This window comes from Polyodon spathula, chromosome 3 (genome assembly GCF_017654505.1).
Source record: "Polyodon spathula isolate WHYD16114869_AA chromosome 3, ASM1765450v1, whole genome shotgun sequence".
NCBI lineage: Eukaryota > Metazoa > Chordata > Actinopteri > Acipenseriformes > Polyodontidae > Polyodon > Polyodon spathula.
In genome coordinates this window covers 54,381,970-54,498,170 of record NC_054536.1, presented here as the reverse complement: position 1 = coordinate 54,498,170, position 116,201 = coordinate 54,381,970, and the positions used below count along the sequence as shown (strand labels likewise).

The 116,201-nt window shown below is 38.1% G+C and overlaps 2 protein-coding genes across 3 annotated transcripts in view; both read right to left on the bottom strand.

The window, feature by feature from the left end:
- Positions 1-697: 697 nt before the first annotated feature.
- Positions 698-62,304, bottom strand: LOC121313181 (protein FAM171A1-like). Of its 2 annotated transcripts, XM_041245475.1 has the most exons (8): positions 62,024-62,304; positions 37,116-37,343; positions 35,188-35,280; positions 29,672-29,830; positions 26,974-27,150; positions 5,634-5,750; positions 5,130-5,244; positions 698-4,250 (listed from the first exon to the last, which is right to left on the bottom strand). In XM_041245475.1, the coding sequence occupies exons 1-8, from the start codon at positions 62,127-62,129 to the stop codon at positions 2,690-2,692; spliced, it is 2,556 nt and encodes an 851-aa protein (XP_041101409.1). In that variant the 5' UTR covers positions 62,130-62,304; the 3' UTR covers positions 698-2,689. The 2 variants fall into 2 exon arrangements, with proteins under 2 accessions (XP_041101409.1, XP_041101410.1); XM_041245476.1 differs by lacking the exon at positions 29,672-29,830.
- A 32,173-nt stretch (positions 62,305-94,477) lies between these two features.
- Positions 94,478-116,201, bottom strand: part of LOC121313180 (integrin alpha-8-like) — a 71,081-nt gene continuing 49,357 nt past the window's right edge. The window contains exons 23-30 of the mRNA XM_041245474.1: positions 115,189-115,269; positions 114,506-114,611; positions 112,213-112,371; positions 109,614-109,739; positions 103,758-103,871; positions 101,294-101,395; positions 100,440-100,562; positions 94,478-97,293 (exon numbers count right to left, since the gene is read on the bottom strand). Of these exons, the coding sequence (XP_041101408.1) occupies positions 97,207-97,293; positions 100,440-100,562; positions 101,294-101,395; positions 103,758-103,871; positions 109,614-109,739; positions 112,213-112,371; positions 114,506-114,611; positions 115,189-115,269 (898 nt within the window). The 3' untranslated portion in view covers positions 94,478-97,206. The remainder of the gene's footprint in view (positions 97,294-100,439; positions 100,563-101,293; positions 101,396-103,757; positions 103,872-109,613; positions 109,740-112,212; positions 112,372-114,505; positions 114,612-115,188; positions 115,270-116,201) is intronic.

Here is a 116,201-nt window from a genome sequence, read left to right as displayed (position 1 = left end):
ACATGGCTACATAATTTCTTGAGTGTTTTTTTTGCAAACTTCAAAACAGGATTTAAGGTGGGCTTTCTTGAGTAATGGCTTCCTTCTTGGCACCCTACCATACAGGCCAGATCTGTGGAGTGCTTGGGATATTGTTGTCATATGCACACTTTGACCAGTCTTGGCCATAAAAGCCTGTAGCTCTTGCAAAGTTGCCATTGGCCTCTTGGTAGCCTCTCAAGTCTCCTTCTTGCTTGGTCATCCAGTTGGGAGGGACAGCCTGATCTAGGCAGGGTCTTGGTGGTGCCATACACCTTCCATTTCTTAATAATTGTCTTGAGCGTGCTCCAAGGGATATTCAAGGCCTTTGATATTTTTTTCATACCCATCCCCTGATCTGTGCCTTTCAACAACTTTGTCCTGGAGTTCTTTTGGAACACGGCTTGGTGCTCATGGTTGAGTCTTTGCTTTGAAATGCACTACCCAGCAGAGGGAACCTACAGGAACGGTTGAATTTATCCTGAAATCATGTGAATCACTACTATTTAACACAGGTGGATGCCACTTAACTTGGTGTGATTGTGAAGGCGATTGGTTACACCTGAGCTAATTTAGAATTGCTATTACAAGGGGGGTGGGCACTTATTCACCCAAGCTATTTATTTTTAATTAATTTTCTACAAATGTCTAGAATTTTTTTTTCACTTGGAAGTTGTGGGGTAGGATGTGTAGATAAATAAAAATGACAAATGACAATGACAAACTCTGTTTTAGAGGAGGTGCAGTGATTTTGTAGTGTGCTGGTTAACAGTTGACGTCACGAAGATGCTGCAAAATGATCTGTTGATCTTGGGCAGGTTTGTGACTCTTGGTCTCCCACTTTGTGGCCTGTCATTGACAGTGTCTAGTTATATCGTCTCGCCAGGTTTGAAATTGCTGTGAGCACCCAAGATGCCAAACCACAGTACGCAGCCCTAATCCAGCCTACAACATGCCGATTGCATGAAGGCGCCGCTGTCTTGGCAGACATGGCATATTGTTTTTTTCCGTGATTTTCTTTATCGCTTATATATATAATTTTTATTTATTTATTCATCCCCCCCCCCGATACAAATATATTGGATTTGAATAGACTTTAACCTATGTCAGTGTCACTGCATGTACAGATAGAACGGGTGACGAGGTTACTCATATTTGACAAATCCATAAGCAGATGCTCTAATCGTAAACATAGTAACTTGTTACTTTTTAAAAAAAATTTATAAGGTTTGGTGTACAAACATTTGTAAAACATGCTTTAACAAGAGTTAAAAAAAAAGGTTATATTTGCACTTTGCCTCACTTCCATTTTGTACTGAAACATCAATATGCATGTGTAATATGCATTGTATTTTACTTGCTTCTAATAAAAGCATTCAGTTCTTTAAAAACATTCAGCCAATGTTAAGTTGTAGCATGGTACAGAATAAAATGATTCTGGACAACATTTTGGAAATTCTTCAATGCTCTGGTGTGCAAACGCTATTTAAAATAATTAGGAATTGCTTCAAGGTTTTTTTTTTTGTAAAAAGGCACAGAGCTGGGTGCAACTCTTGTGCACTTTGTTTTTTTATTTTTTATTTATTCTGCATAATAAGTCTCAGATACACAAGCAACCAGACAGACTGTCATTCTGGCACTGTTAAGATGGTACAGAAGGATCACATGATCACTGTCAGAACATTCATGCTTCATAACCATTCCACAGCTCCCAGATTGAACAGCAAAGGGACTGTGTCCACCTTAAACTCCAGGACGGTAAAAAACACACATACATAACCTTCATTCTTGGCTACTTGAAGATCCTCAAAACATCCTATAGTTTACCCTTAGTCAAACAAAATCCACAGTACTACTGAGCACATGGCTAACTATACATTGGTATTGAAACTGAAAATTAAATGTCAGTTGACAATTTACTGCATGCAAACAAAAAAAAAAAAAAAAAAAAAAACCTGTTTGCAAGTGAAAAGAAATGGGAAACGCTTTGGGTGGGTCCCTTGAAGTAGGGTCTGTATACAGAAAAGGCACTTGGAAACTATGGAAGTAGATTCTGGAGGACCAGACAGACACAGTATTCAGTTTGGTTTCAGATAAAGGCTTTTGTTGATTTGAGTTTCAACTTGGCTTTTAGCCAGAAAAAAAATAAAGATAAAAAACAAACATAAAACTATTCAAACAAAACACCTGCAAAATGTTTATAACTAAAATAAAAATAATTGTCAAAATTACCAAAAGGCATCATAAGCTACATGTTACAAAAAAAAGCAATGCATGGCCTCTCACTAACATAATGCATACTTGTGTTCAGATACAGTATTCATTGTCAAGTCAAACTTAACGTACTTTTTAAAATTGCAATGCAGCGTCCAACTGCTGCTGCTATAGGGTAGATAGGGGTCAAAAACAAGGGTTTGTATTGTTCAACCCAGCTGTTGATCAATCACAACATATATATATAAGCTATTTGTCCTTTGTATGGTTGTTTCCCTTACGAGTGTTGTAATTTTAAAAGGCATAGCAGTTGTACATATAACCGCTAACCTCAACCATGTTTGTTTTGTATCGAGATAGCAGTTTGTTTCCTAGAATAGCACTTTCTGAAAACGATATTTGGCAACTTATTTGAATTTGTAATTTTGTATCTCCAGCAGGAAGAAGTTGTAAATCCTCATTTTAGGTTAAAAGACATCAGCGGTCTTTCCTCCCTCTTTTGCCAAGGGCTCTTTTTGTTTTCGTCTTCCCCACTGTCGTCGTTGCAGGGAGTATCGTGCTCGGGGCTGGTGGGCAGTTCTGACTCCGGTTCGGGCTTAGCTTCTACAGTTCTGTTTACAATGTCCTGCTGTTGCTCGGGTGAAACCATGTCATCTTCAGGCCCGGGAGTCCCATCCAGAAGAGGCCCTACTGCGTTGTCCTCAGGGCTGTAAACGGCACTTACATTTTCGCTGCCGTTTTGCTCCACGTCATCAACATATACCAGCTGTGTGTAAGCCATTACTTTCGAAATTTTCCTTTCTCTAGCCCCAGTTCTATTTCTCCTGGCAGATTTTGGTTCATTCATATCAACTCCAGAGTCCAAACTGGCATCGTTGCTTCCATTCTTTCCTGCTCGTTGGAGGTCGATGTAAGAGTGCCGGATGTGAGCGTTGGATCGGCCATCCAGGGAAACGAACCAGGCTCTAGGGTGAGGCAAGGGCTTTCCCCCTCGCAGCTCCATGAGCGTCTTTTCTGCCAACAGCTGCACCTCCCCGTTCATCTGGACAAGACCGGCCTCACTGAGGGACGCTGGGATTGACATGGACTCTGACATGGAATTGGACTGCAGGTTCCACTCTGTGCCTTGTGGGTCCAGAAGATTCTGCTGAGACGTATCCTGAGCTGACAGCTGAGGCTCAGGCGGTTGCTGGAGTAAAGGCTGATGGGAAGCAGAAAGTTCTGCTTGAAGTCTTTCAAGATCGCTCTGGTGCTCAGTCTGAAGGAGCAGAGGCTGACCAGCAAAAGGATGCTCTCCTGGCAGCTTCATGTAGTGAGCAGGAATGACCAGCGTGGGTAGCCCTTTCCTGTACACGCTTTCATTCACTTGGTCCACAGAGCTGCAGCAGATCAGCTGACCAGGATGGGGGAAACAGGTCGGTCTTTCCAGGTGGTCAACAGATCTCGACATCAAGTAGTCGGGTGGTCTCCGGTCCATTACTTGCTCTTGGTCAGGCGTGCAGGGCGGCTGGTAGACTTCTTCATGTGTGTCGCTTTTATTTTCTGCAGACAAATGGTTCACAGAAGCCTGCACTTGTCTGTCCCTTTTTTCCAATAGGGGCTGAGAAGAAACAGAGTTATAGCTTCTGCGATACTTGTCCCTTGCAGGTAATTCATAGCCTTCGGAGGGTTCATTAGATCCAGTTGTCTTTAAATGAAATGTCTCCATTGATTTGTGATATTCCTTCAATAAAGTTCCTCTATGCGTTAGGTTATTCAAGGAGCTTCTGCTTTTCTCTCTGTCTTCATGTTGTGACATTAATTCCTCTCTGGAACTGAAGTCCCGTGATGTATTGTATGAAGGCTTAAGCATGGGCGTGCGCATGTCAGCTTCTCCGCTTGACGAGACTATTTCCATGTGCACCTCACTGATCAAATGCAGCTGAGACATAGAGGTGGCCTGGTCCTTCTTCGAACCTTCCAGGGCAGAAGAGATTGGTAGTTTCCTGTGGTGTTGTCGTGGTTTTAAACATTTTCTCCTAAAATAAATGAAGGGAAGAAAATATTAATGAATTTCATAAAGTTTGCATAAAATCAGCTGCTTGACCATCTCAATCCAACATTCTTTTATCCAATTGAACTTCATGCATTTCAGGTTAGAGTTTCACAAGTAGTGGGACAGCATACTAATTTAAAAAAACCAAAAAAATGTTTTATGACAATGAACAGACATAAAAACAAACAAATCAGTTCCATGATCTACTCTACACACACAGGATACATCATTTCATTTGGACATTCCTCAAGTGAAGCAAGAATGGAATTGAGCTTTACTGGCCATGTTGCATTGAAGTTTGCCTAACCTCATAGTAAAGCCTGGAATGACTCAAACCACCTTCTTGATATGAAGAGCCCCCAGTTTCTGGCAGTCTTGCTAGGTTCAGAAACCTTTATAAGAAAATCATGCTAGGCACAAGAAATTCAAACTAGCTAGAAGTGGCCATGTAATAAGCTTTCCATAGCAGTATATCCTGCCTCCAAACTTTCTGTGCTGCATGTGTATGTGTGTGTGTGTGTGTGTGTGTGAAAGGGATAAAACCACATCATGAAAACATATTGAAAATTAACACAGCATGTTTGTTAACAAGTTGTGTTTTTTTTTTTTCAAACCTGTGAAAGCCCAAATGAGAAACCACATCAGCGCTGTTACAGTGACGCAACACTTGAGCTTAGTTTCACAGCAGAGTTTAATAAGGTGAATAATGCGATTTTCTAAAGGTCACAAACTGAGCCAGCATATAAACTGGTTTACAGTTTGAAAGCATGGCCTCCTATCTTGTATCTCAGCTTTTCTTGGCAACAAAACCTGTTCAGTATTCACTCCCTTTTGTTTTACTCAAAGGAGGAATGTAACCCACCTGCAGTAATACAGCAGTAAGCAGAGCAAGACCAGTAGAATGACAGCCATCCCACCTAGAATAGCCAGCAGAAAGACTGTGTGGTAGGTGCTGAAGTCTTTAGCCACCACTGGACCTAGAACATTAACAATGGAATGGTCAGTGCCTGAAACAAAGCTCTCCCTACTTTGCATGCAAAGTTTAAAAAGCACAGTAGGTATAAAAAGCACTGCAATTGTGGTTTTACAAAAAGAACCGTCACTAAGATGACAAATTACTGTAAAACACTTTGTATTTGTCAAAGCGTCTTTCCTCCATTATCTTTGCCATTGGTCTCTGCTGATCTAGTTATTCAGACTGGAAAGCCAGGTACAACAAACTATGGCCAGAAGGTTGAGAAAGTTAAAAGAATGAACAACCTCAAAACCTGAAATGCAGTGGGGTTTTTTTTTTTTTTTTTTTAAGAGGATTTTTTTCTTAAATTGTATTTTTATTATTTTAATGAAATCAAAAACACATGCTTGCCTGTATTCAGTGGTGACATGGCTGCTACCCAGTATCCCAAATGTGGCGCAATGTATGTCAATGTGAGTCGATTACCCTCCTTTTGTACAAAGCCCAAGCTGCTTTTCAACCAGGCCCCTGCAAAAATAAATCCAGTTTTAATTACCTTCACACTCAGAAAGGTTTTACATCAAACAGCACCTGGGTCTATACACTGGCAGGAGGATCAAACACACTCTCAATAACCATCTTTCACTGTACTTTATTTGTACTTCAAAATTATGTGGAGTACATCAAATACTTGTTTTCAGTTATTTTTGTACTAAAAATTGTTTAGCCTGAAGAACAGAAAGGATCTTCCATGTGTCAAGATAGCATTTTTAACTTCAATTTGCACAAGAAGCGATTATGTTGAATTACTACTGAACTGGCCAAGAGTTCGCCATGACACTTGGTAGGCTGCAGATATCACTGGCAGCCAAGCCGAGAGCCTCAGAAAACAGCAGTCTACCTCAAACATGGTCCCAAGAGGGTGAGGTGTACATGCTAACCATTTCATCATTATCTACACAATTCAAAATACTGATAATGATAAATATATGATTTACTACAATAGACAGTGCGTGCTTTTAGACTAAAATTAGGAGTGTTATATTGATTGCCACAACCAAATACTGAAGATCAACTTTCTGCTCATTGTAACAGAAAAAAGGGTAAAGTAACACTTAAAAAGAAATTAATGTGTGATACTACAATCCACCACTAGATGGAAGCACAAATGCAGGAATTGTACACCAGAGCCCATGCTCTCCTTTGTTACTTGACAGTGTATCTGCATAATATAAGCTAGTACATAACACAAAAAAAAGCTTCGTCTTTATCTTTGCCAAAAAAAGTTCAGCCTTGTCTGTACTTGATAACAAACAAGCAGCTAACAGCGGGGACATACAGGAAAGAAACAAACACCCCTCTAGTGAACAGCTAGCAGGATTACTGCTGTCCCCTCTGCTAAATGAGTTCTTTCACTTGATTATGCCAAGCATGGCCCATCATCTAAGGCGATGCTCATTTCTCAGTCTTACATAAGGCTATAAATGTGGTGCTGGTTCAGGCCCATGTGGCAGCTGCCACAGAGAGGAAGTGCCAGCCATCTACTAGTAGGTCATCACTTTATCCTCAAGACCTCCAGAAAATCCTGTACCTTTCTCTACTCTTCATGAGCTTTCAAAATCAACCCATAGTACATTTCATTTCAATTTACATTCTGTAGTTTACAGTAGAACAAAATACTGTATTATAATAAACAATAATTAAATCAGCAACTTTACTAATTAATTTAGACTCTACCTCCTTCTTCAAATCTTAATCGAATCAAGGTTGATTTTCAGAGGGACACAGTTGACAAATGAAGCATACTGTTTAGTTAAAAAGATTACCGTTGAAGACACTGCAATAAAGCTTAACATAATCTAGCACAACCAAAATCAAATGTACCAGGCATTGGAGCACAGAAAGCAGGATTGTAAAAACAAACAATCATATGTTTCTACACTCCTGAAACAGGACCCATAGCCTATCATTTGGAACAGAAAACTTGACACAACCGAATTAGCAAACAAAAACACCACATCTCATTGAGTTCTAACTGCATTTTATTATCTGTACAGTAACTACAGAAACAATCCCCAACAAAGTAGCAGACAAATAAAAATGAAACCACAGAAGTTAACCCAACATATTCTCCAAATGATCTTAAAACAAGAAGGCTAAAGGTCTGATTACAAAAGGCAATGTAACAAATATATAATCTACTGTTTTGAATGGGTGCAGTTACACTGAGTGCGGAATGGAAAAGCAGCATGGCGGAAAACCATGAGGGATAGAAAGCAGAGCGAATTTTTAATAATACCGCGTGGCAAATCTCCATCTAGACCAATCAACTGAAGTGTTGTTGTGTGACGCTATCTGCACTCCGTACAGTGAGAGATGGTGAACGGAAGACTGGTTTTCAGGGTGCAAAAATGCCCTCAACTGTATGATACGTCCCGTCCAGATTATAAGGATATGCTAAAAGAAGCAAGACACCTGGGACGCCATAGCGGCCAAACTAGACACGTCGAGTAAAAATATTTGCATTTGAAGAGCAACAGAAAACACACTATATAGCATACTGTAAGCTATAAACCTCCAAGCAAAACATTTCAAAGTTGCAAAAGTCTCAATGATGACAGGCTTCTTGCAGTATTTCATGGAGGTTTTTTGTACAGATTTTTAAATTATATTGTCATAAAACTCTTGGATTTGCCATGCCAGGTAAACAACTCGGTCATGCAATGCACACGGTCTTTATATGGTGCGGAAAAACATTGTTTGGTTCAGACATGAGCTTTGATAGTGTTTATTAATATAAATATAATGGTAAAACGCTGCATGATTTTTAAAAAACATTTTTTTAATAGACACATACACAAATACAGCACACACATTCATTTTTTTTCTGTCAACATTAACGTGATAATAAATGTACTACCACCGCAAGGTTTCCCACCTCCAGTGTAATATGAAAAACTGTACAGTTTGCCACTTTCCGCTACCGCTCCCAGTGTAATCAGACCTTAAACTATATTGGGGGGGTCTTCATACATTATTTTTTTTGGTTTCCCTCAATCTGAAAATGTATGCAAGTTAATATGCTAACTGTATGCAGAGGAATATTCCTCTGCATAAAAGGCGTATGTTAATTTGAAGATGTGTGTTTCTCCTTTCAGTAAAGCGGTGGGAATAGCTTAGATGAAACTGTTTGGGATACTGCTCTGCTATAGTTGCTTAAACTTCAACACTTTTTTGTGGTTCGGTAAAAGTAGTCCCCTTTATTTGACAATTGTTAACCGCATTAACTTTGCACTGCCGCCAATTCAATAAATCTGTACTGCTCACTTCCTATTTTCACGGTGAGTGGAAACAAAATGGAAAGATTCATGGTTTCTGTGAAAGTCATGACTGCCGTGATATAATACTAGCCTTACTTCTAAGTATATCTATCTAAGCAATTTCAGTCCTGTACTAAATCAAAATCAAGTAACAGCGCCAGGTATGGAACTAAAACCGAGATGTTTTGGCACCTAATTCAATTTTGATGGGTTGTAATATAACTACAACAGTATAGCTGCATGATTTGAGGGTACACTGTATGTAAATTAATTAATGGCTATCTGTGTTCCTATTGGCTGAAACGACCTGGAAAGTGTTTATTAGTGTTTGGAGTGTTAGATCAGATCAATAATTGAATGGCTACGTGTTTTTTTTTTTAATTCTTAAAAGATTTCAACCATGTAACAGGAGGAAGGGTAGCGCTCTATTTTGGCAGTGAAAGGGGTAAACTGGATAAATGCAATTTCAGATTTCTGCTGTAGTTCACATATCCTGTATGGGCAGAACTACAAAAGTTAACCACAAACAAACATGTTCAGCATACCATGAAAATGCTGTACCCTAATCCAGAAAAACTGGATGACTACAAGTGACTTGTAACAAACCCTCTAGACATAGCACCTGTCAGGGAATCATTGCCTAAGACCAGTTTCAATAATAGCCTCTTCAGTGTATTAAGTTTGTTTGTCACTGAATAATCAAATCGCTTCCAAATATTTCAGCAAACACTGCAGAAATGTCAGATTTTTTGTTGCCGAATCAAATTACAGCATTGTTGTGTTTGTGTGTTGCCAAGTAACAAGTAGAACAAATACAGATGTCCTGAGATCATTCATTTTGGTCCCACTCTCCTCCAGTTGTTCGATTCTTGTGGAATCACATGCTTCTGGAACAGATGCACTTGGTAGTCAAGCTTGGTTCCATGTTTAACCCTAGCTGCATTGCCACACTATACTTTCCAACACGCCACCCTGCAATTCACACTTTGTATTCCATATTCTTGCGCCCTTGGTTTAAGCCCACAATTTTCATATGCTGACACCAAGTCCAAAATACTGCACACAGGGCAGGTTTTTCTTTTAGCAAAGTGTCCAGTTCAAGCTTGTTGTGTACTGGAGTGCAAGTACTATACGGCACATTATTTTAGGTTTTTAACTGAAAAACACTGGTGACTGCCACTCATTTTTTGTTCACTTAATCCTGTTCATGTTGCAGTTCACTGCATTTTGGTGGAGGCACAGCGTGTAATGCTATTTCCATCTGTTCGGTTATTTGATTTGAGCAGTTCTTAGAATGCCTAAACGCATAAAAACTCCTGAAGAGTACTTGGGCATCGCCTGTCGGATAGTGTTAAATAAATAAATAAATAAATAAACAGACACTGATGTTTTGCAATCTATGAATTTCTAAAAATAGACCACCAATAAAAAGAAGCCCTTATTATTGTATTCATAAAGCCAGTACAGGATTTATGCATAATCAGGGTTTCATCTAGACTTGCTGATGCATGTACCATGCCAGTCCATTCGAAATACTGTAGATGCAGGTTGTAGCAACATACCAACTTGTCTAATTTATTATTTAAATTCAAATGCTGTTAAAGTTGTAGTGTTCTGCAGTGTCTGAAAACGATAACCCCTAGGCAGGGCACATGGTTCAATCAGTGCAGGTCAACCAGGAAACCTCTTACTGGGTGCCAAAAATACACTTTTTGACAGACAACAGCATGGAACAAAGGGACAAAGACAAGGACTTACTTGTAGTACATTAATTGTAAAAACTAAATACAAATCATAGGGATACACACCGCAGATAAATCATCACTGCATTAGAATTTCAAGCAAACTGGTAGGGAGTGCCTAATTATAAGTATAATTGTAAATCTCGAAAAACAACTCCCTTCTAAATCTTTTGTAGTCATCTTTGTATTACTTTAGTATAAATACATGTTAATTTGGATTCATATGTTGTTTTTTTCTGACTTTATGTGAACGAAAAGACAGACATTTGCCCATTTTCCCATTGGAAATAGTGATATTTTGAAATATCACTGTCCTGGTCACAAAAGCAAAGTTTGTGGGGAATAATAGCCATTTTCTATACTTTTGAGGCATAAGCAATTAGGAAATAACACTTACTATCCAGGAACAAAAATTGAGTTACATAGTGTTATCAGTAATAAAGGAAAAACAAAAACATAACTGATACATTTAGTTCCTGAAACATGATCTGCTTATATCCACTTGTTTGTTTATTTATAAATGTTGTAAAAACATATACTATTAAAACACATGAGGCTGAATAAATGTTCTAATATATCTAAGTCAAGTACATTGGATTCACAGTGTTTCCCCGTTTTATTCTTAGTTGTAAACAAGTTTCTGCGTCACGTTTTGTCTCTGGCTGCTGCTGTGAAACGTCTCTGCCTTTTAAAAATTAAACACACGTCTCAGTGACGTCACACGGCAACGAAGCTCAATCCCTCGCCTATCCAATGGTATGCGTTAACAAGTATGGTGGCCCAGTAAGTCAAAGAAACAAAGTGTTTATCGTGTTTACCAGATCACTGGCCCGGAATAACGCTTCAGCATCGGAGTGTTTACACGATCATGGTCGTTAATGGCAGTGTCAGAGACAAGAACAGTTTATGGATGTTAAGTAGAGGTCCGGATTGCTGGTTATTACAATGTGCAACAAATCACCAAACATTACCCGTTTATTTCAGTAGCCTACCACCAAATTCCAGCCCTGGGGATTCAAAAGCAAAAAACAAAGCACCTTTTCACTTTATTAGTGTTGTTGAACACGTCAGCTTGATGGCCCAATAGTATTTATAATAGAACATAATAGAAGCAAACTATATTAATTTTAAGTAAAATTCTTAAGTAAATGTATTTTTTTAAACTCACGCTTAAATGTAACAGCTCTCAAACATCGACACCTCTTGTCAGCCATGCTCAGTATGGGAAGCGAAACATCAGCTAGCTTCCACAATGCCACCTTTTTTTTTTTTTTTTTTAGAAAATCTTAAAGCAGCCAATGCTAGCACTAGCAGGGATGGTCCTTTTAGTGAATTGGAACACTCCGGTCTTAAGTGAAATATGGAGGCTGGTATTTAATTATGCTCAGCGATAATAAGCGCAGTTACCCGGAGAACACTGATAGATCCCAGAGACCTTGAGACTCAAAAGAAAAAAATCGGGAGGTTAGGCAGGTATGGGTCACAGCCAGATAATATCCTTGACCTTGCAAGCGTGAGCACCCTCGCTGACCATATGAAAAATGCTTTCCTGTTAAATGTACTGATGATACGCATTTACGTCTTAAACAATATGGAAGTCTGTATTTCATTGGTGCGCATGCACACCAGTTATGTGCACCCCTGGTTATAGAACATCCTCAAAAGAACACGATGCAAGAATGCAATAATAAACCAACCACACTGCACACATTGCGGTACTATACAACTTGACAAGTCCATTGGAAATAAAAACACATCACGTGTGACTCGAACACACTTTCCAGATATTACAACATAACGATCAGGTTCTTGCCAAGGGCTGGGTCAGGAGTCAGCTGGTTCCCACCAGGCCAGTCCATGAGGACACACACTTCTACAGTACTGTACACAGACAAGCACAGACTCTAGTGCTGGTAGAATAAAAGTTTCAATTGTGTTCACATCACATCGAAAAACACCCCTGAGCATTCTATAAAAAGATGAACTGGTACAAGAACTGGATTCATATACACAGTTTGATGTCCAAATGTTTTGATGCTTTCTGTAATTTTATAAGTATTGGTTTATGAGAACTTCTCTCATGCTACTTTTATGGGCAATACATTTTTTGTCTATTTCTTTGTAAACAAGCCCTAAACAATATGTTGTTTGTACAAGTCAAATCATGCCAATTGTGTCTTCTAATACTTTAGACAGGGTTACAGGCAGTACCACTTTTTAAAAAATGATTCTAAAGGCGGGGAATGGTTTCAAGATTTCTTAATTGCATCTAAATAAAAGCTACACCTGGAGGTAGGCAAAGGGAGCTGATGGAATGCAGTAATGAAGTGTTAATGAGGCACCTCCCATGGCTACAGATCAAAACAGTTCTCCAACATGGAGGAACTTCAGTCTGTTGTGTGACCTCACTGCAGCTGGATCCCCTTCTCTTGGAGCTACCCAGTGGGCCAATTAAAACACTTGTAAGTTCTGGACCAAATATTCCCTTGTTAGAACTGGTGGATAAATAATCATATTCAAGCCCAAGCATGGTTTCAATGGCAGGGTTATCTTAAATTCACAGTACTAATGCATCATAAAATGACTTGAGAAACGTTCAAGAAAAATAACAATGAAACCTTAGTCTTTACTGTTCCATAGGGAAGCATTAACTGCTGACCTTATGCTGAAAATGAAAATATCTCCCCTTGAGGTACAGTGCATTACAAATCCTGATTTAATCATCAGGTATTCTGGACACACATTCAGCAATATAGTCAATCCAACCGATACTAAACTACCTCACAAATCATGCATGCATGCATGTACCTCTCTGAAATTCAACCTATAACTGTAGCTCTGCTTTGGGTTTCTACTGTCTCTTAAAACTGTTACATCACAGGTAGTAACAGAGAGCAACAGATTATTTTTCATATTCTACAAAGCTAGGAGTCTACTATCTACTAGACTACCCGTACATGTCTCTTTCCACCTTGAGTTTGGAGGTCTTCCATTGGCTAATAAACCAACTGTTTGTTATTGCTGCATCACCAATAACAATCTAGTTTTTACCAGCAATGTATTTTAGAACCTTTTTCTATTTCGTTTTGTAATTCTAAAGGTTTTTAACTTGCATGCAAAAAACCCCCCAAAAAGCAATGTATTGGTACTTCAGGCAGCATTGGGGAACTAATAGTGTAACTTGGTCACCATGGCAAAACAGACTGTGAAGCTTAAATAGAAATCCAAATATAAAATAAATACTCCACATGGCTTCTTTCCAATCCTAGAGACTTCAGGCTGTGTTTGGAAGATCAAGCCCTGACATGCTGGAAAACCACAATACCGCAAGAAACCAGATGAGCAGCTCAGAGAATGGGGAGGTGTGCATTTCAAAGTGTGCGCAGGTGCAGGTCAACAACAGGAGTTCTATAGTCACTCAGCACAGCAGCCCACTGGACCCAACTCAAAAACTACCACTGTTTAAAAGTTAAATATATATTTATGTAAAAAGAGAATATGTGGCTGAAAGTACAAATCCAGTTGAGGTTCTAGTTTATTGAATTCATAACAAGGCACATGCTAAAACAATTTGGCAGACATTAGCCCCATCCAAATGTTATGCTGCCATAAATACAGCAACAGAAAAAAAGTAGCCTTGAATCAATCATGTATCTTAAAGTGGCTCCATAGCCTGAGTGAAAGAGTGGTTTGAACTGTGTGCTGGGTTCCAAATGCTGAGAGTTACATTGGTGTGAAAACCTTACATTTGTGATTGTATGTTCCTGGTTGCTCAAAATATTTTATTTTATAGAAAAGGTAGATATGCGTATGTTATAATTTCGTACTAGTTCTGAATAACTTTATTTTACAATGTGTTTGTCACATTGAAGGTAAATGGTATGTGCTTCCCTACTGACGTTTTAAAATCTTTACAGCTAAAATCATCCATCATAGGAAGTATGCAACACTGGCGTGGCAATACAGTGGGATATGTATGTATTCATTTGTTCTGTGTACTGTTGGTGTGCACACACATTTAAAACTACACATTTGTTTAGGCAACATTTTTTGCCAAATATATCGCTGCTCCACTTAATTTAGATTAAAATACACATATTGTCCACACCTATTAATATAATAACTCTACACTTACTGTTATATGGGTAGAACCAGTGTTCTATAAAAAAAAATATTATCTAGAATGACTTGTGTTAAATATTACTAAAATTTAAAATTACACATTTATTTTAACTATTTAACTGACATGTCTGATTTTGCACTAATCCTCACCAAACTTATTTTACTATAGAAGTTTCCATTATATCCGTGTGCTTATTATGAGATTATAAGGGCCCTCCGCATGTGCCTGTACTGGTTTATATAGCCACTGTATTACTGTATACAGGTCCAGGAAGAGAACCCCATTGAAAAACTGCAGCCCAGTAAACCAACGATTGTGCATCATCAACATGGCAATCAAGAGACTGTGCCCCTGGAACGGCAAGGCATGCAGACAACTGCCACCGAAATACAAGACCCCGGCTGCAAGCGGGTCATGAGTCTTGACGGATGCGCCTGACATTAACTGTGGTCTTTCTAATAAATTAGGATAGATGTGACAGTATAGCCCTTTTCACACAGACTAGTTACTACGGCTCAAAGCCGACACTGAAACAGCATGTTGGGCTGTGTGAATTGCCTCTACCCAGAGCCCACGTCAGTTCTGATGGCTCTGAACCACTCTGACAAGAGAAGTTTCTGTACTAGAAGCAGCTCTAAACCCCAACAAACTTTAAGGACACTGCTACTACCCAGAAATCTGCCGAGTTGTTTGACTACTATCTTTTCAAGAACCTTGGCTAAGAATGGCAAGTTAGTCTAAAGTTACTCAAAACAACAGTTAGATTTTTTTCAGTAGAGGCTCAACCAAATAAGTTCTGAAGTTGACAGAGCTCTATTTATTATCTCGCCATGTTGGCGTTCGATCCCTTACCCAAGTCGAGATTCCTTTATGTAAAGCAACTAGGTACAGTATTTTCGATCTCAGCTGTCGCCTGAACAGCTGGAATTTAAAAATGTTTTTTGATAGCTGTCACAAAGACGGCCGGAGTGGGTGGCATCAGACCAGAAGCAGGAAAATAAACAAAACAGGACAGATGAGTTGAAATGATGGTGGCGTTTGCTGGCGCCGGTTTATTGAAAAATAAAACAGGTTAAACAAACACGAAAACACAGGACACGGCACTCTACGCCAAAATAAATAGACAAACAAAAATGGACTAAACTTAACAAAACGGTGCACGGACAGACACTGACAAACACGGCGAGTTTTAAATAAACAAGTATCGTGCTGGTCCCACCAGCACGTAATAGCAATTGATATATTTAAGTTTCTCCTTCTCTCGCTCCCGTTCTCCACTCACCGAGCACCCAACCGCGAATATGTGACAACGTGCATCTATATATACAGTTGTGCTGGGATTCAATTACCTATTAATTATTCACTTGAATCCCAGCACGTGAATTAATAAAGTGCATTCCCCGTGCTCACATATTACTACATTTCACTGGCACGTGAAGTGCTGTGCAATCCTCGTGCCTAAATACACATATACATTTTTAAACACTCGTGTTACACAGACCCGTTTATATCCCGTGTACCAATGTCTCTACACCAACATTTAAAATACACCACACGCAACACATAACAGATAATATACACAGGGACGGGCACTTTGTCACAATACCACATTGCCTTTTCGCAATAAAATGCGAGAACTACATTGTCCGTGACCCCCTGCAACCTATCACGTTGTTTTATTATATAGTATAACGAAAATTGAAAGCAAGCAAAAACGTAGCCAAATCCACCTTTTCAGCCGAAGACGGTGTCCTTTTTTGTGATTGTTCTTATGGCAATGGAAACCACTTTAACAATCTGTTGATTGACTGGTTTGAAAGTTAGTCTCTCAAACCCTTTGGCCGTGTGAAAGGGTTATGACGGTATTATACCAGAATCACGTCAGTCATGCAACAGTTTATTAGAATATTTTCAAACTAAGATTGACAACGTTCGCCAGCACATTCTTGAATTCTCTCATGATGCCTCTGTACAGTCTTTTAGTTTGACAGGTTTTGCTGAGTCCTCTCTTGTTTCACACTGCTTACCTCTGAATCTCAATGATCTTATTCTTCAAATGAAACCAACCTCATGCTTACTGGATCCTATTCCCTTTGTTCTTTTTTGTTCTTGTCTTGCAGATCTTAGCCCCTTTGTGTTAAATATTTTAAATGACTCCCTGAGCTCTGGCGTGTTGCCGGTTGCTTTTAAAACAGCAACAGTCACTCCAGTGTCTAAAAAAGCTAACATGGCTTTGGATAATTTTAATAATTATCGTCCTATCTCAAATCTGCTGTCTTCTAAAATATTAGAATGAGCTGTCACTTTGCAGTTCAATTGTCATCTAACTGCAAAAATACTTTATGAATCTTTGCAGTCTGGTTTTCAACTACACAGTACTGAAACTGTCCTTGTTAAATTTACAAACAATCTTCTTATGGCAGCTGACTTGGGTGCGTTATCAATTTTAATTCTTGTGGATCTTGGTGCTGCATTAGACACTGTAAATCACTAGACTACTTGATAGGTTAGAGTTTGTTTGGCATTTCTGGCATTGCACTAAAATAGTTTCCGTCGTACCTTACTGGGCGTCAACTTTGTCTCTCAGTGAATTTGATTTTTTTTTTTCCATTTATCGTTATTACAATGTTCAAAAAGATCTGCCGTTTAAAAAGTAAAATAAACACGAAATATTTAATCACATCTCCTTAATTCTTTTAGTCTCAAAAATTGAAAGAATTATCCAAGGCAACATACAAAATATATAATCCCCATTGGCACTATGTAGGCCTATTGTTCATATATGGTGTGGCAAAGTGCCTGCCGCTGTGTATATTTTGTGTTGTGTGTTAATGTTGATGTATAGTCATTGGTACACAGGATATAAACAGGTCTGTGTAACACAAGTATTTAAAAAGTATATTTGTATTTAGGCAAGAGGATTGCACAGCACTTCACGTGCAAGTAAAAAGTAATAATATGAGCATGGGGAGTTGCACTTTATTAATTCACATGCAGTTGTACCGCGACTCCAATTGAATGATTGATTAGCAATCGAGTCTCGGTACAGCTGCATAAAAGCTGCATGTTTTCACTCACTCGGGGTTGTGTGTTCGGTGAGTGGAGAATGGGATTGGAGATGGAGGTAATAATAATAATAGTAATAGTTCAAATAGAAGCTCACCATGTTTGTTTAGTGTTAGTCCGTTTTGTTTCATCTCTTTGTTTTGGTTACCAGTGCCGTGTCCTGTGTTTTGTTTGTCTTGCAACCTTTTATTTTCTGTCTGTCTGTGCACTAATAAAGGCTGAGCGAGACCATTCGCTCAGCTCCACCAAACTCCACCTCTCTTTGTTTATTTCCTGGTTCGTGTTTCTGGTCTGACGTCCCCCAGTCCAGCCGTCTTTGTGACATATGGCCAATATCATCCCCACACAATCAATTTCCTCCAGGGAAATAGGAACCATGAACAAGCTATTCCACATGGCAACACAGATCATTTACTCTTTCAAAAGACAACTTCAAGAACATATGCTAGGAAGCGAATATTGTTTGGAAACCACTGATGTTCTTTCAGCAGCTACAAGACCCTTTTCACTGAACAGATTTACCTTTTACTTTCCAGCTGGCTTCTCATGAAGGTCTAGAATTTCACCCAGCTCCAATGAAGCAGTGATGGGTAAAGTGATATTGAAGTCTGTTTTATTAAGGGAACAAGAGGATTTTAATCCAGGTGTGATAAACGTTTAAAACACTTCCTGTATGACAGGGTTCACATACTTTTTCAATATCAAAATTCCATTTTTTCCATACATTTTCCAGACTTCCATTTATTTTTTAGTTAGTTTATACTTTCTATGTTTTAGATAGTTATCCACATAGGCGGGCAGCCGCAGAGCATTATAGCTTTTTGATCCAGAGCTGAAGTTGCTCCTGGTTTTCTAAAAGTATTTGTCAGAATCTGGAAGTGCATATCTAGCAAGAGACAATGTAGGTATGCAAAAGAAGTAAGATACAATCTGTAACAGAGATTAAACAATTCTTGGTGTTAGATCTCCTTCCCAACCTGTGAAGGCACTATGTAAAAGGAACGGAGTACCCTTAACTAAATGGCATGAGAATTTATTCCTTAGGGTAAGTGGAAGTCGGTCATTTAGGAAGGGTGCGGAGCTATGGCACCCAAGCTCACTGACTCGGACGGGAGACGGTGTGGCATCAGAGGATTGGAGGAGCAGATGCACTCGTTAACCTAGGGGTCACGAGCGAGGGTATAAATATGGGGCATAGTGAAAGTGAGCTTTTCCTTTGTATATGGTTAGCAACAAGCTAGAAGGAGTCCCGTTATTTGTGAAAGAAACCGTATTTGTTAGTTTTATCTTGTAACGCTGTTTGTCCGTTTGTATTGTCTGTTTCAAGATTACTAACACGATCTGGAGCTGCAGCCACAAGCCAGCATCAGACCCGGATATCACCACTCACTTTTCACTGAGGAACTGTCTTTGCACCACAAGCACTTAATTCACGCACTGTAGGAACTGTGTCTGTTTTTTGTGTGGGTGAGAAAAGACTGGACTTTTGGTTTCGGGTCAAACCCATTTGATTTACAAAAACAAAAGTGATACACGCCACTATACCACTTCCATCATTATTATTGTTTACAGGTTTTGCCATAAGGCTCTGGACATTATAATCATTAATAAATATTCTTGCACCTGTGAATCATTGTCTGTGTGATAAATCCGCTCTGCACTGCGCTCACCTGCACATACTCACCACTTTGCCATAAATCTAACAAATGTCCAGCATTTGAGAACTACTCTGCATTATTTACAAAAAGAATATAAGAAGTTGTATACTGCAAGTATACTTGTGTCAAAATAGGATAGTATAATGGTAGCAATAGTATATTAAAATCAGACCATTTTGGCACACGTATACTTGCAGTACTGTATATTACTTTTTTTTTTTTGGGATGATATTGGATCTGATCCAAACTTCTATATACCCTCAGTCAAATGATGAACATTATGGGATGTGAAAAATGACAAAATTGAAATAACAAAATGTGCACGCATTATATATTAAAATGTGCAAGTGGCGTGTATTAAGCATATAACAAATACTAAATATTACATAACAGCCCTGTTTGGGTCCAAAGCCTTTTGTTCGATATAGTAAAAGGACAATCCAAAACGAATAATATAAGCTGCTGAAGTAAGTTAAGGAAGTCACCTTGGATAAAGACATTAGCTAAATTATTAATAATTTTAGTGCTGTTTTTATTCTTTGATTTTCTTTATTATTATCACATTATTTGTCACTACCAATAATAATAACAACAACAACAACAATAGCAATGAGATTATGAATAAAAGTAGGGTTACAAGCACAGTACCTATTTGTGGCACGCTGCATCCCCCCCCCCCTCCCCCGGCAGACAGTTTGGACCCGAGACTGTTGCTGCAATCGGTACTGTAAGTTACAAGCAAGCATCATACATTTTAAATAAAATTACCGGTACATTTTATTAATCACATTAAAGAAATGAAAAAAAAAAAGCGATCTTAACATGCTACGTTTATACACACCATAGGGGCTACAGAAAGCGCTTATTTTTTAAATCCGAGTCAGTGATGATAATAATCGGATTCCATTTTTTTTTTCTGGGTTGGGAAATAACATTAACGATTTAATAAAGGTAACAAGGTAACAAAATGTGAATCTTGGTGAGCAGAGTACTGTAGCTTGTAATTCCAGTCTAATTTCATTTAAAAAAAAATAAAAATAAAATCACATTTCAATATAAATGTATATACTTTGGCTGTCAGTGTCCACTTTACCATTCGTTTCACTGGCGCAGACAGAGTCATGTAACATATACTAGTTCGCTGACTAGATAGGATTACTTAAATTGTCAGGACGTTGTCAGGGGTGTTACACAGGGCAATCCCCGCAGGATTTAGTCACAAGCAATATAGTTGCTACTAGTAAATTGCCTAGACAGTTGCCGGTAGAGCAAGACCTGAAAATCAGTTTCACATTTTTCCAGACTTTCAGACTCGCGTATGAACCCTGGTATGAGCTTTAAACAGTAAGGTGTTGAACAATTACATATATGATGACATTTGGAATAAAAATATTTCAACCGACATAAAAATGTAAAATGTGTGACTATGATGGTCTGACTTGTTGTTTAAAAAGACATAGATATTTTAATTATTATTATTATCATCATCATCATCATCATCATCATTTTTCAATGTTGATATGTATTTTCTAAATTTATGGATTTTAAAAAACTCCTAGTGAACCCATACCAAGATTGGCAACTCTGTGCCAACAGGATTCAAACCACTGAGCTTCCGCTTGCATGAATCATCCTCCACTCAAAGCACTAGTACTAGCTGATGTCACCAGGGATCCCTATGATTCACAATTTGAAGGGTCAAATCCCACACAGGCAGAGTGTTCAATGGAAGAGTGATGGGGATTTAAAGAAATAAAAATTTAAAAAGAACAGCACACTTTCCACAAAATACATGTCCAGTTGTCAATAGAGACAGCTCTTAAATACATTGGCTTTGGTTTCCTCTTCAAGGGTTACAGTATGTGTACAGTGCCTATAGAAAGTCTACACCCCCTTTCAAAATGTTCACCTTTTGTTGCCTTATAGCCTGGAATTAAAATAGTTTTTTTTTTTTTTCATTTATCTACACATCCTACTCCACAACTTCCAAGTGAAAAAAATATTCTAGAAATTTGTAGAAAATTAATTAAAAAATAAAAACGGAAATAGTTTGGTTGGATAAGTGTTCACCCCCCTTATAATAGCAATCCTAAATTAGCTCAGGTGTAACCAAATCGCCCCCAAAATTACATGATTTCAGGATAAATTCAGCAGTTCCTGTAGGTTCCCTCTGCTGGGTAGTGCATTTTAAAGCAAAGACTCAACCATGAGCACCAAGCCGTGTTCAAAAGAACTCCAGGACAAAGTTGTTGAAAGGCATAGATCAGGGGATGGGTATTAAAAAAATATCAAAGATCTTAAATATCCCTTGGAGCAAATTCAAGACTATTATTAAGAAGTAGAAGGTGTATGGCACCACCAAGACCCTGCCTAGATCAGGCCGTCCCTCCAAACTGGATGACCGAGCGAGAAGGAGACTGATCAGAGAGGCTACCAAGAGGCCAATGGCAACTTTGCAAGAGCTACAGGCTTTTATGGCCAAGACTGGTCAAAGTGTGCATGTGACAACAATATCCCAAGCACTCCACAAATCTGGCCTGTATGGTACGGTGGCAAGAAGGAAGTCATTACTCAAGAAAGCCCATCTTAAATCCCACTTGAACTATGCAAAAAAACACTCGGGAGATTCTGTAGCCATGTGGCAAAAAGTTTTGTGGTCTGACGAAACTAAAATGGAACTTTTTGGCCTAAATGCAAAACATATGTTTGGTGCAAACCCAACTCAGTGCATCACCCAAAGAACACCATCCCTACTGTGAAGCATGGTAGTGGCAGCATCATGTTATGGCAATGTTTCTCATCTGCAGGGACTGGGGCACCTGTCAGGATAAAAGGGAAAATGAATGGACCAAAGTACAGAGAAGTCCTTGAGGAAAACATGCTGCCCTTTGCAAGAAAGCTGAAACTGGGACGGAAGTTCACCTTTTTCAGCATGACAACAACCCAAAGCACTGGAGTGGCCAAGGAACAAAAAGGTAAATGTCCTTGTGGCAGTGTGCCCGCCCCTGTGCATATTTATGTTTACATGTTGCGTGTTGTGCGTTAATGTTGGTGTATAGTCATTGGTACATGGGATATAAATGGGTCCGTGTAACACAAGTGATTTAAAATGCATATTTGTAATTAGGCACGAGGATTGCAGGTAAAATGTAATAATATGTGAGCACGGGGAATTGCACTTTATTAATTCACATGCAGTTGTACCGAGACACCAATTGAATGATTGATTACCAATCGAATCTCGGTACAGCTGCATAAAAGCAGCATGTTTTGACTCGCTCTGTGTTGGATGTACAGTGAGGAGGTACGGGTGAGGGAGAGGATTAAGTTACTACAAACAATTGCTAAGCATTTTGGGAGGACCAGCACGATACTTGTGTGTCCGTGCGTCCTGTTTGTCTTGTCTAGTGTTAGTCTGTTTGTTTGTTTATTTCTTTATTTTGGTCTAAGGTGCCATGTCCTGCTGTGTTTTCTGTTTAAATAGACACACAGCAGTGTATTTATCATATCATTTCATCAGTCGTCTTACTTCCTTCTTCTGACGTCACCACTCTACTGTCCTTGTGACAACCCCGAAGAATCATAGGAATTGGTGCAATGTCAAAACACTTAAGAACATTTAAAAATAAACAAACATGCGTGCTAGGAAAGGTCAGATTCTTAGTCTTTCATTCTAAAGATTGTGATCATAAGATGCTTCGACAAAGTCACAAGGAACTATTTTACTATAGTAATTCAATCAGTTAATTATTACATTTTTTTATTTTAAAACATTGTAAACAGTGTCTCTGCTAACCCTTGGTAAACTGCTGAAATTAAAGTTAGCATATTATGAACCGTCCTTAGTATGCAGCTTTTAAGTACAGCTCACTGTGAACTGCAGCTGGTTTCCTGCTGTCCCAATGAATCGCCTGCTTTGGAATAATCTGTCACAGCAACACACAGCTTGTGTACTACAGGTAGTGAAATGCCACCCAAGCCCTGAGAACTCATTGCAGCCTGGAATGCGACCCAGCACCAACAGGCTGAGGATTCTTAAAACAACTCTGCTGCCATATTTCATTTCTGTCAACATATCTTCACAAATTAATCTTTCCACTCCATATAACAACAAATATACATTTTTAGATTGAGGAAATAATACATGCTAGAAGTGTGTGTTTTCTTTGATTACTTTGAAATTGTTTTAAGACAAATTAAAAAATAGAAGACAAATTGCTTAAGGTTGTCATTTAAATACGTTTTATTTTTTGCATTAGATATTACATTCTAAACATGTCAGAGTTTATGAAGTTATTTTGTAAGTTCTAAAGCTGCCAACACTCTTCTAGTATCACAGTTCTAATGACAAAATAGGATAAATCAAATTGAGATTAGTACCTTGTGAATTATTGCCTTGTTTTGCTATTTTTGCCTAGTATGCATCTAAAACAGAATATATTTAACCCCTAATAAAAATGAGAAAACTCAAACTATCTGTACTAATGTTTAACATCTCCACGCCAATGGAGTTCCATGAGATTACATTAAAACAAAATGGATTATAAGGGGATTTAATTATTCAATTATAAACCTTTAAAAACAGCAGAAAATGTTGTGCTTAATGTCTCCTAAACCACAGTACTGTACACATTGACTAAACAGGGTTAAACTAGGGCATATGGACTCAGAAAAGACTAACAGAGATGCCATTATAACAGGGAACACTTATTCTGAGTTTGTCTTCCTTTTAAACAAATGTCTATCCTGAGACCACAATATTTAGAAACTGAAGGCTGAAATGAGGAGATTATAGGTATGTTTAATAAATAATATTAAATAATGAATAAACTCTAACCTCTAACTCAATGAACCACATGAGAAATATTTATCTTTCGGAAGGATAGACGGTTTCCAGGCTGAAAATAAACTTTAAAAAAAGTTCAGTGTGCAATTTGTGTTACGTCTTCAAAACGAGAATACAAGTGTTTAATGGGGCAATCCGTAGTATAACGAATGTTAAATTCTTCCCGTGTTGTTTCCTCAGGCTCAACTGCCTAATAACAACCCCTGTTGTGGAAGGTGGCTCTGGAGCAGCTGTAGTTTGCACCCAGCAGCTGCCTAACAATGCCTTCTCTGGGTTCAGCAGCGTGGTCTGGAAAACCCAGCCTGGGATAGATGAATTTCCGAGGGCAAACACCCACGCAATCTCCATTACAATGACGTTTAATCAAAAAACAACTGAATTAAAGTAGATGACTGTGGTCAGTGGCGGAGGAATAGTCAGTGCAGCTGGGGCAACTGAACAGGGGCCCACGCACTCAGGGCGTCCTAGAGATTTTACCTTCATAGTCATATCATTGTAGCTACCATTCTTAACCAAATCAGATTCATTTTTCAAAACTGAAAAACCATGAGGATACAAGCCTGAATGTTTAATACATACACAACTCCAGTGAGCCTACTCCATAATGAATGCAAATAAAATTGCTATAAAATGTAGTACTCTTGCTATACAGCAGCACTAACGCTGAGTGACAATTTAACTGCGCAGATTTGATATATGAAAGAAATGGCTTTACAAAGGAAAGTACTGAAAAACAGCATTTGTAGTGCAACCACTTTGAACCTGGTTTATACAATTTATTTATTTGGAGAAAATGTTTCAGCACTAGGGAAATCACCCTGGATTGTATCAACCCCCTTTCTGTGGCTATCCCAGGATTACCCCTAAAGAAATACGACCGATGCAACCCAGGTTGATTGCCTGCTACAGTAAAATGAAGGTGTGGGTACTGGTTAATCAACTCAACCCCTAGGCAGGCTTATCATAAAAAAACAATGCAGCACAATAAAGTCTACGCTTCCTCTGGTCTGGTCAAAGAACCTTACGCGCAAGTCTGACACGAGAAGTAAAAGTATATCGGGGTAAAAAAAAAAAAAAAAAAAAAAAAAAAAAAAAACACAAAGAATATAAATCTAACAAATCACAAAAAGATTAGGGGACCAGTAATAAGTCTCCAGAAGAATAAGGAGTTCAAAAATGAAACTAAAGCCTTGGTTTTCATTCCTTCCAATTTCATAAGGCTGGCTAAATTCAAATAGATGGAATATAAAACTACATTAAATAATTAACCAAAGAGAAAGCCAAGATTATTTTTATTTTATTTCTCAGTTTTTATCAATTACAATTTAATCCTAAAGACTAGACTGAATAGAACACTTGCCTTTGTGAATGACAGAAATGAAACACTGTATGAAAAAAGTGACCAACTAGAAAAAATACATAATGATTCATCTCTCCAAGGCAATCATCAACAACGCTACACAAACGAAATAAGGCTGAAACACGGCCCACTTGCCAGTTATGCCACTGAGTTAAGCTGCAATTTCTTCCCTAATGGCCAAGTTTAAAAATGGAAGATATGCATTATGTGAAATGTACAGTCAGTTGTTTCTGTAAGAAACAGACTAGCTTACTTTAAACAGCAAAATGCAACCGAAGAACATTGCTGTGGAACTGCGCTGGCATCACACCAGCTTAATCTCTCTAAGGGAGCTTTATGGCTATTTTATGCAAAGCTGTTAAAACTAGAACCCTGCCAGGAACTTTCCATCCAGTGCATGTTGTAAACAATTTTCTGTTACATGTTCTGTTACAAAATGGTTACAACTTTCCCATAATCAATTATTATAAAACTGGTATGCAAGTTGATGATTTTTTTTTATTTATTTATTTTTCCTGAAGTCATCATGAAATCTACACCATTGTCCAACTGCATGAGATGGAATTTGGAACCTCAGCTGAGCCACAGACCATACAAACCTAGGGGCAAAACTGTGCCTTCCAAATATTTTTGGTCTTGTAGGATCTGGATTTTCATATTATTTCCAGTGTTAGAATTATATTCTCTGTATTTTTAAGCTTGTCAATAATGGTGGCATCCCAAGCCTGCCAGATGTTATGCCCTTGACTACAACGCACTAGCAGAAAATAGTGACATAATTCTTCCCTACACTAAGGGTGCACTTGGAGTCAAATATTATTCAGCTCCAGAAGCGATGGCCACTGGCCAGTTCCATTAAACACATTAGCGGGGGTGGGGGCACTTCTGTTTACAAGCTATTTCCTAATTTCCCAAGGAAGACAATCAGAAACTACTCAAAGCAGGTGTGTTACCTCAAAAAGCTCCCCAAATAAGCATGGAAGAATAATAAACTCAAGGCAGATTTGAGTTTTAGATGCATAGTATACATTTATTTACTGTTTGTTTATTTATTTTTATCAGAATTTTTGCAATACAAATTGACTTGCTAAATAATTGGGTCCAGAAATAAAAATACACAACTGTATACTAAAACAAAATACTGCTTTAGAATGCAAACCAAATTGTCCATAAGGGCAGAAATCAGACATTTAAGCTTCATGTCTACATGGGTGCCCCCATTTACACAACCTTGATTATAAGAAATTAGGAACTGTTTTATGTGGTCGGCTGCATTGCCATCAAAGGGGTATTGTAATTTCTCACCAACATGGTTTTCTTTTAAAACTGCATATTATTACTTCATGCTTGTTGTCTGCTGGCTACTGAATTTCTATAAATGGGTCAATGAAAATGACCTGCAGGAGGACCGTGTTTCACTAGCTTGTGATTTATCTAAATAAATGTTAACCCACAAAAAAAAAAGAAAAAAAAAAACAAACAAAAAAAGTCTTTCACTACCGTTAAATCAACTGTCAATTTTTCAGTTGAATAATTGAAATAATCTAATAGCAGGTTAATCTCTTCTTAAAATTCCCACTTCAGACCAACCATCATATACTTCATAATTACTCAAATCATGTTCACTGTGGCTTACCGAGTTTCTGGTCAAAGCTCCACAATGGAATGTGATCATTCTCCTTCAGGTTGCTATTGGCTGGTAGAGGCAGAGTGACGTAGATCGGCCCACTGACTGGGATAACAGTCCCGTCATTCCCGAGCAGATGAATGCTGACTGCTGTGACAGGGGTCAGCTCAAACCTGCTGCTGTTTCCTGCAAGAGAAGTGGAAAAAATTAACACAGACCAGCCACTTCCAAGCAAGCACTCCAGCACTGTTAAAAAGAATATTGTTTTTGGAAAGAGGCAAGGCAAGTAGAAGGTGAAGTCATCATGTAAACAAAATCAGAAATGCTGCAAAATGTCTCGTATCATTTACTGTAAGGCTGAATCGCGGTTGGCACTCTTTATACACACTGAAAAGAAACTCTCGGCCCAGCGGTGTGCCTGCAAGAGTGGAGTTAAAACCGGCTTGGTAAAAGAATAACAGATCCTTGGATGCCAGTGTTTTTTCATCAATCAGATTCAAAAAAGACATTTCTTGCAAGGAGACAAGGATCCACCAGTAATTTAAAGCCAGTGAGACTAGCAATCAGAAATGACACCAAGGTCAATTAAACAAGACACAACCGATGAGATGTTCATATTTTAGGTGGCGCCTGTTGTGTCTCAAAAAAACAAACAATGTAAATGTAAAAGCACGGCGAACACAACTGCTCAGAAGTATGACAGCTCTATTTTCAGACAAGCTATTGATTCTTGATTGCTAAAGGTTAAAAAGGTTAGGAGTTATAGGCATTAGATTACAAATGCAACACAATTATTTTTAAGGATTAAGTGGCTGCAATTCAGACTGTACTGCAGGTCACTTTTTAAAATGATTTCTTACAAAGCATGTTGTAGTGATTAAAAAAAAAATACTTGTTTGGCTGCTCAATTTCCATATCAAATCGATCAGCTCACTGCTTATATTTCTAGAGGGCAATTTCTTTTTTTCTTGCATTAACAATTAAAAAACATTTGCTTTTAAACTGTACTTAAAATTTACCAGTCCAATTATTCTAATTAAGTGGTCCAGAGTTATTTAACAATGAATGGACTTTTTTTTTTTTTAAACTAAATCAGATATCCACAAAAGTATCTCAAGTCCAAGCCAGGCTCATAAATACCATGTCTAAGCCCCAACTGCTGAAATATAAGAGCATCCAGAACATTCTTCACAACATGGACTACTACAAATGCCAAACTTGAATGCATCTTTGTAATGCACTTTTTTTTTTTTAGCCAAGTCATTTTTAGATAGTACCGAAGAATGAAGTACATGCAGTGTATGCATAGCAAAAACAGCTGCAGTGCAAGCCCACACAATGTCCTGACAATGTGCCTCAACCTTGCCCTGGAGAAACCACCCTCTCCCTCTGTTACAGGGCTGGCAGGTCATCCATTGGCTTATTGTGATGGATCCCTGATCTGAGATGTCAGAGCTCATTTTACAGGGACAGGCCAAGCCAGACAACAAATCCTGATAACACAAACATATAGTTATTGTACCAACATACTAAGACACAGTAATAATGGTACAATATAGAATCATTGAAACACACTTTTCATTTTCAATATAGGGGCTGATTTGATCAACCTATACGAGGCCAGGATACCATATAGACAAATAGATCTAGATTCTATCTATCTATCTATCTATCTATATATCTATATATATATATATAAAGATTGTTTTCCAGCACTTGGCTATCACCCATCACACCAGTCATCTGTCTGTGGTTATCCTGGAATTACCCTTATCAGTAGATGGTTGATGCAACCCAAGTAGATTATCTAGTCATTTAAAATGCTCCAATGAAATGAAAAAATCTAGCTGTGGTTTACCCCGGCAGATTAGCGGTTGGTGTATTCATAAATGTTTTGACTTATACAACTTCTCTATTAGGTCAGTTGCTCAGAAAAGGTCCAAGAATACTGGCTTCATTGGAAAGCAGTTGACACATTTTAAGGGAGTGGGAGTATTTAAGCAGTTGGAAAGCTATGCAAGCAAAACTAGTCACAAAGTGCATTAGCATATAATGAATAAAACATAAATTCTCTGAATCATTGCAGAAAAATAGAACCATTATGCACAGTAGTACAAACGTCATAACCATGTTAGCATTACAAAAAAATAACAACCTTAACCATTTAATTGACTGATTCCTTTTAAAAACATTGAGAGGGGTGGAAAGGGTGTTTAAAATTATCCTCTTTGCTCAAGGTGGTAAACTGGTCCAAAAAAAATGCATATTTTTGAACTAAATTGAAGTAGTAGTAGTAATGTATGAAGAACGAACAGAATATGTTTATGCATACTCTTGTAACATACAATAATATAGTGGTACTTCATTATAAGGGGTTTGCTCCATACCTTGATTAATGTTTATTAAAGAATATTTTGGCAAAAAGAACAAAGAACAGTAAGATATGTGTACAGCAAGAGGGGTTGTTTTACGCTTGTAAGAGTTCAGGACTTCTGCCCACTGTGACTGGATTTTTTATACAAAATAAAATAAAAAAATTAAAAAATGGTGGGTAATATTTAAAATATTCCTAAGACCGACCAGGTTACCATCTTTCAACAAACAAATAGAAAGAAAAAGGAAGAAACCTCTCTAGGTTGTAGATTTTGGATTCACTAGGATTTCTGCTCATAGCTGAATGTGAAACTCTCTCTGTCCATGGTCTTACCTGTCCTATTCCCATCAAGTCCCTGTAAATAAGGGAAACTTTCTACCTCCCATGGAGAGCAGGCTGCAGTGAGAAAGGCAGTGAGGTTGCTGTAGGTAGAATTCTGGGGCAAGCTTAGTGCTCTTCTTTGAAACTGAACCCTAGGCTGGACCCTTGCTCCTGTAAAAGGTTAAAAACAGATTGGAGTTACTGCTGAATCTGGTCACATCAAGTGAAGATTCATAATTTGCAAAGGAGGTTGCCCAGTGTGGGTGATAACTTCATTCCATTATTAAATGCATTACAAAACAGTAGGTTTCACAGACCCAGCACTAATCTTGGACTACAGTAATGTTACTGTAGCTAAGGTAGTTGAAGATTAAAGACAATGGGGGCCTATGAAACCAGTCTTGAGGTCTATTTTAATGATCTGAACAGATCCTAAAACTTGCAAACACGCTCATAAATCATAGACCTTTGCTCAGAGTATTCTTATTATATTTTATGTCGGGTAAAACACCATACCCTGTAGAGTTAAAGTGCCGTAGTGTTTATATCCACCACCATGTGCATCAAATTAGACCTCCACGACTTCAAGTTCCACACCTCAGGACTTCAGAAAGAGTGCATTATTTGTTGTGGATTTGAAATTCCACAAGGTAGGAACAAAATAAAGGTATAGTATGCAAGAAACTAATTCAAGTTGACAAATATTTTCAGCTGTGCCTTCTTCAGTGCAGGACCAGAATAAGCAGATTGTTGGAGAATTATCAACTTATGTTTCTTAAAATATAACAACGTAAAGATCACTTAAAACACAAAAGCATTTTTAATCTTAAAGGAGATAAAAAAAAACGCTTTTTGGTTTGTTTGTAAATAAGATAGATGGGAAAGCAAAGTAATTATTTTGATTGTTTTTGATCGGTATATGCATGTCAAACAAGCTGTTTAAATTCCACGGTCTATCAAACTGTAATCAGCCATTGCTGGAAATCCCTCCTGTGATGTCACTGCTTGGAGAAGGCAGTGGGAGAAGTATGTAAAGAGTGTGAAGCAAGTGATTTCTCTCATTGAAATTGTTTGGAAAATGTCACTTTTTTTTTTGTAATTGTGACTTAATGATGATGACTTTGTACAATATCGTTATAACAAAGTAATTTAGATACTATTTACATGTAGCTTTTACATGAGATGTCCAGTTTCCAGATGTCCATAGTACTTGGTAGTAAAGTAAATGGACTTGGCATCAGTGACCTGGTGCCGGTTGTACTAAGGGATTTAAAATAAATAAATAAATAAATAAATAAAAATTGGTTCTCAGCTCATTTTTTTTGGAAAGGTGTTCGTGTACCAACAGGTTTTTTTTAAATGTAGACAAGAGGTGGCTTTAGCGGTGCAGTTTTGTGAAAAAGAAACTATACCGAGGAAATAATGATAAAACTTTAAAAATAATAACAAAACTTTAAAAATAATAAAAATACAATATACTTATTGCTTAATTTAAAACATTAAAGATGTGTATATGGCACGTAACACCTATGCAGGGGGGTGGGTAATTATTATTATTATAATAGTAATAATAATAATAATAATAATAATAATAATAATAATAAATGTAATGCGTACAAGAATTATGAAGCACACAAATATAAACACAGGCTACCTGCTAGTAATAGGTCATACAGAGTCAGCTCGGATGTCTAAACAGCAGTGCAGTATCCAGGACCCCTCTATCCAGGCACACAATTTTAAAACTGGCATCTTGCGTGATGCAGGGTGGACCTTGGCCTGAGAATTTTTCAGGAATTCTGTGCTGTACGAGAGGAATTTTAAAACAACAAACACATTCCTCACGAGTCGGCATCACTGTGCAGTTGCAGCAGCTACACCAGAAATTGTGTGCTGTTCTGTCAGGATACGGATGTCTCTCACTATCTGGACCAGATTCCCAGGAATTCCTTTTCTTTCAGTTTCAATAGGGCCTAGGATTGGCTCAAATTCATACAGAAAGTTTTTACCAATAAATTCTAGCTCTTCAAAGTCACTTAGTTCCAGTGATCTTGTGAGATTTGCCATCTTTGTTTACACCCGCCGGTTGAGCGCTCCAAACAGCGACATCACAGGAAAACTCTGTCAATACGGTGGAACACGAGTGGGCATCCAATCACAATCACATTTCCTCTTTTACACCCAGGAACAAGAGAGTGGATGTCAGTGAGCTACTGACCTCTGGATAACAAAGGCCAGCCCTCCAGGTGTCTGCCTGAGCTCACCAGGAACCTGGCCAGTTGGGTCCACTGCAGCACAATGAGAAGAAACAGTCCTTTCTGTTTTTTCGCCTACCTAACAAGCAGGAGCAGCAGAGCAAAATGGAACACTCTCTCCGGGATCGCCTGCAAAGACCAGCAACTTTGCCTGACCAGGACACAAACCTGATCTCCTGTGACCATTTCTCACCTGCTTTTACCAGGTGGTCCACATGCCAATGAAGCAAAACAATCAGGTTATGGTCTCAGTGATCATCAATTCTAGTCATTAGCAGTTATCAGCAGACCCTGTGGTCATCCATTAACACAATCACACTTCGGATACAAAGAGGAAATTAGGTTTTCTCATAGCTATATAAAAGAAAAACCCAGCCTGTGAAGGTTGATTTGGATATTTGGCCATAAAGAAATAGAAACCTGTCTGCTCCCAGAGAACCTATTTTACATTGCAACAGTCTCTTGGGTTAACTGATAAAGCAACATGTTTCCCATCAAATTTTTTTTTGCAGTGATGTGATGACACAGCCTACTACTGGATGCCTAAACAGTGATGTAACCCTTTAACAAGTTCCTCAGTGGAAAAACAAGAGCAGGATAAACCAACCAACATGAATCCAGTAGAACACATCTGGTAGAATATGGTGATCTCCCTGAGAAAACATAATATGGCTGCTGTATAGGTAAAACTGTTAAAGCATTTGCCAGCTTTGCAGAGTTAATACAGCCTGGAAAAGGTGGCTGGCAGAACACTGAATCACTGGCACAAATAATTGTGAATGTTGCAAGTCTACTTATGAGAACTCTCTAAGTTCCTGGGGCTATCTCCCTCTTTAGCAGCAGTGAGAACAGTCCAAACAAACATCAAACTGGGAGCTGATTTGCTGGCCCAGGTTGCCAGTCCTTGTAAGCAATCTTACCAACTCTTTCAACCCTGCAGACCTCTATGTAGGAAAGATAACTGCACTCAAAATGGAAGAAAGGTCTGCAACTCCAGCCAAAACAGTACAAGTCAGTGACATTTTTCTAATTACTTTTATAAACTATTTCATTTTTCAGTGAAGTTACTCAGTGCTAAATGAGGCAATGCAGTGCACTGAAGTACTGTAGGCAACAACTAATTAACAACAGCTTTATCAGTGCTGAAGGTGCAGCTGAGGTTAGTTTGTTAATCTGATCTTAATTAGAGCATAACAAATGTTACTATATTTTTTGATATTCCTTAATGCCTACCAATGCAAACTAAATATTCATCAGTTTACCTCTAGAAACTAGTCATCCATTTATAAATTACTTTCCATAGTCTTTGCACTACCTGGACCTTGCAGTTACTTTGCTTATTACTACCTTTCAAAAGCCTGAAGTACAACTGAATTGAACACTCACTGGTTATTCATTATTGTACAGCTTAAAGTTGATATATTTGTTTGTGTGCATAAGTATTGTTAAAGTGAATATTAAGAAAAACGATCACTACTTCTAACAATAATAAAACAACCCTACTTATTCTACAAGCAATCATCTAATTGCAGGCTGTGTACCCATATAAGATTTAATACAATTAGTACAATTACCCAACTGCTCCCCAAGATAACAGCATTTCGAGTGCTGCATTCAATTGATCACCTGCGGCTACCATCAATCTCATAACACACTGCACATCGTGCCCCATCTGCAGTGGTTGGAGGTCAATATGTAAACTAAGCCTCTAGCACGACTGTCACTGTCGAGATGAACTCACACAGCTTTACTCCCCAGAGCAATTCCCTTTCTATCTGAGCATGCCTGGTGCTGCACACAGGAACCTGCTCTGCTGCCCTGGCCTCTGCAGCTTCTACAGATTATCTTTATGCATCAACAAACTTCAGCTACAGCTAGCCTGATAAGCAGTCGTGATGATATTTGAGCATTCTTATCTCGCGCGTTTGCATAAAAAAAAAAACCCAAACATTATCTTTTAATGAGAAAACCCTTGCAATTAACTGTAAAAACAACATGAACAAGTACCTTTAGTCTGGTCTAAAAGCTATTTTATGTTTAAGAACAGGATATTACTAACATTTAAAAACAGATGGTACAGCACAATTTGTTCACGCGATAGTTAGCAATTAACAGAAACGGCAGCATTTTTGTATTCCAACAAAACCTGATTAATTGCTGCACGTATACAAAAATGCAGAAAACAGCATAAATTTGCTGGCAGTTTTTGCAGGATCATCTTGAGATCACAGTATAACCACAATGAGTTCTGCAGGATCATCGAGATCACAGTATAACCCCACTGTGAGTTTTGCTGGATGCCTGTACATTATAGTTGTTTGATAGAGTCCTTCCCAGAAAGCACTACTGGTTTTAAATTTAAATCTAACCAAAACAAAAGACATTATTCATCAAGAAGCATCGTGTTCTTGTAAAATGCAGCATTTTAGATAATAAAAAGTTTATGCAATAACACTAAGGTTGCAGCTGCAGTTCATGGTTTTCAAAGTGTACAGAAAGTTAATTTGAGGCTTTATTGCAACTAATTATTAAAAATGGAAAAATCAGGTATGTTAATTCAATGTAAATTCAAGTTTTTCCATCAATCTTATATTTATTCCAGTATAGGTGGTATCAGTCAGATGGAGGAGGTGTTTAAATACTATATGCACATCAAATTTAAAACCATTTACTTATATTTGAACTTCTTAGCTCTTCAGCAGTGAATTTCTTGGTGAATACGACTATCAGCGGTAGCTTTCAGTTAAAGCATGTACTCTGTAATCATGTTACAAGTGAAATACATTGGTTCTATGAAGCCCCTAGAGTTCACCGGAGTGCTAGAGAGGAGACTGGAATTCCCCTCTGTATTCAATGCTGTATTCTGTTCTCACTCCCAGAGGAAAGACATTTTATGTGACAGCAATAAAAGGCCAAGAAATTCCACCTCATGCCAATTATTTTGTCACTGTACAAAAAAAAAACATACCCAAGGTTACCAACACACTATGGGTAGGGATTGAAAAAAAAAAAAAAAATACGAGTTATTAACTTAATATCACGTATTAATTTCACTACAGAATCCAACACGTACACTACTTAAATTTTACTAAAACATTTGAAAAATAATAACTTGAAAGACAAACAGCTACATTGTAGTGGAATCCTTTATTAGTTTTATTTGAAAAACTTACATGCCATGCAGATTTACAATCGTAGTTGTTGTGTTTCACGGTTATTATATAAATGGCATGAATCTGAAAATGAACAAGGTTCCATCTTAAAGATACATACCTTGAAATCCAGAGACAATCTGGACAATGTCTTCATACACCATTAATGTAGCAGATCTCTCAGGAAGCAAGTCAAGGCTCAACGAAGAAAACACTGGAAATAAAACATAAGCAGGAAGTAGCGTCAGTACTCAATAATAACCACATGGTGCCATATCTGATATCCCCCACATAATGCCAGTGAAAAGTAAAAATATTCAAAGCACTGCAGGACACAGTCTCACTGATGGATACGAGAAGGAGATGACTGCGTTAAAACTGTTGTATCTTAAAACTACAGCTGCTTTATTGGCAGCTATACTGCATCAATAACCTTTGAACTTGAACTTCATTAGCTCTGGCATTCTCATTCATCAGGATGACAAGTGACAAACGAGACTGAACCCTCAACCCACTTTATATGTAAGAGATTATTTATTTATTTATTTATTTTTTTAAATACAGTATAGTACACCCCCCTTTATTGGCTAAGCCTTACAAAAAGACCAGAGTATGCCTATTAGTCCACTCGCTACAATTTACAAATCATTAATCATTCAATAAAGAGCAGCTTACAAACTCCACTGAGCTATTTTAAGCTATGAACAAACATATCTGGGCAAATATATTTTTAATGAGATGGCAATACACTTTGTTGTTTGTTGCACTCTAAGTAGCCCCAGTGGTAGAAGTTTGATTTGTCCCCACCCTTACAACTTCTGCGCCTAATGCATTCAATAAAATCCATAAAAAGTCCAAAGCTACATGGCTTACTTCTCTCTTAGTCACAAGTCATGTTAATTGACAAAATGCACTGCAGTGGTAGGTCAACAGACTGAACTGAACTGATGATCTAATCCTGTAACAAAAGGTGGCGATGTTCCTTTTAAGACATCCTCTCATAAATTAAACACCTATTTTGGTCAACTGGGACACAAGATGTACAGTACTACATATTTACAGAGTAGGCATAATTTAGCAAACCTGAATACCAAACAAAATCCTGGTATCCAACTATGGTATAAAGCAGTTTTTCAATGACAGCAAACAGACCTTAGCATAAAAAAGGGTACATTGAGCCTGAAGGCTTGGCAGATGGTATAATTGTTTAGCATGAAACAAAAGCTGTTGCTGTGAAGCTTTTATGACATCGTTTTGTTTTTAAGCGAAATATCCAATGTATCAGACAGATTATTTTGAGTGATAAATTTATGGTAAACACAAAACAATCCATTATTTTAAAAGGCTGTTCACAAAATCAATCCAGCTTCACCTATTAAATGACAAATCTCATCTTGCAAACAATTACTTTTAAATGTTGATGGATAATAATAATAATAATAATAATAATAATAATAATAATAATAATAATAATAATAATAATTATTATTATTTTTAAAAAACCATAGCCCCAGGATTTTCACACACTTTTAAAGAGACAAATATACTAAAATAAGCTCACATTCTTGCATGTAAAAATAGTTTATTTTAAAACAAGGATATCAGTGACATTAATTCCCCGCTACAACTGTAAATACAAAATTAGAGCTATCAGTTATAATGAATAAGAGGAACACCATGGCCTACATCTGCTGTATGCACATGTACTGTATTGCAAACATGCAAGTTTGAAATTCAGACAGATTATTCTATTCAAATACCCTCTGATTCGGATGCTTTTTCAGCAGGGAAAAAAAGTAATTTGCACATCAGCCAGCCTGGGACATCTTAATATTGGAAACAGAAAGAACAACTGAATACTCTATTAGTTTGAAAAGAAAAAAAAATGTAATCTTTTATTAAGTGCTGCTCTTTTTTCTTTGTAATACCATCATCTTACACAATGCTTATGTACTACTACAATTTACTGAAGTCAATAAAACAACCTACAGTACATCAACTGCTGGACAAACACAATATCACTTATTTAATAGTTAAAACTGTACATACCTGGTAATCTGGTTGGTCGCCACGGGGCAGAGTTTGGCACATAGCCCTGCTTGGTTGCCGTGACAATCAATAGGGTGCCGACTCTGTAGTTAAATTTAATAAAGGCGTTGCCATCTGCTCCTGAGGTTTTTGAGGTGAGGGAGGTCTGGTTGACAAAAATTTCAATGTTGGCTCCAGCCACGGGCTGATGAGTACTTGCATCACTGACGTGGACTTTCAGTGTAACCTCTGCAAGAATAAATAAATAAAATAAATAAAATCTAAATCATGTTTTTGACTCAGGCCCTAAATGCATCCTGACAATCCTGCTAACTTTCCCTTATCAGACTTTCTTCTTAATAGAACACAGCTTAAAACCTGATTTGCACAGGACTAAAAATCACCACATAAAACAGGTGGTTTTGGAATTTTTACCAACACTGGTGTAATTTTGTCCCGTGCAAATCATCCAGACTTTTAACCCAGATAACTGTCAGAGGTCCTCTGATTATTTTACAGGAAATCGGAACCTTCTGTAAAATTCAAACTCATGCCTCCTGTGTTTTTTTTTTTTTTATTAAGTAAAAAACATGTAAAACAATAACAACATTGTAATACAAGTAATATATATTGTAATAATTCTTGAGTAGGCACATGTGTAATACAAAAATTAAAAGGATCATATCCTGTGTCTCTTTATTCCTGTGCGAATCGACCACGTCAGTGTTATGTTAGAATTGATACAGCATTTCCGGGGTATTTGCCTCAAAGCAATACCAGCCTTTACAATAACCCATAATATAACATTAAAATTGGTATGATCTGTCCTGAAATTCTCCAGTTCAGTAAAATGCTATGATTGTGCAAAACCAAACTGGGGACGGGCAAAAATACAAAACAATTGGTGACTCTTAAATGAATACATACAAAATGAAATCACCCACCCACTTGGACCTCAGGAAAAAGTTTAAATTTATTTTTTATTTTAAAAATGTCTTTAAAAAGGCCTTGAAGTATCATCATATCTCTCACAGCCTATTTCTCACTAAAGTGAGGCCATTTTCTTTCCACTGCAATAAGCCCCATATTTAATTAACCAAGCTCTAAAACGACGAAGAGCAGATAAAAGGTCTGACTAGACAAGATCTCTATTGGCATTTTCACCAAATCAGTCTGCATGTAATCTAAGCCTTCAAACAGTGCTTTCTGGAAAGGGACAATAGATCTACTGTAGTATCCCCCACTATTTCTTTTTTTTTTGTTGTTTGTTTTTTATTATTGAAGAAAGTCCTTGTGGGAAATACTGTAGTAAAACACACCACAAACCCAACAATGATTTCTCTAAAAGTGTCAAACTAATAATATAGCAATTATAAACATTCTGAAACACAATCCTTGTCTTTTCTAGTAATTTCCACATCATAGCCTGGCCAAGGCTAGCCATGAAAACACACGTCTCAAATCTCTCAGGTCCACTTTACAATCTTGCATAACGAGTGTACAAAATTAACCTATCAGAAGGCCTTTCAAGACAATAGGCATCCTCAGCACTTTTTGTCTGCTCATTAACACTGAGCAAAAAAAAACTGCCCTTGGCCTTAACCCCTTCTGAGTTCAGGAAACTGCTGGAAAAACAAAACCCCAGTCACCTAACAGCTACTGTAAACAGCCTGCTTTGTTAAAACTGTCAGAAGTGTTTTTCCATTGATCAATGAGAAAACAATTGGCTGGAAAATTGCACACTCTCTCAAACAATGCTTTTTGTTTTGGAAAGGCTGCTTGCAGTACCCATGGAAGTTGCACTGTGCAATCACAATTACAATACTAAAGTTTATTTCGGATGGCACCTAAGTATTCCACAACAACTGCACTTATTAGACATACATATCTTATATTCTGTAACAAGAGGAATTAAATTCCAATAATTTGTGCCATAATCCAAAATAAATAAATAAATAAATAAATAAATAAATATGCCAGCTGAGCAAACCATAACCTAATATATGAGCAGTTACACATTGGAGACAGTCGGCTTTAAGCCCTTGTCTACTGAAGACTAATGTCCCCACTTTATAACTAATAGTAGTTAATAACCAGCATCACATTTTGGAGGTTATGCAGTTTGCTTTTTATTGTCTAGATTCTTCAGCTTAATTGGTATTTGACCATATACTGGTAAAATTACAGGTAAAAATTATTATATTCTATTTCCCCAGTCTGAACTGCTTAGATTGACACATACCATGATTGCCTCTCCTACAGTAGCTTGTCCAGCATTGAAACCAATTGACATTAGCCCTGTGGTTTTGAATCCCTCCCAACTCAATCCTGGTTGTTGACCTACCATGACCTACCTAAGACTTCAGTTAGGAATACAGAAGCATTTTTACAAAAGTAAAAATGAGAAGAAATGCAGAAATTAAAATATATATTTTTCATTTTATAGATAGATAGACAGACAGATAGATAGACAGACACACACACAGGGCATGAATTTCATTTTTGTGTGCTGGGGGGGATTTACCCCCTATGCTGCAGCCAATGGGACAGGGGGACGGGGTATTCCAAAATTAAAGCTTAAAGGTAAAGCTGAAAATTGGACTCATCTGGGGGTGCTTCAGCAAGGCTGGAATCAGGCAGATTTGTCTTTGTGAAGGACGCATGAATCAAGCCAAGTACAAGGTTGTGCTGGAAGAAAACTTGCTTCCTTCTGCTCTGACAATGTTCCCCAACTCTGAGGATTGGTTTTTCCAGCAGGACAATGCTCCATGCCACACAGCCAGGTCAATCAAGGTGTGGATGGAGGACCACCAGATCAAGACCCTGTCATGGCCAGCCCAATCTCCAGACCTGAACCCCATTGAAAACCTCTGGAATGTGATCAAGAGGAAGATGGATGGTCACAAGCCATCAAACAAAGCTGAGCTGCTTGAATTTTTGCACCAGGTGTAGCATAAAGTCACCCAACATCAATGTGAAAGACTGGTGGAGAGCATGCCAAGACGCATGAAAGCTGTGCTTGAAAATCAGGGTTATTCCACCAAATATTGATTTCTGAACTCTTCCCAAGTTAAAACATTAGTATTGTGTTGTTTAAAAATGAATCTGAACTTATTTTCTTTGCATTATTCGAGGTCTGACAACACTGCATCTTTTTTTGTTATTTTGACCAGTTGTCATTTTCTGCAAATAAATGCGCTAAATGACAATATTTTTATTTGGAATTTGGGAGAAATGTTGTCAGTAGTTTATAGAATAAAACAAAAATGTTCATTTTACCCAAACACATACCTATAAATAGTAAAACCAGAGAAACTGATAATTTTGCAATGGTCTATATATATATATATATATATATATATATATATATATATATATATATATATATATATATTACTGCATCATCATTCATGCTGGTATTTCTTTAAAATAAGCTGCTTTCAGGAGACCTAACAGTAGTCTTTGTACGAAGGTTCATTCGCTGGCCAGGGATTTGAAGATTGTTTTAAACCTTCGAAGGTTTGTCAGACGGGTTCACGCAATATATTTATTTTTTCTGTTAACAGAAACTGTTTAACAACGTGTGAAAACAATAAATCACACATTAAATGTCACTCAGATGCTAAATTCGATCTTTTGATTTGTATAATGCATGTTACGTAAACAAAAGTTATTAAAATCCGCTACCAAATCATTACGTATCAACTCTACGTGGCGCCGCAGCTGCGTGTGAAGCAGGGTATAGTATCCAAAGCAGTGGCGCATACCTCTAAGCTGTATTGCTTCAGTAAAATATGTACTGAATACCTAGTGTACAAGACTATGGTTGAATATGTTTGAAACATACGATAACACTACTCATTTTAAATTTGGAAACTGAGTGCCGTCCGTCCCTCTCCGCTCCAGCTCGTGTTATCCAGAAGCAAACCTTTCATTTCTTCATTGGCCGTCTCGACAGCAAAGAGTTGCAGCGTGCTTAAGGCATAAACTGTATCGAAAGAAATGTCTCAAAACCCCTCTGCTGTTTGGGTTTCTTTTTAAACCAATGACTGTTCCAACCTTAGCTGACTGGGGTGAAAATGGTTCTCATGTTATTAATGAGGTGTTTAAAAATGGAGGGCTATATTCCATTTATTAAAACAAAATCTAATGCAAACCATTACCAGTGCGGATTCACTGTGAGAAATGAATTGCACCAGGAATAGCTTAAGAGAGATCAGGGGAATTTCCTACAGACATCTCCAGACATCCTGGGGGAAAGCTAATCATTACATCCCACACAACTAGTGGCTTATATTCTGCCTGCTTATGCAATAATTTGTAAGGCTTCAGTTCACTTGTGCTAATTAGACCCACTACAAAAAAGGCCTGGTGTAATGCACAAGAACAAGCAGCCTTTTAAAAACTGACAGCAATTTTCAAGAACCGTCTTCCTTGTTGTATCACAACTTATCACACATAATGCAGCACAATGAAGATTTTTTAAATAGTCAAAGTCTTATTGCTTCTTAGGTAAGGAATATTGGGCTTGAGATTTGTGTAGCTCAAGATTAAAGGGTCTGGTTTTAAACAAACAGAGGGTAAAATACCAGTATATCCTTACAATCCACTAAAGGTCCACAGATAAGTTATGCCTGGAGATCTGACTATTGCAATCTGTTTAGAGCAGTGACAGAAATTGATTTAGTTTATGTCTCCTCAAAAGAACACGAGTCCACAAAATTCTCTTAATGGAATATTGCTGCCAGGATGTGAAACATAACATTGCACATTACTACTGTAGTTGGAATGTTTATTTCAAAGAGGTACAGTACATTAACCCACCATTTCCCTTTAGTAACTTGCTTTTTGTAAGCAGGGGTAAGGAGCGCTTGACAGTGTGCTGAATGTTATACAGGAATTGCTTTGCTAAAGAAATAGTAAGTACAATGAACACCAAAGTTGCATAAACCATATATTTTATACATATATATTTTATAACTTACACACTGATATAAAGAACAAGTACCATGGAACCGAATAAAAAACAAAACTGTGGACAAACCCCAAAACAAGTATCATTTGTTTATTTTCAGTTTTTAAAGTTTACTCCCTACTTTCTCTCTCCCGTTCTCCACTCTCCAACACACATAACGAGTGAGTGAAATTGATTGTTTATGCAGCTGTACCAAGACTCCATTGCTAATCAACCATTCAACTGGAATATTGGTATATCTGCATGTGAACTAATTGTGCTCCCATCCTAATACACACTTTACTCTGCACATGGAGTGATTATGAAAATCCCCGTGCCTAAAACACTTGTGTTACATAACCCCACCTTATATCCTGTGCATTTACACATACACCAACAATAACACACTACATACAACAGTTAAACATTAAATACACACAGGGGTGGGGCACACTGCCACAGGCTGTCACTCAATTACAAATTTTGATTGGTTCATTTGGGCATTAGCATATTTAAAAAAAAAAAAAAAAAAATTGGTAGACTAATTCATGCACATTTTTAATAAAGGTAATGATCTTATAGCAGCTGTCCTGCATAATAATACTGAAAAAAAAAAAAAAAAAATAGAATCTAAAAAAAATATATATAAATAAATAAATAAATAAATAATAATAGCCAAATGAGAATTTGGTCTTGTTAAAAACATTACTACTATTTTTATTTTAGTATATGTAACACATTTTCATAGAACAACCCTTCTTCAGGCCACTGTCAGTCACATACCTGAAAAACATAAGACAGCTGAGCTGTGTTTCCAACATCGGTTGTTTCATCTGCCATTACAGCTACCTATTTGGCTTCCCATCTACTTTTATTGCATCTAGCAGAACCAGAGACAGTGAAGAGATTAAGTCGTTCTGAATCTTGTTAGAGGTACCCCAGAATACCGTAGCTATTGACAAGTGATTGCTTAACATGCTGTCATAGTCAGAAATCAGAGAAAGTAATTCCACATAATTACCTCTATTTGAGGAATTGGTGCTGTCATCGTGCCCTCTGAATGCCAGTTCTTGCTTGCCACGGTAAACAAAATCAATCAAGCCTTTAAAACCTCACGATGACTTTTTCTTACTTGCTCATTGTGATGTATTGTATACCTATGCTTCTGCTCATTCAGTTGAACATCAATCTGGGTTTGTCCAAAAAGAGTGCAAAAGTGGCTTGCAAGGGACTTTGGGAACGCTTGTGTTTTTTTGCTGACTTTGTTAGACATCCTATATTGCTGCTGTTCCATATCACCTTTTCTGTACTGAACAAAAGACCAGCTTTTTAAATTGCTAGCTACCGGTAAACCACGGACACCTTTCAATTTGAATTATGGAAGTGGCGAGTATATCCCTTCCCTTGTCAGTTTGAGTATTTGTGGTGCATACCTCCCTTTTTCCGGAGAAAGTTCTTCTTGAAAATTGATTCGTAACCAAAATCGACTACGATGCCTCCGTTGCTGATGACTTTTTTTTTTATTTTTTATTTGTAAAGAGCAATTTGAAATATTAGGCTACTTCAAAGTTCTCAATAACAGTCTCTATAATAAGCAACACTGCATGAAATTCAGCTATTCTTACACCCCACCCTAGCATATTCATGTCCCGCCTCTGCGAACTAAAGATTGGACAGCTGCAAAACCAGGGCAGAGATATAATTATTATTTATTATTATTTTTTTTTTTTTAATTCATGTACGAATCACCAGGGTAAAGTATCATATTTCACGGGATGTGCACATAAATATTTTATACATGATGTGCACAGATTTATTTAAAAAAACAAAACAAAAAAACCCAGCAAATCGAGAGATGTATTGCACTGACATGATCAAAATGAACATCAAAGTTATTCAAGCACTTACAATAGCTTGTGAATCGTGTTGTAATTAACAGCCGGTATGTAAAGTTGATCTGCAAGGTCTACGTCAGATGCATGTTCACTATTTAGGTCTTGCAAAACAAATACAATGTGTAACATATATTGATCTTGGGCATTAGTCAGTTAGTCAGTGACCACTGACAAGCAACCAGACTGTTTTACCAATTCCATAATCTCCTGCTTGTGATACTCGGCAACTTTAGGTAAGTATGCACATCTCAGCTGGGCTGATGAAGCAAATCGCTCCACCACTTGCTACACTCAGTCTGAAGAAGTCATGACAATCACTGCACAGCACTATGTGCATAGTGAATGGTGCATGCAGGCACACAGCACAGCTGCACGGTTTAGTTAATGTGTTTTTATTTTTGTATTAAATACAAATAATAAACTATGAAAATCATTTTTTATTAATTTTTTAAAAAAAATTCACGATTTCTATGCAGTCCATGAAACCACGATTTACACAGGGCTTAATAATAACATAGGTCATTAATGTTACTGTATTTTTTCAGCTGCAAGTGGAGGATGATACCCGAGGATGAAAATGCCCCAAAAAGATAATGCAATTGAAAAAGATCACTGTTAACAATGCTGCATTAAATTCTACACAAATTACTGAGCTGTAAAGTTTTCACATTACTGCCACTAAAAAATAGCCAGCAGGCACATTCTAATAGTTTTACATCATTTCCTTTGTTTAGTGTTTCAATCTGAACTGCAGCTGCACTGTGTCACTCGGGATCCACTGGCATGCCCTTCAGCTCTACGAGACCCTTAAGACAACAGCCTCACATCCAATGATACAGTTTCAAACACTTACAGTGACATATACCAGCTCCCAAGGTGATTCCTTAGGTTTATTAAAAAAGGAATAATAAAGAAACAACTAAGGGACTCTTATCCTATCTGATGTTATAGCAAACAGGACAAAAATTACTTTCAGTCACAAGGCAAATCATAGACACTGTTGCCATTGAAGGTAAACAGTGCAAACAATACTACCCTGTAAATATATTAAACAATATACCATTTGTTGCTAATGGGCAAGCAAGTCAATCGCAAGGGAGGTTGGTTGAAAAATCGTAGAGTTCAGTTAGATGTGATGGTTGCCTCTCTCAAGCATAGGTAGACTGTCTTCATAAAGTAAGCAGCTGGTTGCTTTTTTGCTTTGAGCAAAAAAAGGTATTACGAAAAGGTGCTTTGCAGCATTCTAAAAGTCAATCTTCATTAGCTATATTACCGCTTATGCTAAAGTGATGGCACTCTACTTATTTCTTTGCAACACATTATTAGAGCTGTGAAAATTCACACTTCTAAAATATTTCGGACGGCATGGGCATTGTTGGGCAAGCTTCAGTACCAGCTGGGGCTGTAAACAAATGAAGCAACTCCTCAACACAGTGGTGTGGTTCGTCTCCTTCGGCAAGGAAGAGTTCGGCTGCTCCAATGGGAAGTTATACAAATACAATAGAAGACCTATGAATCACTACATTTGGCACAAGAGTATCAGAGAATAAGAAAAAAAAAAAAAGACATTCTTTGGGGATGCTGTGGGGTTCCTGTAAGACTGTTCACCAATCTTCAGCAAACATTTATTTACAATCTTGATTGACATTTGGGACATGTTTCCATAGGGCAAATGAAGATCATGTGACACCAGAATCAAACATGGGGCCTGTTTAAATTACCAATCTTCTGATACAATTAATCCACTTAAACTGCTACAGTAATTGTCACAAGCTCACAAATTGCCACTGATTTAGGTGAGCACCACACTAAAAAATAATTAAGACCACACAAACCTAACACAACAAAAAGCTCTCCAAAGAGCAGAAGGAAAGTTAGGCAAAGATACGTAGGTTTAGCAGCATAACTTAATTTAAGACCAGTATATTAAATGTCAGTGATACTGTATTTTTATTTATATTTAAAAACAGACAACTTTAATATGACTATTTTAATGCTACCTAATAAAAGCTACTGTAATATGTTTCACAAACCCATTTTTCTTAGCAGAGACAAGCAACTGCAGCAGGATACTCTACTTAATCTCAGTGGTTTTGTTTCAACAAAGTTATTTCAGTTTTCAAAAGTTTTAGGTAAGCGAATAGAAATATTGTAAGTTCAAACTCTAGATGTGTAAATCATTTTTAACAATATTGCACAAGTAATCTTTCAATGTCCTGTGAACTGTAAATGTAAATCCAATAACATACATCTTTGTGTTAAAATACTTAATTGATTTTAAATGGTTTTGCTCCAGTGTACCGCATTCAGTCTCATACACCATTTGTCACCAGGTAAGAAATTATTCTACTACAGGCATATATGAAAACTTCAGTGAATGTTGATCATAATATAAGCTTCATATGGGAACTTCCATTGTTCCAGGCATATAGCCCAGTTCAGATTGGAACCTGGTTATCCTGCATCTCAGCGGTTTCATCATTATCCACAACTTAGTCTCCAGAATTATCCATCATCAATATAAACAATACATTTCCAGTACTGTATTCTAAACCGTGCTATATAGTCACTATCTAGACCACTGTTTTTTCCAAGAAACATTTGATACCAGTTATTTGAGTTAGTTGTTCTATGACAAAAATATGCAACTGATCAAAAACTGTTTTAATAGTGCCATCAAATGTCTCCCAATCACAAACATATATTTAGTGTTCCACTGATTTACTAAATCATTAGGCCTATATTTAAGGGCTCAAATAGAATATAAAAAACATTCCTAAAAAAATCCTGATGAATCAGTGGAATAAACAGGCAAATAACCCCTTGAGGAAACAGGGGGACTTAAACAATAATACAATGAAAGACAATCCATACATTGGATTACACTGATGTTTCAACAAGGCTCTCTAAGCCAGCCTTGTACCGTCCTGTAGTTCAAACAGACTGTCCAAGCTTTTTGGCTAAAGAATAAAAAAAACAAACAAAGCCAAAACACAAACAAGTAAGATGCTATAAAAGGCAGACTACACCCTTTATAAGTAGCCTATACTTTACTTTAAGAATTAAAATGCAGTAGGCTACTTATGGAGACAGAGTTTTTATTAAAGTTCGAGCACCATCCCAGTCTTTGGTAGCATATGTTTATAATAAGAGTACAACCACAACCACATCCACATTGACTGAGCACATGCTTGACTTAAATCTACATTTTAAGCTCTAAACTGGGATTGAAGTTGCCCTCATTTAAGGGATACAAATAGATGGATATCTGCTTTTGGACTTCTTCCGTCTCAAGAATGGATTACAGAAACCTTAAAGCGTACAAGACGGTGGACAAACCTCCCCACCCTACGAGCTGCATATCAAAATTTCTTAAAACATTAAGTGTTTGCGAGAGCAAGACATTTTAAATACTAGCACGGTTGTGCAGTACAGTCGTACTGTAGATCTGTAGTTTATACTGAATGTATTGCACACTTTAAATAAAATATATTCAGTTAAGCTAAATTAATTGCATATTTTCTTATTGTTTAGTTTATTTCTTTCCACGCTACCTGCCTTTAATGAAGATATAATTAGCAATTTTAAAACATGTCTGTTTCTTAATTGAATTTTACTTCATGACGGGGAAGAAATTAGCTCAAAACTATTTTTCTAGCTATACAATACTTAAAAGGAAATTGATCACTTTACCGTGTAAAAGATTGTGGCAAAGTGCCCCGCCCCTGGGCTATTTATTTGTGTTGTATGTTACGTGTAGTGTGTTAATGTTGGTGTATAGTCATTGGTACACAGGATATAAATGGGTCTGTGTAACATGAGTGTTTAAAATGTATATTTGTATTTAGGCAGAAGGATTGCACAGCACTTCACGTGCAAGTTAAATGTAATAATATGAGAGCATGGGGAATTGCACTTATTAATTCACGTGCAGTTGTACCGAGACTCCAATTGAATGATTGATTAGCAATCGAGTCTCGGTACAGCTGCATAAAAGCAGCATGTTTTCACTCACTCAGGGTTGTGTGTTCGGGAGTGGAGAACGGGAGAGAGAGAGGAGAAACGTAAACTATAATATCAATTGCTATGAGTGCTGGAAGGAACCAGCACCGTACTTGTTTTGTGTCGCGTTCGTCCACCCTGTTTTGTTAGTGTCTACTCGTTTTGTTTGTCTATTTATTTTGGCCGCAAGTGCCGTTTCCTGTTTTGGTGTCAGTGTTTTGTTACAACCTTTTTATTTGCTGTTTGTTTAATCATTAAATGCTGAGCGCAACCAAGCGCTCAGCTTCACCAAACTCCACTGCTCTTTTTATTTTGAGTTGGTTTCTGTTTCTGGTCTGAAGTCACCCACTGCAGCCATCTTTGTGACAAGGATGTAGTCACTACATTACACACCGTTGGTTTCACAAAGACATTCTGTCTGGAGACACACCTCTTTTTAAATCTTGCAAATAACACTGCAGAATTAGGAAAGAAACAAAGTGAAAGGATTAATTATGTATTTACATTAAAAGGGGCGTGTGACAGAAATACAATCATTTTTGGTTGTAAATCTCCCTCCCGACCTGTGAACGGAGGGGCTGGCCTTACAGTTCTTTCCCTGGCTCGGGAAGTCGTCAATCTGGAAGAAGGTGAGAGACTGTTGCAAGAACGTACTGACCCAGAAGGGAAACGATGTAGCAGCTGCAGATTGTAGAGACAGCTGCATTCGTTTACCAAGGGGTTATGTGTGACAGCACAAAATGGGACAGAGAATCTGTTCCTCCCCTTGGTTTTGTAATTATAGACTAGAAGGACTGTGAGAGACCCCAGTGAAAACTGAAATCGCATTTGTGAGTGTTTTGTTTGTTTGTGTTGTTAGTAATTGTCTTGTTTGTGAACCACCAGACGGCTAACACGTATCCGGAGCTGTCGCCTTGGTCCGGCACAAAGCCGGAACAACATCACACCAAAATCACAAAATAAACAAACATTTATCACCCACCACGAGCACTACTGCACGCACCCAGGACTAGTGCCGTGTTAGGTATTATTGTGGGGCGGATAAATTGTGTTTATTGTTTGGAATGCAACCCATTATCATTTCCTCCATGCACTACACATTGTTGTGTATTGCCAGGGTATACTGTTTTGTCACCAGACCTGGATTAAAAATAAAGTCCCCTTTCCAAACCGGATTACAGTTTCTGCCTGTTTCATTCCTGCACTGCATCACCTCTGCACCTGTATCCACTCAGCTACCTTGTCACAGGGTGCTATTTAAATTACAATGGGGCAATACATAGCAGTGAACCTGTTTTACAGCAACGTGTCAGTCAACACGGCTTATCAGTGTTTCATGTTATCCTGGTTATTAGTATAATGCTAAACTTAATATGTGGAATATTGTACACAGGATTACTCTCATATGACATTGCCAGACTGTTACTAAATGGTTTCATATTTTGTATTATTATTGTAAGCTAAACAGGTCTTTGCAAAACACCTTACATTTGTAGACTCAACTACTGTGTTAGTGGAAGACTGTAAATATGATTCTCACAACTGTGCTGGACATTTGGTTTCTGAACTGTTGTAATATAATTATTAGGTATTCCGGTTATTTTAATGCCAGCAATGAGCATGTCTTCAGGTGTTTTACTTTACAGCAACAAGATTCTGATTGAAAAAATTTATTGTGGTATTATTTATTACATTTACTTATTTTAACTAGCAACATTATATTTGTTCGAATTCTATATTTCATTATTAATATGTTGATAAAAAGAGGGAACAAATGGAATTTGCCATTTTTGAAAAACGGAATTTGGTATTCCCAATAATGGAACAATTAGTAGCTCTAAAGAGGGTTACAACTGAAGGCAGTGCAGATGCCAGTGTTTCATGCAATAGTATAAAGCAATTTTACGCAGGCCACCAGTTAGGCCTGCAGTCTATCTATGACAACAACCGACAAGGCTGCATAGGATCGGAAGATGATTAAAAAATCAGAGGCAGAGCCACAATAAATTCCTTGTTTAAATTTAAAGAAAATTGTAAAATTGTTGAGACACTTGTTGGAATATCATTTAAAAATTGTATAATGCCACAAAAATATATTTAAAAGGATGAATGCGTGGCCGAAGACTTCTCACTGTTAATTGACCCTTTCAGTCAAAATGGCAAGTTTTTCAATATCTAAAAAGCTTAATGGGAACGCTGGAAGTAGCTTAATCAAAGGCACAATCAAAAATAAAGCCCAGTCTACCCAAATGTAGTTAGCAGTGCTGTACTAGGTACTGATATTCCAAGCCTCTACCCAAACTACTGGAATAATGGCATTCCAAGCCTCTTCTCACACTCAATGGAATTCAACAGTTTGCTCAGCCAATCAATGAGTCACATAGCATAGTGACAGCAAATCATAATACATTTGTTTAAAGAGCCACATACTGTATGAGAGAGCAACCATCAAGAGTGTGTACCTACAGCCAAATATATTATTTTGCATTGCAAAGTAATAAAATGGGGCTTACCGACTTTTTCTTCCACACAAAATGTTATTATTGTTTATGCCCCCTTGTTTCCACAAGGGATTCTTTGCTTGTTTCTGTTGGTCATTTGTATTGCAGTAACTGTTACAATTATTCTTAAATACTAGGTCACTACATCATACTGCAAGCATGGCACCATAGTGCTGAATGTGGTTAATGTTAATAAAAGTCAAAGCTGATCTCTTCCCTCATTGCTGGAATGTTCATGTTCCCATGCTAGTCATTTAACACAAGGGAAGTCCACAGTGCCATACATTGTATTGACTGTGTAATCAACTTAAGGATTGGTGAAAGATAAGAATCAATTAAAAGGGTCTTTAGAGAAAAATACTTCCATTTCATTAATTACACAGTCTGCAGAAGAGTTTTTCCATAAGCCATAAAACAAAGCCACCCAATTGGATAATTAACCTTTTTACAGAATTATTTAGGTGAATGTAAAGTCTGACAAATAGGGTTTACTGCTTTTAGAGGCTAGAATACTGAAACCAGTATGACAGTGACACTCAGTATCCTCCACCATACAGTAGATGGAAATACAACATAAAAGCCATCAGTAACATGAAAAAGTAGATTACTTATATGCATCTCATTACGAACGTGTGACATATGCAATGATGGATGAGCAGGTTAGGGATGTTAGGGAACACCAGTTTTGCGGTTTACCACCATTTTGGTACATAACAGTAATACACTGCAAATTTCCATCCACTGCTGTTTTGCCTTTAGTAAATAACGACCCGTCAATTTTAAAAACACATCAAAGCAATTATTCCAATCTTAGAGAGCACTCCTTAACATACAAAGACTCGTCATAATGAAACAGAGTGTCAGCCCGTTATATTTACTTCTGACACGTTTCTGTACACTACATCATATGGGTAGCCCAGTGAATTACTTCATTAGCACTTACAGTAAAGTATGCTATGGGTCATTAACTAAAATTGGAAATGCTTTCTACAGCATTAGCGGACTCAATAAATACAGGTAATAAAATACAGTTCGGTATGTTTCCCATATGTCTCGGTGCTGTACTTCCTACTTCAGGAAGAATATAAGAAAAACAAGCATTCTGCACAGTGACAAGTGCCAAACTCCCATAAAAGCACAGTGTCTTAAAAACGATATTGTTTAAAAAGTTGTCTCCCATCTAAATAATGATCGACTAGAGGTGAAAAGGCAGTGTGGGTGGAACAAAATATTTCAGACAGATATTTCAATCTCCATCATCAAAATAATGTAATGTATCAAGAAGTATTACATTTCTGCAAGGAGCAAACAAAATCTTAAAAATCTAGTACTACAATACAAATAGTTCCAACAGCGTACTCATGTCTTTAAGCAACCTTCGTAACAAAACTCTTTACAGTTGGGTTTCGGTACTAGTCTATTTCAACCTTACCGTGTTCTAAAAACTGTCAAACTGTAGTGAATCACACTAACTGCATCACCACCCACCCCCACACCACCCAGCTCACTAAAAACTGCTTCTTGGATATGGATCCAATTAGTGGATCCAATTAGTGGTTAGAGTCGTTTCACAAAATAGATTAACAGTATACATAAAAAAATTAACAGTATACATAATCGTCCATTATATCCGTACAGTGTAAATAATTTAAGCCAGATGCAGCCAAGACTTCAAAGCCAACTGCCAGCACATTGGGAGATGTTGAACCAAATAATCTTATTTGAATGACACATGGCTGCACTGCATCATAAAGCACCCTAGGAGTTAAAAAGCAATATCAATTTCTTGTTTGCTGAACACCAAAACATTCAAGTTTAATTATGAAGCAAGCAATAAACAAAACAGGAATATTTTCGGGATATCTGTCAACAATGTGACCTACTTGGCCACAATCTGGGAAATGCTGTACAAAATAAAGTAAGCCAGGACATTATAACCCATGCAGTTTACTGTATGTTTGAGAAGCACTCTTGGAAGCACTACAGTATGTGTGCTGATCCTCACATCGTTATTGCTGTCTAAGTATGGACAGGGTGGCTGAAACGCTTGTTGGGACAGTGTTCCCTAGGTTAATGACTTATTTACAAGGTCAGGCGATATTTGAGGTATACTGTATTTGATACGGGGTCTAGTCATGGTGTTTAAATTGTAAAAATAATTTTATACATTTTTTTCAGATTGTATCATTCTTAAACTTGTTCATTCTAATGGCACAGCGTGGTGTGGTAATGAACTATGGGCCAGATATACCAAAGTGTAATTTGAACATTTATTACAGAAAGCAAACTGCTACAAAACTAGCAAATAATTGAGGCATACTTTTGTTTTCTTAAAAACTTCCCTCTGTAGTACCTTAAAGCTTTCCTACTATCGGAATCTGTGAACGTGCTTCCCGAGGCAAAATGCTGATGAAACCTGGTTGTGTATTGCTCTGTTGTCAACCACTAGGCTAAACTAGTTAACAGATTTATTTTAAGGTTTATTAATGGTCAGTGCCAAGTTACAATTTATCCAGTTGTACTGTGCTTACCTTTGCGCAGCAGATCCCTTTTGTTTTTACTCAATTTAATTTGATTTGTTGTAAGGGCTTACCATCAGCTCTCTCAAATTTCAGCAGATCTGAAATCTACTTGCAACAGGAAGAGGGAGCTTTTATATACAGTACGTTTGAAAACTTAAAACTTTCAACTGCAAAGTTGCAAATAAAACAGCAGTTCCTTTCCCTTTTCAAAATTTTTAATTCAACCAACTTACAACTGCCTTGAAGTGGCCCTCAAGTCATTTCAAGTGTTAGGTTACAACAGCAGCATCTCTTTACTGGACTGATCAGTCAACTGAGAACTCGGGTAAACTGTGACTAAAAGTACACACCTGGTGAGTCACTATTTAAACATTTCCTCGACATATCTGTGCATGTCACTTGAGACGATTTAAAAAGGTCAGCACTCAGCGACATTATCCACTATAATGCAAAACGCCTCAATAAAAATGTATTTTCATCTCAATTCCGGATGTGTGAGGTTTAACAGTTACTGTACATTTAGTTTTGTTTTAATTTATTGCACATTTACTGAAACTAAACTCTGACACCCAACTTCAGCTTGTCAAGCAAGATATTATTGTCCTGTCTTGAAGACTTACTATGAGCTTTACTAAAACCAACGGTCACAATATTGTTAAGGGTTAAAAAATAATAAGTGCCAATGTGATACCACTACAGTGTATCTTATTAACAAACAGGATTGCAAATTTAGTATAACCCTTCAAACAGCATCACAATTCAGACTACAGGTAAATTACTGCATTGAAACAGTATTTCCTAAAAAGTTTGCATGAAACAATTGCATCCAAATGTTCGAAACACTGGCAACATCTATTATATCAATTCATGGAAAATATGCTGGAAATGCACTTTGACAAAACAGGCAATTAATTCCCCATCACCATCTAGAATATAGGATCACTGCCAATTCCAACAGGGAGAGACTGAACTGCATGCTCACATATGTAATAGAGATTTAACTGAAGAGAAATGCAGATATATTTCATGCTGGTCTTGGCTAAGGAAACAGACTTCCATCACTTTCCCCTACACATTCTTTCAGATCACTGACTGAATTTATCCCCGCCACGACATTAAATACAAATAGACCCATCATTAAAAAAATCTGTTACCTTCCGTACATACATGTAAAAATAAAGCGCAGCATGCAGAAACATATTTGATGATTAGGATACTCTGAATAACTTGTGCTAAAGAACTGGAAGTGATTATAAACATTCCCCCAATCATGTCAACTGAATTTACAAATCAAGTCAGAACAAAATACACACCTACAGTACATCATTTAAAGCCACGGTGCATTTCAAACAGCACAAGCTTCCCCCTGCGGACCTTGCAAATCTTGTACAAAATAGTAAACAGTATAACTTTATAAGAGCCGTGACATGATGCCAGGTGGATTGCACTTGTAAATTATTCTCCATTCACATGCAACGCTTCTGGTCAGCAGCTACTTAGATAAATGCAAAAGATGTCACTGCTGCAAAAAGTCTTAACTCATGGACAGAGAAAGAAAATGTTAACCACAGGATGCTGTGAATAAATTAATTTAAAATAAAACACAACGTGAATGCAATCTGATGCAAGAAAGCAGTTTAAATATCCATCATTAAATCGTCTCGACATATAGAGCAGAATTTGAAATGCAATAAAATATTTATCCAAAAGGAAGTCAGGCTCCCAATGGGGTTCTGGGGCAAGACTGTTTCTGTTTTAAAAAAGTAAGATACCATTACAGATAAACATTTAAAAATGGAAGGAATTAAATCTCATTTTGAACCAGGCCTAGGCCCTTGAACTGGAATCTGTTCTAAGACAAGACTGTTTCCTGTACCGTGACCACAGGTTATTTTTGGCACCTACACTACACAGGTTAATAGTTTGTGTAAAGAATGAATGAAAAAGGGTACCAGAATGGCTCACTTGGTAAAAGCACTGCTGCACGACGAGTTACAGACAGTCACGGGTCTCTTGTAATATCAACATGGGGTTGAAAACAAATCAAAATGTATTTATAGAGTTCCTTCCATGGCAAGCCATTTCAAGGTGCTTAACAAAAGAAAAACCTTTAAGTATAATAAAACGAGAATAAAACAGAACAAAAGATCAGGTTTAAAGTGTGAAAGATGTGTTAGAAAAGTGAGTTTTTAATCTCCTTTTAAAAACTGCCAAAGTTGGTTCGTCTCTCACTGAGCAAGGGAGAGTATCCCAGGGTTCAGGGACTATAACTGAACACTCTACCACCTGTCTATTGCTTTAGAATCCTTGCATATTGGGATCGGAGAGGCCACCCAGAAACATACGGGACTAAAAGATCCTTCAAATAGGCTGGAGTCAAACCATTTAGGGCTTTAAGTAATGGCAAGGACCTTAAAGTCGATCCTGGACTGCACCGGGAGCCAATGGAGGATTGCTAACACAGGGTAATGTGCTCACACTTTTTTTTTTTTTTGTTCTAGTTAGAACCCTGTCATCTCTTCAGAATTACACACTCTGGGATACCGTGTTATGGGCATTTAAAAAACAGGCCATTAACACTGTTTTGACCCCATGTCACCTTAGTCCTTGAGATACAACTTCAAAAGTAGGTTTTAAAACCTTGAATTACTACGTTCAAAGGTTGTTTAAATTGCTGGGATACATGCTTCCTTCCCCATTAAAATCTACCATATTTGCCAGGACAAATTGCATTTTACAGTAAAAACACCAACAGCTCTAATATTTCGTTATATTGGCAAAGAAAAAAAAAAACTGTTCACAAACTTCTGCTTTCTCTTGCAGAAGGTCCAGGACTTACGTCTCCAGTAACATAGCAAGTTTTGAAAGCTGTAATGCACGTTACTACAATACATATGTGGTGCCCACTGCACAACAGAAAATGAGGGAATCTATTTTAAGATGTATTTATAGCAACAGATCATTATTTATTTTTTTTATTTTATTTTTGTAAATTTAAGTTATCAGTGGCTTAGTCTAACAGTAGACAATCAAACAGACATTTCATAAATAAAAAGAATACAGCACCAAATGACAATTGTAAAATGTGCTACTGTGTTAACCATTCACTACTTAGAATAAACATAAGTTTAAAAAAAGGCAACTAAACAGATTTGCTCACCAACATTCATAAATAATGCAGACTGATTAATATGACACATGGTCTTACAGTAATAGTGAGAACATAAAGGCACCATGATGGTACTTGTGTGCTCTTTCAAGAACAAACAAAAAAAACCTGAATCATTAAATTAGAACAAAAAACAAAGCAAGCCTGGGGGCATGTCATGAAGTATTAGGTCAAATGATTTATAAACATGAAGTAAAATGGATATGTGAAGAGATATGTATCAAAGATATGTCCAAAGGTTAAAATAATGTGAAACTGCACGAATCTGGATATTTCAGGACAAAATTGGCTAAAGTACCTGTTAAATGCTATCAAACACCACAAAATGGGTGTCAAATAATAACAATGACAATAATGGGAGCTCCCAAGTGGCGCATCCAGTAAAGGCACTCCATCCGGAGTGCAGTACGTGCCCTATAGCTTGGAGATCGCTGGTTCAAATCCAACATATGCCACTGCCAGTTCCTAGGGGGCGGCGCACAATTGGCCAAGTGCTGCTCATGTGGGGGTATGGGTTAGGTTGGCTGGGGAGACCTTGGCTCACAAAGTTCAGTTGGCTGTACAAAGTTCAGAACTGCATGGTCCTCCAACGCTGTAAGTTCTGGATATGCACTTGCAGAGTTCAAATCCCAGCTCAGCCACTGACTCCCTGTGACCCTGAGCAAGTCATTTAACCTCCCTGTGCTCCATCTTTCAGGTGAGACATTGTTGCAAGTGACCCTGCAGCTGATGCATAGTTCATTCATTCACACACCCTAGTCTCATATCTTGAAAAGCACTTTGTTATGGTGGTCCACTATGAAAGGCACTACATAAAAATTATTTATTATTTAAATCACAGCAGGTTAATATTGCAAAAAAAGTAACAGATCACTTAGATTTGAAATGAAGCAAGCAATCCATACAAAATACTCCAGGCTAGTTCCCAAACCCAACCCACCATAAAGTTAAAATTTTGTCCTACCCCTATTCTGTATGTCTGTATGTTCCTAAAATAATCAGCTGTTCAGAAAAAAAAAAACACCTTTTTAATGGATTGGTTTTACACACAGAGCGCTGGTCTGTATCATCTAATAAAATCGCTGTTGCCATGATGTTCAGCAAGGACAATACAGCATGCACTGGTGCAGTCAGCTGAAGCTAGGAAGCCCTAGAAGTTCTGTTCAGTCTTCACCATGCTTCTCAGTACTGTGCTCCAATCAGTAATAGTTTAGCCTGTGCCTTACATTAACATATCCACACACACACCCCCGCCCCTCGCCCAAATGGCTGCAGAAGCACTGATTAATCAGGACAGTCCTCCAAACAATGAGAAGCAAGCTCCACCACTTGCCTTAATCACTGCAAGGGAGGAGCCTGCTCACCCAGATGATAGAAAGGGAAAGCCATCTGCTCCAAGGGCTCTATCTCATCAAGGACACCTCAGAAAATAGTGGTTTTCTGTGTATCTAATGCCACATTCAATTTCCAGTGTGACTCACCAGATGGGAAGAAAGATGTTCACTTATATTCTGGCACATATGATTTTTGTATTGTTTCACACCTGATGCTACTGAAAGAAATTACTTTTTTTGTTACTGATATAGTAACAAAAACTGTAACAAAAGCTTTTGTTACTGATACAAACAGGTATTTGTTTGCTATTTAGTATCACACACCAGGTTACATTAAAAAAAAAAGCTGATTTCTAAATTCTAAAGTTTATTTTGAATTGGAAGGTATAGAACAATGTACTTGTCTTTCATTCTAGCACCTAAACCAGGCTGCATTCTTCAAACTGTAAACCTACAACAAAGATCAGTGGATTAAATATTATGATAGATAGATAGATAGATAGATACACACACACAGTTTTGGAAAAATTACAATAATATCTAACAGTAAATTGTTTACATAAATCCCTGTTCAAGAATTTTTTTTTTTTGAAAATGTCATTATGGATTTTTTATATATATATATATATATATATATATATAATATATATATATATATATATATAGGAGATTTGCAATTTAGTTTTTCAACTTCAGAATTCAGCACAACATGGCAATGCCTAGAAGTTGGAATAATGGCAGGATGCACCATTTCTCCACTGGCTTTTACCATGACAATGGAAGTAATTATAAGTGCATCAAAATGGGAATGCAATTCAAACCCACTAAATCAAGGAGCATCTCTATAATTAAAGGTAAAGTAGTGGACAAAATGTTCTACATTAATGGTCAGGCACTGCCAACAGTGTCCGAGAAGCCAGTGAAAAGTCTAGGGAGATTGTACGACGGGGATCTAAAGAACACAGTTTGTGTGGGAGAAGTTAGACAACAAGCAGTGGAAGGGTTGAAGAGCATAAACAGCAGCGCTTTACCAGGCAAACTGAAACTCTGGTGCTTTCAGTTTGGTCTACTGCCAAGACTGCTGTGGCCACTGACTGTGTACGAGGTTTCCTTGACAACAGCTGAGAAGCTGGAAGCTTTAATCAGTTCATAAGTCAGGAAATGGTTGGGAGTTTCATGCTGCCTCAGCAGAGTGGGACTTTATGGTATAGAAATACTGCAGCTACCAATCTCTGCTCTAACCAAGGAGTTTAAGTGCGACAAAATCCGATTGGAAATGACATTAGTAGATTCACGTGACAAATGCATAAGGGAGGCAGCACCTGTGTTGAAAACTAGAAGAAAATGGACGGCAAAGAAAGCTGTGGGATGCTAAGGCTGCCCTTCGAATCGGAGATATTGGTGCAAGTTCAGCATGGAAAAGGAGGTTTTGGTCTCAGTTCCAATCCTCCTCCATGGCACAAGGCAACCCCGGCTCAACGGAGGAAGCTGGTAGTCAATGAGGTGCAAAAGCAGGAAGAGAGGATCAGGTGTGTAAAGGCTGTTTCCCAGGCTAAGCAGGGAGAATGGATGAGATGGGAGAGTGTGGAACAATGCAAGATCGGCTGGCAAGACCTATGGACAATGGAACAGAGCAGGATCAGTTTCCTCATCAGATCAGCGTATGATGTTCTCCTATCACCACAGAAGCTAAACCTCTGGGTGGGTGAGGATCCCTCATGTCCTTTGTGTTCATTACCTGCAACATTAAGAAACATTTTGACAGGATGTATGGTGGGTCTTAGCCAAGGACGGTTTACTTGGCACCATGACTAGGTGCTGTGAAGTTTGGCCTTAGCATTGGAAGACAAGCGTAACCTGACCAATAAGTTGCCACCAGTTCCATCAAAGCATTACACAAGACAACATTCCTCCGTCTAGGAGAGCAACCACCAAGAAAAGGTGTTAAAATCAAACCTCGCTCAGGACAATTGGAAGCTGCTAGAGACTGGAAGATGCTGGCAGATGTTGGTCAACGGCTTATTTTTCCACCTGAGATTGCCACCACTAACCTTCGACCAGACATTGTCTTGTGGTCTGGATCAGCACGCCTTGTTCATCTGGTAGAGTTAACAGTGCCATGAGAAGATGCTGTGGATGAGGCGTATGAGAGGAAGAAACTTTGGTATGCTCAACTAGCTGCTGAAGTGGAACAGCAAGGATGGAGAGTCCGAGTTTACCCAGTGGAGGTGGGTTGTCGAGGATTTGTGGCACAATCTACAAACCAGTTTCTCAGAGACGTCGGGTTCAGTGGCCAAGAGTTGCGTCGCACAGTGAAGAACTTATCTTAAGCAGCAGAAAGGATTCTGGATGGGGATCTCAAGCACAATAGAAAGAAAGCAACGCTGATGTACAGGTAAGTAAGCTGGGCTGAGCTGAGTGGGGGATGGAGGGGGGGTGATGCTGGGACGCCAGAATCACTGTTGAGCCCTCTTGAGGTGTCGTAGGCTAGTCAACGAAACACAGAGGAAGGAAGGTGCCCACTTGAAGACCCCAGAGATGTACCCTACTTAGCTCAATCCAGACGGTTGTCATGCTGATGCGCTGGGGAGAGCGCACTGGGTTGATCCCTGGAGCAGGCATCACAGCCGTTGTGTGTGCTGATGCGCTAGGGAGGCAAAATGAGCTGATCCCTGGAGCCAGCATTACACTTCAGCAGACAGATGGATATCTACATCATCAGATGGAAAACAACGCAAATGGATCACCTTAGTTTACTGCAAAGCTAGGTCTTAGTTGGTGCTTATCTTGGCAAGAGCCGAGTTCAAATCAGCATGAAGTTCAACATCTACTCATGTAATGGAAATCATAAAAATGATTTACAAGAGCAAATAGCAACATTATAACCAACTACTTGTACTGTACGTTTTATTGTACCTCCAATCGGTAAAGTTGACTTACTTTATAATTACACTCTCTTCTTTCTATGGAATCGTGTTTGACAGACAGAACACAGACCCCCACACTGCATGTAAACAAGCTATTGTAGACAGCCTGGGTGACAGCGATTTATGCCTACAATTGAAACATACATTGTACATATTGGCCATCTAAATATAACTACGAAGTTTACAGCGTTAAAATACGCAAACAAAAAACAAAGCAGGCACAATTCTGTTTTGTAGTTTATGTATTGTAGTTGTGATCGATCATGGTACTACAATATTACCGCAAACTCAAGATTGTAAATCTGCATCCCATGTGGCCTTCCATTTAATTTACTTTTAGACGACATTCCGTGATAGTCAGCCTACCCGTTCGAAAAGGGCAGTCGATTTTGCACCGTGGAAAAGTGAGGAACCACAGTACTTGTACCAGTACTGTACTGGTGTGAAATACTGTTCTGAGAAATTAATATCCACCTCCTGGTTGTAGATTATATCCAGCCACGTAAAAATATGACACGTTCAATAACATATACACCCAAGAATACACAATTCGCCTTTGTTCCCATTATTTTAGGTTCATTTTAATACACCCCCACAGCAGCAAGACATATGACCTCTATACCATTGCTGCAGTGCTGTGAGGGAACCGCCAAGTGCAATACGCTGCCAGTACTGTACTTGTACTATTTTTTTTAATGCACGGTAATAAAAATGGATATTCCTTAAAAACATCATCTTCTTCGGGTAGGTATGGATTTGGTTAAACAAAAAGAAATAAGGATGCGGTAATGAAGATTTCTGATGATACATGTGTAGTACTTTTTAAAAATTTTTTTTTTTACCAATGTACAACGTCTTCAATGCATTGTTTGTATTAACATCGCATTTAGCTTTAGCACATTGTAATATTGTATTATTAAAATCCAGTAAATATGTAGTATTGTGTTTGTATGGCTTGTGCTTCACGCGTTGTTCTTATTCAAATTTAGCTACCGCAATGAACCCAAGAAAACAAAAACAAAGAATCTAATAAAACAAAAAACAAACAAACAAAAAAAAAAACATTTATTCACCACTAAATATTTGACTTAAACCTTGACTCTAACTCAGCTCTGTTTTACTTTTTTCACCCACTGTACTGATATAAATCAGAAACGAGTGTTTTCAGACTAATTCGGCTGATGAGTCTGGAAAAGCACCGATTGGCTGATTTAAACATTGAAAGTACGTTGGGAGAAAGGACAGTTGCTTTAATAGAAGCTTTTTTTGTGACACTAGTTCCACTTCCACCAAAACTATATCGAATTTGAGTTTTTTAAAGCCAGAGTCGTGTATTTTTCAGACTTCATGCAAAACCATATAATGAAACACCTTTTTTCACCACTAATTTTCACAAGTAGCTATGTGCTGCATTTTTATTTCTTTTTTCAAACATGCAAGTTAAAATAAATTAAGTTGTTATCTTTATATCCATGTATCAGTGTATTTGTTTGAAAACAATTTACGATCCACCCATCTTAGCATTTTCTTTTTTTCAAACATGCAAGTTAAAATAAATGAATAGTTGGTATCTTTATAGCCATGTATCAATGTATTTGTTTGTAAAAACAATTTACTCCACCCACCTTCAGTAGCGTTTTCTTCTCGCAAGGTTTTGGTTACCGCTTTCCAGACATTGCAGCCCAGTAAACAGAGCAGGAGGACTGCGGACCTGCTCATTTCCATCCGCATTATTCAGCTTTAATAATTGTGTATCAAGATTTTTGATTTCAGGTATTCACATCAAATAAAATCCGCAGCGAGGCGATACATTCCACAGTCTTCCATGTTACGTTTTTCTCCTTCACAGTGATCTGCAGTATTATATTTCCTATCCTAGCTCGGCATCCCTCTGTTTCAGGCGCTTTTCCTAAGAACCACAGCAGAGGCACCACCGTTAACTCTTTCGTTACCAAGGATTTCCCCACACAGAATATCGGAAATACAGTAATTGAGGAACAGACGCCACCTGCTGGCGATGAAGCGAACCTTGCAACTCCAATCTGACTATCGCTGCATTATTTATTTATTTATTTATTTATTTATTTATTTATTTATTTATGAATCCTTTAGCCACATTACTAGTTCATCGTGAAATACTAGAGACTAGAGAACATACACCCAGGCAAATAATTGGAATACCTGACAAATTATTATTTTTAGTTATTTTCGAGTTTTATGTAAATCCTTTTATTTTCCGCGACTTTCGCTTTTTATATACTGTATGAAATTCGTGTTTACAAAATGTTTGGGCTTTTTTTTTTCTGTCACAGTATGTAACTCACCACAGTACTTGCACAAATAAATTGTGCCTTTCCTTTGCCTAACAAAATCCTTATGGCCACGGGCATATTCCTCTGGGTTTTTTGTGTATAGACTTTTTTTTTTTTTTTTTTTTTTACATTGTGCCACAATTTGCAATTCTGCGTTAAATCCTCCGTATTTTAACTGTAATACTGTTTTAAATCCTGTGAACAAGCCTCCATTCCCATGTAATCTCGTTTTAAATCTTTAAAAATATTTAAGTCTCCAATTGAAAAGTTGCTTATGTACTGCCACGTAATAGTTGGGGTGGTAAAATATTTAGAACAAATAAATGATAGATACAAGTCAGAGTGACAATGCCCAGTTACACTGGGAAAGGTCTTTTTTTTTGTTGTTGTACTAGTAGTAGTAGCTTTTAAATGGTTAAGGGGTGGGCAATGTGAATTGATTAACCATTGCCACTGTTTTTCTGGTGTTAATGGCTATACACCGATTTCATTTTTTTTGTGTTGGGGGTGTTTTATTGTTTTTTAATCTGTTAAAATTGAAAACCAGCCCTAACAGACAGGGGAGCCTGATAGTACAGCTGGGGGAGTGGGGCTCCATTCTCCCCATAAGTAGCTGACAGCGCCACAGCTCCACCAGGCCTTGTAATGGGAAGACCTCGGTGGGGGACCTGCTACATCCCGGTCCGAGTGGAGGGAGTTCCATGCAGAGCCTTGTTCGACACAGAGTCGGCGGTGACGCTGGTGCGACCCAGTGTGATCCAGCTCCTCACAGTCACCGGGGAGCTAGTGCCCATGCAGCGAAGACGGACCATGGCGATCCAGGTGGGCAGTTGGACAGTGCGCCCAGAGTCAAAGGTTCAGCTGCTGCAGGTGCTGCATGTCAGAGACTGGAGAATCGCCACCAATCATAAGCTTGGCTTCCCATGTGAGCGGGACCCGGTTACAGCACTGTTGTCACAAATCAGGGGATAAGATGTTGCAACTATCAAGGGATCGAGGGTGGGAAGCACTGTATGCTTGGGATTGGTGGCTGGTGCACTGGGGGCGAGGCCTGGACGGGGGATAAGAAGATGACTGCTGAGAAGAACGCTGGGGTGTGAGATAAAAGATAGCTGAAGAACAGAGAGAGAATTGAAGAAGGAACAGCAAAAGTGAGTCAGAGAGAAGCGGGACTAAGAACAAAGAAAAAAACAGAGACTGCACTCAGTTGGCTGTAGCACACAGCCAAAACAGGGTGCTTTGGACTTTCTTTTGTTATTTTGTCACAGTATGAGTAGCACTACGCTGCTCAGCTGGAGCTGTGCCACTGGCTGGTAAAGCAGCATACCTGAAAAACTTGTGTGAGTCTGCTTTCATTTCCATATATATTGTGACACGATGGCCGTTGGGCTCCGTGCACTTAGTTAGAAAAGCATTGAAAAGGTATGTGGGAGAACCGACTGACAAGTAGACTCCTAATGAAAAATAAACAGGCAGGACAACAGAAATACAACAAACAAAAGCCTTGCTCTTACGAGCACTTACTACACATACAGCAGGCCCCTGACTGACTCGCAAGACAGCTAAACTGTTTACCTGCCATAAAACACAAAACTAATACACAACTGCACAAACAAACTCTTTGCAGTACTACGTTTGCAAAGCGTGTTTACCTTTTGAATCCCTTTCTCTCTACTGTTCAAGACCAAGCTCTTCCTTCATCAGCAGCCCTGAAGAAACTGACTGCTTTCTTTAAATACCCTGCACCTGGCTGTGATTTACAGTAATAGCCAAGTGCAGGTGATAATTAACAAATAAATACTAATTAAACAAATTAAGGCTTTTCAGCCTGTGACCTTCTGGCAGGTGTAGTCCTTTGCTCCCCAGGACTACACTTTCTCACTATATATATATATATATATATATATATATATATATATATATATATATGACAGAGTAGAGGGAGGAAAGATATAGTCCAGGGGTTTGCTGTAGGACTACATCCCCCAGAATGCCACAGGTATGAGCCAGGATGAGTTACACCTGGCTCTAATTTAATGAGGGACACCTGCAGGTAGGTGTATAAAGCAGGTCAAAATGTTTGGTCTTTGTCTGTGTTAAGACTGAGGACTGAGGACTGAGGACTGAGGACTGAGGACTGAGGACTGAGGACAAACAGAAAGGCAAACGGATGGAAGACTATGCAGAAAACCCTAACAGTGAATCTGAGGACTTGGTTGAAACCTCTTATGCTCTGTATTCAGACTTTAGTGTATGAAAGAGGTTTTAGCCTCATGAATGACATTGCAATGGATGAGAGCAGCTCTGTCTGTGTTTGATGATTAATTTGAATGGACCCTGTGGCAGAGCAAAGCTCTGCCCTTTTTAAATTGGCAGGGATGGGGTTAATTTCCCCTACCTGCCTGGGTTTATTATGTTCAGGTGGCTGGGGTTGATTAGTTGATTAGATGATTAACTTAATTAACGATCAATCGGCGTCCAGCCACCTGACATAAAAGGAGGCCTCTGCTTCCCATTAGGAGGAGGGAGCTGAGGAAGCAGTTAGTTGTTAGTTGTTAGTTGTTAGTTGTTGGTTGTTAGTTGTTGGTTGTTGGTTGTTGGTTGTTAGTTGTTAAAATCCAGTGAAGGCATCGCCCAGCCTGGAAATCTTTATTTTTGTAAGTTTTGTGTTTTGTGTTTAAATCCCTTTGTTTTGGCCCTTGTGCCCTTTTATTTTTGTGTTTATAATAAAATAGTTATTTTTTAACTGCAGTCTGTCTCTGGGCCTCTATCCACTCGCCAGCCTGCCACATTTGGTTTAGAAGTGGGATATAGCACTCGGAGCAGTACTGCGCCGTTTTTTTTTAGTATGGGAAAGAAGAGCAGACAGCGGCAAAGGCAGGAAAGGCAGCAGCTGAAGAAATGTAAGCTGCTGCAGCCACCGCTGGAGGACCTGGCTAGCCTGTTCCCCTGGTGTTCCTGGTGCGGGAAGGAGGACCACCGTTGGCGGTCCTGCCCAGACGTGCCACCGGCAAACTGGTGTGGCCGGTGTCAGGAGGACGGCCACAACTGGGCAGGATGCCCCTACAATCAGGCCCAGGAAGAGGTGCAGTGTTCACCCCGGGCATCAGGGGCCACCCCACTACCTCCAGCACCACCAACTTCACCAACGTCCCAGGAGATCTGGGACTGGTTGATGCACCCTGAGGCAGACCTCGTCCATGATCTCCCCATAGGTATCAACACGCTGTGGCGTCGAGATGGGGAGAGGTGGGAAAAGTGGGAGGAACAACACCACCCGGCGTCCTTCCCAGAGGTTGCCCTCATGGTTGTGAATTACCTGGCGGTAGACATGGGAGATGGCCCGGTCATTCCAACAGAGAGGGGTGAGCCGCCTTCCGAAGAGCCAGAGAGGGGTGAGCCGCCTTCCCGAGAGCCAGAGAGGGGTGAGGTCCCGAGAGCCAGAGAGGGGTGAGCCGCCTTCCCGAGAGCCAGAGAGGGGTGAGCCGCCGTCCCGAGAGCCAGAGAGGGAGGAGCCGCCGCTCCCGGAGCCAGAGAGGGAGGAGCCGCCTTCCCGAGAGCCAGAGAGGGGAGGGTCCCGAGAGCCAGAGAGGGGTGAGCCCTGTCCCGAGAGCCAGAGAGGGAGCCGCTGTCCCGAGAGCCAGAGAGCCGAGCCGCTGTCCCGAGAGCCAGAGAGGGGTGAGCCGCTGTCCCGAGAGCCTGAGAGGGAGGAGCCGCCACTCCCGGAGCCTGAGAGGGAGGAGCCGCCAATCCCGGAGCCAGAGAGGGAGGAGCTGCCGCTCCCGGAGCCAGAACATCCAGCCACCTGATATAAAAGGAGGCCTCTGCTTCCCATTAGGAGGAGAGAGCTGAGGAAGCAGGTTGGTGTTATTGTTTGTTGTTGGTGATTTTTTTGAGTTTTCTAATCCAGTGAAGGCATCGCCCAGCCTGGAAATCTTTATTTTTGTAAGTTTTGTGTTTTGTGTTTAAATCCCTTTATTTTGGCCCTTGTGCCCTTTGATTTTTGTGTTTATTTATAATAAGTTATTTTTTTTTGAACTGCAGTCTGTCTCTGGGGCTCTATCCACTCGCCAGCCTGCCACAGACCCCCTACTGCAGTATTTGAACCAAAAAAGTACCTCTGCTCATGGCTGCAAAAGCACAATTCCACCAATGACACTAGATCTAGGCAGTGCAAGGCCCACCCTTGTGATACCTCTCTTGTCAGTAAGGGCCTTGTGGCACCTGCTGTAATATTTTGTGTTGATGTAAATACTATGTGTGCTTGTGGCAGGGTGGAACCCCTCCACATGTAAGTAATATATAAAGCTTAAAAATATTGACTAAAGGGGTGTGGTAGTATTTAAACTTTATTTGCAAGACAATTAACAGGCTGGAATTCTAACCTCTAGCCCTGCCATACATTTAGATAAGTTTGACAGAGACTTAAATCCTATTCCTGCCAAATCCATGAGCAGAATGTGGCTGGAGCTTGATTGATTGATGGTTAATTAAGTCCCAGCCACATGTTTTGTTGTTCCATCAAGCTTGAAGCCTCACGACTGTGTGTACATCCAGGGTGAGTGAACCAAATACCGGTATGTGACTACAGTATGTTTAACCAGGGTTCCAGTTATTAGAATAGGAAAAGCTTAGGGGATGTAAATCCCACAACAGTTTACAGAGTGTGTGTTAGGAGTGTCCCTGCAGAGGGATCTCCCTTTTTAGTGAGAGCAGCGCTAAAGCCAACTGTGTGGTGAACTTTTATTTTCTAGCTGTGTTTTTCCCACTGTTTTGTTTTGACGTTTTTATATTACAGTGTTTGTGTATGTCCTCCTGCACTGGGGTTACCATAGCTGGTATCCTGGTGGCAGCCACCTGTTAGTGCAACTGCAATTGTAACTTGTAAATAAAACCTGGACGTCTGAGTGGCATTTACAATGCGCAATGCCTGGCAATTGTTTTTGCTAGTGTAGTGACTACGCCACCCTGGGAAGTTACACCCAGGAAATTAACAAACTGTTCTTTTGATCTGTGTAGTCACGTCAGTAACCTCAGGTATTTTCCCCCAAAGAATGCAACACATAGTAATGCAGTTCAACCTGGCTTTTATTGGATACAGCAATACATCTTAAAACAATCCCACAGCCAACCTCACAATAAATATCATAAAAATTAATCAAAACAAACAGAGAAAAAGGCAAATGCAAAACCATAACACTTGTGAATAAATTGACAGATATAAATAAAGGAAAACAAATCGTGCAATTAAACAATATAATAAATAAATAAATAAATAAATAATCCAATAATTAAACACACTTGCAATCAAATGGTGGAGGAGGCTGTCACAGACTTAAAATCTTAGACTGGGGCCTGGAGGGAGAAAGGGAAAAGGTGATTACAACAGATAAACAAACAATGGTTTTAATAGATCTAAAACACCTTTAATAAGACATATTAAATTACTAATACAACCAGTTAACATACCAATAACAAAAAATGAATACAAAGGAATAAAACCAGTTGCCATGATCAAGAAGGCCTGGTGCACGTTCAGATTCACTACAACACAGCAAGCGGATTTGGCCAGAATCCAACTCCAAGTAAATAGTTTCTGAAATGAATATACTGCACACATTAATACTGCACATAATTTACCATCATAGAATACAAATATGATACTCTATATCGCACCACGCAAACACATTCTTCAAAATCACGGTTTCTCAGCAAATAAATCTCAAATGATAAAATTATACTTGGCTGAAAGAAACCCAACAAAACAATACTGCGTCTCCATACTTCCTCTTCCTCTTTCATCTTCTTCTAGGATATATAGAGAAAAGAGTTGAATTTAAATCAGGGCAAGTAATGTTAAAACTGTGCAATGCATCAGTAAGACCTCATCTAGAATATTGTGTTCAGTTCTGGTCACCTCACTACAAAAAGGATATTGCTGCTTGGAAAGTGTGCAAAGAAGAACGGTCAGAATTATTCCAGGTTTAAAAGGCTTGTCATATGCAGACAGGCTAAAATAATTGAATTTATTCAGTCTTGAACAAAGAAGACTATGTGGCGATCTGATTCAAGCATTCAGAATTCTAAAAGGTATTGACAATGTCGACCCAAGGGACTTTTTTTGACCTGAAAAAAGAAGAAAGGACACAAGTGGAGATTAGATATAGGGGCATTTAGAACAGAAAATAGGAGACCATTTTTTACACAGGGAATTGTGGGACAACTGCCCAGTAATGTTGTTGAAGCTGACACCCGGGGATCCTTCAAGAAGCTGCTTGATGAGATTCTGGGATCAATAAGCTTCTAATAACCAAATGGGCAAGATGAGCCGAACGGCCTCTTCTTCTGGTTACTTTCTCATTCTCCACCTGGCTTCCATTGCTTTCAGCTAGGATTATAAGGGCCGAAACACAGGCGCAATCAATTGGCTAACTAATTACATCAGCCTAACCCACAACTTTATTTATAATGTGTACATTTTGTTTGCCTTGAAGACTCTTTAGTTGTGGTGTTTACCAAACCAAAATCATTCTTAAAACAGTGTTGTCACTGTCCCTGTGGAACTGAGTGCCAGAAATGCATTTTAATGGCTTTCATTTTTGCCCCTGATGTCCTCCAAAATAAAATTAAAAAAAAAAAAAAAAAAAAAAAAAAAAACGAAACAATGGCCAACCTAAGTTCCTACCATGCCTGACCTGGAGCACCAAACAGGGGAGTTTAGCCACCTGTTTTTTATTTAGCATTACATCACTGACCCTAAGTGAATCTCCCTACTGGGAGGCTGGCAGGGTTGTAGGGGAAGATGCCAGGGGTGCTATTTAGAGGGGGGGGGGGGGGGGGGGGGGGGGGGGGGGGGGGTATACACCTATCTAAAATGTGCTGCAGCTTTCATTTTCTGATTTTCCAAGCGCTATTCTATTGGCGGGAAAAACGTTGCTCGTGCTAGTTTAGGAAGCGATCCAGACTGCAGGACGGTGTGAGAATTCAATTGACGGCTGGGACATGATTTCCCGTCCTCCTGGTAAGCAAAAAACTTTTAAAAACTTATTTTACTCTTGCGAAGCTTTGATGACAAAATTGTCCATATAAGTAGCTAATATGTTAATAAATTATTCGTAGGCAGTATTTTATCATGAGTGTTTGTGTCTGGATTTGATTCCTAATGTACTACAGTAAAAAAAAAGTTACTGTAATGGTCACAGTATGTTTACTCTACTTGTAGACAATCCATTAAGTATTAATAAAAGTGTAAAGCTTCCCCATGTTTTGTTTGAAAATAAATCAATGCAGAACTAAAAAAGAAAAATCTGATTTACATTTTTGCAACCTTAATTGTTTTCTTTTTGTTTTAGAAAAATAATTTCCAAAACTTCCATTTGAGAGAATTATTTGTAAATCTAATACTAACTGTATTTGTAGCCCAATGAACTCCTCTCATCTGAAAAAAAACATGTCTTGTCACAGGAGAACTTTTTAAACCAGGCAACAAATGCTCTCTATAGCAGCGGTTCTCAAACTTTGCAGTACTACGAAGTTCTACAGAATAGTTAGTAATGATAAGTAAAACATGTATTACAAGGCAATAGCAACAAAACTAATATTAATTGCTTATTTTTACAGCCAACAGTATAAAAATAATCTTTTAAAAAAATGACCTTACTTAGATGGGAGGGGTGAGCTTGCATGGATGAACACACATTCCTGAAATGGGGCTCTGTGTGGTAGAGGCAGACAAAGGTCATCTTCAACAGTTAGACGGGTCATCTACTTGAAAAATGGGAGTGCAAAAAAAAATCTGATTTCACAAAACTAGGTTGAAAAGTCAGATGTACAGAAATACAAAAGTTAGCAAGATGTTGTCAACAACAAAAGCTTGAGCTTTTCTTGCTGCTGATCGGATCCTTGTTTTCAGCACTTTTGCTTCCAGTGCCGCTCGACTCTCATCACTCCCGCTTCCAGTTCTTTTCTTCAGAAAATGCTCCAAATGTGTTTGTCTTGGATGTGTTTTTCTTATTGACAAATGTTTTTCGAGCATCAGTGTCAGCTAGGTCTTGAAAATGGGACAACATGCTGAGTTTATGAGGCAAGCGGTTTTTGCTTGAACCTATCGTGCAATATGACTTTTTGATGTCACAAAAGTGCAATCTGATGTTTTAGCATGGGCCACGGTGTAAATATAGCTACTATCCATGACTATCACAAATGATCCATTCTCCTGCCAGGTCCTGACATGAGTTCCAAAGTATTACCAGAAAATTCCTCAAGATTCCTCTAGTTCATGTCTTGATCTTGTTATCTGCATTTTTGGATCTCTGTAATTAATAGGCTGTGCTTTTCTTCAAAGCGTCTGGCTCATTTTGCTTCCTGTTGCCTAAATCACTTTTTTACTCAGTTAGTCTCATTTATATATAGTTTGTATTATATATGGGAGTATATTGCACACACTTTCATGTTGTGTTGCCCCTCATAAACATCTCTGACAGTATGTAATATATTAAATCAGAAAGATGGGCAGTTCTGACAGACTTTGATAGAGGTCTGAAAATTGGCTGGTGGGCATGTATCCAAGATTGTACAGTTGCTGATGTTTCACAGTGATTAATCTGAAGAGTGATGACTCTAAAGGGCCATTTTGAGGAATAGGCTTCACTGCAGATTTCCACCCCTAATTTCTTAGCAGGAGGCAATAATTCTTGAGAAATATGGTGACAATGTATCACTCCGGAACTATTTAAACTCCTTGCAGACTTATCATGTTGAACCAGTACCATTCTATCAGCTCATGGTGGCCCTGCACCTCTGACAGAGATACAGTAAGTGTTTCTATCTGTCCACTCTACTCCAAAGTGTTACACAAGCCCTCTATTCTTGTGATATGCTCAGCTTGGTCAATCCCAGTGATAATTAAATGTCCCGAGTTTATGTAATTACCCACCACATCCTGAATGCTTCCTTTCATTGTTTTGTTTGTCTTTTTATTGAAACAGTTACTGCACTATGTGCATAGGCATTATCAAGGCCTATCTTTTTGCTTGCTCCATTAAGTTCATTCATTATTCTCATAATAACTAATCTATATCTTTTGTGAAGATAATATCATGATTTGAAGTCTGTGCTCGACAGAGGTCCGGACTGAAGGGCAGCAACAGTTGTTCAGGTCAGGAATGAGGAGCAACCTTGGAGCTTGGTGGGAAAATGTCATTAGAATTATTTTAAAAACAAGCTCAAGAGGCTGTCATTTTGTAATCTGTTGGTGGCATGTTCTCTACTATATACACTATGTGTGTGTGTGTGTGTGTGTGCGTGTTGACCCTGTAAAATAACTGAATATGCTGGTTTCTCATAACATCCATCATTATCCCCAGGGTCTAAATCCTCCAGTTAGCTAATGAAAGTCTGACACGGAGAGTTGTTATATTTAAATGATTACATGGAGGAGATTTGTAATTCTTCCCTCTGAGCAACCCATTACATTACACAGTTACAAAGCCAGCATGACAGTTAATGAAATTCATGCTAGTGTTTTAATATTTCTGTGATGATATTTCATATAGCCTGGATTACCGTTAAAAAAAAAAAAAAAACAAGCAAAGAAAAAAAGGTGATCTGCTTTCTTTCATTTTATTGCATATTCACTTTTTATTATTGTTGACAGGAATGGGTTAAATGTCATTGTGAGGTTTGTTATGTACCATGATGTATGTTATGTGGAATTTTCATGGTTGAAAATACCAAAATTGGTACTTTTTATTAAATATATTAAATACTGTAAAACATTTTCTTTAATCATAAACATGTTAAAATACCCCCAGACAATGTGACTGTATATGACCTATACATTAATATAATATATATATATATATATATATATATATATATATATATATATATATATATATATATATATATATATATATATATATTTATCCCTACACCTGTAATAGGGATGTTGCATCGTGTGTTTTGTGCTTTAATATTTTGTTTTTCCATTCATAATGCATCATATGTGCAGCCTCTATAACGAAATGTAGCAAAATATGTTCAAATGTGTGCTGATAAATGCTTTTGCATTACTAATGCATTCATTTGCATCAGTAAAATGAAACTAAAGATAAACCAACCATCATTCAAGCTCATTTGGATATTTTGCTTACTGGCTTGAGTTTTAGAATCTAATTTGAATACAAAAATGAACGAATGCTTTTTCAATCAAGCTTTGGGAAGCGAATTCCAGAAATAACTACAAGTGACTAAAGGGCTGTAAGGCTTACTGTTAACTCCTAATACTGATATACGTTTACGGCCATGCGGCACTGAAAAAAAACTTGGTAAAAACTGTACTTTGGTGTTCTGTTAGGAAGCATCATTTAAAAGCATCTGGTCACCCAGATGTCAGAACTTACGCAAGCCATTGGCACCCCGGGGGGGGGGGGGGGGGTGGGATGGGGGGGGGGGGGGGTTTACATCTGTTTGAGATTTAAAGTAATGGCCCTGTCTGCTGGCCAAATACAGCATTGTATGCTGAAGAGCTGGACTATTGTATTCCGCCACACACATTAGTATACAGTGTTAAACAGGCTGCCGTGTTGGCTGCTTTGCATTATAAAAACAGCTGCTGGATCTTGAAGTTTATAAGATAAAGTGAATGCTTGAGAAATGTAGTGTACTGGTATTATTAGGCTCTGTAAAACTATCAGATATAAAATTAATATTCTACTTAGCTTGGATATCCCTGAGCAGCTCTGAGTTAATTGTGCTGTATGACAAATATAAGCAATGTAATTAAGTTACCTCTTCAATGTACACATACTAGTGCATATAGCATAAAGAAATGCAAATATATGGGTTGCCTGTTTTGTTCCCCTAAATGGTAATACCCACTCACTAGAATTATAACTATATTCACTTTTTGAGCGAGGTCTGTTTTGGAAATATTTTTTTATAGAAATAAAAGCAATCAACTTCGGTATTGTATCAAATTTTAGTTTTTTGATGGAATTATTCAATAAACCATTTAGTGAATTGAGCTTCAGTCTGTTCACAGATGGAAGTTCAGGTGTATGAATTATATGAGTTAGTAATATGTATCTGCAATTTATTATTAAACTGTTTTTTGCTGATTGTATTAGATCTAGCACAAACATTTATAACTGAGAGAAGATTGTGGAGATTTTGCGTTCCAGATCCTAGGATGATGGTTTTGTCTTTCCAGATTATAATGCAGTGTCTGTGGCTTACCCTGCAGTGCTAATAGACACACTGGTGAGATTCAGATTGTCTGTAGCCCATTCAGAGAAGCTTTTTGAAGAGCTGCACTGATAGGGGGATGCAGTTCCAATAAATAAAACGACACACCACTGTGATGCCATCTGGTGGTGAGGAGGCACTTCAGGTGAGCAGATCTCATTGCACATATAGCCAGGCCTGGCGATGGAAGGCCCAGCTGGGACAATCTTGTTACTTTGCAAATTGGCCCATTCTGGAGCCATTTAAAAACAACTTGATATACAGTGTATATTTATAAGTACTATACCTGGCCTTTACTGGTTTCCCTCCAATTTCATTTCATCATAGCACCATAAGCTTGTCTTGAAAAATAGAAATAGTCACATTCAGTACTGGTAGTTAACCATTAAAGTAGAAGAATGGGTATTAACTTAAACAACGGTGCAGTTCCTATTACTTAGAATGATTTATTATCCACCAAAATAAACATCAAACACTCAAAAAAAAATGTTTAGGAACATTTTTTTTTTTTTTAATCTGAAATCTATTTGATGTTCCATGAATATTTTAATTTTAATTATTGTCTTTTTATGGCTAACTGGATGGTTCCTGGTCATGTGTGTGACTTTTGAACTCTGTTGACTCATACCACTTGCTTCCATGCTTTACAATGAAGGGGGGGCGTTGCTCTTTTTAACACTGATGTAACAGTTTGCCGCCTCTCTTTATACCACAGTATTCTGGATTGATGTAGAATGTTTCTTATTTTAAAAAATGCAGCAATCATTTAAAATATGATTGAAAGATATATTGTTTGGTTTCCAAGATGTAATGCATTTTGAAAATGATTTGATTTACAGGATACATATTTTAATTGTTATAGAAATACCATAAACACCACACTAAGTTTCTAAAATTTAAGCCATTCTTTATTTTATTCCAAGAAGAAATCAAGCAGTACATTCATACTTTAAAAACCTAAAATGTAAAAAAAAAAGCACAAACAACCTATGAGTTATTTACTATGTATGATTTATTTGTATAATTGTGTATATAAAATATTCAATCTCCCTCTGGCTCAATGATAATTTGATCATTGTTGTTAAGTTGTAGGTATAATTTATAGATTTGTTCTTCTTATAGGCCGTAATAAAAAAAAAAAATGAAGGGAGGGATTAAAAAAAAAAAAAACATTTTGAAAGTTATTCCTGTTAGCCCATGGTTGACCTTAATTTGACAACCAATCAATACAAGGTATTCAGCATATTGTAGTTTCACTTAGCTATTAAAGCCACCTGGTGGCGGGAAGTAGAAATGGTACTATTTTTTATTTTATTTTTTTTTAAATAAAAGTCATTATTTGTAGGCCTAACCCTTCTACAAGGTGTAGGAAATCCTCAAACAAGCAAACTCTCATTGAAACACTACCCCATAATACTTCCCTAAACACCAATAACACCTTCAACATTTACCTTATTCAATAACTCACCCCACATGCAATTGCTCACACTAACATTGCCTTCTCCATTCAACCATTTCCCTTGACTGAGCGGTTCCTGCCTCTTTTATACAGCAGTGCCTGAGCTTGATAGCTCGTCAGTCATTCAGTTGCGCAGGCACATTCTACATGTGTATTTCTTTGGTAAGGGAGGCAGTTAACCCTTCCCTGCCAACCCAAAACAACAGCATAAATAAAATACATTTAAATCACAACAAAACAATGCCCGGAAACAATAACAAATAACCCTGGGTGAGGTTACACCCCTTCACAATACTAATCAACACTTATCAATAGAAACCCTTATTCGAAGGAAAAAAAAACAAAAACATATCAGCAGACTATAAATGTATGTTATGGATTGATGCCGAAATCGGGCAGTTGCCAAAATGTAATTTCGTCATCTTTTATGTCATTCATGTCATAACAGATACACTATACTACTAATAGAGAGTGAATTACCTCTGGCAAAAGCACACCACTTAAATACTTTCTGATAACACAGTTTAGAGCAACAGAACTCTACAAAATATCAATCCACAGGTTATATCATGGATTAGATATGGGGTGGCGGGTCAGAGTAAAATGCAGCAATGGTTTATTGTATTCTTATTGCAGTAATGCATACAGATGTTAGTACAGAGTTGCTCTGTTTGAATGAGAGCTCATAAAACAGGCAAATAGATAGAAGCTCAGTTATGTAAAAAGGAGTTCATATCTACCACATCATGCTTTTAAACTTTAATTTCCACAAAGCCGCGTTCTGGTCAAACTTCACTGGCGACAATTCATTAATTCGTGCAGCACTTCCTCGCTATTCCAGTTGTATTCCCAAAATATGATTACTATTGCTATGATAAATGTTGTTTGGCACTGCATTCGTCCTGAGTTTCAGGTAACTACTGTATATTTAACTGGGTGCTTTTACATGTTTAAACTGTGATTTGGTCTCTTGATATTGAATGATCCCTCATTCAACAGAACTCTGCACAGAGATCTATATTGCATTACTGCAATAAGAATACAATAAACTATTGTTGCATTTTATTCTGGACTTGTCTCCCTCCCCCCAATTACTGTAACCTCTATATCTAACCCACGATGAAAATAACCTTTATTTATTTAGTTATTTAAGTAAACTTGGCAATGGGTGGGTTGATGGTGGCGCACTTTTGCTCTTAAAGGCAACAGAGGCAATTCACTCTCTATTAGTAGTATACTGTATAAAAAAAAAAAAAAAAAAAAAAAAAAAAAAAAAAATATATATATATATAAAATATATATATATATATATATATATATATATATATATATATATATATATATATATATATATATATATATATATGTATCATATGTGTATATATATATGTGTATATATATATATATATATATATATATATTCACCATCAGCCCAGGTGGCTGTGGGCAGTTGATGAACTAGCCGGCAGATGCCGAAATGACATAATAGTTATTTAATTCTTTAACAGGCTTCATTCCAATTCTATTATTTCAATGTTATAACTGTTCAATATTACTGATAAAGCTGACAACTTGGTCACCACTTGCTTCACAGTAACTTGTATGCCAAACTCAAACCATCATTGCCAGACAGACAAAGGTACATGGAAAAACAAACTAAGAAATAGGGGGTACTTCAATCCCAGCATCAAAACACAGACTCTGGATATTGTAACACAATAATGTTGAAGACTGTTCTTTTGAATGAGGTGTTCAATTTTATCATTTTTGGTGCAGACTTCAATAAATCCCTTTTTCCTGTGTACAGACTCATAGCATACTATCCAGTTTCTCTGCTGTGTCCTCTGATATTGTGTGGCTAATGTAAGGATAGGCACAGTGCAAACAATTGCAGCTGCAAAATCCAAATTGCCTAGCAGCCTGGCAATTATTTTGCACTGCAGCCTATGCAAGCTTAAGATCAATGCAAATTACTCAACACGCACAAATAATGAGCTATAATCATGATAATAAGGGTTGCAATGAGCGCAGTCTGTGCATCGGGGTATTTAGCGGCCAAACTTACAGCCCAGAGGTGAAGTGAGTTGGGAGTACAGAGAGCAATAGGAGCTGTATGACATTAATGGAGCACAAAAATCAAACAAAACAAAAAAATATGTCAGAGAAAGGGCAGCAAAGTCTTCTTGGCACACGGAAAAGAAAAGTTATCATTTTTTTGTAATTAAATTTTTATTAGACAAGCTTATACAAAAAGACTACACATGTTGACGATAACACCAAACACCCCCCCCCCCCCCCCCCCCCCCCCCCCCCCCCCCCACGGGTCTAAAATTATTAATAAATCATTGAATATATAAATAAATATCAAGATAATAGTAAGTCCTTGATCTTATTTGCAGAGTCCCTCCACATCAGTAGGGTGGCAGCATTAGCTCCATTTACTGTCTGAAAAGTAATGTCTAAGAACAGCCGCAGCCACTGTCGCTTTGAGAGCTGATGAGGAGGGAGCCAGCGTTGGACAATCATTTTCTTTGCAGCTGTCATGCCTGCCAACCATAGCTTGATTTCCTTCTCAGCAAGAGGAAACCTGGAGTTCAAGAGAAAGAGGGTGGGGTCCTGTGGGAAATGTTTCCTAATAAGAGAAGCAAGGGTGTCGGCTACCTGTCCCCAAAAACTCTGCACATCTGGACAGTCCCACAGCACATGTATCAAGGTTCCGGGTATCCCCAGGTTACACAGATCGCAAAAAGGGATGGGCGCTAGCTCCATACAAATCCTCTTGTGAGGCATCATATAGGTGCTGTGACAAATGTTGTAGCATATAAACTGATGGTTAGGATTCCTTGATGCTCAAAAAATATTTTCCCACACCGCTTCCCAATCTATAGTTCCAACCCACTGTGCTAGATCTTTCTCCCAAAACTTTGGAACAGTAAGAAGAGCAGGAGAGTGTGCTGCAAGACGTATATACATGCGGGAGATCATGCCCTTGGATGTTTCCCCCAGTACCCAATCCACTACTGGATGACAAATTAAGTTAGGACCCCAGGGAACCCCACATGTTTTCAATGCAGATCTTAGTAATAAAAGAACAGAGTAGTATCAGGAATGTTAAAATGAGAAACAAGGTCCTGGAACTCTAGGAGAGCCTCATGACCTGTGATATCATTCAACACTAGTATACCCTCTAAAGGGTCTACCACCAGATAAAAGATTTAAATTATTCCAAAATGGACGAGTGTCCTTGCCATTTGACCACGAGACCCAAGAATGTTTCCACTACACAAACTGCTTGCAAAGTATACGCGATTATGGAGCCAAAGAGCAGAGAACACTTCTGTAATTGAGACCAGAGAACACATTTTTTTTATAGTCTAATGGGTGATGTTAATTCCTGCTCTACTTCTTTTCGTTTGTGCCCATAATTGAAAAGACCAATGGTATAATTTAACGCTTGGGCCTTGTGGCTTGTTACGTTGTAATACAGAACATTTAATACGAGGGTGTTTACCATTCAAGACAAACTTTCTCAATAAAGAGTCTAATTTTAACCAATAGTTCCCTGGTGGAGGCAGTGGGAGCATTGAGCTAATATAATTAATAAGTGGGAGGATATTAATTTTAATCAAAGCAATATGGGTAGGAACTGATGCTGGTAGTGACGTTCATCTGCTTAAGTCACTCTCAATCTTTTTTAGTGCATTCGTATAATTATTTTTGGCAATTGCAGAAATGGAGAGATGTATCTCAATACCCAGAGAGGTAAAATAAAAGTTTTCTGAGGAAGAAATGAGAGTCTTTACGGCTGAGGTCACTCAGCATGAAATTTAGTTATTTGGAAAAGCCTCAGCCAACATCAGTTATGCTACCGAAGAGGTCCTCTATACTGGTGAAAGTCAATGCTGTCGGTGTTACCAGCAGCACAGTGAACCAGGTGATGAAAGGGAGCAGGACCTGCAGTGACAAACAAAAGTGAAGCTTGCAAGGCAGCACAGGCATGCTACAGGAACAGGAGGAGGAACGCAATCCACATCACAGCACAGCCATGCAGCAGGAACAGGAGGAGGAACGCCATCCACATCACAGCTGATACCATTGGAGAGGCAAGCGGAGAGGACAATCCATCCCAAACAAAGTGACTCTGGGTTTGAATATGCAGGGTCTTCTCTGTCTTGCCCTTCTCCAAAGGTTTTCCTGCCTGTCCTCAAAAAGAGCCACATGTTGCTGCATCAGAAAGTGTACCACAGCAGCCATCCTGAGGCCAATGACAGGTCTCTATAGGTGTGTGGTTTTATACAGCTCTTAATTACTCACTTATACAATGGTTTGCACCTTGTCAGAGAAGATCCTAAGTTTTTGTGGGGTCAGCAATTGCCTAAGTGCAAGACAAAATCCTTACATCTCATTTTCAGACTGGCTTTAGCATCAGACTCAGGTCCTTACCCATCTCCCACCACCCAGCTCTATACCATCTCTCCTGCTCTGTGCTGGAAAATCATTGAGGGCAAGGACATTAATTTCATCTCTATTCTTATTGCTATGGCGGAGTTCATAGACCATCGAGTAGTTCAGTCTCAGACCCTCCAGCTGTCTCCTCTCTCATCCAGGCCGAGGTCAGCAAGGGTTCCATGGCCCCCCCCCCCCCCCTTCCCAAAATATCACATCAGTCCCATTGGCATCGCTACCCAGAAGATCACGGGAAAGAATCGGCTCATCATTGATCTTTCTGCCCCCCACAGCTGCTCCATCAGCTCCATCAATGCCCTAATCCCCTATGACCAATTCTTCCTCCAGTATATCACACCTACCGATGCCATAAAATGTGTCAAGCTTGCTGGTCATTGTGGCAATGTTGCCCGCCTGTGTGTATTTCAGTGTTATATGTTGCTTGTTGTATATTAATGTTGATGTATAGTCATGGGTACACAGGATATAAATGGGTCTGTGTAACACAAGTGTTTAAAATGTATATTTGTATTTAGGCATGAGGATTGCACAGAACTTCACGTGCAAGTAAAATGTAATAATGTATGAGCATGGGGAATTGCACTTTATTAATTCACGCACAGTTGTACTGCGACTCAAATTGAATGACTGATCATTCAATCGAGTCTCGGTACAGCTGCATAAAAGCTGCATGTTTTCACTCACTCGGAGTTGTGTGTTCGGTGAGTGGAGAACGGGATTGGAGATGGAAGTAATAATAATAATAATAATAATAATAATAATAATAATAATAATAATAATAATAATAATAATAATTAAAATATCAGCTCACCGTGTTTGTCTGTGTAGTCCTTTTTGTTTGTCTCTGTAATTTGGCAAAAGTGCCATGTCCTGTGTTTTTTGTTTGCTACAACCTTTTCATTTACTGTTCTGTTCATTCATTAAATGCTGAGCGCAAGCAAGCACTCAGCTTCTCCAAAACTCCACCTCTCTGTTGTTTATTTCCTGGTTCCTGGTTTCTGGTCTGATGTCACTCACTACATCCGTCTTTGTGACATCATCAATGCCTTTAAGATGATGCCCATCCATCCTTCTCTGTGCTGTCTGTTTGGAATCTCCTGGCAAGGCTACTTCTACTTTTCCACTCAACTGACCTTTGGCTGCCGCAGTGGCCCAAAGTTCTTCGACTCGCTGCCTGGAGCGCTGTGCTGCATCCTCCTTAATACCTGCCGAGTCCTGTTCCTGCTCCATCTCCTTGATGACTTCCTCCTCATCTCTCCAACCTCTCACCCTCCAGCTCAAGCCATCATGCAGCTTAAATCCCTCTTCTCTACCCTTGGCACCCCACTTTTTGACAACAAGACCATCGCCCCTACCAGCTACCTGGAATTCCTGGGAATAACCCTTGATACACATAAGTACGAGGCCAGCCTTCCTCTCTCTAAACTGAAATGCACCTGCCAACTTATCAGTTCCTTCCAGAGTTCCAAGTATATTAGAGACCTCCTCTCCCTCCTTGGTCATTTCAACTACACCAACTGCATCATTCCCCAAGGTCTCAAGGTCTCTCATCTCCTCGCTGTCTGCAACTCCCAAAAACCTCAGTTTCTCCACCTTCATCACTTCCGATGCCAGAAAAGATATCAAGATGTGGTTCACACTCCTGCAGTACTGGAACGACCTTTCTCTATTTTACAACGACTTCATAGCAGCCCCAGACCTGCCTGTTCACTGACGCCTCTGACTCTGGTTTCAGCGGCCTTTTCGGTCTCCAGTGGTAATCCAGCACCTGGTCCCAGGAAATCCAATCACTGCCAACTCAGCAGAAATCCTCTCCCCTCTTGGAGTTATACCCAATCATCTTAGTCGCATCTCTTTGGGGTCATCAATGGCCTAGAAAATCCATCCTCTTCAGCGACAACACTTCTACAGTGCAACAAAAGCCGCTCATCCTCTCCTCTCAATATGCAATTACTCCACCGCGTAGTCTGGATTTCAGTGTCCAATAATTTTATCATTCAAGCCCGCCACCTTCCAGGCATTCTCAATAACGCTGCTGATGCTCTCTCTCATGTACAGATCCTCAAATTCCGCTGGTTGGTCCCTGCAGCAGATCCCACTCCTCTTCAAGTGCTTCCATTCAGCCAGCTGACACTCAGCCAAATTTTCCACTCTCCAGTCTTCTCCATTCCACCCATCAATACATGGTGGCTATGGCCCCGTCTACCATATCATCTTACTCCTCCGCCTGGTCAACCTACTCCACATTCTGTGCTCAAAACCGAATCTCTCCTACCATCTTCAACCAGGTTAATTTCGTAGCATTCATAGCTTTCCTCAGAGACACCCTCAAGCTGGCTACATTTACCATCAAGATGTAAATCTCGTAGATCCAGTACCAGTACTGCCTCATGTCTATCTCGTCATCTCCTCTGCTTTCCATCCCCACAATCTGCTTAATTCTCAGAGGAATCGAAAGGATCCTCCCTCCCTCTGCCCCAACCAGGCAACCAATATCTTCAGATATCCTCAGCAAATTAATCTGCACTCTACGGAATGGCTGCTTCACTTCATCTGACGACTACACCATGGAGGCCGTGTGCCTGACCACCTTCTTCAGCTTCCTGCGATGCTCTGAGTTTACGGTTCCTTCAGCAGACAGCTTCACAGTCATCGGCCTGTGTTGCTCCGACTTGTCCCTAGTCCCCGACAGCCACTTCATCCTCATCATCAGGACATGCAAAACCAACCAATTTCGTCAAGGTCAATGCATTCAGATCTCCAAAATCAATGCCACTATCTGCTCCTATGCATCTCTAACAAGATATCTCGCTGACAAAAATCCTTCTCTCCTAGCAGACCCACTGTTCACTGACTCCTTCAGGACCTCTGTCACCAGACATTGGTTTTCCTGATGCCTCGTTACTCTCATCTCCAGAGGCAGCCTCCCTGCCTGGTTCTACACTCACCACTCCTTCCGGATCGGAGCCGCCACTTCAGCATCATGTGCAGGAATCAGCCAGCACCTAATGAAGACTCTGGGATGCTAGACCTCATCTGCAGCGGGGTCCTACATTCGATCCTCCCCTTCTGACACTGAAGCAGCTCATCAAGAAATTGTTAGCATGCCTGGAGTGGGGGCGTCCCATCCACCAGGTCCACCAGAGGTTTCCTCCCATTGGTGGAAGGGGGTTCCTCTCCACAATGCACATGGCCTCCTATCTATAGCCTGTCCTTACTAACCCTTTCATCTGTTGTCTTCCTTTTCCTAGCTTGTGTATATGTGTGCTGGCATGCCGTTCTTTCCTAGTCAAGGTGCGGTTCTGGGGCGAGTCAGGGGTCCTACCTTTGGGGGGGAACTGAAGCTCACTCCGCCGGGCCTTGGGGCTGGACTCAACGCCCTCTGCCGATGCATCTCAGGTTCTCCCGTGGAGTCAGAGGGGACCCCCAGTCACAACTGTTCTTTCGCAGCTCATGCATTTTACCTCACCTGTCGGCTCTATCCTAATCCTACTTTTACTCTGCCCGGGCTCGGTTCCTCACCTTGCTCCGGCCTTCTAAACATTTCCCTTTTCCCAGGTCCCTGTGGGTACCTCTCTGTACCCGGCCTTAGAAGCTGAGATTCACCTCGACCACGAGGGCGACTCCTAGTGACACGCACCTGACTACCCTTTTCTTTTCCAGTTCTCCAAACGTACTCGAGAACGCCTGTTCCCTCATGGGTAGACCGAGTCTCCCAGACCGACTGAGAACACTTCTCCTATCCTCCGAGAGTAAGGGTCTGTCCTATCCTGTCTGTCCCGTCTCCTAACACTCCCTAATAAAAGCTGTTCAGCCCTTGCAAGCGTCCCGTGAACCACTACGGCTATATTTACATGCAATATTATTACATGGACGTCATTGTAGCCTTACAATTGAGGATTAAAGTACAACCTTTTATTACTTAAATATATTTTAATGTATTTAAATTTTGGGTTGATTGCATGAGAATAAATACATTTCTTGTCATGGCAGGATAGGGTGGCTATACTGTATTTCCTAGTTCAGAACAGCAACTATCTCTATATAAATATATAATTCACAATACACAAGGTATCAGACCCAGTTTTATGGCACAGCTGTTTCTATTGCACCGCCAACCTCTTTCTGTTGGCTTTGTATGCTCTAATGTTTAGATTAATTATGTCAAAACTCCCAAAGTCCACACTGAAGTATTTTTTAATGTATTGGAAAAATTAATGTAAAAAAAGCCTTAACAAAAATCTGATTCATATTGTTAGGCAATAAGTGCTTGTCTGGTAGAGAATAAGTTGGAATAAGTGCTTCCAACAAAAGGAGAATTTGAATGCCTGTCCCTTTCATGCACTCCATATTGCTATGATGCTTGACTTGGGTGTGCCACTGTGCACCTCCAGTGACCACACACATGGGTCCAATGAAGCATATGATCTGATTGACTGTGACCAGAGAGCTGTGACAGAAGGGACTGCTCTGTTTGCTATGCTTGACCAGCTCGCTTCTGTTGACCTGTAGTTGTTCAGAAGGGGGATTGATGGCTTCAGAACATTCATTGTGAGCTCACTGGTTGAAAGGTGGCCGGGGCAGAAAGGACCTTTCCTTTCTCTTATTGACGCTGACTTGTCGGTGAGATTTGTCAGGAGCGTGATCTTCAGATGCCTCAACTATTACAGCTCTCAAGGTTGCTGTGACCTTCAGCCCTGTGTAACTGTGTACAAGACTTTCAATTGAATAATGTGCTCGGGGGTCTTTCATACCTCGCTCTAACAAACAAAACACCAGGGCATCCAGTTCTGAGCTGGAAAATTATTACAAACGGACTGTCTTCAGATCAATAAAAGACTGGTTTGTCTGTTTGCATCAAATCTCTAGGGGGAAAAATAACCCTGTCAAGAGGATAACATCAAAGGTAAACTAAGCCTGAAAGCATGATATTTCCCTTGTGTCATCAAAATATACTTTGTGCACTTTTTTTTTGGAATGCTATTTTATGCATGTACTGTACATGTATATTTTATACATATACATGTACGTGTGTGTGTGTGTGTGTGTGTGTGTGTGTGTGTGTGTGTGTGTGTGTGTGTGTATATATATATATATATATATATATATATATATACATAACATAGCTTGGAAAAATAACAACCTCTGATTGGTTAAATACTAATGAGCCGCTTCACACTGAATAAATAACTACGCACCACTACATTCTAATTCCATGACAAACTGCCACTATTTGTTATTGGTTACAAAATCACTGCCAAAAATGAGGACATTCCACCTATTTCCTTTAATATATTTGGGGATGAAAATCCACATAACTGGTACAACACCAACTTTCTGAGTGAAGACAGCAGTCCATCTGAAAATAAAAATCAAATAAAACAAGTGCACCAGCAACTGTCAAGAGCAGACACATAACAGTACATGAGGAACAGCTAAATGTAATAGAAGAAAACAAAGATTGAAAAAACACTTAAAAACACAACAGCATGGGATGTTAATGTACTTAAAGACTGGTTTAAGAAAAATATGGACATTTATTTTAAGGAAATAAGTAAAAATAAATAAATAAATAAATAAAAACCAACATCATAAGGGAATTTTATGCCGATGCAAGAAATTCGGCTGGGGACCAGTATTCAGTCTCCAGTTTTATAACGCTGAGCTGGACTAAACACATATTTTAACAATGGAAGTTTTAACATCTCTGCTGACAGGGAATTTAAAACCAACAAGAACGTATTCCTGTCAGTCATGAAAACTTTTAGAAAAGCAGGTAAAGACAAGGCCAGACACCTCCTGAATTACCGGCCTGGATTTGAAGCGTCTGCGGGAAACTGAGGTACTGTCGGATTGGTGCGTAAAGTCTGGTTTGATCTTTAACTTAATCTGGCACAACTTGGACATGAGGGTGTCCGACAACTAACAAAAACATCTTTTGAGATCCGAAAGGATGAAAACAGACTTGAATATGTGTGCCTTGCTGTGGCAGAGCAAAGCTCTGCCGTTTAGAAATTGGCAGGGATGGGGTTAATTTCCCCTACCTGCTTGGGTTTATTATGTTCAGGTGGCTGGGGTTGATTAGTTGATTAAATGATTAACTTAATTAACGATCAATCAGCGCCCAGCCACCTGACATAAAAGGAGGCCTCTACTGTTCATCTGGGAGGAGGGAACTGAGGAAGCAGGTTGGTGGGTTTTGGTTGTTTGTATTTTTTAAAATTTTGAATCCAGTGAAGGCATTGCCCAGCATGGAAACCTAATTTTTGTAAGTTTTGCTTTTTGGTCTTGCTTTATTTGTGTTTGACTCTTTTTGTTTTGCCCTTGTGCACTTTATTTTTGTGTTTATTTATAATAAAATTAGTATTTTTTTTGAACTGCAGTCTGTCTCTGGGCCTCTATCCACTCGCCAGCCTGCCACACTTGCATATAACGAATACACAAACTCACCTGATACAGATACAGCTTCAGCATCCATGGCAGCTTTTCCCTTTACTTCCTCTGTGTCATTTGAAACTCCACCCATCATCAGTGTGTGGTCAGTTCTCTAATAGTTTCTAAAGAGATGCCACATTCTATGCAGAAATTCACAATAAACGGACATGTGCAATTTATTTTTAATAAGAGATAAATAAATGTAATTAGATTTGGGACTACATTACACTGCAGATTTATACACAATAAAAGTTTCTTTTTTTGTCTTAATTTAAAATGTGTTTTTATTATTTTTCATCCCCCAAATGACAATTTGCCGTGTTATAAGCGATATAAACCACTGCTGACCATGCAGTTCCAATGATCTATAACACTTCTGACCATGCTGTTCCGATGATATATACCATTTCTGGGGGGTTAAAGGTGCTTATCACCCCAGGCGTGGTACAATGGCTCTCAAAAGTATTTACCCCCCTTGAACTTACAACATAGAATCAAAATAGATTTAATTAGGAGTTTTTGCCACTGATCAACACAAAAAAATCCATAACGTCAAAGTGAAAAATAAAATCTACAAATTGTTCTAAATTACTTACAAATAAAAAACAGAAAATAATTGATTGCACAAGTATTCACCCCCTTTGCTATGTGTGGCGGAGTGTCTGGCCCCTTTGATTGTTATTATTATTATTATTATTATTATTATTAGTCTTCTTATTATTGTATTGTGTTTATGTGCGGGCGGTCAAGCACTGTCCGTCTCTTTTTTATTTTTTTGAGACCGGCGAAAAGCCGGTCTTTATATTGTGTAGTTGGTGGGGATCAGGTTAAAACCCCTTCCCTAATAACCTCGTGGGAATGTGGCTGGAGCCTTAAGGTAATTATTATATCAAATTAGGTAATTAAGGCTCCAGCCACAGACTATAAAAGACGCACTCCAGGCTCATTGGGGGGAGGAGTGTTAGAGGAGAGACGTAAGTCTGTGGGGAAAAAGTATTAAACGTGTAAACAATTGCTATAGGTGCTGGTGAAAAACCAGCACAATACTTGTTTATTTGTTTGGCCAATGAGACTCTTTGTGTTTTGTTTGTTTAAATCTTTTATTTTCTATTATTATTATTTAATAAAACACCCTAGATATAATACAATTATTTTGTGGGTGGCAGACACGGAGTCAAAGTGGGCGTTGAAAGGACTCAGACACAAAGACCAGTGTTGCAGGTGGTGACGTTCCACTGCAAGGATCCTGCTGTTATGACACACCTAAATAAGCTCTGGTGCAACCATTTGTCTTTAGAAGTCACATAATTAGTTGAATGGAGCCCACCTGTGTGCAATTAAGGTGTTTCACATGATTTCAGGTTAAATACACCTGTCTCTGGGAGATCCGTTTGTTAGTACATTTCCTAACAAAAATTACATCATGAAGTCGAAGGAACATTCAAAGCAAATCTGGAATAAGGTTCTTCAAAAGCACCAATCAGTGGTAGGATATAAGAACATTTCCAAGGCATATCCCCCAGAACACAGTAAAGTCCGGGGCACTAGTCAGGGAGGCCACCAAGAGGCCTACGTCAACTCTAAAGTAGTTACAGTCTTCCACGGCTGAGCTGGGAGACACTGTGCATATGGCAACAATAGTCTGGGTGCTTCATAAGACTGGCCTTTATGGGGGAGTGGCAAAAAGAAAGCCATTGTTGAATGAAACTCACATCAAATTTCGGCTAGTTTGCCAGAAGGAATGTGGGAGTCTCTGAGACCAAGTGGAAGAAGATTCTTTGGTCTGATGAGACCAAAATAGAGCTTTTCGGTCTCAATGCTAAGCGCTATGTTTGGCACAAGCCTAACACCGCACATCATCCTGAGAACACCATCCCTACCGTGAAGCATGGTGGTGGCAGCATCATGCTATGGGGATGCTTCTCTGCGTCAGGGCCTGGAAAGCTCATGTAGAGGGCAAAATGGATGCAGCACAGAGAAATCCTGGATGAAAACCTGCTGAAGTCTGCAATTGCTGTTCACCAAAGGTCCCCATCCAACTTGACGGAGCTTGAGCAATTTTGCAAAGAAGAATGGGCAAAAATTGCAGTGTCCAAATGTGCAAAGCTAGTAGAGACTTATCCAAATAGACTCATGGCTATAATTGCTGCCAAAGGTGCCTCTACCAAATATTGACTCAGAGGAGTAAATACTTAAGCAATCAATTATTTTCTGTTTTGTATTTGTAATTAATTTAGAACAATTTGTAGATTTTATATTTCACTTTGACTTTTGTGTTGATCAGTGGCAAAAACTTCTAATTAAATCCATTTTGATTCCATGTTGTAACGCAATAAAATGTGGAAAAGTCCATGGGGGTTGAATACTTTTGAGAGCCATGATATCTGTCATGGGAACAGCACAGCCCATTGTGGTTTATACCTTACATACATATAGTTAATTTATGCAGACCATACACTATAGTCTATATAGAGCCTATCCACAATTACCCACAATCTATAGTTGTGTCTCCTACCAGACATATTATTACGTTGTTTAAATTACACATGGTTCCAATAGCCATAAAACCAGGCATAAAGCTTGGGTTCAAGGAAAAAAAAAAATCATTGGAATTCTTCAGTAATTTTTTCCTAAAATTTATTTTTACTTTAAAAAACAAATGCATATTTTCAAAGTAGTGTGGTTCTTTAAATAATGTAATGGTCTGGACAAGCTTCAACCTTGTGCAAACACCGATATCCAGCCACACCAATTGTGTGAAATGAATTAATACATGCAGTCAAAAGGAAGTATAAAGTTTGCAATAAAAAAAGAACAGCAATTACCTCTATCCTAATATTTGCTTTCATTTCTTTATTGACAATAGTTTACATATATTTTTTCTCACAAATAAATCACTGGTTTGGTGTTTGTGAACATTGATTTAAAGGGCACATAAGGACCTTTTTATTTTATTGTGTTACATGTTCCCATATGTTGCTACAGTTGTTTACGTAAGGCATGTGTATTGTTTTAGTTTTTTTGGTTTTACATTTGACCACATTTTTAAACATATGTAACTGAGATGTATTTCTCAGAAGTCCATGCAGGTACACGGGAAGCTATCTTGAGGCAGGGAATGCAATTTAGAAGTTTAAAAAGTGGTCAAAATGTAAAAAATTAAAGCAATACACACATCTTACACAGACAATTGTAGCAACACAGGGGAACATGTAACACAATAAAATAAAAAAGTCTTTATGTGCCCTTTAAGTAAAAGATAAAATACATATGTGCAATATTATTTTCCCCAAAATCTGCTTTACGGCATAACTTTACAAATATGGTTGTCCATAAAAAAAAATACAATTAAATAGTTGGTAAAATTGTGATGGAATACATCATATTTTAGTCAAACAAATGGATTTGTACACTGATGGATGTATAATGTCAAGATACTAAATAATGAGCTAGACTGACACCATGTGGTAATATATGTGAATTACATTTTTTATTGGCATGTTGGATCTTTTGTCTGTCCAGATTTTCTGTTTATTGTCCCAATGTAGTTTATTTTGTAAAAAATACTAATATAATGTAAAGATTTGATTATGACGTAATCGATAAGGCATCACAATAAAAATTTCACCCAGTGAAAAGTTTATTGAATTGTCTAAATGATTAAAGTAATACATTAAATAAAATAAAAATCCCAACCCAAAACACATGAATAGACTTTGAAAAAGCTCAGTAGATATGGTTGCTGGGTTGAAGTGGCATCTCCACCTGACCCATATTAGATTTCCTGGGGACCTGACTACAAGTGAAAAGGACCATAAAGTATATAGTTCTACATTGTTAATTTCACTCAGAAAACAGGAAATGGCCTTGTTCAATGTCTGAGGGAAGTTGTGATCTTCAATAAAGGCAACAGCACAGGAATTCTGCTTAGGTAAGTACAGCCATTGAGCAAATTGTTGGGTTGGAAGATGATTTTTTTATTTTTAAAATTTTTGAGTGTTTAGTCGAAATAAAGAGGAACGTATCATTATTTCCAAAAGCTATGGTAACAGGGTAAAATAAACAGTTTATTTACAATCTATATGCAAATAATAGCCAATCTAGTTGATCATCAAACATTTAATTTTAAAATTAAAAATCTTCAAATGTTGCTATAGTACATGTTTGAACTGCAACAGAGCTAGAAGCCAATTTCTTTGGTGTAGCACATTCCTACCATAGGGGGTGTGGAAGGTGGAGGAGCACAATACCCAAATCCCCTTTGACATCTGGGACCTCAATATAAATTTATCAGTAGAGCTTGAGCCATATGTATTATGCACCCTGTGAAAGCATATTAAAACTATACGCATGCTAAAACCCTTTTATGTGCCATCTGCAACCGGTAGAAATCCCCCTGGACTTCAATAGGTAATGGATCAAGGTCACTGCACAATGTACAGTAATACGTTAGAACACAATGATCTACAAAGCCTGTGTGATGGGGTTCTTCCACCCCCAGAGGCACAAAGAACATTATATAACATTATATTCACACCAAATAGTTGCATATAGAGGCCCGAGGTGCACACCCGCTTGTGTGTGTGTGTAGTTTGTGTGAAAAAAAACCAAAAAACAGACATAGTACTGTATTTGATTTGATAGCAGTGAGATCTTTCAGTGACAAAATTCTGATATACTTACAAAAACCTGGATATTGTATTCATCCATCATTATATTATATTAAAGAATATTTATTTATTGCTACATTTTTGCCACCGTGCCATTTTGAAGTGTTTCTGTTTTGTTTAAACATTTATTATGGTACTTTGTCTATCTCTTGCTGGTCTGTGATGTCACCACCAAGCCACCCTGCCACAGCCTGTTAAAAAACAGCAACTGAACCTTAGATAGTGTAGCCCAGTGAATACAAATATTTGTAAAAGGATTGTCTTATTTTATACCAATGGTCCCTTGTTTATTTATGTAATATCTAACATAACGTGTTACACTAATATATAATTGTACTGTATAATTGATTCCTTTATACTTTTCGAATGTTTTGCCTTGTGCAGAAAGCTTACCTTTAACTGTCCTGCATGTTTACATCCTCCAAAAAGTTGTTTAAGAAAATAAGAAAGTTTACAAACAAGAGGAGGCCATTTGGCCCATCTTGTTTGTTTGGTTGTTAGTAGCTTATTGATCCCAGGATCTCATCAAGCAGCTTCTTGAAGAATCCAAGGGTGTCAGCTTCAACAACATTACTAGGGAGTTGGTTCCAGACTCCCATAATTCTGAGTTTCAGCTGCAGGAGCAAATACTTCCTTCCTTCCTTCCTTCACTTTGAAATTTGCTTGCCACCTCTCTCTCTCTCTCTCTGAGCCAGATAGGTCTTTTTTTCTTTGTAAAATAAGATTGAATTAAAGTTATGTGTTGCAATTTGGTGGATCAACAGGGAAGCAGTCTGAGAAGAACAAATATGAAAAGCAAGACAATTAAACTTAAACCTTATCATGTAGCCGGTTTAGGAGGAAGAAAGAATATAGTGAAGCCTGTGTCTCAGTACTGTCACAGTACATGTTAGAGGGTAGCTTCTCTATATAATATCTTGTATTTGTACATGGGTGGAAACAGTTACTGTATATTTAAAAAAAAAAAAAAAGCATACCGCTTTCTTATTAACCATGGGGCCTATGTCAGTGATCTAAAAGTGGTGTATCTTAATACAGCTGCTTTTCACTTTTTTCTAATTGATGACCCAGGACAGCGAAATCAGTCACTTGGTCAAAAATTTCAAAAACTGTTTTATTGTGGCAATGGATTGGGCATATAATAAGCTTTAAAATAATACCACACTTATTGATATATCTCAAATGGGGACCGAGATATGATATTTTGAAATCAGCAAAGTCTGAAGACGCCATTTTGAGAAAATTAAGTTGAAACATGGGACACCTACTTTCCAGCTATTTCCTTAGCAACCATTATGTTAGAATTCTGACACATACACCAAATGTTCACCAATAACTCCTCATACCTTTCTGCAAAATATGACAAAGAAATTATATGATACAAATATTTATTTTTCATTTATTGAAACATAGATTTTTTTTTATTTTTTTATAATTCATAACTATTTTTTTTAAAACAAAAATGTAAATGCTTTTAAATTTAAAGTGCTGAACTACTTACATTTACTATTTACATTTCACTTGGTACTTGCATATTGTGAAAAACATATCTTGGACTACCTTACCTCAGTTAACACTAGCTAGTCCAGGATTAGTGCTGATTAGGTCATTGCTGATAGTGGCGCTGATTTTTCCTAAGAGAATCAGATCCTTCTCGAAGTCTGGCAAAGAACCCATTGATTTCCTCAGGTCAAATATATTTTCGTCAGAAAATACCTCAACACAGGGTTTCCCGTGATTCAGTTTGCAGCTGTATTTAGACGACTTATTTACACAGCTGTAATTATGTTTTTTTTTGCAACTCGGTTCTAGTATTGTTATCAATAACAATGTCAGCGACATGATTCTTCATCACCACAGCTACTTCATCAATGACAGCCGCGTCGTCATCACTATCAGCACTGAAATGATCATCTTCGCTTATGCTGTCAACATTATCAGGGTCATCTACATCACTACTCTCACTGTCAGACTCAGACAAGCACGCACCATCACAAAAACATCCCGAAACCAGCTGCATCCACTGTCTGTCAGTCGCAGCAGATTCCATGCTGCTGGATCGTAAAATGTTAAGAGAATTTGCAACATTGTTCTTTTGATAAAGACATAATTCGCCTGTTATTTATTTATTTATTTAATTTGCCGGGGTTTAATATCGCAAGTTCTCCGCGTTCACAACCACAGCAATGCCGCTGTCCCAGAAGTCAAATCACGTGGAGGCATTCAGCCAAACGGTGGATACTACAAGAAGCCAAATGACGTCACGCACAGCAACAAGCAGAACTGTTTACACTGCAACCACTTCTTAAAACCGTTTTCATTGGCTAAATAAGATGTCAGTCTATTAATAACCTACATAGCGGGAAAGAGGGCAACTACAGCTTTCAAAAGATACCCGGATGGTGTATATGTGGAAGGAAGATGTTGCTGTGATTCCCTGAATTGTACGGATTTTAGTCTTTGTTTCAGCTAATTTTGACAATCTATAGGTCGCTGTTGTTACCAGACTGCCTATTTACAGTATAATAGAGACATTATTTTACAAAATAAACTTGATAAAACGATAGTTTGGACTGTTAAGTACACAAAAATGTGTAAAAATCGATAATTCATGACTTCACTCAGTAATCTAGCCACTGTGTAAAATCTACATATGCGACTTCCGACTGATTTTGCGGTCCCGGGTCACATTGCGTGTTTTCATTCTTAATGTTTATTCAAGAGTGGGAAATCACCTTGGTACACGCTCACACACACACACCCCAGATGGATTATTGCAGAGTTAAAGTCTGGTGGTATTTGTACCTGCAGATAAGCTATTGAGCAAAACACATTTAATATACAGAACTCGCCACATGGCAAAGCTGAAAGCACAGATCCTTTCATGTTTTCTCAAAGCATTAAACGTGGCTCCACATGCTGGAAATGTAAAAAGCACTGTTGTGAAATATGAAAGCACTGCAGAGAAATGAAAGCTGCACACTAATACCTTTGAAATGAACTTCTACAATACAAGCACAGTGGTATTCAAGCAGGTATGCACGCAAGCCTGAGTAATTCTCCTGTGTTTTGAAAATGAGGAGACAATCCTTCTCTCTCAAAGCCAGGTTCTGTATGTTGTTATAATGGGTTAAAACCTGTATACTCACTCTAATGGAGCACATATGTTCTGTATATGTTGAAGAAAATTATACACATATTTTGTATGTGTGTACTGCTGTAATAACTTCACAGTAAATTCAGAGGTAATACTATAAGAGTGTTCTGATGGTTTATCTGTCTTCTATAACAAAGTGTCTGTGAAATACATCTGAAGGCATGTTAAGAACCAAGGCACATTTGAGTTACTACAGCGTGTCCAAAAATAAATAGTGCAACGTTAGTAATATGACCTGTTATACATTAAATTGGTCATATATATATATATATATATATATATATATATATATATATATATATATATATATATATATATATATACATAAATGCTTTAAACAGGTCAAAAGAAAACCCTTTTTTGCTCTCTTTCAAACTCAGACATCATAGTAAGGAAAGGGACAAGTGTTCTTCATACAAGCCACAGACACACACAGTACTCTAGTCAAAGTTCACTTTCATGTGCCATTACATTGCTCACATATTCTCAGGAGTACAACCTACCCACACCAATTCATTATGAGCCTGGCGTACAATAAGCTAGGAAAGTGATGCATCAAGATTTGTTTAGTTCATTTAGATTAAATGGTAAAAATAAAACCAAACCTCAAGTCCCGGGTTACATTCTATCCTTATTGCTGTTGTTCGTCTACATATTGTAACAAACAACAGAGCTGTTTAAGGCACAGTCATGTCTTTCTTTGGATGGCAATTGCTGTGTCTTCTGGTTTGAATCCAGGAACATGAGTATATTCCAGGATATTATTTCAAAAGTGAATTATGTACAGTAATCTTAATTATGAAAAGCTTTGACAGCTTGAACATCAATTATTAAAATTATGTGACATTTCTCCTGCTTTGCATTTATGTTTTTACAGCCTTATCCAATTTGGTTAAAAAAAAAAGAAGAAATTAAGTACTCATGATGTAATCTGTTAACACAATAAGATACAGTTACCCCCCCCCCCCCTTCCCGTCCGCCCCCACATACTTTTACTGCTAAATAAGGATAACATATGTTCAGAACCTCACAGATTAATTTACTTACTAAACACTAAATACATAAATCCTGAAAAGTTCAAATACAAAATGCATACCAGTGTAAACATACTTCAGGATCTTAAATATATAAATTATTGCACATATACATGGATGGTTGGTCCACTACTTTAAAAGTAATGTTTTCACGTACTATCTTGTAAGACATGCATGCTGCTGTAAATATTTTGTAAAACTATACCAATCATTTTGTTTGTTTAGTTTGGTGAGGAAGCATCGTTTCAACTTCATTTGATAATTTCTTAAGGTAACAACGTTGCACCATTTACATTTCTTTTACCATCACATCTTAAAGTTGTAATACGGAATGATGATTGTGCTGTTTTAACATACTGTGCACTTTTAACATGGCACATACAGTGATACAAAGGAACTGATGTGGGTGAACCAAAACATTGGTGTTTATAAACCCCACAGTAAACACAGAATAAACACACTACACTTCTCTAACATGGTGCCAGGAGCGGCTCTGGCTATGGCACAGCCCAATATGAAATCTGTCAGAATGAGGTTGGAAGAGTTGCAAGCGTGGCTTTACTCATTGCTTTATGAACTGCAGTAGACACACAGTAACCAGGTCGGTTTTCAGTAAGTCCTCGTACTTTGGGATTTTTGATAACCAATTAACTACATAACTACATAGCAATAGTTATTGGATTTTCATTTTGCACAGGGGTAATTATCACTGGGCTGCATTTTTAAGAATGGAGACGACCAATCAGATATCACATTGATATAAAGTGCTAAGGCTTATTATGCTAAGTAACAAAGTACAGCATGCCATCTAGTGGCCATTAGAAGGAATCCTGTCGACTAATTAAGTTGGAATTTAAATATTGACCATGGCACATGCTACCAGTCTTGCTACAGTAACGTGAAACTTGGGAATCTCACATCAACATAAATGACACACCAAGAACATGAAACCACATATCTGGGTGTACTGTAGACTTGCAGTGGAGTTACTTTAGAATAAATCCCTCCCCCTTTAACCCAATATGACTGACAGTTGTTTGCGCAGCATATGTTACAGTAATGGGCCAAAGCAAACTGCATTTTAAAGTTCTTCATGATAGATTCATATTGGACATTGTACATGTCTTTTTGACAGCTCAAAGGTCTATGCTTTCTTATTTTGTATTTGTCCAGTCTGTGAGGCACATCCATTTTGCTCATGTCCTATATAACAATGAATTGTGCAACTCTATTCAGGCACAACAAGATCACAAGTTGCACGTGACAAGTTATTTTGTGGCAGTGGGATTTAAGAGGACTCCATGTAGCGGCTTTTCTAAACCTAATAAAATCGCTGAATAAATTGAAAGAAAAATAAACAAAAGAAAAATAGTGGTCGTTTCTGTGGGGCAGTGTCTTCCTGTTACATCCCTTTGTAAGGACATTTCTGTCAGGTCCTCGTGTTGCACAGCAGCTGTATGATTACAACATCTATTGAAACCGCCTGTCTGTCTCCCTGACACATTTGAAGAGAAGTCTCTAAACACTTCGCCTCACGGAGAAGCAACAGTAATCTTCCATACAACATGACATTAATAAAAAATAAAAACATCAGCATCATCAATTATTATGCACACAGCTTGGAAGAGCATGTGTGCATGGGTTTACCATTCCTCCATCCACATATATTATCGCACCTTCAAGGCATATTCAGTTAAATTAATCTTTTACAATGACATAGTCCAAGTGTAGATAAGAGATCAGAAAGGAATTGATTGGCCCCCACTCCACTGTTTCGCTTGGTCCTGCAGTGTGTGTGTGTGATTTAAAAACATGTTGCACAGTTTCACGTCTCGTGGCACTTAGCATTTTAAGGCAGCTTGTTTGTAAAATTCAGTTCTTCATTACAAAAAGTAAGATTTGAACCAGCTGGTTTTCATGATCGTCCAAATGATCTGAAAGGCCACCTCTCTCTCTCTCTCTCTCTCTCTCTCTCTCTCTCTCTCTCTCTCTCTCTCTCTCTCTCTCTCTCTCTCTCTTTCTCTCTCTCACGGATCTGTGGATTTCTCTGATGTCAGCTGCTCCTGGTCTGATATGTCATCTTTTGGAGGGCGTGCTCGGTCAAAGAACCCACACTGTAATAAAAAACAACAGGTAAATAATCCTATTAGAAACCTCCAAACTTGTATCCACCAATCAGGAAGCACCATTGAAGGGCACTACCACAGTGGAGGAGCAATAGCTTGGGCCGGCGCACTCAGAGGGTCCCGGGTGGGTTCAAAAGTTTTATTTATTTATTTATTTATTTATTTTAACAATTATGATATCCTTCACATTTATATTTGCAGATGTTACACATTTGTATCACTGTAGCTGCTGGTGTGAGGTGCCAGTAATTCAGATTGTACCCTCCCTCATTTCAACAGGTATCGCTATTGTCTTAATTACCCTAACATTTTTCCCCTGGAGGCTGGTACGAGTACGTCTTCATTTGCTGTTATATTCCGTGTGCACGATTCATCCTGTAGTTTAGACGGAAGCTGTTGGGTGCTGCTGCGGGCACCAAAATAAACAATAAAAAAACTGCATTTCTGATTTAAAAATAATTTCCTATGAGAGACAATTTCTGATAATGTCTGTGCAGAATTGTGAATTCTGTAATAATTTCTGTGAACACAGAATTGGGGAATCTTGGTAGGATTCGTGATTAAACCTATTTGTTTATGGTTAAAAAATAGTGTAGTGTTAGATGTAAAGATGTACGCAAAATAAAATGAAGTAGGCGAGTAGAACACATTGTTATTATGTAGTGTTTCATACATGCTAACATTCTGACAATTAAATACAATTCAATATTGAACACTTGATTTGGTGTGTTTGATGTTTATAAATAAGGGTTGAATTAATGTTTGGAGAGGGGGGGAGGGGCACAATAAGGTCTTGCATGGTGGCCCATCTTCCTCTTCCTCTGCCATTGCACTACCACATGGCAGATGACTGTGGAACATGTCTAGCTTTAAATAAGAGAAACAGAAGGAAAGCAAGACATTTCTTTTTGTACAGTACATGTAGAGCCTTCTTTAAACAAAGACTTATAGGTCATGGGACTTCCACCTGTTCTTGACTGAAGCCAGTGGTTTCTGCAGCCTTGCTTAATCAGCTACAGTATCTACAGTAACTATCTGCCAATTGTTGTTATGTGACATTGTTTCATTGCTTGTTACCGTATTTCTGTTTTTTAGATAACATAAAGAACAAAATAAAGACACAGCCTTCTAACTCATCTGTAAACATTGCATGCATTTTTCTACATTGCAGAGGGTGATTTATCCCGTCAGGAAAGATGACTAAACTACAGTACTGTAATGTGAGTTTTTACCCATTGCACTCTGGTATCAAAAGTTCATGTCCTGACAGAGAACTTGAACATGAGAAAGCAGACAGTTTCTAGATCAGTCGCACTGGCTTGAGGCTTGTCTTCTTAAAGTGATGATTGGGAGGGTAGTTCACTTCTGGCGGAGGAAAGCCAGGCCTTCTGATAGAGCACTAATGAAGCTGTTGAGCCAGTATCTACTGCAGTCCTGACTATGCTGCCAGATGTTGTTACAGGGCAGCAGTGCCAGATATGTTATATCAAGGAAAAGGTGATGAAAATGTGGAAAAAGTTGCCTATAAATACTACAGGCTTTATTTTAGTTACATTAATGCTGGCAAAAATCCATAATAGCCTGTGGATATGTATCAGCTGGAGTTATTACAGAGCCTTTAAATCTTTAATAACTCTGGACAGAATTGTAGCTGGAGGGAAAAAATACTGCGCAAGCAGCATCTTTAAATTTCATCTAAGTGCTGGAGCTTACAGTATTATTTCAAATTTGAGTTGTATATTTTTTTAAATCAAACTTTTATGGAAAACAATATAAACTATTTCTTCTTTTGGGTATAAGGAAATTGCTCTGGCATTAAAGTTTTGACCGTATTATATATATATATATCTATAAATAATATATATATATATATATAATATTATATATAGATATATATATATAGTTACTCTCTAAATCAATGAACATAAGATATTGGGTCACATTTATTAAGCCTTTATTCAATACAAGATGTTCGTATTATTTAGAGACAGTCTTTGAAGCTGTTAAATGAAAAATTTACATTGTTTGTTTTGCACCTATGTAGAGAAAAATCAGACATACCTAGTTTAAATTGCTCTATTAAAATCTGTGTTTTGCTTGGTGTTCCTGCAAAGCCCATTTCCATGCACAACCTGCAGACTGCCCTGCTTTCCCATTATGCAGTCTTACATCTTCCTAAAAGTACTACATTATTGGTAAAGTTGTATTTTATTAGATTTTTCAAGCTTGAGTATAAAACATCACTTCTAAAGGTTTATTTTATTGCACAGTACAGTGAGTATACCTTTTAGAATGCCAGGCATGCCACAAGGGGGCATAATAACCTACTAGTTTTAATGACTGTCTAAAAGAAAAATGCTTGCAATCATTTTTTTTTCCCCACATGATTCATATAATCATAACATTTTTACAATATAGTAATATTAAAGGCTGTTCTAAAACTACTACCGTTACATACATTTTTAAAAGTTTGATATACACGGCTTATCGTTTTTATATTCCATATTGATGACATTTTGACAGACTATCCTTGTAAACTCTGAAACACTACTTGCTAAATATTTACCAGCTAAAATCAACTTTTTGCTGACAATTTTGACACTCGATTTTACATTGGATGAAATATCATGATGGTGTGCCAAATGTGTGCTGATAAAGAATTGGCATTTCTCAAACAAAATTCATCAAACCATGCAGGAACGGTAAAAAACATATTTTATCATAGTAGATGTGCACTGTAATTGTAATCTATGTGTAAGTCTCCAAGCAAATCTGTGGTTTACCATACTTTCATGTGATTCACTATGTTAGGATGAAGGTAAAATACACAATTTTGATAAAGCTTTGTGTGTATGGTGGTGAGAATGTTCCTGGACTATTTGGAAGCGGATGACAATGTGCAGAGCAACACAAGGTACAGCCCATAAATAACCCCAAATTCAACCTCTGATGACACATTACTGTAGCCTGCAACGATTACAATAACCAGAAGGTTCCATCTCATTCATCAGCTGTTATTGAGGAATATAAAAGGTTATTATGCATAGAATTCCGAAAACCCCCAAATCAGACCATTCATTAATTATATAAGTAACTGTTAGTAATGCTCATTAAGAAAAGAAAGGAAAACCTACCTTCCACATGACTAAAGTCAAAATAGCCAGAACCAGCAACCCAAGCAGTATGGCCAATATAATAACCCACAAGGGGATTGCAAATGAGACGTCAGGGGTGGCCCACAATACCAAAGTTTTTATCTGAAAACAAAATAAGATAAAGGAGATAAAAGCCTGAGCTTTTGTCATGGATCAAATCAATTTGCATTGAAAGAGAAAATAGGAACAATATGGACTGACTGGAATAGATTACGTTTTTTTTTGTTCAGCCTTTTTAAGGGAAACATTTGCTTCTGAACACACAGCATTTATGTGCAATTCTTGTGTGGAATATTGCATTAAAATTACAAGATTGTGGCTAAAATCAATTCACCTTTAAGGAGTTATTCAGTGGGGGGGTTAATTCAATTCATAATGACAAACAATAATTACACAAGAGGGTGCTCAATCAACTGCACAACCGAAAAGCTTAGCACTTCAAATGTTTGTTACATTGATATCACAAAAATCCTAATAATATGTGTATGTTCTACATAAGAGAAACACTGTTCTGCAATGCTGTTGCACATACAGTGCAGTGAGGACTGGACAGCATATATTACTAAGTTCAAATGCATCCACAGCTCTGCTATTTGTTGTTTCAAGATTAACTGCCTCAGGGGCTTCAGTGGAAAAATAAACCTGTGGTAAGAGATGCACATTTGTTGTGTAAGAAAATATTAATAGTTAACCTCACAGCTGGAGAGGGCTTCCGATTGGTTCAAAATGAAGCCGTATCTGTCATTTGTACTTCAATCAAGAAAGCAATCTTGAAGATTTTTATAAGCTACTTCCCTTGTTTATCCAAAGATTCCATGCCCCCTCCCACTTACCGCTAAGGATGCATGTGGAAGCCTTTCTGGTTTGATGCGATAAGGCATGTCCATCACTTTGAAAGATACAGTTGAGTGCAGGGAATATGGATCATTCTTTCTCTAGAAAAACAGCAAACACAATGATAATATTCATCACTATTAAAAGAGTTAGTAGCGGGGTTCCGAAAAAATACAGCGTTACACGTCTCCACGTGTTATTACAACTGTCTGTATAACGTACCAATTTCTCATTTCAATGTTAACATTCTGACAACTTTTTAGACTTACAAGTTTAAAGTCTGTTTCAAAGCACTTTTCAAAATAGCCGCTCTAGTGCACTGGGGTTTGAGATTTCCTCTAAATTGCTGCTGGAAGAAATGTAACATTCTAATATCCTTACACTATCAGTGCACTAGAGCGGCCATTTTGAAAAGATCTTTGAAACAGACAAAGTCTAAAAAGTTGTCAAGATGTCAACAATGAAAAGACAAATTACAGGTACGTTATAAAAAACAGTTGTAGTAACACATGTTATATTTTCTGGAACCCTGCTACTTACTCTAAGAGTAATCACATTTTGGTAAAATGGAAAGTGTGCAATGGTCTTATGTGATCTAGTTTGTCATAACATTATCCTAATTATAAATAATTCACTGGCAAATTTAGCATCCAAAACTAATTTCCAAGACTAATCAATAGGATAAAGTGGTAAAGTCATTCACTATTCTAACAGCAGTAGTCCAAACTCCTTCACTATATTTCCAGGCTACAAGTAGAATGAAATGTACTTGCTGCATGTGGGTAGGGTTTGTACTATTAACTAGACTAAAACAATCAGTTTATTACCTTTAATAAGTGGGAAAGCAATTATTAAATTAAGCAGTAATGCGAACCAACTGACATTCAACTTGCTTATGAATTAGCAGGCACAGTATCTAAGTGAAAGGAAACTTAAATCTGCAATGCTTATTTAAAATATTGACATACTTCCTTTAGACAATAATCAGCCAGTACTACTCTTTGCTCAAGAAACAGCAGCTGAACACGTCTCTCCTCTCCCACTCTTGCTAAGAGGTCTGCTGTTCCCACAGGAAGCCCCTGTAAACATGCTTGGATTTATAACTGCTGATAACAGGCTTTTGAATGGATGTAATTTATCTCTTGGAAATTGTGTTGAGCCTCCCTTATAGTGCACTGGACATTCTCAATAATGTCATGGTATTAACAGACTTCAAGCGCAAGGAATTTTTAGTTTTTGTTTTTATTATTCACTTTGTTTCAAAACAAAAAAAAACAAAACACAGACATCAAGTTTGATAAACATGAGTGAACCCAGATTTGTATCCATATCCCTCAAACAAAAAAAAAGATATAATATTGAGGCTAAACTCACTTCACATTTAAAAGGACACGGAGCTGCCAAAAGTACTCCAGTAAATGTATTACTTCACAGTTCTCATACATTCCTCTAAATGTTACCCTGAACGTGAATTCCATTTTTTAAACTATTTATTAACAAAACCTATCAGTCAAAATCAAATCACAATACCAGATTATCCCCTACACTAGACCCCCGGGGTAGATAACTTAACTTCCGTACCCTGCTACTTCTTTCATTTTAATTGAAGCTTTTCACCATTCACCAGTGTTTAACTCTCTTGTTTGGCTTTTCTTCAGTGCGTATAACCCAAGGCGCATGTACACTTGACCTGACTTCTCTCTATTTCACCCCCTATTGCACCTGCACTTAGTTTTGTTCTGCTTTTGACATCCCTAGTCCTTCTTTTGACATAGCTGACACTCAAGCCTATTGAAGAGAAGCAAGTAACAAATTGCTCAGACGTCTGGGTGCTTGTCAGTTATAGTGTTTGGTAAACGATACTTTAAAAAAACTAAAAAAAATCTGTATCAGTTCAGTATGAAGAACCTTGTGCAACTCCAAGCCAACAGCAGAGGTCAAAGTTTTGCCATTTAACACAGCTAAACTATGAACGTGCTACACCCTTCATGCTGCTATTTACACATGATGGAGACCAGAAGACATACTGTGTCACACTCGTGCCAGAACACAATCCACAAATCTGCCTTGGTGTCTAATTTTTGCATTATACAGAATGCGTTCCATTTTCCACTGTTAAAACTTTAAAAAGTCTGCCGCTACACATCTCAACCTCCTGCAAGCTCTGTATTTCTTCACTCTGTTTAACCTGGAAATGGTCTATTTAAACTGTTACCACACTTTTATGCAGAACACACTGTGCCCTAATATTTGGATCTGGAGAGAAGCAGTTTGACTATTATCCAAAGTAAATGTGTGCAAGTCATTCAAAATAGAATCTCATACCACAAAAATAATAAACCTAATTACTGTTTACTAGCTGTTGTGGTGGGTGGGGAACAGGCACTTCAAATTCCTTGAATAAATGGAAATAATCATAAAATAATGCAACACTTTTTGGAAAACACTTGGAATTGTTATTACCTGTAAGAAAGTGTGTGCCCAGAGTCGAGCTTTCACTGTAACCACAGCGCTCTGCCCTTTATCCAGTCGTACAACGTGACACGCCATCCTTAAACAACTGACATTGCTGCAGTTCTGAAGGAGAAGAATGGGATTGTTAAAGAAGCAGATTGTTCTCTACATATTTATTGTATTAGACTCAGTTAGGGCTTTGGAGATCACTTGAAAAACTTATTTGCATTGTGGTTGGGTTTGTTCTTAATTAGCTTGTAGCCAAAGTACTGTACTACGTAAGCCTCCAGCATTTCCAGTGTCTGCATTACATCCCTTTTAACTGTTTCTCATGTTAATTCTGCAGTTCTACTTTGCTTTCCCCGTGGTTCTGCTTTGCATGATGGTTTGCTATGTTTTTAAGGTGCTTTACTACATCTCTCTGTGTTTTACCACATTTCGGTATGGCTTACTGCACTGTACTTTTACAATGGTAGATTTTTATAATAGACAAAATGGCAATCACTTAATCTTTCATCTTTGGGTAACCTTTTCTGTATACTGTATTTGATACAAACTTTAGATGATCAATGTTTTAAGTTTTTATTATGAATTGCAACCAAAAAAGCCATTATCCACTAGTAGAGAGAGATGGTGTTTGGAATATTAGGCAATATTTATTATTTCACAGTTTTGACAAACTATTCCCATTTCTCTCCATTAGGACAGTTGATCCCAGGCTGGTATGTATATTTGTATCTAATAAGTGACACCTCTTATTCTTTTATTTTACAATATAGAGATGATTTGACAGCAATGTCTTTTTCCCCAAAAAGGTGTCCTGGAAGACAACAGCAGTGCAAGTTTATACAAAATAAACTTTGGGAAGAATACAGGAAAAAAGCTCAGGGTGAGCGAGTATGGTTCTCTTATTGTTTATGATTTCTATTATATATTATATATGTAAGGTATAAACCACGACGGTTTCCTATGATATATACCATAAGTGGTATATATCATCGGAACCGCATGGCCCGAAGTTGTTTATACCGGTTATAACACGGCTACCTATCATTTGTGGGAAGAAAAATAATTAAAACACATTTAAATTAAGACAAAACCAGAAACTTTTATTATGTATAATTCCGCAGTGTAATATCGTCCCAAATTTTGTTTAATTTAATTCATTGTTCGCGAAAATAAGCACATTTCTGCATTGAAAGTTCCATCTCACTAGAAGCTAGAGGACTGAATACAAACTGTGATGATGGGTGGAGTTTCAAATGACACTAGGAAGTAAAGGGAGCAGCTGCGATGAAGACTGAAGTTGGATCTTGAAGTGAGTTTGTGAACTCGTTATATGCGAGGAACACATATTCTAATACGTTCATCCTTTTGGATCTCAAAATATGTGTTTGTTAGTTGTCAGACACCCTTGCGTCCAAGTCATGCCAGATTAAGTTGACAATTGAACCAGATTTTACGCACCAATCAGACTGCGGTACCTCAGTTTCCCAGACACTTCAAATCCAGGTCTGTAATTCGGGGGGTCGTGCCTGGCCTTGTCGTTACCTGCTTTTCTAAGAGTTTTGCTGACTGACAGGAATACATTATGGATGGTTTTAAACTCCCTGTCAGCAAAGACATCAAAACCTCTCCTGTTAAAATAAGTATTTAGTCCAGCTCAGCGTTATAAAACTGGATCATGAACACTGGTCCTGAGTTGAACTTCTTGCACTGGCATAAAATTCCCTTATGTTGTTAAGACTTTTTGGACTTATTTCCATAAAATGAATGAATCATATATATATATATATATATATATATATATATATATATATATATATATATATATATTTATATATATATATATATATATATATAAATATTTATTTTCACGTATTTGCGCACCATGCTGTAATTTTTTTTGTGTGTGTGCATTTTTTTTTTAATTTTGCTGTTCCTCATCTACTGTTATGTGCCTGCTCTTGCTGGTGCACTTATTTTATTTATTTATTTTTTTCAGCTGGACTGCTGTCTTCACTCAAAGTTGGTCTTGTACCAGTTATGTGGAGTTTCATCCCCAAATATATTAAAGGAAATAGGTGAAATACCACTCATTTTTGGCTGTGGTTTTGTAACTAATAGCAAATAAAATGGAAGTTTGTCATGGAATTCAGAATTTATTCAGTGTGAAGCAGCTCAGTGTGCAAGCCATATTATACACTACATATACGCAAGGTTATGTGATGCTGTTTAACCAATCAGAGGTTGTTATTTTTCCAAGCTATATATATATATATATATATATATATATATATATATATATATATATATATATATATATATATATATATATATATATATATTTATTTTATTTAAAGTGCTTTTCTTTCAATTTCTGTGTGCTGGGTCATTTTTAAAGTGCAATGAACGACCATCAGTGGCGGCCGTGTTACATATGGTGGCAGCGTGTATGGGCACCCCTAAAGACCCAGAAATGGAGGATCTGCAAAAATGGATCAACCAGATAAAAGAAAATACAGCTGCCCAAGAAGAAGAGAACAGGAACGAGGGCTGCCAGAACAGGAGCCGACCGAGCTGGAGCTGCTGCTCCAGTGGGAACAGGCAGGAGCAGCTCCACTGATTCGAGCCCCGAAAGGAGAAGCACCGCTGTCTCCTGAGCCACAGGAGGTGCTGTCTCCAGGACAAGGAGGAGCCGTTGCCGTATCCTGAGCCACCGGCTGAAATCAAGGGGAGGAGATGAAGGTGCCTCCACAACCACCACCACCCCTGCAAGCCAGTCCAGCTCTGCCGAGGGAGGTCTCCGGTCCCGGCAGCGTGGACACTGGGCCAGAATGCCCAGGCCTCCCTCCGCTTGACCTTGACCCTTGCTCCACTATCCCTTGAACCCCAGATGTCGCTGCACAAGAGGCAACTACTACTCTATTTGTGTCTACTTGATATGGTCAGTTGTGGATAATGGATGGCAGGACATTTCTGTAGTATTAATTGGGGTGAAAGACTATTTTCTATTCATGTCAGTTGAGGTGGGGGTTATTATTTCAAGTCAGTGTGGAATGCTTGTGAATGTATTGCAATTCAATAATAAATATAATTTCAATTCCAACAACTTATTGAAACATGGTCCCTCAGAGTCACTTAATGCAATTTTGACTACATTTTATAATAACCGATACATTTTTAAATGTATTATGTCTGAAGACAGTATTTTAACAATAACAGCTGCTGTAATACTTTGAACTAGAATGCCTGCTTCTTATCAGACCCAGTTGAGCAACGGCACTAAATTCACAAGGATTTCCTGTTTAACTTTCTTAAACTAGAATGGGAGGGATGAAAAACTTTAACTCCCTGTCAATGTGAGTGACCCCTCTGGCATGCACAATCCAGTTAATAAAGGGGTTACTGGCTGTCCAAGCTGTGCTTTAATCCCAGAGTCAAAGGCAGCTGGGATTCAATCACAGAGAGGCAGTGTTAAACAGACAGCAAAGCTTAGAATATGAGAGAAAAATCATCTAGTCTCTACATTTGAAATAAACATGCAGATAAATACATGTATGCTGTATACCATTGCCTGATGATAATTATTAGAGCGCAAGAAACATGTTTTTTTGTCGATAATTTGTGCTAATGTGTTCAAGCTGTTTGGAATCATTCCTGTTGATCTTCACAGCTGTATTTTCCATGCTGTTATCCTTCAATTCCATGTTATGACCTGTGTCATTTTGCAGGAGGAGGAAGTGACAACATGCCGAATAGCCTAGAAATGTTAATCTGGATGTAGTACAGAACCTTAATGAGTCCAAAACCCTAAACTAAAAACAATATGAGCTTGTTTCCCCTTATATTTATTATACATCAATAAAGACATATACAGTGCCTTGCAAAAGTATTCAGATCCCTGACCAATTCTCCCATATTACTGAATTACAAATGGTACATTGAAATTTCGTTCTGTTCGATATTTTATTTTAAAACACTTAAACTCAAAATCAATTATTGTAAGGTGACATTGGTTTTATGTTGGGAAATATTTTTAAGAAAAATTAAAAACTGAAATATCTTGCTTGCATATGTATTCAACCCCCACACATTAATATTTGGTAGAGCCACCTTTCGCTGCAATAACAGCTTTAAGTCTTTTGGGGTATGTATGTACCAGCTTTGCACACAGTGTCGAAGTGATTTTGGTCCATTCTTCTTGGCAGATTTGCTCCAGGTTGTACAGGTTGGTTGGACGACGCTTGTGGACCGCAATTTTCAAATAGTGCCACAGATTCTCAATGGGATTGAGATCAGGACTTTGACTGGGCTACTGTAGGACATTCACCTTTTTGTTCTTGAGCCACTCCAATGGTGCTTTGGCCTTGTGCTTGGTATCATTGTCCTGCTGAAAGGTGAATTTCCTCCCAAGCGTCAGTTTTTTAGCGGACTGAAGCAGATTCTCTTGAGGCATTTTCCTGTATTTTGCTCCATCCATTCTTCCTTCAATTGTAACAAGACGTCCAGTCCCTGCTGATGAGAAGCATTCCCACAGCATGATGCTGCCACCACCATACTTCACTGTAGGGATGGTGTGTCTTGAGGCATGGGCAGTGTTAGGTTTGCGCCACACATAGCGCTTTGAGTTTTGGCCAAAAAGCTCTATCTTGGTCTCATCTGACCACAAAACTTTTTCCCACATCTCAGTTCGGTCACTCTCATGCTTTCTGGCAAACTCCAGACGTGCTTTCAGATGGTACTTTTTGAGTAACAGCTTCTTTCTTGCCACCCTCCCATACCGGCCAATGTTATGCAGAGCTCTTGATATGGTTGACTGGTGCACCATTACTCCACTCCCAGCCACTGAACTCTGTAGCTCGTTCAAAGTGATTGTTGGCCTCTCTGTGGCTTCTCTCACAAGTCTCCTTCTTGTTTGAGTGCTGAGTTTTGAGGGACGGCCTTTTCTTGGCAGTGCCTGGGTGGTGTGATGCAGCTTCCACTTCCTGATTATTGATCCAACTGTGCTCACTGGGATATCCAAACACTTGGATATTATTTTGTACCCTTTCCCTAATCTATGCATTTGTATTACTTTATCTCTAACTTCTGTAGAATGCTCTTTGGTCTTCATTTTCCTTCAGATTCACAGCCTTACCAATGATCCTTCAACAGTGGGGTTTTTATCCAGAAAATGTGACAGCAACTTTAATGGTTCACAGGTGGAGGCCAATGGTAAGGTAATTGTGTCCTCGTTAGGGCAATTTCTTTCATCGGTGCAAACTGGGAGCTTCCACAGCACAGGGGTTGAATACTTATGCAAGCAAGATATTTCAGTTTTTTATTTTTCTTAAAAATATTTCCCAACATAAAACCAATGTCACCTTACAATAATTGATTCTGAGTTTCAGTGTTTTAAAAATAAAATATCAAACAGAACGAAATTTCAATGTACCATTTGTAATTCAGTAATATGAGAGAATTGGTCAGGGGTCTGAATACTTTTGCAAGGCACTATATATATATATATATATATATATATATATATATATATATATATATATATATATATATATATATATATGCATATGCATATGCATGTATATATAAAATCTTCTTCTGTACTGTATTTAATTGGGATTTCAAAGCAAACTAAAGAATGGCAATCTGTCCTGGTGTATCAGAATAACCGAGGGAAAGATCTTATGCTTCAGTCCCACACATCTGAGAAACAAAAGAACCCCTCTGAAAAGACGAGGAATCTCCCTTGGGAAATTATTCAGGTCAAGTAAACTCACGTAAAAAAAAATATTAGGCTTCTATATCACTTGTCTGCCATTCCCAAATGGAGTGACAGCTCAAGGTCTTGTTAGAACTCCTTACCAAGGTCTTCGCATTGTATTGCCTTAGCGGCTCAGGCACGATGACTTCACGCTTCCTGACAGAATGCACAGTGGTAGAGTTTCGCAGAAAGCCCAGTAGTTCAGGGGTGTCCGGGAGAGCAGATGTCTGCAAGGAGAAAAGTGATAGACCATGTGGATTTATCCATGAAATTGCATACCACCTTCGATGGACCTTCACATCATAATTTTTTTTTTTTGGTTGTGTTGCCATGACAGTAGCCACCTGACTCTGCAGCAGGCAGCACAGCAGGATGCTGCCATTCACAGACTGTTCAAGTGATGTGGATGATAAGGTGGACATCAGAACAATGTTCCAGTCTGTACAGAACTGCAGATATGGCACAAGTTGTACATTAGTGCCTGTGACATGCTCTTTATTACTAGTGGAATAGTCTGAAAATGTAGATTCCTCTTTCCAAACACACACACAGCTAATGTTTACTTGCATTTCACGCATAAAATTAAACTGACAATTATAGAATTGTTATGTTGGTCCTATATAAGCAGTCCAAATAGCTCCTGAATCTTTTAAAAATGTCACAAAACAAAATTGCTGTTAACTGGACAAATTGTTTTTTTTTTTTTGCTTAAAAAATGTGCTGACTCAATGCTGGAATTCAGACTTCACTGAACTGTCAACAAGAGAATGATGGCAAACGATACATTTCCCAGTTTTAACCAATGTGTTAAAATCTATTTTCTGACCTCATTAGCTCGTCTTAATATTATCACTGCCCCTTTAATTATGCTGACTATATATATATATATATATATATATATATATATATATATATATATATATATATATATATATATATATATATATATACTTTATTTCAAGATTGAAAATATTTTAATACTGTACAATGCCACTGCTGTATCCTGGTACTTTTGGGTTTTATTGCACTTGAAACATTTGCATGGGTTTGAACAACAAAGCATGAAGGAATTAGGTACTTGGAAGATGAAGCAAGTTATATTCTCTAGTATTTGAAACTTCTGAACATTCCAAGAATAAAATAATCAAATAACTAAAAGATTTTGAACAGAATTAAAGGAGTACCAGGGATAACACTGCTAGTGGATAGCATGCCTGTAATACCCGACTCAGGGTTTTATAATCTGTTGGTTAAGACTTCGACAAAATAAATGTATATTCAACAAACTGTAACTCGTTTCCAGTGTTGATTTTCTATTTCCTGAGCCAGTTCACAGCATTAAAACAAAAGTTTGACAATGCTATCTCGCCCCGAATAAAAACTAAAGGAGTTACACGGTTACATCTTCAATTTAAAAAAAAAAAAAAAAAAGCATTGGCCCTTCCAGCCTTGTTGTGGGAATCCCTGGAGATGAGGGCCTCCTTCATCCCAATGTATAAATGAATCATAATGTTTGTGACAATTTAACAGTCAATTTATTTTAACATCATGTAAAGAGGCACAAAAATCCCTTTTATGTAATTGGTTCCTGCTGGCTCCATTCAAACCCATAGCAGAGGTATAAAATACAGCAATCATCATGTGAGAGAGTGTTTACGAGGCACTCCAGACATGGGATGTCCCACTGCACTTTAGCACTTTATCCTGCCTTCTGCCCCATCTAAACAGTAAACATGGATTCGATACCAATTAGACTGAATGCTTAAACCAAAACACTCTGCATCTGTTTTTCAGAGTCAGACAAAAAAAGGTGAATGAAAGGTTAAGATCATACAAGGTCGAATAGGTCTTGGATTGACTGTTAACAATTAAGAAATATATCCTTTACTATGAAGAAACACCAACAAGCCGTTTCAGATTTGAAACAAATGTATTGTACATCTTCACATATTTTCTTCCCAGCTTTGCTGCCATAGCAATACCAATATCAACAGAAAGAGTAATTTCTGAATTACCATTTATTCTTGAAAACTGTAGTTATTAATTTATAGCCCTTAATTTTCATTGTTTGCTTCAGAAATAGATATCTTTTTTATTTTTTTTTACATATAAATATGCTGCTGAAAATATGTTTAAGAACTCATCTGCCTAAGTGTATTCTTTGGCAGTTTGACAGAATTTGTCAAGGAAAATAACAATATTTAACATAGGTATTGCAGTGAGGCTCAGCCCCCTTGACTAAATCCTACTGGCATACATCAATCTTTGAATCTTCACATGGATTTCTAACCTAGTTATGTACAATTTCATTATAAATGTCATATCCCTGAAGCATCTGGTGTAATTAGTCAAAGCCACGCCTGGGTCACAATTTTGTAATCCAAATAATTCGATGTATCCAACTGGACGGAAGCATTTCCACCGGCTGGGAGAAACTGTGTTGACTTTTTTTTGTCAATCTGTAAGACCATTCAGAGGAAATAAACCATGCTTGTCGAAGGACCAAAAATAAGCACTAATCAGTCACAACATCTAATCAGATAAGACGTTTGGTTTTGCAAAATGAAGTTTATTTCTGTCCTAACCCTAATGACACACAGGGTTTCTGTCATTTTCTTTTTTTCCTGATCTTGGATGAGATTACTTCTTTGTGTAAAACAAAGCAGTGATGAATGATGGGACTCATTTAGAACTACCCACCTCCAGATTCAGCTGATTTATTGTAGTGTTTGTTCTGCAGTTTATGAGTCTGTCTGTCTGAACCTCCAAGACGTACAGAAGGTATTCATCTTTAAAGTGACTGGGCCAGCCCACCTCCAGGAAGGTGTTGCTGATGGCACTGGGTCCTTTGTTGTGCAACTGTGAAAGAGCCAATGTTATACATGAGCAAATATCGTACTAAAACCAAAACCACATACAACATATCTGCTATGGAACGTACAATTGCCAAAAGTCTTGCAGCACCTAGAATTTTAGGATTGAGACCATTTAAAAAACAACCTATATAAATATAATTTAAATCTTATTTAACATTATGTTATCAAATAAACTACACAATTATATTGCAAAAGTCTACTGGAAACAGTGCAGTATTTAATGTCACATTTTTAAATTTGTCAATTTTTCGTTAATTTTATGGAAAAGCGGTACCGATATGTAATTTAATATGTTAACGTAACATTATTCAGCAGGTTTAATTTGACTATGACGCAAAATTAGTTCACTCTATAGGGTGAGGTAAAAGGTGTGGCCATAGCTGTATATCTACATGCCACTTCTATAACACTACATAAACAGCTTATTCGTTTAAAATATAGTCCTTTGATCTACGACTTATATTCAGAGTTGGATGGTAAATCCAGAACAGCAAGACAGCTGTGACCACTATGGAAAAGCATCAAAGAGCTTTCACTTAGAGCCCTGTAGCAGATAAGTTATAAAAAGCCTTTATGTTTCCGAACACAGTCTCTTTTTCAATTTTTGTTTTTATCTTTTTATTGCCTATAATTACTTATAGGTGTCCTGCTTTGATTATTCAAAATCTAATACATTTATGAAGCGACTGAGTTTAGTTAAGTAAGATCTCTGCTGTTTTATTTTATTTTACTTTTGGTTCCCTGAAGCTGCTCCGTTCCTTCCTGGACACTAAGCTGTGAATTATTCCCATATGTGGAGGCTGTTGTTTACCAGTCTGAACAACAGTCATCCATCACACTGCGCAAAATGATTGTCTTCAAAAAAAAAAAAAGATTCCGTCTTAATTGCAAGTTTACCACATATAAGGAATGTCCAAAGAATATACATAATGCTAAAACATTCTATTATTCTGTTGTAGAGAGAGACCGGTATGCCTATATACTATATAATATATCACCACAGTAGTGAAGGTTTTGCAGAAGCCAAAAACAGGTCTAATTAAACCAACACAGGCTGTCCAGGCCTGCTGGGATTCTGGAGTTCATTAAAGTTGAATACCTTTGTACAGTAGAAGCATGGTTGATTAAAACATGCAACTCAGTGATTCCACACACCATGAAACTTCTTTCCCTTTGATGTCTCCTCCACGCTACATTTTATTGCCGTAGCTTAATTACAAAGACTCTACTGAGACCCCTCCTCCAAGTGCCGCCAAAAGGGATCAGCAAGCAAGTCATTTTTGCAAAACTGTAAAAAGCTTGCACAGTCTATACATTCTGGAGCCATTAACAATATGCACTACTGATTATAATAAATGTTACTGAGGCCCCTGAAAGGATCACTGTTGGACTGATACCAGGACCAAAAAAAAAAAAAAACAGTTATATTTATCTGGGTTTTTATTTGGCAAACATATACAATCTTGAGAAGGTGGGTGTAAGTGTCATTCTCGTCTCAATTATACCTTTCTCCAGCAATATATATTTTAAATAGAGGGAATCATTTTTAGTTTCTTAGTGTATGCAACACACAAGTCAGAGATCTGTGCCACAAGCCTTACTTCAAGGGAACTTACATTAAGCTTGGCACACCAGTGATCATGTAATGTCTGTTACAACCACCATGCACTTGGTTGCACTGGTTGAGTGCTCTTAAGATGCTTAGGATTAAATGTGCATTGAGAAGTGTGGTGGCACAATGCAAGGTTTAATTATCTGAACTGTGTAGTTCTGTAGTGTTGGTCACAAAGATCCAAGTAAGTAGAGGATGATGGTCTTAAAACAACTCTGTACACAAGGTTGTAAAAGATGATGAGAAGCAACTGTTGATATTTCAAAGTATATCCCAGTGGAATCCATATAGTTCTAAGGCTAAAGCAAAGAATATTTAACCAAAATTATCCTGATTCCACCTCTTTCCACTAGTGTAATTTAAAGTTGATTGTAAATGTGCTGGAAGGGGCAAAGTTTACTGGGCTGTATAAAAACTGTGTTTAAATAGTTTTACATCAACCCCCACAAAAAAATTTTGGAGAAAGTTATAAAAGAAACTAACTGGGACTAGAGAAGTGTCCTACCTCATAAATGTGCTGAACAGATGGTCCAATGTCTTGCTCCTTCTCTGGCTTGTCCTTAGGCTCCCATTGGTGGATGGGCAGAAATATCTGGGCAGGATGGGACACTCTGCAGTGAGCAAAAATATATAATGTTACTCTTTATTTATCAGTTTACTTTGTCTTGTATTCATATGGTGTGCTGCTGCTTGTAAAAACACTGCTGATTTAGTCTGTTACAAATTTGGCTGAGCCCTGACATTTTCCAATGAGTGTTTGAAAAAACAAAACAGAACAAAAATGAATCAATATGAAACAGCCTTTGAAGTGTATCTATTAGTCTTGGAAAGGAATCTGACAATATGAAAGATACAAAGAAATATTAATTGCAAGATCAAATTTAGCAGTTCCAAAAAGGCACATATCAAGGGGATAGAAGACAAAGTTAATTCTATTTGTCAGTGTCTAAGTGTCAGATTTAAGTTACAGTATCTTACAATACAGTGATACTACTCTAACTAACTGCTTGCTATGTATGCTATTACTCCTTGTTAAAGACATGTTTGTTTTTTTGTTAATTTAGTTGTAAATTTGTTTAATGTTTGACTAATACCTTATATGTTGGTCTACATCCAGCGCCAACAACAGGCTGTCAATGTAAATGAAAATAACAGGAACAATCAGAAACATCACTAGACAATGCTCACCCCCGTATTTCAACGCGGGCCACTGCAGTGATGTTGATTTGAAGACTAATCGGGTTACTCCTTGGATTGTCCTTGTTAGAGCTATGGAATAAAAACAGAAAATTACACGCGTCAAGTTTCATTTCTATAGAAAAACTGAATGCACATTAGAAGGAGAAATGTTGGTCTTGGTGATGGGGAGCCCAGATTGTAGTGCACTCATGGGGTGTCTTTTCCCAATTCATGATGTACTGGATACTATAGATATCAAGGAAGCTGTAGCCAACTGTTTGCAAGCCTAGCCATATTACCAAGCCCTCAACACACTGATGTTTTTAAGTACTGCTATTTTTAACATTTAACTTTATCTGACAAGAAAGACAGTATTTACTTTATGTATTTAAAAAAAAAAAAAATCAGTCTCGGGAATCTATTTTAGAACTGCTCACTGAGAAATGAATATGCAGCCCAGATGAAAGGTTTTTCCACTCCTATGCTAGGGTAAACTAAAAAAAAAGACTTGTTTTGTATTAAAGAAGCCACAAAACATCGTCAGGACTTGAATCTTTCAGTCCTCATGAAATCAATCCATACTTTCCCCTCCTATAAATGTCTATTTAAATCCAGGCTTTCAAGACATTAAAGACAAACAAATTAAAAAAAAAAACATTTTGCCGTTTTCCAGAAAACAGAAAACCTCAGGCATAACAGAAACAATTCCCACTGAATCCAACAATAGACAGAAACTTAGCCACTGTAAACAAGTGTCAATGTATTGCAGACTGTGAAAGAACATCAAAGGTAAAGTCAGAAAAATTTTGATTGTGACAAAATGGATTCTGACTAACTTTATAAGTTATTGTACAGTTTTCTACTAACTGAGAAGACTCTGACTGTTTACAATGATAAATCACTTGACCCTGTTCCCTTTTTATACATGAAAAGTGTTGTTTAGGTGAAGCTATGCTAATATTTTGGATGTCATGCTTAAAGTGTACCATGCTTTAAAGACGCATTTAAAAAGTCTATAAAAG

Bases quoted from the DNA above. Each gene is read 5' to 3' on its own strand.
- LOC121313181 (XM_041245475.1), bottom strand. From the start codon at position 62,129: ATGCGGATGGAAATGAGCAGGTCCGCAGTCCTCCTGCTCTGTTTACTG. The intron at 27,151-29,671 runs GTAAGACCATGG...CTTCTCTTGCAG, and splicing joins ACTTGATGGGAATAGGACAG to GAAACAGCAGCAGGTTTGAG. The intron at 5,751-26,973 runs GTAAGCCACAGT...TTATTTTTGCAG, and splicing joins GAGCTTTGACCAGAAACTCG to GGGCCTGGTTGAAAAGCAGC.